This window comes from Aulonocara stuartgranti, assembly GCF_965226115.1.
Source record: "Aulonocara stuartgranti genome assembly, chromosome: 18".
NCBI lineage: Eukaryota > Metazoa > Chordata > Actinopteri > Cichliformes > Cichlidae > Aulonocara > Aulonocara stuartgranti.
In genome coordinates, this window is record NC_138954.1 from 1,108,436 (window position 1) to 1,252,614 (window position 144,179).

General features: G+C 40.0%; 5 protein-coding genes and 3 long non-coding RNA genes across 11 annotated transcripts in view; 4 read left to right on the plus strand and 4 right to left on the minus strand.

The window, feature by feature from the left end:
• LOC309693952 (uncharacterized protein) overlaps positions 1-1,490 on the minus strand; it is a 6,307-nt gene extending 4,817 nt beyond the window's left edge. Inside the window, exon 1 of the mRNA XM_082513638.1 lies at positions 1,257-1,490. Within this exon, the coding sequence (XP_082369764.1) occupies positions 1,257-1,428 (172 nt within the window). The 5' untranslated portion in view covers positions 1,429-1,490. The remainder of the gene's footprint in view (positions 1-1,256) is intronic.
• Positions 1,491-18,513: 17,023 nt separating this feature from the next.
• On the minus strand, positions 18,514-24,490 carry LOC309693937 (uncharacterized protein). The gene is made up of 2 exons (XM_082513611.1): positions 24,258-24,490; positions 18,514-19,943 (listed from the first exon to the last, which is right to left on the minus strand). The coding sequence occupies exons 1-2, from the start codon at positions 24,427-24,429 to the stop codon at positions 18,613-18,615; spliced, it is 1,503 nt and encodes a 500-aa protein (XP_082369737.1). The 5' UTR covers positions 24,430-24,490; the 3' UTR covers positions 18,514-18,612.
• Positions 24,491-32,787: 8,297 nt separating this feature from the next.
• Positions 32,788-119,935, plus strand: LOC309693968 (T cell receptor alpha chain MC.7.G5-like). Of its 2 annotated transcripts, none has more exons than XM_082513659.1 (7): positions 32,788-32,914; positions 33,336-33,640; positions 73,850-73,904; positions 117,571-117,777; positions 118,152-118,196; positions 118,284-118,391; positions 119,612-119,935. In XM_082513659.1, coding segments are annotated over exons 1-7 (765 nt in total). In that variant the 5' UTR covers positions 32,788-32,871; the 3' UTR covers positions 119,614-119,935. The 2 variants fall into 2 exon arrangements, with proteins under 2 accessions (XP_082369785.1, XP_082369784.1); XM_082513658.1 differs by lacking the exons at positions 32,788-32,914; positions 33,336-33,640; positions 73,850-73,904 and adding exons at positions 47,977-48,313; positions 48,467-48,763; positions 87,429-87,503.
• Positions 33,817-38,504, minus strand: LOC309693948 (uncharacterized protein). The gene is made up of 2 exons (XM_082513627.1): positions 37,488-38,504; positions 33,817-35,652 (listed from the first exon to the last, which is right to left on the minus strand). Exons 1-2 carry the CDS (start codon positions 37,657-37,659, stop codon positions 34,619-34,621), a joined length of 1,206 nt encoding a protein of 401 aa, XP_082369753.1. The 5' UTR covers positions 37,660-38,504; the 3' UTR covers positions 33,817-34,618.
• On the minus strand, positions 39,457-45,274 carry LOC309693983. Of its 2 annotated transcripts, none has more exons than XR_014272754.1 (3): positions 44,970-45,274; positions 44,544-44,751; positions 39,457-40,128 (listed from the first exon to the last, which is right to left on the minus strand). It is a non-coding gene; the product is annotated as an uncharacterized lncRNA (long non-coding RNA). The 2 variants fall into 2 exon arrangements; XR_014272755.1 differs by having other exon boundaries at positions 44,544-44,754; positions 44,970-45,273.
• LOC309693988 lies at positions 45,335-47,375 on the plus strand. Its single transcript, XR_014272763.1, has 2 exons — positions 45,335-45,766; positions 45,880-47,375. It is a non-coding gene; the product is annotated as an uncharacterized lncRNA (long non-coding RNA).
• On the plus strand, positions 64,811-69,344 carry trdc (T-cell receptor delta constant). The gene is made up of 5 exons (XM_082512432.1): positions 64,811-65,035; positions 65,196-65,343; positions 67,284-67,565; positions 67,842-67,868; positions 68,484-69,344. Exons 3-5 carry the CDS (start codon positions 67,415-67,417, stop codon positions 68,591-68,593), a joined length of 288 nt encoding a protein of 95 aa, XP_082368558.1. The 5' UTR covers positions 64,811-65,035; positions 65,196-65,343; positions 67,284-67,414; the 3' UTR covers positions 68,594-69,344.
• A 10,054-nt stretch (positions 119,936-129,989) lies between the features above and the next one.
• Positions 129,990-132,795, plus strand: LOC309693986. Of its 2 annotated transcripts, XR_014272760.1 has the most exons (3): positions 129,990-130,099; positions 130,230-130,298; positions 130,380-132,795. It is a non-coding gene; the product is annotated as an uncharacterized lncRNA (long non-coding RNA). The 2 variants fall into 2 exon arrangements; XR_014272759.1 differs by having other exon boundaries at positions 129,990-130,298.
• The last annotated feature ends 11,384 nt before the right edge of the window (positions 132,796-144,179 follow it).

Below are 144,179 nucleotides of genomic sequence, written 5' to 3' on the forward strand. Positions count from 1 at the left end.
CAGATGCTCTTTCAATTATTCAATCATTTAGTTATTTATTTGAAATGCGCCAAATCACACAAAAGACTTTACATCAGAGATTTTTTAATGTTCGCTGGAAGAGACGTTTTAATTTTTAACTTACTTTTTGTTTAATTTTGCACTTGTTGTTTGGTTGAGTGTGTGAGACAGATAAACACGGTTAGAGGCAGCTTCTTTCTGCTACCTGGGCTCATCACCTACGATCTTCTGTTTTTTCATACTTTTTCCATCTCCGTTTCAGCCAGCTTGTCAACCAATCAGGATTCAGCGTGACCACAGTCAGGCATTAACTGTTGGGTTTTAAAGGGTACAGTAAAGGACTGAAACATGCTGGGTGCTCTGTATGCAGTGCACAAATCCAAGCAACAGTCGGGACCTGTTCCCCGACCCAGAGGCACAGGAAAGTAGTCCTGTGTGGAAACACCCACAGAGGGGATACGAGGGCCACAGAAGGCAAATCCAGGCCAGAGTGCAGCCGTCTCCAGCAGCTTCGTTTTAGAGAGCTGTGCGTTTTGGCAAGCCCGACTACATCCTGCTGGTATCGCTCGTCCACCAGAGAAGTGGCTTTCCTCACCTCTGTGGCCAGACTGGTCAGAGAGGAAACTGCTCGAGGCACAAAGAACTGAACCCCTAAAGCCCCTCGTGCAGCTTTTTATGGGCTGTGGCCCCCAGACACTCACTCCAGGCCCGGCTCCAGGATAGGGCCTGGTACAGCTACACAAACCCCTCCAGCACCACAAACAGCTGCTGATTCACACACAGACAGAACAGGTGTGTTTAGATGAAGATAAAGTGGAACTGGTTTCAAACAGTCCTCAGCACAGCAGCAGATCACAGCGCTGAGGACGAGCAACAGCCTGCAGATCAGTCACATTAGATATTTTATTATTGCACAGAGACTTCATGTTTCCAACATTTGTTTGCAACTTTCACAAGTGCAACAGGAAACATACATTTATATAAACGTTATATTTATATGTATAAACTCCATCTGGAATAAATAATGTGCTCTGAAGCTCGACTTTTGATGTTTTCCAACTTTGACAGCAAACATAAAGAAACTGATTGAGTGATCCAGGTCAGAGAAAAGCTCAAATCCACCAGCTGCTGTTTGAATGCAGCGCAGCGCAGTCCTGTCCTCTGTTTGTTCTTTGTTAGCTCACATCAAAAAGTCCTCACAATCAGAAACGTCCCGCAGAGCTGTGATCAGGATGCTCCCTCAGAGGGACACTCACCTGTCCTGTGCAGCTTGATTTGGGGTTTCCAGGTGATATCCAGCAGTCTGCGCTGACGGTCGATCTCTTCCTCGTACTGGACGATCGTTTTTTCAAACTCCAAGAATATTTGTTCAGCAGCAGCAGTTAGTCGCTCGTTGATGAACTCTCTCAGATACTGAACTGAAGGCATCGTTGCTGCCGCAGCTCACACACTCAGCTCACACACTCGGCTCACACAACAACAACACACTTCCTGCTCAGTCAATAAAGCTAACGGCACTTCCGCTTTTCCTGGTTTACTTCCGCCTGGTGCCGCACGGTGCCGCTCCGCCAGAGGAGCACAGTTACTTTTCTTTCCTCCTTCTACGTCTCCGTCTGAAAAACAAGTTATTTCGATCACGTCATGTTCTGAATATCACTCACATTAAAAACAAGAGTCCCACCAATTATACATTTTAAACGTTATTTCTCAGGTTCAAACCTTTAGCTCCCAATCACAATGTCACGAATGCGAAACGCTGTTTGTCATCAGCTCTTTTCATATTTACAACCTGAAGTCAGCCGGATAAACATCACGGCTCAGGCTCAGTCACTAAAGTGACACAGCAGATAAGATGAGAAGCATCATTCCACCAAATCACCAGGACTTAAAGTATGGACCCTGCAAAGTCCCGCTGCACTCCGTCCCCCGTCATTATGCAGATTCAGCGCAGAGCATGTGCACCCAGAATGAGCGCTGTGGCCATGTTGACAGGAAATCCTGCAAAGTGATATCATTCATATCAATTTGCTCTGTTTATTATGTCCTCTGACATGTTTTAAGTGTGCTACTGGAAATACATGAAAAATCACTTTGTGAAAAATCACTGTTGAGTTTCCTTTTTATTCAGAAAAATAAGTTTTTGCATTCAGTCTATTGTGTTTTTTTTTTACACCGTTTCCCCAGCTTTGGAAAACACGCTCACAGGCACAGATGAAGCTGCAGGTACACAAACTGTAAAGCCAGGTGGGAAAGCTTCTGATAAGATGTTCTTCTGTTCCCCAGTACGTTAAAGGATCCTCTGATCGTGGAGTGTTTCTCTCCTCCGAGTAGCGCTGGACCTCAGTGATGGAGTCCGCTGTTGTTTGTCTGCCAACTTCTTCATCGAGCCGCTGCCACAGGTTTTCTGAAATAATAAAAAAAATGCATGATTAGTACACATTGGCATCAAAATAATACTGAACTTGCCTGGAACAGGTGACTGCTCTGATGATGGTCCAGGCTGTGGCTCAGATGTTGTGCAGGCAATTCCTGCAGCACACTCCACTTTCAGGCGATTGACTGTCTCACTACACTTGGAGGAACTACGAAATCCAAGTGTTATAAATCTGGGGTCTGAAAGGTCAACACACTGAAGGACTCCAGATTAGAAGCGGTGTCTGTGACACGACGCCTCAGTTGGTCATGGAGATGGGTGGCTGCTTGTGTGTAGATGTAAAGAGTTCAGCTCAAGTGCCAAATATAGCATTCTCATCATCATCACCTTTGATCCTGAAACTCTCCTCAGACAACTCCACTGTAGCCTGATGGAAAGGGACCAACACAAGAAGTGCTTCTGTTACGATGTCACACTCATCAGCCGTAAGTGGAGTTAAATCTGCTGGAAGAGAAGCAACAGATACCCAGCCTGCTTCTTTCTCATCATGTAGCCGTGACAGCATCTGATATGTGCTGTTCCAACGTGTTGGTACGTCGTTGATAAGTTTCAAGACGGGCTGTCCCACCTGCTGCTGCACTTGAGCAAGCTTTCCTTTGGCTGCAGTGCTGGATCTGAAGAATGATACGATTTGTCTAGATTAGTCTCTTATGGATGAAAGTTCAGGGATTTGATCACATGATTTCTTGACTAATACATTGAGTTTGTGTGCAAAGCAAACTGAATGTTGAATTTGGAGAGTTGTTGTTGTTGCATCGGTCACGAGACACCTTATTAATGATGGCCCAGTCATCCATCATGTCCTTTTTGAATTGGGCCAAACTGTCTGCAGTGTCATGGTCCTGGGCCATGTGGTCCCAGTATTCTTAGTTTCCTGTATTTTTGTATTTCGTTCCTTATTTAGGCCATGTTTCCTGAGTTGCCCTGTTGTGTTGTTCCCAAGTGTTTTCCCTTCGTGACTCTTACCCCCTGTGTGCCCCTCTGTGTATTCATGAGCCCTCGTCCCTCTTTGTGTTTATTCCCTGTTTCCCCTGCCCGTTATGTCTATGTTCTCCCTGTGCTCTCTCTCCTCCGGTCTGAACCCCCGTGCACTTCCTGTGTTACTTTGTGCCTCTCGCGCCTGTATACGTCATGTTCACCCCGCCCTGTCTCGTTATGATTATCAGTGTCACCTGTGTTCCCCGTGTGTTCCCACTTCCCTCGTTAACCCTCTGTGTATTTATGTCTGCGTCTCCCTCAGTTCTGTGTTGCGTTCCCCCTCATGCTGCGTGGATTTCCCTGTGTCTCTCTGCGAGTGTTAGTTTATGGTTCCCAGTTTAAGTTTTGTATTTCCTGTGATCTGCCTTCCAGCATTAAAGCTGTGATTTTGAGTTTATCCCCTGAGTCCGTGAGTTTGCATTTTGGGTCCTCATCCTGCCTGCCACACAGCGAGCCATGACATGCAGTGTGACTTTGTGGAAAGTGTTTCACACCCAACACAGATGTGCACAACTGCCACAATACTAGGGGTCGGCAGTCCTTGATAATAAAATTCAGGACTGCCGGGTCCAGAACAGTCTTCCTAGATGATTGATTTCAAAATAATAAAACACATATTAATTCAAAAAATGATAAAGCTGCTCAATGTAGGCCGACCTGTGTTCATTCTCGGTGTGTTTGTCTCATTTTCACGTTTGGCTCTGTAATGCCTAAACAGTGAGAGGTGCTTTTGTTTGTGAAAGAAAGCTGCGACATTTAGCCTGCATAAAATGAAATGAATAATTCCCACTGCAGGTCACATTGCTGTTTTTCCTGTCCTGATAGATTACACTGAAACAAAGACACACAGTTACCATATTTGCAGTTAAAAGATCAAAATGATCCCACACTGCAGAAACAGAAATTTCTTGCTCTATTTCGTTATGGAGAGATGTGCATTTTTATTTTTTGTAGAGAGATGTTTTTTTTCGTTGCGAGAGTAATTTTGTTTTTTTGGGATGCGGTACCTTTTAAACACCGTTTGGCGCGTTGGCAGTGCGCTGTATTGATCACGTGACTTTTTATTAAAGCGACGCACGCACCGATACAGGCTTCGCTCTGTGAGCTGGATACTAGTGATGTGCGATACCAATGATTTCCTTTACGATCCGATACCAAGTAAAATTCAGGATGGTATCAACGATACTGATCCGATACCGATACTTTGTACAACAACTTATTTTATTTATTGTATCTCAAATTACAGCTTCATAATGATTAAAAGGCATCAGATTACTTGTTCTTATTGCTTAATAATGCACAATTATCACACAGAAATAAAAAACTGAAGTTGTGCTATTTGAACACCTTGCCTGCCTGCAGCACTAAAGGACTCCCTGTGAGACGTCTGTCTCGCCCCAGCAGCACCTGTCCCTCTCCTCCTCTTCAGTTCGCCTCAACATACGCGTCTCATATTCTGTGATATGATTTACTCTGAGGTGTTTGATGATGTTAGTGGTGTTGCCACAACACCTCACTGTCTTGCCACATGTATTGCAAATCATGTCTCAGCCGTTTGTGGAAGTAAAATACGTCCACACATGACTCCAACTACGCTCAGCCATTGTTGTGAGCGCGCACGCCACAGGCTGCCACACATTTATTCAGCCATATTTCGCACATGACTATGACAGGCAGAAGAGGAAGTAGTTCCTTCCAATGCAGACAATCCGAATGTTATAGTTTCGTTCCACTGTGTTCCTGTTAATGATAAACTACAAATATACCATAAATTACTAAAATATCGATATTTTAATGTGAGAATCTAGAACATGAATGGCTGGTATCGGAGGAATCGATATTTCAGGATCGATCCGCACATCACTACTGATACATGCGCCGGTGCGTCAGTGTTGCTGGACCCGTCGCTGCCTTTCAGAGACAGCAGTCCATGTGTGTCTTTCCTTTGTTTATTATTCAATGATTGCTGACTGTTCATTCTCATCCTGACCGCAATGAGCCATGATAGTAATAATCCCCAACCTCCTCTGAACCTTCCTCCAAACCCCGTGGACATCATGTTTCCTCCTTAACATCATCTGCAGCCCTTTGTTGCAGCTGCTGCAGGTCTCTTTCTCAGTTTTCTATTAATGAGTGAAAAGCAGTTCTGCTGGTTTGAGATCAGCTGACTGACTTTGGTCACTGAAGAATTTTTCTTACCAAAACCACTTTATGCACTTTACTTGTCTTTTTAGTCTTACGGGCCTTTTTATTGTTGCTGAGCTGATCAGTGCATTCCTTCTTTTTAAGGACGGACAGATTGTTGATCTTCTAAAGTTAGTGCTCCGTCCCTGATAAGCTTATTTGGCTGCAACTCATCAGCACAACAATGGAAAACTGAGTCTTAGATTTATGATCCAACATGGCACAAATGAGCAGAGAAAATGTCAAAAATATCAAAACAAATTAAAAGTCCACCGTTGAGCAGTGGCTGAGTTCTCTGGTCTCTCTGAAATTTGAACTTCTTACAGCCAATCGTCTGACTTCAGCCCCACCTTTAAAAGTCCAAAAGTGCACTGAGAGCAAAACAAAGGTTAAAACCACTGGAGGTTTCTGAGTTTGTGCTGAAAGCTGTAACATGTGTTGAGGTTTGGTTTTGGTGTTTGTAACATGCAGAGATATGAGAGGAGGAAGAGGCTGAAGGAGGAGCAACACTGTCACAGAGCAGAAAAGGACTCCCACTGTCAGATACATTCAATATGTGAAGCATACAGAACAGATAGTGTGTGGAAGATGCTGTCACTGCATTACTGGCTCATGTTTCCTTTGTTTGTGATCACACTAACAGGTCGGTTAAAGCAGGAAGAAGAAATGTCTTTAAAGGATCTGTTTGCTAGAAATCACTGGAACAGGCGCTCACAGTTTAACATCGTCTTTAACAACATTTATCTCTTCCTTTAGGTGTCAGCTGTGATCAACTCACTGCAGTCAAGGATGAAGAGTCCACTGTAGAAGGAAACACTCTCACTCTGTCCTGCACCTATCCCCAAATTTCTCCTGGTAATGACTTTTTTTGGTATCAGCAATATGCAGGAAAACCACCAGAGTTCCTCTTCTACATATCAGGGATGAATATTTCAAGAAAGTCAGAGTTTCTAAAATCAGCTGCAAGATTCCCCACAAAACTGTCTGGAAAAAACCGTCTGGACCTTCAGATCTCCTCTGCTGCAGTGTCTGACTCTGCTGTGTACTACTGTGCTCTGCAGCCCACAGTGACAGGAAACAGCAAAACTCTGTACAAAAACCTTTGGAGCAAAGACAACAGAATACTCCACAACATCCACTAGAGGGAGCCACACACTGTTAAACCACTTTTTACTTTTTCAGTTCTGTATATTTTTCTCTTCCACTGACTTCACTATTTTGTGGGCCCTGCCCACAAAAGTCAAGTTCAACCAATGAGATGATTTCTGTCTGGAGAGCAAAAAGTTTGAGGAAATAAAAGCACAACCTGGTGAATCTGCTGCAGTGGAAGAACATTGTTCATGTGCTGTCTGTCTGTCTTCAGCAGCTCCAAAGACATGTTGCTGCACCTCTTTTTGTTTTCATCTCACTTCATAGGTGAACTTTTGTCTCTTTCTCAGAACGCAACATTTCTTTCTCTGCTCTGAACTCTGCTAGAAATGAATCATTGGTCTGGAGGATTTTAGATTTTTACTTCTGTCCTACTTTTCCTCATTTCCACTGTCTTCTCCTCTCAGCCTCATGGACAATGTTAGTCTGATGGCTTCATTTCTTCTACTTTTTCCAGGACTAACAGCTGGAGACTCAATCACTCCTCAACGAGATAAAGTCACTGCAACAGAAGGAGAATCTGTCACACTCACATGTAAATATCAGACAGGTTATAGTAATGCTTGGCTTCACTGGTACAAACATGATTCTGACCTTCAGGCTCCTCAGTTTATACTCCTGAAAAAAGGAAAAGGAGGCAGTGGTCAATATATTCCTGATAATCGATATGAATCAGAAACATCAGATACATCAACTAATCTGACCATAGCAGCCCTAACCCTGGCAGACACAGCTCTCTACTACTGTGCTCTAGAAACACAGTGATACAAAGTGTAGAAGAGGCTGTACAAAAACCTGAACACAGATATCTGACTACTCTTCAAAGAGGAGGGAAGTGGTATTCAAAGCACAGCTTCATATCAGATGGATTCTGCTAATTCCTGTTTTATCAGAGTCACTGTGGTTACAGCTGCTAATGAAACACTGTGGGAGGATTCACATGAGCAGCAAATCCACATCAACCACAAACCAACTGCAGGAACGTTCAGACAGGAAACACGAAAGCAAATCAAAACAGTGAAACGTGGTCGACGGCTAAGTAATCTGAGAGTCTGTAACCTGGAAATGATCCAAGTATGTAGGTAAGGTTTTGGATGATTTCATAATAGACAAAGTTTTTCCAAAAAAAAAAAAAAATCCATAAATCTGCTGTGTCTGAGAATGTGTGGTGGATGTTTAATGGACTGATTTCCATATAACACAAAGCAGCAGTGTTTTCATCTCCAAACCTTCAGCATGTCTGCTTTTGAAAAATATGAAAAAGATAAGATAACTCTTTATTGTCATTGCACAGTCATACATAGTACAGTAGTACAATGAAATTGGAAAACTGTCCTACGTCGGCACTACATGTAACACAACACGACACGATACGACACATCACAACGCCACACAAACAACACAACACACTATAATAACTTAGTATAAAAAAGAAGAATAAGTGTATGTGTATTGCACACTGTTATTATTGCACATTAATCATTATTGCACCGTGTTATAAATATAAATATTATTATTATTACTGTTTTGTTAACCCCCCCAAAAAAAGTCCAGGGAGGTAGCCAGTCAGGTCAGCTGTTAGCATTGATCAGGGCTATTGTCCAGCTGTAAAAGCTGTCCTTGAGTCTGTTTGTTCGGGACCTCAGCAGCCTGAACCTCCTGCCAGACGGCAGAAGCTTAAACACCCGGTGTCCTGGGTGTGTGTCGTCCCGTAGGATGCTGCGTGCCCTCTTGAGACAGCGAGTGCTGTACAGGTCCTTCAGGGAGGGAAGAGGATGTCCAATGATTTTTTGGGCCATATTGATGACCCTCTGGAGTGCCTTTCTGTGTGCTGTGGTGCAGCTGGAGAACCACACACCGATGCAATATGTCAGCACACTTTCAATGGAGCAGCGGTAGAAGACGGTCAGCAGCTCCTTCTTCAGGTTATATTACCAACGCTTGGTGCATGAACTCCACTACTACTGAGAGTCACTGCTCACCTAATGCGGAGTTTTTAATGGTCAAATGCAGACCTTATTATCTCCCCAGAGAACTCACTTCGATCATACTCACTGCAGTGTATACCCCCCGACGCTAATGCTAGGTTGGCCATGAAAGAACTTTCTGCAGCCATTAACAAACACCAGAATAAACACCCCGAGGCTGCTTTTATTGTTGCTGGCGACTTCAACCACACCAACTTAAAGACGGTCCTCCCCAGATTCCACCAACATGTCTCTGAGGACAAATAAAGTGTGGCCAGAGGGGACAGACGCAGTGCTCCAGGACAGATTTAAAAACACAGACTGGAATATGTTCACCCACACAGACCTGGACCAGTACGCCTCATCTGTACTGGATTACATGTCCAAAACCACAGACCGTGTCACCACCCAGAAACGGATCACCATGTACCCCAACCAGAAGCCTTGGATGAACCGGGATGTTCGTCTCCTCCTGAAGGCCCGCAACACCGCCTTCAGGTCAGGAGATGCACACGCCTACAGTACAGCCAGGGCTAATCTAAAGAAGGGCATCAAAAAAGCCAAACACCATTACAAAAAGAAGGTAGAAGAACACTTCTCCAACTCCAACCCCCGACGCATGTGGCAAGGACTCCAGACCATTACAGACTACAGGACCACCAAACCCTCCCCCGCATCCTCTGATGTCTCCTTCCTCAACGAGCTCAACAACTTCTATGCTCGTTTTGAGCGAGGGAACCCCACAACCACAACCAACATGACGCCAGACCACCAACCTCTGACTCTCTCCCCCACCGATGTAGGAGCGGTGCTGAGCAGGATCAATGTCCACAAGGCTGCAGGCCCTGATGGCATCCCCGGGCGTGTTCTCAGAGCGTGTTCTGGGGAGCTTGCAGGAGTGCTCACAGACATATTCAATCTGTCCTTGGCCCACGCTGTGGTACCGGCCTGCTTCAAATCCACCTCCATCGTCCCGATACCCAAAAACTCCAACCCATCTTGCCTCAATGATTACCGCCCAGTAGCACTCACCCCCATCATCACTAAGTGCTTAGAGCAGCTGGTCCTAGCACACTTCAAATCCTGTCTCCCCCCCACCCTGGACCCCCACCAATTCACATATTGCCAGAACAGGAGCACAGAGGATGCAGTCTCCATCGCACTGCACTCTGTCCTCTCACACCTGGACAACAACAACACCTACGCCAGAATGCTGTTTATAGACTTCAGTTCAGCATTCAATACAATCCACCCCTCACAACTCATCAGGAAACTGACAGACCTGGGCATCAGTTCCCTCATCTGCAAATGGTTACTGGACTTCCTGACCAACCGCCCCCAACATGTCCGGCTGGATAACCGCTGCTCATCTACAATCACAATAATAATAATAATGATACATTTTATTTAAAAATAGCGCCTTTCAAAGCACCCAAGGACACTGTACAACAGATAAAAACACAAAAACTGGAAATATACACAATAATAAGAATAACAGATAAAAGTTAAGAGCATACAGAGGTTTAAACATAAGCAATTTTAAACAGACGAGTTTTGAGGGTGGACTTAAAAAGAGAGAATGAACTAATATTTCTGAGGTCAGGGGGTAAGGAATTCCAAAGTCGAGGGGCAGAGCAACTAAAAGCCCCGCCCCCATTGTAATCAGACGAGCGGAAGGAACAGAGAGAGAAAGAGAAGATGAAGATCTGAGGCACCGGGATGGGAAGTTCATCTGTAATAAGTCAGAGAGGTACGGTGGAGTGAGAGAATGAATAGCCTTAAATGTATAGAGGATTATTTTTAAATGGATGTGAAATTTAACCGGGAGCCAGTGAAGCTGCTTCAGGATTGGGGAGATGTGGTGGGTAGAGGAAGTCCTAGTAATAATACGGGCAGCAGAGTTCTGGACACGTTGCAGCTTGTTAATGGATTTTTGTGTGAGGCCAAATAATAGTGAGTTACAGTAATCAATTCGAGAGATAACAAGATTATGGACGAGAATGGCAGTGGCATGAGGAGTGAGGAAAGGGCGGAGGCGATTGATGTTATGGAGTTGAAAATATGCTGCACGTGTGACATTATTGATATGTGAATTAAAGGATAATGTGCTATCGAGAATGACACACAAGCTTTTCACAGAGGGAGAGAAAAATTGTTAATTCTGGATAGCAATCGTTTAGTGCCGACCAGGAGAAGTTCTGATTTATTGCTGTTGAGTTTAAGGAAGTTGGAGGAGAACCAGGAATTGAGTTCAGCTAAGCAGAGGGTGAGGGAGGGTGGAGGAAGAGTAGAATCGGGTTTGGTAGAGAGGTGAAGCTGGGTGTCATCGGCATAGCAGTGGAACTGAATATTATATTTACGAAAAATATGTCCGAGTGGAAGAAGGTAAAGGATGAAAAGATGGGGCCCGAGGACAGATCCCTGGGGCACCCCAGTAGATAGAAGAGAAGGCTGAGAAGTGAAGGATTTTAATTGAATGAACTGAGTGCGGTCAGACAGGTATGATTTAAACCAGGCTAATGGAGTATGTGAGAGACAAATAGAAGCTAATCTGCTAAGAAGAATGGGATGAGAGATGGTGTCAAAGGCTGCACTCAGATCAAGGAGAATAAGGATGGAGAGGAGACCAGAATCAGCTGCCATAAGAAGGTCGTCAATGAACACCGGTGTACCACAAGGCTGTGTGATGAGCCCTTTCCTCTACTCCCTCTTCACCCACGACTGCAGACCTGCTGATGGTTCCAACACCATCATTAAGTTTGCAGATGACACCACGGTGATTGGCCTCATCAGTGACGACGATGAGGCCGCCTACAGGGAGGAGGTGGATCGTCTGGCTGAGTGGTGCGACAGAAACAACCTGCTGCTCAACGCCGAGAAGACCAAGGAGCTCATCGTGGACTACAGGAGGAATGCTGACCCACATCCACCCATCCACATTAAGGGGACGGCTGTGGAGCGTGTGAGCAGCTTCAAGTTCCTGGGAGTCCACATCTCCGAGGATCTCACCTGGACGACCAACTGCTCCAAGCTGGTCAAGAAGGCTCACCAGCGCCTCTTCTTCTTGAGGACTCTTTCTAATGTTTATGTGTACAGTGTGCATGTGTGTGTGTGTATACAGTAAAGTAAAAACAGATTTCACAAGACTATATTCTTGTAAAACAGCGAACTGGTCACGGTCGGACGGTCTTCCCCGGGCGATCTGGAATTTTGTGTGTAGCTTCTCCCGGTTTCTCCTCTCTCCCAGCTTCGGGTTTGTTTATGGAAGTTCGCGGTTCCGGGTAGGGCGTGGCTCGGACAGCCTTCCACCCGGAAGCTCCTCCGCACGGCTATAGCCTCACCTCCACTTGATCGCTCTGCCAGCTGCTTCTAATCAGCCTCCATCTTAGAGCTGTGGTATATAAGGAAGATGGGTGGCAACAGTCGATGTTGGATTATTATTCCAAGCCGGTAGCATTCGTTACTTAAGGGAAGTTGATAGTCGGTTTAAGAGCTCTGCTAACTCAGTGTTTGCTTTCTCCTCACCTAGGAGTTTGGCTCGGCGAGGATCAGGAAGCACTACGCACACACGGGATTGCACAGACGAAGGAGCACTTGGGGATTTAACTGGAACACCTTTTAGCACCTTTAACTGTTTGTGACACCTTTTTTGGACACTGTAAATAAACGCAATCTTCTCCCTGCTAACCTGAGCTCCACATTTTCGGTCCTCTTTCGCCTGCGACCTTGACAGAACTCCTTGCCATTGATTTGTCTTTATGTCATTTCATATGTAAATTCAAGCTAAAACAGTCTAAGTAGCTGTATCCATGGTTGCAATCTCCTTCCTAACCCACACAACACATGAACACAACTTCTTGCCTGTGTGACTCCATATGCGACCTTTCAAATGTGAGGGGTAAATAAATCTTTTCCACAGGTGGTACAGAGGTAAGGATTCTTTGAGTGCCCTCTTGTGGTTTGTGCTTTGTTGCCTTCACAGTGGACATTTATGTTCAGGAGTTTCTCAAAGACTCCCTCCACCACCGGACACACCCCAGTCTACATCAACTTCCTGGCTGAATGCAGACAGCTCTCCTGAACTGCTTTAAACAGACCAAAAGGTCTCTCCAAACTATTCTCACACCTCAGCTTTCAAGCCACAGCCCTTCAGTTCCCACCTGCTACCTCAGGAGATCCCTAAGAAAACCCCCCTTCAATCCTTACCATGACCACCAGCGGGTCTTTAGATTGCTCCCATGACAGGCACCAATACCCTTGTGAACACTGGCCTTAGATTCTCTACTACCAAGTACACTTATGATCCACTTTGAGGTATCTGTTATAGCCAACACATGCCTAATTTAGCAGTGCTTCCCATCAGTGACGTGATGCTGCACATCCTAGAAACCAGTCTGCAGTGCTGAGGATCCACACACTTGAACACGCCTCATGAAGGCTACTTTCCAGACCATACAGCTCCCAGGATCACAGTGATGCATGAGCCTCTCCAGCTAGATATGTAGTGATTCATCGGGGGCAGAATCAATAGCCAACATAATTATGGTTTCGGACAGGATGAAATCATGATCTAAGTGAAGTTGAAATGACCTGTTACAACATGTTAGCAAAGTAAAAAGAAAGTAACACGCTGTCAGAAAAATAAATACTTGAGTAAAATACAGATTTCTACAGTAACAAAGTATTTGTACTTCATTACTTCTCACCTCTGCAAATAGATCACACGGACAGCGTGAACACACTCTTTAAGTTTTAGTTTGTCATCTTCCTCTCGCAGTGATGACTACAGTCTCTTCAACTAACACTGGTCTCAGATCAGTACTCGACATATTTACGATGGAGTACCAGGGCCACATTAAGGAAAATATATATTACTGATTATATTGAGAAAAAGCTGAGATGTGGAGATTGCAGTTGTTGTTTGAAGGCGAACTTCCTGTTTCCTCTGAGTCAGAGAGCTCGTACTTCAGAATCAGCTTTAGTTAAAGGAAGGAAATGATTTGTCTTCAGCTCATAAACACAGAGAGGCGATCAGCACGAGGATGCTGAAGAGATGCTGCAGAAGCTGCGTCTGCTCAACAGGAAGAGTAGGCCCGATTTGTCGAAAATGAAACAGCTGGTCGTGGACAGATGTGTCGTTGTCATGGTTACAGCCTTGTACAGTAAAGAGGATGGATGTTATGTCACAGGACAGCTGATGAGTTTGTTTCACTGACTCGTCGACCGGGCGGGCACCATGGGGACATGAAAGACATTATGTACCTTCATGCTGCGAGGAAGGGCCAGCTGGACCGTTACAGGATTCAGGATGTCTTGAATGGAAAAGGGTCCCAGGAACCAGAGGGCCAGTTTCTTAGGCATTTTATAGAGAGAACCGCAGCAGGAGCAACAACTGAAACCGGCACATTTAGACTTCATCCTCTAAATGATCAATGATATTTTTCTTAATGTGGTCCTGACACTTCGTCATATTTCGTTCGGTCTCTGCTAACAGGTTATTAATATTTCAGTGAATATTCTCTGTGTCTAAAATATTCTCTAGTTTTACATGAGCCCCATCCCCCCCTCAGAGGGACACTCACCTGTCCTGTGCAGCTTGATTTGGGGTTTCCAGGTGATATCCAGCAGTCTGCGCTGACGGTCGATCTCTTCCTCGTACTGGACGATCGTTTTTTCAAACTCCAAGAATATTTGTTCAGCAGCAGCAGTTAGTCGCTCGTTGATGAACTCTCTCAGATACTGAACTGAAGGCATCGTTGCTGCTGCAGCTCACACACCACAACACACTCTGCTCTGTCGTCTGGTGTAACACGGTGAAGTTCCAGCAGAGGAAGCACAATTTTGTTTGTGTAAATACGAGATTATCATAAATATCATGAATGAAAAGGTTTGATTTCAGCAGATCTGGGGGATGTAAACTGGATGGCATGACAGACTTCCTCCAAGACACTCATTTTTGGATTTAAATGTTATATTTCTTTTCGTAAGGAAGTAAATTTTCTGTTTTGATCCCATAAAGCATGTAGCTAATGTGTGTGTGTGTGTTGCTTTATTTCATGGCTGCGTGCCTCCCCTGAGTGAAAACTCTTGCTAAAATATAGTTCCTCAGTTTGTTATACTGAAACACATGAGTCATGAGTAATCGTGTCTTATTAAACCTCCTGTTATTGTTATCGTTAGACACAAACCACAAATAATCTGCAGAAATATCTGACCCTGAATCTCACTTTAAGCATGAGAAGCATTAAGGAGATCAGTGATGGAGAACATTTGGCTCGTTGTCCTTGCACACAGTGCAAAGTGCTCCCTCCTCCCTCCTCACAGTGATTCAAATGCTGCTAACAGTCTGTGAACCAGGAGGAAGAGGAAGTGAGAGAAGTGAGACTCAAAGAGGAGACAGAGGGCGACATCATCCAGTAGGCGGGGCTCTCCTTCTGCACTGTGTTCAACCATTGTGTCAATAATAAGTGCTGCTGTGAAGAGAACAATTCTCAGACTGAATGTTGAACATCAGCTAGTTTCTCCTGTTGATTTAAACCTTGTTGTACAGATGGAACATTGGCTGTGGATTATTCTTGCTGCTCTTTTCTTTGGTGAGATACAAACATCAACATGTTTCCTCTGCTTAAATAAATGTGTGAGTCTGATTAATGGTGAGTTTTTAATCATGTTTATTGATCCATCTCTTCCTCTGCATGTTCTGTTCTTCCTCAGAGTGTAAAGGAGAAGACAAAGTGATCCAGGAACAAGGAGATGTCATTGCTGCTGAAGGAGACACAGTTACACTTGGATGTAGATTTGAAACAACAAGAACAGGCCCCACTTTGTTCTGGTATAAACAAGAAGTGAACCGTTACCCAAAGTATATGCTGAAATCTTTCTCAGAAACAACAGAAAAATCTGAAGAGTTCAACAAAGACAGATTTGATGCTAAAATCAAGAAAGCAGAAAAGTCAGCTCCTCTGAAGATCCAGAAGCTTCAGCTGTCTGACTCTGCTGTGTACTACTGTGCTCTGCAGCCCACAGTGACAGGAAACAGCAAAACTCTGTACAAAAACCTTTGGAGCAAAGACAACAGAATACTCCACAACATCCACTAGAGGGAGCCACACACTGTTAAACCTCTCTGGTCTGTCAGGTAGAGTCTAGTTTCTCTTCACTCGTCTGGCACAGCTGTGACGAGTCCACCCGAGACAGCAGCAGCCAGAAGAGCAGAGCTGCTTCAAATCATCGCACAAAAACATTTTTCATGCCTGTACTTTGAGTTTACCTCTGAGGATGCAGATCACAAGTCTACAAACATTTAATGCAGCAGGACAAAGTCTGCGAAGCCTGTAGGAGCCTTAACAGGCAGCACACAAACCTGCTGCACTGTGAGGTCTGTTGTGTCTTCAGCTCCACATCCTGATGGTTACTCGAGTTATCAACACTTTAGGCCAAAACAATGTTTATTTCTGAAGAGCTTTTTACAACAGCGTGTTGAACACGGTCTTCATCTCGTTAGTGTCACCTCTGAAGATGTAGTGTGAACACAAGACGTCCTTCAAACAGAAGCCAGGGAGCTCGAGAGGGCTCCTCAGCTTTGGCGCTCAATCCACAAATAACCGAGACAATAACACAGACTTCAGTCAAACATGAGAACGTGACACGGACTGATGGAAGACCTCACGTCTGTGTGCCTGCGGTCAGCAAGGAAACCAGCTGACGCGCTGCTTCTCCACCTGTCCGGTTTTTAGATTTGCACGATTAGACATTAATGTAGCAGTGAGGACACCACAGAAACACACAAGCAGGAAACACTTACAGCTTTATCGTACGGATATTATATAAATTACATCGGTGCAGAAAGCAGGCAGGGTCAGGGACAGCCTTTATAGCAAACTAATGAATAAATACAGTCGTGTCCACTGACGCACAGCGACTCACAACAAACGCAAACATGAAGAGTGTAGCACACGTGTGTGAGACACAGCTACTGCTGAGCAGACAAAACGAAACGTGGAGACTTCGTCTGTGGTTTGAAATATTTACAGTACGTAGTGTCTGTGCAGGCGCGCTGACAGCACCGCGGCTGTTTCTCTAATAAATACAATCTGAACTATCAGTATATGAAACAAGTGATGCTAACAGTCATGTTACATTTGGCTGGGGTCTGCTGTAATCTGTGATCTAACCCATGCAGCGTGCTTGTTTCAGAGAGAGCAGCTGGGCAATAACGAGCCCTTCGTGGCTGCGCAGGCAGCACGACTTGCCCCGAAATGTAAAGTATCAAAAACAGATCTTCAGCTGTGAGTCTGGGTTTTGTAGATTAAAGTGGGGAACACACGCCAACTTCAATCTTACGCTGTCCTGACATCATTCACCTGCTGTTACTCCATTTAACCATGTGCAAAAACAAGATGGCACAGCCTGCATCATAGTTAGGGCTGTGCAATATGACGAAATATATCGGACGTTGAAATGTTATTTTATACGCTATCGTTTGTTTGTATATTCATAATACTGCAGTAAAATCCACTGTTTATGGTGATACGTTTTCATGGTTTGGCCACCACGTGGATGCACAGGGAATCCCAGCATGACCAGAGAAGACGAGGCAGAACCAGGTAGCTCAAACTGACGGACCAGTCCAATCTTTTTTTTTTTTTTTTTGGTGCTGCATGGATTCATCCATATTCAACATCCTGGATGTTTCCCACAGATATAATAAGAAGGAATATGCACGTCTGCATTCAGCAATATTTTTTTACCATATTTGTATATTGTGTGAAAGATAATAGATGACAGGCTCACGAGAGAGACCGAGTTCATACTTCGAGTTACAGCGCTCCCGTTTTACACTTGTGAGTGTTTAACTGTACGCTTGGAGCCCTGGAACACATTAACACAGTCGAGTCATCCTCTCTGTGTTTTCTGCCAGCAAACCTGCAGTAAACAAGGGATTACTTCCTCTTTCGAGTGTAATGTGAGAATGCAGAAGCGGTTTCTTCCCATCCACTTTATTTACCGTCACACAAACAGCTAGAATTGACATCCTTTGGTTTTTCTTGCCAACTAGTCAAACTGCAGTTTGCATCAGTGACATAAATAAGACATTTTTGAGAAGTTTGGAATTCTTCAGTTATATTCACAAAGATGTTTTCAGTTGAGTTGAATCAGTTCATCTTAACAGTTGATGCCAAATTTGAAGAAACGATATCGGCTTCTTTAGAATGAAGAGGACCATTAAACAAGCTGAAAAACAAAAAGTAGCTCCAGCCATCACTTTGAGCATAAAAACAAATGTATACTGTAGAGAACTTGTGTCAGACTTCATATAAACATATAATCAGTATTTGAGACTTTGCAAAACCAGCAAAGTCTCCATTAAGACAGTCCAAGTGTAGAAGGAGAGGGTATAGTGCTGCTAGAAAGTGGGAGTTATTTGTGAATTAGTTAACCCATAATGTTGTTTGGTTCATTCAGAATAATTTATTTCTCAAAATTACAGGAATTAAATGAAGTTCTGTGCCTGATAACTTAAAGAGAACTTTCCAAGAGGTTCCCAGACTGTGATACAAATAATAAATGAGTCAGTACGGAAGCACCAGTTGAGTTTGACCCAGCATGTTTTGTATAGGACTGTGTGTGTGTGTGTGTGTGTGTGTGTGTGTGTGTGTGTGTGTGTGTGTGTGTGTGTGTGTGAGACAGAAGGGGGTTTGCCTGTTGCTTACTCTTCATCTTACTCTTCTTAAATTCCCAGCTGTTTTCCAGGTAATGTTCTCACGCTTCTTTTGCATCTCCTGTTTCTCACACTGGCTGCTTTGACTATAATCCCTTCCTACAAGCACACATGCATGCATGCACACACACATGGCCCTGCCTTTTTAACTGGCCACCAGGTGAACAACAACAACAACCTCACAGAGAGTCTTTTCCCACAGAAATGTCCGACTTCAGCGTCTCAGCTGTGTGAGTTTTCATGTGCACCAACAAACCACCATTTTTACTGAAACTCATCCCGCAGATTTTACACGAGTACGGCTTCTCGCCGGTGTGAATTCTCATGTGCACCAACAGAGTACATTTTGTAGTGAAACTTTTCCCGCAGGTTTTACAAGTATACGGTCTCTTGCCCGAGTGGATTCTCATGTGGACCAACAAATTGCCGCGCTCCGTAAAACCTTTCCCACACGTTTTGCAGGAATACGGCTTCTCGTCCGTGTGCACCGCCTTGTGCTTTTTAAGTGCCGACAAGTAACAAAAGCGTTCGCCGCAGGCGTTACAAACGTACGGCTTCTCGCCCGAGTGGATTCTCATGTGCACCAGCAGATTACCCTTTCGAGTAAAACTGTTCCCACACGTTTCACAAAAATACAGGTTCCCCCCTGTGTGAACTCTCATGTGGCCCAGTAAAGTACTATTTGTAGTGAAACTTTTCCCGCAGGTTTTACAAGTATACGGTCTCTCGCCCGAGTGGATTTTCATGTGGACCAACAAATTGCCGCGCTCCGTAAAACCTTTCCCACACGTTTCGCAGGAATACGGCTTCTCGCCCGTGCGCACCGCCTTGTGCTTTTTAAGCGCCGACAAGTAACAAAAGCGCTCGCCGCAGGCGTTACAAACGTACGGCTTCTCGCCCGAGTGGATTCTCATGTGCACCAGCAGACTACCTTTTCGAGTAAAACTGTTCCCACACGTTTCACAAGAATACAGCTTCTCCCCTGTGTGAACTCTCATGTGGCCCAGTAAAGTACTATTTTTAGTGAAACTTTTCCCACACGTTTTGCAGGAGTACGGCTTTTCGCCCGAGTGGACTGCCATGTGTCTCTTAAATGCTAACGGGTCACTAAAAGGCTTAAAGACCTTTCCACAAACATTGCATTTTAGAGATTTGGGGACTATGTCGGTGTTACACTGACTCTCTGATGTGGGAAAGATTTCTGCGTTGCTACTCTGACTTATGTTTCTAGTGGCAGTTGAAGTAGAATCGAAACTCTCGCTTCCTTCCTGATCTCGGCTTTCGTAGAGAAGAGAGCTGCGAGAGCCGAGCTGGTCGCTGTCCAGGTCAGGTTCACTGAGATCGTCATAAGTTACAGTCACCATAAAGGTACCAGTCTCCTCCTTCTGTGCACGCTGCTCCCCGTCCTGACTGATGCACAGCTCCTCCTGTTCCTCTTTAATCTGTAGAGACTGTGTTCGGCTCCTCTGCTGAACCTCCTCCTCCTCACAGACATGTTGCTGTTGGAGGTCTGAAGGCACAAATGGAGACACACAAACAAAAAGTTGTCAGAGAAATTCAGCTGAGCCAGCAGTGTGAACATGACAGACGCCTCAGGCGGCACCGATTACCACTGCAGAAGCACCGACTGCATTCTACTTTGATGAGTTCATATACAAACAAACTTTTCAAGGCAAACAAATATTTATTCAACAATTTCCCCCAAACTGCACTAAGTTAGAGGATCTGACGGAGGCGCAAAAATCTAGCTGAAAATGAGCTGCTGACATATTTTCCTTCAACAAACAAAAGCATCTTGAACAACACAAATGTCGCGTGTTTCCATCATGTTGCTGCATGTTTGCAACACCAGACAACAGGAAATCGACTCTGAGCCACTTTGGCTTCCTTAGCGTCTGTAAAATGTTCAGCCGGGTCGGACGATTTGGTGTCCGATTACGTTTGTTGTTAAGAATGCTTTCTTGGTGCTCCCCGTCCCCCCGAGGTTCCCTTTAGAATGAGGTGCTTCCGTGCAAACAACGTGCTTGTGTGTGACTGTTTGACCTGCCACCGGGCGGACCAGCTCGTTATCAGACACAGGAGCGACTGACCGGCTGTTCTTTGCTGTTCTGCTTTCACACTCAGCACCACAGGCAGACAGTACAACATCTGCATCGCTGCAGATCTGTCACTCTCCTGCTCCGTTCCCTAACTCGTGCACAAGGCGTTAAGATAAACACTGACAGACCTCAGCTTGGCAGGAACTTGAACTCCCTGACCTGGAGGGGTCGCTCCTCCCCTTGTCGACTGAGCTCAGATCTTTTTCCTGCTGCTTCACACTCAGCTGTGAACAACCCCACTGCAAGCTAAAAGTCACCGTCTAATGCAGTGCTTCCCATCCACTGTGCCGCGGCACAAAGGTGTGCTGTGAGCAATTATTTAAAAAACATTTAATAATTACTGGAAATAATAAAATCATTTCTGGGCATCTGTGCTTTCAATGAGGTGACTGGTAGAGCAGTTACTCTTTCACGTCAGTGGGTAGCACAATATGACCTTGTTGAGTTAAGCCAATAGGATTACTGATGCGCACGCTACGTGGCAGCTGCAAGACGTACAACAAAGATGGATAAATATTTGAAAAGAAGAACTGCAGGCTCCGAACTGGACCCTGGATAAAATTCTAATCAGAAGACGAGCGGTGGTCGAAAGAAAGCAAAAACGGTGAGTTTGAGGCAATACAGCGAAAGTTATCCTTCCTTTGAATTTAGCTTCAGTGGAGATCCGACTGCACCGACTCTGGTGTGTTTGGGGAGAAGCTCTCAAACAGTGCCGCGGTCCCAAGCAGGCTTTGACGTCATCTCCGTACAAAACATCCCTCAAACAAGAACACAGACTATTTTGTTTGTGAACTCGCTGATAAACGGGTAACTTTAATGAGAAAAAACACGAAGGTGAAGATGCAGAGACGTTACTACTACCTGGCTGCAATGCCATTGTGAATGAGATGCTCGCCCTGACGCGGTTAAAGAAAGTCCCGCCCTCAGACGTATCGACGACACGTCCGCAGACATTGAAAGTGTGGTTTGGGAGAAGATGCGCATCAGTGGGAAGTTTGCAGCGCAGCTTGATGAGTCTACGGACATTAGTGGACATTCCCAACTCTTGGCCAATGTGTGTTTTGTGGATGGAGACTCCATCAGGGAAAACAACAGGAGAGGAAATTTTTCAGGTTACATCCGAATATTTGAACAAAGAGGACTGAAGTGGGAAAACGGCACGAGTGGCTGCTCTGACGGAGCAGCAAACACCCAGATGTTACTGTTACGCACTGTTTTCTGCACCGTGAGGCTGCCAAGACTTTACCAGCAGACCTGGCTCCTGTGCTGGATGATGTTGTGCACATCGTAAACTTCATCAAAACTTTGTTAAATTTGGGTCTTCAATTCCTGCCAGAACATCATCTTTGTGTTCATCTAGTCAGGACCAGGTTTAACACTGAGGACTAACTTGCCATTATATGTACTGCATCAGGCTACAGTGTGTCATTTTGGAACAAGCCTGGTTGGTGGTGTGCCATGGGATATTTTTAATCTAGAAAATGTGCCACGACTCAAAAAAGGTTGAAAAACACTGGTCTAATGAGCCCAAGTCCACAGAAACAGAAACGCTCTGCCTTCTGGCTGCAGCTGAAGTTGTGTCCATAAAAGTTCTGAGCAGAGTCAGCGGGTCTGCTTTCTGACTACAGTGTGAACCAAGCTCTACCTGCATTCACACAAGGACCAAACTGTCCATCCCAGACTCCCAAAACACTCCCCACAGGACACCCGAGGGCTTGCTGCCTTCTCCCAGTCCAAAACAAAGAACTGAGACGTGTAATCCCCCTGAGGGGCGACTCTCATCCATCCTACCCGGCTGTGTATTCAGGTTCGGGGATATGTGAAAATATTTCCAGGACAGTTGTCAGTCCAATGACCAATCATAGGTGATATACTCGCACAGGTGACTTTTTGATGGGCGGAGCGATCATGAACAGACTGATTCACCCATTTAGAATTTATACATTTTGTTTGGAGGTTATATTTGACCGTCTGTTGTTTCAGTTTTAATACAGATGCTCTTTCAATTATTCAATCATTTAGTTATTTATTTGAAATGCGCCAAATCACACAAAAGACTTTACATCAGAGATTTTTTAATGTTCGCTGGAAGAGACGTTTTAATTTTTAACTTACTTTTTGTTTAATTTTGCACTTGTTGTTTGGTTGAGTGTGTGAGACAGATAAACACGGTTAGAGGCAGCTTCTTTCTGGGCTCATCACCTCCGATGTCCGAACACGAACAGATGCAGTCTGGTTAAAATGGTCACTGGTGTCCTTTGTGACAGAAGAATGCCAGACCGACTCAAGGGAAGTCTACACACAGTGGTCCGCCCAGTAGCCCTGTATGGCTCCGTATGTTGGCCCGCGAAAGGCTCAGCCGATCGTTGATGGTCGATATGTTCGTTCAAACCTTACCGTGTGTCTGCTTTAGTGACCTCGGCCACAGTGATGGTCCCACAGTTGTGTTCTGGGCTCGCTGTGATTCTCCGTTGGCAGCCTGGTGGCAGACCGTAGGAGCTACAGACTACCTGCACAGATCATCGAGGCAGCGTCCAAAGTGCACCCAGCCTGTGGCTCCTGTGCTTCTGTTGTTTTCATCAGCCAGGCGCAGAGAAGAGAGGTTCTAACATACAACGAGCTGAAGTCAAACCGAGTGTCCAAAGCAGTGAACAATGTCCACTGCAGACACAGCTCGTCCTTTTGTTGATCTTCTGTTTTTTCATACTTTTTCCATCTCTGTTTCAGCCAGCTTGTCAACCAATCAGGATTCAGCGTGACCACAGTCAGGCATTAACTGTTGGGTTTTAAAGGGTACAGTAAAGGACTGAAACATGCTGGGTGCTCTGTATGCAGTGCACAAATCCAAGCAACAGTCAGGACCTGTTCCCCGACCCAGAGGCACAGGAAAGTAGTCCTGTGTGGAAACACCCACAGAGGGGATACGAGTGCCACAGAAGGCAAATCCAGGCCAGAGTGCAGCCGTCTCCAGCAGCTTCGTTTTATAACACGAGCTGTGCGTTTTGGCAAGCCCGACTACATCCTGCTGGTATCGCTCGTCCACCAGAGAAGTGGCTTTCCTCACCTCTGTGGCCAGACTGGTCAGAGATGAAACTGCTCGAGGCACAAAGAACTGAACCCCTAAAGCCCCTCGCGCAGCTTTTTATGGGCTGTGGCCCCCAGACACTCACTCCAGGCCCGGCTCCAGGATAGGGCCTGGTACAGCTACACAAACCCCTCCAGCACCACAAACAGCTGCTGATTCACACACAGACAGAACAGGTGTGTTTAGATGAAGATAAAGTGGAACTGGTTTCAAACAGTCCTCAGCACAGCAGCAGATCACAGCGCTGAGGACGAGCAACAGCCTGCAGATCAGTCACATTAGATATTTTATTATTGCACAGCGACTTCATGTTTCCAACATTTGTTTGCAACTTTCACAAGTGCAACAGGAAACATACATTTATATAAACGTTATATTTATATGTATAAACTCCATCTGGAATAAATAATGTGCTCTGAAGCTCGACTTTTGATGTTTTCCAACTTTGACAGCAAACATAAAGGAACTGATTGAGTGATCCAGGTCAGAGAAAAGCTCAAATCCACCAGCTGCTGTTTGCATGGAGCGCAGCGCAGTCCTGTCCTCTGTTTGCTCTTTGTTAGCTCACATCAAAAAGTCCTCACAATCAGAAACGTCCCGCAGAGCTGTGATCAGGATCCTCCCTCAGAGGGACACTCACCTGTCCTGTGCAGCTTGATTTGGGGTTTCCAGGTGATATCCAGCAGTCTGCGCTGACGGTCGATCTCTTCCTCGTACTGGACGATCGTTTTTTCAAACTCCAAGAATATTTGTTCAGCAGCAGCAGTTAGTCGCTCGTTGATGAACTCTCTCAGATACTGAACTGAAGGCATCGTTGCTGCCGCGGCTCACACACTCAGCTCACACAACAACACAACAACACTCGGCTCGGTCACATAGGAACAAAGCTAATGCTACTTCCGCATTTGTGCAGTTCACTTCCGTCTACTGTTGCACAAGGGAAGTTCCGCCAAAACAGGACATTTTACTCGTTGTTCCGCCTTTAAAAAAGTTCTTATCGTTGAGGTTTTAGTTGGGATATTTTTTCTGGATTTCTTAATAACAAAAATACATCCGAACAGATTCTAAACATGAAACAGTGACGAAAAAGATCGTTCATGAATAAAACACTGTGAATTTCATCTTGCAAACTGTCTCATGATATTCAACTCATGTCTCATCTAATCGTGGATGGAAATCAGTTTTTGTGTTAGTGTCGGCGTACACGAGCAGCGTAAAATAGAAAAAGGGTTTATTCATGTATTTGCTAACAGAAAGAGTGATCAATCCTACTGAATCCAGCCTGTCAGTAATGGTTAATACTTAACATCACTGTATATTTTACTGTTTCACTCACTTCGATGTTGGAGGTTCAAAATCATCCACAGGCCCCGCCCACATACGTCCAGCTCAACCAATGAGATGATTTCTGTCTGGAGAGCAAAAAGTTTGAGGAAATAAAAGCACAACCTGGTGAATCTGCTGCAGTGGAAGAACATTGTTCATGTGCTGTCTGTCTGTCTTCAGCAGCTCCAAAGACATGTTGCTGCACCTCTTTTTGTTTTCATCTCACTTCATAGGTGAACTTTTGTCTCTTTCTCAGAACGCAACATTTCTTTCTCTGCTCTGAACTCTGCTAGAAATGAATCATTGGTCTGGAGGATTGTAGATTTTTACTTCTGTCCTACTTTTCCTCATTTCCACTGTCTTCTCCTCTCAGCCTCATGGACAATGTTAGTCTGATGGCTTCATTTCCTCTACTTTTTCCAGGACTAACAGCTGGAGACTCAATCACTCCTCAACGAGATAAAGTCACTGCAACAGAAGGAGAATCTGTCAAACTCACATGTAGCTATGAGACAACTTCAAGTTATCCTCTACTTCACTGGTACCGACATCATTCTGACCTTCAGGCTCCTCAGTTTATACTCTGGAAAGGAAGGAGACAGCAGACAGGTGAATATATTCCTGATAAACGTTATAAATCAGAAACATCACCTACATCAACTAATCTGACCATAGCAGCCCTAACCCTGGCAGACACAGCTCTCTACTACTGTGCTCTACAAACACAGTGATACAAAGTGTAGAAGAGGCTGTACAAAAACCTGAACACAGATATCTGACTACTCTTCAAAGAGGAGGGAAGTGGTATTCAAAGCACAGCTTCATATCAGATGGATTCTGCTAATTCCTGTTTTATCAGAGTCACTGTGGTTACAGTTTGACAATTAGTCAGTGATTCAGCAGCCTGATGGATAGAAACTCTTTTTGAGATTGTTCTTCCTTGCTTTCACACTCCTGTAGCGACTGCCAGATAGCAGGAGTGTGAACAGTGTGTGCTGTGGGTGGGGCCTATCCTTGATGATGTTGTGAGTCCTTTGCCGGACCCGAGTGTTGTAAATGTCCTGCAGTGGTGGGAGGGGTACTCCATAGATGAGTCGATTACACGCTGGAGAGCCTTCCTGTCCTGAGTGGTGCTGTTCCCGTACCACACTGTGATGGAGTTTGTCAGGATACTCTCCACTGTGCATTTGTGAAAGTTGCTGAGCAGTTTAGAGGTTAATCCAGATTTTCTCAGCTTCCTTAGGAAGAAGAGTTGTTGTTGAGCCTTGTTGATGATCTACTGTGTGTCATGGGTCCAGGTGAGATCCTCACTGATGTGAGTGCTGTGGAATTTGAAGATCTTCACCCTCTCCACCCGAGTCCTGTTGATGTATAGTGGGGCGTGCTGCTCTCTCCTGATTCTTGGGTCAATAATCATCTCCTTAGTCTTAGCATTTAAGGAGAGATAATTTTCCAGGCACCATGACAGCAGCTGAGCCACCTCTTCCCTGTAAGCAGCCTCCTTTTTACTAGTGATCAGCCCCGTGATGGCTGTGTCGCCAATGAACTTAATGATGGAGGTGTTGCTCTGGAAGGGGACACAGTCGTAGCTGAAGAGGACGTACAGGAGTGGACTGAGCACTGGTTCCAAGTGTCTGTCTCCTGTTTCATAATCAGGAGACAGACACTATCTCTACTTTCAAGATTAGGCTTCAAACTTTCCATTTTGCTAAAGCATATAGTTAGGGCTGGACCAGGTGACCCTGAATCCAGGTTTCTCTCTGGCTCCACCCACTGATGCTGAACTCAGCCAATGAGATGGTTTCAGCCAGCCTGATGTTGAGGAGAAGGCTGTGCAGCAGAGAGGCTGCTTAGTCTTTTCATTCTGCTGAACTTTGTTCATCTGCTGTGTGACTTCAGCACCTGAAACATGTTCCTTTACCTGTTTGTACTTTTCTCTCACTGCATAGGTGAGTGTTAGAACACAGAAAAGTCTCATTGTGACAAGATTTGATCAGAGTTATTATTAGCAGATTTCTTCATCTCATTATGCTCACAAAGGAAGAAAAAGACTGACTGACATGAATCATTCATTTGCAGCTTTGGGCTCCATGAACAGCATAAAGCAGGAACGTGCTGAAGAAGCCGTTGCAGAGCGAGGAAACATCAACCTGACCTGTACATATGATGGTTCTATCTACAATATCCAGTGGTACCGACAATACCAGAGATCCAGACCAGAGTTCCTGCTCTACATCACAGAGGGAGGATCAGTTCATCGAGCTGTGTCGGGATTCAAATTCAAATTCAAATTCAAATTTTATTTGTCACGTACACAGTCATACATAGTACGATATGCAGTGAAATGCTTAGACAACTGCTCGTGACCTAAAGAAAAAAAAAGGAAAAGGCTATGAATAAGATAGGAAATAAATATGAAAAATTAAGGTTAAAAATGAAATAACTGTACAACAACAAATTAGAATGAAGGGTAAATTTAACTGGGAAAGAATAAGATAAAATATATAAATTAAAGTTGAAAATAAAATAACTGTACAACAAAATACACAATATAGAACTATATAAGAATGTATGAAGAAATATAAATAAATAAATATATATATATATACACACACACAATAACAGCACCTGTACAAGTATTAACTGGAAATGAAGAATATAGTGACCAGTGTTGTGCAATCCACATTATGTCTTGTGCAGTGCAAATATGCTTAAAGTGATTTAAGTGATAACAATGTCCAGAAAGTCCAGTGTGTGTGTAAGAACCATATGTGTGGGTCAGTACTGTGTGGTGGTGTGATTGAGAGACCGTATCGGCTGCGGGAAGAAGCTCCTCCTCAGTCTCTTTCACCTGCGACCTTGACAGAACTCCGTCCCATTGATTTGTCTTTATGTCATTTCATATGTAAAATTCAAGCTAAAACAGTCTAAGTAGCTGTATCCATGGTTGCAATCTCCTTCCTAACCCACACAACACATGAACACAACTTCTTGCCTGTGTGACTCCATATGCGACCTTTCAAATGTGAGGATTCTTTGAGTGCCCTCTTGTGGTGAGTCAAATGACAGCTTTGAACCTCTTCCCACATGTTTTACATGGATAAGGCTTCTCACCCACGTGGACTCTGTGATGTTTCTTCATTCTAGACTTTTTCTTACAGGCTTTTCCAAAAATATCAATTTTTAGAGACGTTTTAGTAATATGATGATTGGGACACACATCTGGACATCTATATTCCCACCTTGATAATTCATAATTTCCAGGACTCTTTTGTGCTTTGTTGCCTTCACAGTGGACATTTATGTTCAGGAGTTTCTCAAAGACTCCCTCCACCACCGGACACACCCCAGTCTACATCAACTTCCTGGCTGAATGCAGACAGCTCTCCTGAACTGCTTTAAACAGACCAAAAGGTCTCTCCAAACTATTCTCACACCTCAGCTTTCAAGCCACAGCCCTTCAGTTCCCACCTGCTACCTCAGGAGATCCCTAAGAAAACCCCCCTTCAGTCCTTACCATGACCACCAGCGGGTCTTTAGATTGCTCCCATGACAGGCACCAATACCCTTGTGAACACTGGCCTTAGATTCTCTACTACCAAGTACACTTATGATCCACTTTGAGGTATCTGTTATAGCCAACACATGCCTAATTTAGCAGTGCTTCCCATCAGTGACGTGATGCTGCACATCCTAGAAACCAGTCTGCAGTGCTGAGGATCCACACACTTGAACACGCCTCATGAAGGCTACTTTCCAGACCATACAGCTCCCAGGATCACAGTGATGCATGAGCCTCTCCAGCTAGATATGTAGTGATTCATCGGGGGCAGAATCAATAGCCAACATAATTATGGTTTCGGACAGGAGGAAATCATGATCTAAGTGAAGTTGAAATGACCTGTTACAACATGTTAGCAAAGTAAAAAGAAAGTAAAACGCTGTCAGAAAAATAAATACTTGAGTAAAATACAGATTTCTATAGTAACAAAGTATTTGTACTTCATTACTTCTCACCTCTGCAAATAGATCACATGGACAGCGTGAACACACTCTTTAAGTTTTAGTTTGTCATCTTCCTCTCGCAGTGATGACTACAGTCTCTTCAACTAACACTGGTCTCAGATCAGTACTCGACATATTTACGATGGAGTACCAGGGCCACATTAAGGAAAATATATATTACTGATTATATTGAGAAAAAGCTGAGATGTGGAGATTGCAGTTGTTGTTTGAAGGCGAACTTCCTGTTTCCTCTGAGTCAGAGAGCTCGTACTTCAGAATCAGCTTTAGTTAAAGGAAGGAAATGATTTGTCTTCAGCTCATAAACACAGAGAGGCGATCAGCACGAGGATGCTGAAGAGATGCTGCAGAAGCTGCGTCTGCTCAACAGGAAGAGTAGGCCCGATTTGTCGAAAATGAAACAGCTGGTCATGGACAGATGTGTCGTCGTCATGGTTACAGCCAGTAAAAAGGATGGATGTTATGTCACAGGACAGCTGATGAGTTTGTTTCACTGACTCGTCGACCGGGCGGGCACCATGGGGACATGAAAGACATTATGTACCTTCATGCTGCGAGGAAGGGCCAGCTGGACCGTTACAGGATTCAGGACGTCTTGAATGGAAAAGGGTCCCAGGAACCAGGGGGCCAGTTTCTTAGGCATTTTATAGAGAGAACCGCAGCAGGAACAACAACTGAAACCTGCACATTTAGACTTCATCCTCTAAATGATCAATAATATTTTTCTTAATGTGGTCCTGACACTTCGTCATATTTCGTTCGGTCTCTGCTAACAGGTTATTAATATTTCAGTGAATATTCTCTGTGTCTAAAATATTCTCTAGTTTTACATGAGCCCCATCCCCCCCTCAGAGGGACACTTGTCACACAGTGGAAATTTGTGTTTTTATGTTTTATCGATCTGTGTATTGGTACATAGTGTTGATTATATTTGCATGATTTTATTGTGATATTTATATTGCATGTTTGTTTATTGATATTTATACTGCATGGTTTTATCCTCATATTTATATTATGTGTGTTAATGTTGTACCATGTTCCTTTAATCCACTGTGGACTAAACAGACAATTGTAGGCACCTGTGAGGTGGGGGCGTTCCCCAAGGTGGCCTATCAGCCGCCAGGTTGACCTGTTAAAGGGGATAGTGAGCGCAGAGACAAGAAGAAGGAGCGACGCACGAAGGGTGAGCAGGAGAAAAAGGAACGCGTGCAAGCCCGCACGTGTGTGTGGAAGGAACTGCTGCCTGACTGTGGGGTGCCGCGAGTCGTTCGGCGATCCAGTCCCAATGGCGGGAACGGCAACAGTGGGTGGCGATGGCCGCAATTCACAACAGGGCAGGGATGCCCCTCTGCCTGCATCTGACGGTGAGACAAGGGAGGCCGTGTTCAGGTGTGGAGTGGGGCGGGACTGTGCGGCGACGCGCTGTCAGGAGGAGACAGGTCTGCGATAGGAGCCTCCTCCCTGGTCTGCTGCTGGCGAGTTTTACCATACCGGAAGAGAAGTTCCTCTCCTGTCTCTTTCAGATAAGGACCATTCGCCCATGTGTGGCTGGACTGTGGAATTATGGGACTGTGGGAAGGTAATTTTAGCATGTGGAAAATATTTTTTAAGCCTTGTTTTAATAGTGTATAGTTATTTCTGCCGGCAGGGTTTTTAGCGGGTTGCAACACTATTTTTATTGTATACGGGGAATTTTATCTTGTATTTGTGACTCTGGCTGTGTTTTTTTTTTTTTTTTTATCCTGGAAATAAATGGTGTTTGAAGCCAGCTAAGTTTCTGTGCCCTGAGCGCTGACCCGCTCACTCCCCTTCCTCTTGTATGTGAACAGACGTGGTGGTGAAGATTTCGGTCCACCAGTCTTACGGCTACACACTCACCTGCTGTGTGCAGCTTGATTTGGGGTTTCCAGGTGATATCCAGCAGTCTGCGCTGACGGTCGATCTCTTCCTCGTACTGGACGATCGTTTTTTCAAACTCCAAGAATATTTGTTCAGCAGCAGCAGTTAGTCGCTCGTTGATGAACTCTCTCAGATACTGAACTGAAGGCATCGTTGCTGCCGCAGCTCACACACTCAGCTCACACACTCAGCTCACACACAATAACACTCTCTGCTCTGTCGTCTGGTGTAACATGGTGAAGTTCCAGCACAATTTTGTTTGTGTAAATACAAGATTATCATGAATGAAAAGGTTTGATTTCAGCAGATCTGGGGGATGTAAACTGGATGGCATGACAGACTTCCTCCAAGACACTCATTTTTGGATTTAAATGTTATATTTCTCATCGTAAGGAAGTAAATTTTCTGTTTTGATCCCATAAAGCATGTAGCTAGTGTGTGTGTGTGTGTGTGTGTGTTGCTTTATTTCATGGCTGCGTGCCTCCCCTGAGTGAAAACTCTTGCTAAAATATAGTTCCTCAGTTTGTTATACTGAAACACATGAGTGATGAGTAATCGTGTCTTATTAAACCTCCTGTTATTGTTATCGTTAGACACAAACCACAAATAATCTGCAGAAATATCTGACCCTGAATCTCACTTTAAGCATGAGAAGCATTAAGGAGCTCAGTAGGGATGGGTATTGATAAGATTTTCACGATTCCGATTCCATTTTCGATTCTGTTTAACGATTCGATTCTTTATCAATTCTCTTTAAAAAAGGAGAACACTAAGGTCGATTAGCTCAGAACTTTGTTTTATATCTTCTCTTTGAACAAGATAGAAATTTAGGAGTAACATGGCCTTACAAACCCAGCAGCGAGATCTTAAGAGATCCAGCCTGCGGCTCTTCAATGGGGTGTCACAGGGACCCCGGGGAAAAAAATTGTAAATGTAAAATAATAAAATAAATATTCTTCTGTAGCAATAACAAAGTATAACATAAATTATTCTGTAGCAATTACACAAGAATATCCAGTAATGTCCCTGCCTACAATTAAACACATTCACTTACCGAAAATCATCTGCTGTGGCAAACGGGTGGAAGCCTTTTACCACAAACTGAGTCACTGCTCGTTGACATTAGTCTATCCTGCCTGAAAGGAGACGCTACCGGCAGACTGCAGCGAGAGCTGCCAGCATCTGAGCCAGACTCTGTCTCTCATCATGGTCACTAAATGCACAGTAATGGCAGGTTTGTAATAAGGCAGATCGCGCTAACATAATATGCACTGTTAGTTGATTATTTACCTGCCGCATTAACGGGAGAGGACATGCAAACGTTACCGCTGCTGCTGGGTTGAGATTCACGAGTCCGGAGTGAATTAAAAACACGACATTCATTTAAGGTCATCGTGTGTTTTGTGAGCAAATGCTTTTGCATATTCGTAGTGTTTCCTCCCTTAAATGAAATCTCTACTTTGCAAGTATTGCACGTTGCCCTGTTGTCATCCGTTCTCGTAAAGTATAACCAAACTTTTGAGCGTTTGAGCCGCTTAGGCGCCGTGTTTCCTGCCAGGTAAATGACGCTCCGCAATGTGGTGACGTCATTCAGGGCGACTGGAATCGATAAGGGAATCGTTTGCAAAAATGGCAAACAATTCCAAGGACTTGAAACAGTGGGAACCGGTTCTCAGCAAGAACCGGGTTTCGATACCCATCCCTACAGCTCAGTGATGGAGAACATTTGGCTCGTTGTCCTTGCACACAGTGCAAAGTGCTCCATCCTCCCTCCTCACAGTGATTCAACTGCTGCTCACAGTCTGTGAACCAGGAGGAAGAGGAAGTGAGAGAAGTGAGACTCAAAGAGGAGACAGAGGGCGACATCATCCAGTAGGCGGGGCTCTCCTTCTGCACTGTGTTCAATCATTGTGTCAATAATAAGTGCTGCTGTGAAGAGAACAATTCTCAGACTGAATGTTGAACATCAGCTAGTTTCTCCTGTTGATTTAAACCTTGTTGTACAGATGGAACATTGGCTGTGGATTATTCTTGCTGCTCTTTTCTTTGGTGAGATACAAACATCAACATGTTTCCTCTGCTTAAATAAATGTGTGAGTCTGATTAATGGTGACTTTTTGAGGGTGATCGTGGTTCAAGAGTTGGGAGTTTGCCTTGTAATCGGAAGGTTGCCGGTTCGAGCCCCGGCTTGGACAGTCTCGGTCGATGTGTCCTTGGGCAAGACACTTCACCCGTTGCCTACTGGTGGTGGTCAGAGGGCCCGGTGGCACCAGTGTCCGGCAGACTCGCCTCTGTCAGTGCGCCCCAGGGTGGCTGTGGCTACAATGTAGCTGCCATCACCAGTGGAATGGGTGGATATGTAAAGGCCTTTGGGGTCCTTAGGGACTAGTAAAGTGCTATACAAATACAGGCCATTTACCATTTTAACCATGTTTATTGATCCATCTCTGCATGTTCTGTTCTTCCTCAGAGTGTAAAGGAGAAGACAAAGTAATCCAGGAACAAGGAGATGTCATTGCTGCTGAAGGAGACACAGTTACACTTTACTGCAAATATGAAACAACTTCTACATACGCATATTTGTTCTGGTACAAACAGGACGTGAACGACTATCTGAAATATGTTTTACGGCGAGATGCTTCTGGAACTGAAAACGCTCAAGAGTTCCCAAAACACAGATTTGATGCTGAACTCAACAAGACATCAGTTCCTCTGAAGATCCAGAAGCTTCAGCTGTCTGACTCTGCTGTGTACTACTGTGCTCTGCAGCCCACAGTGACAGGAAACAGCAAAACTCTGTACAAAAACCTTTGGAGCAAAGACAACAGAATACTCCACAACATCCACTAGAGGGAGCCACACACTGTTAAACCTCTGATTCTTGTGTCATTGGACTGATGACAAAGACAACAGAGAAATGAAGCAGTAAAGATCAGAGACAGAGACAGAGCTGCTGTGGAAGGAAACTTTATTTATAAAGATCCTTTCACATCGACACGTCAAACAGCTCGTACAGTTTGTTAGTGTCAGCTCTAAAGACGGAAACGTTTAAAAAGATGTGAACTGAAAACAAAGCATGCTTGAAACACAAACTTCAACATCTGACTTCAATCCAAAAATCACTGAGGACACAAACCAAACATCTTCCACTAAACGTTCAGGTGCAAACAGAGTGATGGAGGTAAAGAAGAAAACCTCGATGCAGGCGGAAGATCAGAGCTGCATCTTTCTCATATTTACACTGTTGCCTCTGATTCTACTGAAGCAGAGACGTCAAACATGTTTTCTTCCAGAGTCTCAAAGAAATCCTACAAAACAGCTTTTATAGAAAACAGAACCCAGGAACTGATTTCCACTGATCAGACTTTTTATATCACTGCCAGATTGATACCCAGTAAAACACGTGATCTATGGCTGCAGTCCTGTTTAGCTCTGGTGCTTCTGCCAGTGATCCGTCTAGTTGCTGGTACACAGAGAACCAGACCCAGTTGACTATAGTACTTATGAGCAAAGCAGCGGTTCAGCCTGCAGTTCAGAAACTGCCTTTTCAGACACAAATTGTTGACCGGTGAAATAAGAGGATTCATAGTGTGATGAGTAACAGAGCTGCTAGCCAAGTGAGAGGTTGCTGTTTCAGTTCAGCTGGAGACACAAACCCAGGAAGTGCAAACATGAGCAGCAGCTGGAAGCAGCCATCTCATCCTGTGAAGTTACGCTACAAAGATGCAGACTCTCCAATGGACACTGGAAACATCACGTGTTACAAGGGTAAGGCTTACTATCAGAGTGGTTTCTCATGTGTACAGTCAAATGATACTGAGAGCGAAAATCTTTCCCACACATTTTGCAGGGATACGGCTTCTCACCAGTGTGGATCCTGGTGTGGGAGGACAGCCTGCTGCTCTGACTGAAACTCTTCCCACACGTTTTACAGAAATATGGTTTCTCCCCTGTGTGACTTCTCATGTGGGCCCACAAACTGCTATTCTGACTGAAACGTTTCCCACACGTGTTACACAGATACGGCTTCTCCCCTGTGTGGACCACCTTATGCTGCTTAACCGACGACGGGTCACTAAATCCCTTCCCACAGGTTTTACAAAGGTACGGCTTCTCACCAGTGTGGATCCTGGTGTGGATGGACAGCCTGCTGCTCTGACTGAAACGTTTCCCACACGTGTTACACAGATACGGCTTCTCCCCCGTGTGGGTTCTCATGTGGCTCAACAAACTACCACTTTGAGTAAAACCTTTCCCACACGTGGTGCAAGAATACGGCTTCTCCCCTGTGTGGATTCTCTGATGGATCCTCATTTGGTACCCTTTCTTAAAGGCTTTTCCACAAACATCACATGATACATACTTGTTACCTGTGCCAGTGTTACACTGACTCATTGGCAGTGTAGGGTTCTCTGCATTTTCACTGTGATTTCTCTTCTTTGGCTTCACCTCTGCATTCTCAGTTACTCCTAAATCTCTATATTTACTTCCTTCATGATCCTCTGACTCAGCCACAGGAAAGCTGGGAGAGAGGAGCTGCTGCCCGAGGAGTTCTGATTCACTGTCGTCACTTTCCTCATACATACAAGGCACCGTAAAGCTATGAATCTCCTCCTTCAGTCCCAGCTGCTCTCCCTCCTGACTGCTGCACAGTTCCTCCTGTTCCTCTTTAATCTGTGGAGGTTCTGGTTCCTCCTGGTCCACACTGGAGCTCCTCTCCTGGTTCCAGAGCTGCTGCTCAGGGAGAACCTCCTCCTCCTCCTTACAGACAGGCTGCTGTGGGACGTCTGGAGAGACAGAAAATTAAAATTGATGTGATGAAAAAGAGAAAACTGAGTAAATATTCACTGCAGCCATAAGTATGTATAAGAGCAAAAACTAGAATAAAATGAAGCACTTTTCTGTTAAAGAGTGTAATGGGAAAATTCTAGTTTTCACATTTCCACATTTAGATTAGATGAACTGTATGTATGTGTCAGTGTGACCTGGTGAAAACTGTTTAGCTTTGCTTAACGATGTTTCACTAAGTTATCTGCTAACTGTTCGAGTGTACAAGGACAAACCCCCCAAGAAGACCAGTGCCAGGAGCTTCCTGGGAAAAGATAGTGGGAGTTGCTCTCTGCCCAGCAACAGGCTGTGTGACAAAAACCTGTTGTAACTGAAAGATACTGAGAGTTGTGTGTGAGGGTATAAAAGGACAAGAGCTCCCATGACTGTGAACTTTGATATTTGATGTGTGTTGGCTCTCCTGCATGCAGTAAGTAAAATAGCTTGACCACAGCTGACGGTGTTGCAGATTTCATTAACAGAAAATTCCACGACAGATAACCTGCATCACTTGTGCAAGCTCCCACACCCTCCACGCATCACACACAGGTCACTGCTGTATGAGAAGACGATGCTACACTACATGCAACTGTCATACTCCAAACCTTTAATCACGGAGCCTGAATGATTCTGGGTTCAATATGGAAACAAAGGTCAGTGATCTGTGCAGAAATGATGAATCGATGTTTTACTCCGAGTGTCTGACGCCCTGCAGAAAATGATGAATTCACAAAAAGTAAATATGAGTGAAAATTCATCTGAAGCCGTGGAAGCTGAACGAGATGTCAAACCGTTCTCCAGCATGAAACGTTACAGCAGTACGAGGCCTGGATTCACTTTACAGATTAGGGCAGCAGAGCAGACAGGAAAAGGGGGAGGGAGCGGGAGCACCCCAGACAGCAAACGGCCCAGGGTGGAGTCCAACCCGTCCTCCTGCAGGAGCACCTCTGAATCCTCACTTTGTCCTGTGGAAACACCCACAGAGGGGATACGAGTGCCACAGAAGGCAAATCCAGGCCAGAGTGCAGCCGTCTCCAGCAGCTTCGTTTTATAACACGAGCTGTGCGTTTTGGCAAGCCCGACTACATCCTGCTGGTATCGCTCGTCCACCAGAGAAGTGGCTTTCCTCACCTCTGTGGCCAGACTGGTCAGAGATGAAACTGCTCGAGGCACAAAGAACTGAACCCCTAAAGCCCCTCGCGCAGCTTTTTATGGGCTGTGGCCCCCAGACACTCACTCCAGGCCCGGCTCCAGGATAGGGCCTGGTACAGCTACACAAACCCCTCCAGCACCACAAACAGCTGCTGATTCACACACAGACAGAACAGGTGTGTTTAGATGAAGATAAAGTGGAACTGGTTTCAAACAGTCCTCAGCACAGCAGCAGATCACAGCGCTGAGGACGAGCAACAGCCTGCAGATCAGTCACATTAGATATTTTATTATTGCACAGCGACTTCATGTTTCCAACATTTGTTTGCAACTTTCACAAGTGCAACAGGAAACATACATTTATATAAACGTTATATTTATATGTATAAACTCCATCTGGAATAAATAATGTGCTCTGAAGCTCGACTTTTGATGTTTTCCAACTTTGACAGCAAACATAAAGGAACTGATTGAGTGATCCAGGTCAGAGAAAAGCTCAAATCCACCAGCTGCTGTTTGCATGGAGCGCAGCGCAGTCCTGTCCTCTGTTTGCTCTTTGTTAGCTCACATCTCCAAAAAGTCCTCACAATCAGAAACGTCCCGCAGAGCTGTGATCAGGATCCTCCCTCAGAGGGACACTCACCTGTCCTGTGCAGCTTGATTTGGGGTTTCCAGGTGATATCCAGCAGTCTGCGCTGACGGTCGATCTCTTCCTCGTACTGGACGATCGTTTTTTCAAACTCCAAGAATATTTGTTCAGCAGCAGCAGTTAGTCGCTCGTTGATGAACTCTCTCAGATACTGAACTGAAGGCATCGTTGCTGCCGCGGCTCACACACTCAGCTCACACAACAACACAAAGCCTCCAAAAGTTCACGCTGGAACAACCATACTGCCGCCTTTTCATTGTTTACTTCCACCGGATGTCCCGCTCTGAAGTTCCGGCAGGAGGAGGACGTTCAAATACTTTGTTCCGCTTGGAATAAACGTCCTTCTTTCTTCCTAAAACCTATTTAAATGTACCAAACAGAGCCATAAATACATAAACAGCGTGTTACTGCCACAGCTCACACACTCGGCTCACACACAGCACAACACACTTCTGGTTCAGTCCAAGTATTTCGCCGGTGCTTCCACCGGATATGACGCGGCGCTGCCCTCCGGAGACCGTTAACTGCGTCGACCTCTGAGCAGAAAATGAAAGATGAGATAAAAACAAAGAACAGACCAGTAAGAAACAATGATGACTGCTAAAAACAAGCGCGTCCATGCTCACAGGTGTACACACGGGTGATCACACCCACAAACTACACCCTTTTTGGCTCCTACCTCAAAGCACACTGTGTTCTGTTGATCTTATGTGCTGCACAATAATGTTTAACATTTAGTATTTACTGTCATATTCCCATATATCATTGTGATGTTGTTTATTCTATTACTCTTGTTCTCTTCTGCTTGTTTTCTTTTTTCTTTCTCAGCAGGTGATCCAGGTGATCGATAGATGCATTTTTTTTTCTCTGCCCGTTCTGTTGGTTTTTGTCTTTTGCCCTTCTCCCCCGTCCCTCTTCTCAGCTGTTTCTCTTTCCCTCTTTCTTTCTCCCCTTCTTTCCTCCAGTCAAGTCTGTCCCGTATTCAGTAAGTGAAAATAAAATAAACAATAAAAGGTGAATCAAATGGACCATTACGGCAAGGCTGGAATGGTCAGTTTGGTAAAGTAAATCCGTTGGGCATCTTTCTTTGCCTTTAGACAACAATTCTGATGCAAAAGAGCCAAACGGGACAGGCAGAAAAAAAAAAAAAAAAGAAACAATGATGACATCAGAGGGCGAGACAGCTGGAGAGGTTTTTTTTAACTTATTTTCAAAATAAAGGTTTAAATATTCAAGACCTTAGTGAAGCTGTAAAGAGAATATAAATCCACGTTCATGTTCACTGTAAGAGAGGCCATTATGAACAAAGCAGTGACACCAGACCCACGCAGGAAACAGTTTAATATACACATACACTACAAACATCTGGGCTGCATCACTGGAGACAGCTGCTGAACTGGTTTCTTTCAGTCTGGGAGGAAAACAGCTGGAGGTGAGAGAGGGAGGGTGACCTACTTCCCCTCTGCTGCATCAGCACTCAGGCAGGAGGGATCTACTCTTTGAGAGTGCTACGAGCTGGCTGTTCCAACATCAGAATGCTTTTTGTTTATTTATACCGGTGCTTTACACAGTTTCATTTACATGATGATTTCTCTAATGGTCAGAACAATTACCACCACTGTGTAGATAAGGACCTCTCCCCCACCTTCCATCCACCAAATTACAAGTTTTTGTGAAATAATTTGTGCAAAGTAAAGCAAGCATCCAAAATAAAACCAGGACGTTAAAACTCTTAACGTGCTGTTAAGAGTTTTAACGTCCTGGTTTTATTTTGGATGCTTGCTTGCTGGGACGTCCTGAAACAGCTCAGTTAGAAGGCAGCTGTAGTTTTAGGTTTAGTCACATTAAAAGACAAATATCATCTGATTTGGTTTATTACACAATTTGAAGCATAAAAGAAATAAAAAGGATGCAAAGACAGATAAAATCAGACTGTGTTTATGAACAATCTGCACAGAGTCGTGTGACTGCTGAACGCGCAGCTTTTCCTGTTTCACTGCTTTAAATGAAGCCTTTACTCCATTTCACAGAATAGCGCTCCCATCACTTAACTGTTCTTGAGTTTGAGAGTTTCTGCTGTACGAGCATCTTGTGCTAGGACAGACAGAAAGTTGCCATGGAAACAGTCCACCTTTCACATGGATTTCTCCTTTTTCCGTGTTTCACATGAATCCGGCTTCTCGCCTGTGTGGGCTCTCACGTGGACGCTCAGGTGAGAGCGAGACAAAATTCACCTGTGTGGATTCTGTCCTTCCCACAACCATCACAGTTTACAGGCTTTTCACCCGTGTCAGAGTTACACCGACTCTCTGATGGGGGGGAACCTCCTGCTGTCACTTCTGTTTCTAATTTTCCCGAGTCTGCACTCCTGCCTCCTTCCAGATGCTGGCTCTCAGCTCCAGCAGAGCTGTGACAGAGGAGCTGCTCCTCGTCTCCTCCTGGTTCACTGTGCTCTCCTTCCTCAGCAGCAGTCACCATGAAGGTATCCGTCTCCTCCTTCAGTCCCAGCTGCTCTCCCTCCTGACTGCTGCACAGTTCCTCCTCTTCCTCTTTAATCTGTGGAGCTTCTGATTCCTCCTGGTCCACACTGGAGCTCCTCTCCTGGTTAGTGAGGGCACACGCTGCTGTGGGACGTCTGGAGGAACAAAGAGAGAGGAGACAAAGGTTACTTATGTAAGCAAAAAATAGATCCAAAAACTCAGAGCAGAGTCCAGTTCTGACACTCAGCCAGTGTGTGTGATTCAGCAGGCTCTCGGTGTTGGGTTAAAGGGTCACTCTTATATATTTACAGTTAAAACCATTATCAGCATTATGAGTTTATAAGCACATTTAAAAACAACACAGGTTGAACAAAGTGCTGCACAAACTAAAGCGAACACACACAAAGAGAACAAAACAGAGTCCCAGTTAGAAGCTGCTGAGTAAAGATGTGTTTCAGACAGAGTTTAAAAATGTGGAGTGTTGGAGAGACGCTAACTGAAGAGGCAGACTGTTCCAAAGTTTAGGCACAGCAATCGTAAAGTCTCGTCTCCTCTGAGGTTCAGGCTGCTGCTAGGAACAATCAGAAGCAACTTATCAGCGGACCTGAGAGTTCTGTTTGGAGTATTTTCAGTTAGAAGATCAGAGAGGGACAAGGAGGCCAATCCATTTAAAAACAAGCAATAAAATCTTAAAATCAATTCTACAACTACAGGAAGCCAGTGTAAACGAGCCAAGACTGGGAAATATGGTCGTTGTTGAGTCTGTGTTTCCACAGGCCCCGCTAGTTTAGAGACTTATTCCTCATGAAGAACAAATCAAAACAGAACATCTTCAACTGGTCTTTAACTCGCTAACGAGGGAAGCCTTGGTCAGAACCAGGCGGTGGAGCATAATGCTCATCACCTGTCTCTAGCCCAAATCCTTCAAAGAGCAGCTCTCCTCGCAGCTATTTATTGACATGACAGTTACAATACACAATAGTTTACACAAGATCCTCTGTTATGGATTCAAATATTGGGGATGGAGACAGGAGGAAAAACCACAATAACAACACTGGTCCGGTCGGGTTCAGTCAAACAATGATTTTAATGATCACACGCGTGGGAGATGGACACTGATGCAGACAGCCTCAGATCTCAAAATGGTGGAGCATTGCTCAAACTCTTATAGTCTCTAGTAGCCCCCACCTAATCATAAAAGCCTAAACATTCACATTCCTTCTCTCACGGCGCCTAAGCTACGACCTTGGCTCCCTCTTTATCTGCTCCTGCTGAGATGGAGCAGGAAGCTCCAGCATGTTCTGTTCTCTTCTAATCAGACAAATAAGGCGATGACTTTCTGCAAACAGTATTTCTTATAACTCAGCAGTATAATGCATCATAAAACAACATCATTCATTCACAATAAATCAGCAGTCTAATGTAATGTAAATCAGTCTAACAAATGCAATAGTTATCAGCTTCTTCTAATTCAGGAGAATAATGCAAACTAAAACTACATAATAATTCACAATCTTTAGTTAGGGGTCTAACATGGCATAAAATACTATTATAATCCCACACCTCCCACCCTAAAACCCCCAAATGGATCTAGGACAAGGCACTATGTGTGTGTCCTTCTGATCACCAAAAGGATCATAAAAGCAGGAAGCTTACAACACAAGAAAAAGATCTTTCAGATAGAATGTATCTGCAATAAAACCTCCCCCAGCACCGAGTGGCTGGAGAGGTGGTCAGAGACAAAGGAATGTCTTTGATCTTATAGTTTGAACTTAGACAAATTTAAGAAACACAATGACAACATTCAACAATTTGACGTAACAGTCGTGTTTACGAGTGCCTGTGAGGAGTCGAGCTGCAGCATCCTGAACTAGCTGCAGATGAGACAGCAGAGCTGATACCAGAATAAAGACTGTTGCAGCCGTCAAGCCTGGATGAAATGCATGCATGGATCACTTTCTCAAAGTCAGCTGATGACATGATGTTCATAATTTTTCCAAAGGCCCTGAGCTGGAAGGAGCTGGCTCTTACAACAGAATTTATTTGTTTGTCAAATGAAAAACTGCCATCAAAGAGAGTTCTGGACTTTTCCAGAGCGCCAAGGTCAACCTTAAGAGAAGAACGAGGGTCAGAAGGTCTAAATAGTACGATCTCAGTATTTTGACCGTTTACATTCAAAATATGTAATGCCAACTATGATTTCATGTCATCAAGGCAGTCCAGCAATTTTTAAAGAGTCTGTAGATTTTTTTTAAAAAGGAAAGTAGATTTGAGATTCATCGGCGTAACAGTGAAATGACAGTCAGTCAGTCGGTGCTCTGTCTTTGTGTCGTCACAGTTCACGGTGCTAATGTGGGCTACACGTCTGTGCTTCATGCCTCAGATGGAACTATCACAGTGTAAGAGAGAGATTCTCCGTGCAGTAAATGTAACACATGACTGGGTCCATGACACAACTGTGTTACAGAAGTCGAATGTTAACTTTAACTGGAAACCAGCCTGGAGACCTGAGACCTGCTGTCAGTCTGCTACAAACAGAGTGAACTGAAGACGCTGAGTCACATCAAACATCAGAACGAAGTCAGAGAAACCACATCACTGACTCGTGTGTACAACTCACACTGACACACACTTCAATGCTACAAACACTTTAGAATCAAAGAAATCACATGAAAGTCATCGATGTTGGTGGCAACATGACGGCTGTGTGGTCTGGACTGAGCTCGATAAAAGAAAACTATGAGTATGTAAAACATTTATATTCTACACTAGGGCTGGGCCATATTATACCGTTCACGGTAATACCGGTATAATGTTAGGCAACGATAGGAAAATGAAATATCGCGATAGAATATGAGTAAAACGCGCATGCGCAGTGCCTTTGTTTTCATACGCACATGGCCGATTGTTGAGTGAAACAGATGAACCACAATTGGTTTGTAAAAATGGTGCAACTTGGTGTTTGTCCGTCAGATACACGACAAAGCACATTTTTTTGCAGAACATGCAAGCGGCCGTCGTTATTGTCGTATTTGTCGGACTAAGATGCTCTTAAATCTGGGAGTAATCTGGGTCCTAAACTCTGTATGCTTCAGGTCAAACAACACTGCAGCATCACTGAGAGTTAAAAACTGTCTAAATTCTTTCATCTTTAATAAAACGATCAGCATTGCTGCTTTACCAGGTGTAACTATGAAGTTTAACTTCCAGGCATCCATGAAAACAAAAGTTATTACATTTAACGGAGTTAGAAGTTAGCAGGAAGCTAGCGGAAGTTAGCTCGCTAGTTTCGCTAGTTACCTAAGCATGATATTGCATGTTCTGACTGAGAGATTTCTGAAAAAAAATCAAACGTACAGCTCTGCTATCACTTCCAACATAAATGAAGACAGGAAACTAAACAGCAGTGACGTTTGTAGGGTTACTGAAGTTGGGCTAGCTGGTATATAATGATGTGCTACGTGATCGCTAGCGACACAGCTATGTTAGCATAACATAAACAGTGAAGCTGGAGGACGAACACTAACACTTTTCCACTTATAAAAGTTAACGTTAAAGTTCCTGATAGTTAGAGACAAATGCAATCGCATGGCAGGATGCTGTAAACGGACCAAACTTCAGTCAGGAGAACAACTGAGATAATCCATCCATAATACGAGGTTAGTCATTAATATACTGCAACAACATGGGAATAGAGCAGCTGCCAGAGAATTCAACATTAATGAATCAATGGTACAGAAGTGGAGGAAGCAAGAAGAATGAGTTTAATAAAGTTTGATTTATCTGACTGCTTTGTTTCGCTTAATGTGCCTTATAATCCCGTGCACCTTATGGTCCGAAAAATACGTACTGCACACTGCAGTTTAATGTTGCAAAGCACCTCTTTTTAACTTCAGTGGATATTATACATGGTTATGCTCAGGATATGTCAGCCCATTTCTACTGGAAATGCCTTTTGGTTAAACTTTCAGCAAGAAATTTGCATTTGCACCGTTAAATTTTTATAAAGCTTTAATGTACATAAAAACCAGCTTCTTGTTTAAGTGAAATTAAATGGAAGGTTGTCTTTTTGCGCTAGTAATGTTGTGGAGTTGTATTTTGTCTCGCATCAATTATATCGTCGGTTATATCGTTATCGCAAATTTTCAAATATATATCGTGATAAATATTTTTGGCCATATCGCCCTGCTCTATTCTACACTTTAATAAATAATATATATGTATTTATAGTTACAAAGTGAGCTTTGTTTTAATGACACTGGCAAAAGCGCTCGTCCAGGATTCTGAATGTTTCACAGTGAGCGAGGAGGCCGTCACACTGGACCTGCTGCAGCCCCTCAGCTCATCCTGAAACATGATGTTTTAGCTCCTTTATCCTTTAATCCAACTTCACTGTGATTGGCCACCTTTTGAAAACAGCAGGTCTGAAGCGCAGGTGGGGCTGCTGTGCACTTTAGACGACCCTATCAGGGCTATCTGCTCGCTCTGATCATGCTGTTCTGATCTGTTCATGCGGAGTTCATTCAAACCAGCAGAGAATCACACACTGCTGCTGCATGCTGGGCGATACCTGTGTGTTCATCGTTGGTGCTGCACTCAAACTCCATGAAGGTATCCGTCTCCTCCTTCAGTCCCAGCTGCTCTCCCTCCTGACTGCTGCACAGTTCCTCCTGTTCCTCTTTAATCTGTGGAGCTTCTGGTTCCTCCTGCTCCACACTGGAGCTCCTCTCCTGGTTCCAGAGCTGCTGCTCAGGGAGAACCTCCTCCGCACAGACACGCTGCTGACAGAAGTACTTATTTTTATTCGAAATAAGTACCACGTGGAACCTTCAGAGGCTCACACACCCTCCGTGCCTTTAAATAAATGTGTGTGTTGAGCAGCTGCTCAGTCTGATTGTAGAGCAGCGTCCACAGAAATGTGCGCTGTTAGCTTACCGATGAACTGTGCGATCACTGCGGAACGTTTCTGTTATTATAGACATTTATGTGAATTTACCTTCAGCTGTGCTGTAAGCTCAGACCTGCTCTGTGAGGCTCCTCATCACCAGAGTCTTCCTCAGACTCCATCATCTCCTCCTCTTCCTCGCTGATAAACTCTCTGAGACGCTGAACAGCAGACATGTTACTCCAACAGCTAGCTGCTAGCAGGAGGAAAGCTAACGGTACTTCTGCTTTTTCTTTGTTTACTTCCGCCCGGTGTCACAGTGAAGTTCCGGCGAAGTAGAACCGTTAACATGAATTTCCGCTGGAAACATTTACTGCTGAATATTTACTCCTGAATCATAAACATGATCATCAATCATCAATGTTCACTTCAGTGAGTAAGACACACATTCACACAGTATTTTAAAGTGAAAACAAATTGCAACGATTTAATCTTAATAACTCCAGAACACAGAAAACACTCAATGCTTGACAATAGCCCAACGCCCAGTGGCAGGTTCATGCCACAGCAGCCAGAAAGCATGAATCCAGCTGTGCCAGTCAGTCTTTATTTACTAAGTACAAGACGAAATCCAAAAGTATGAAACACAAAGGAAAAAAAACACTGGAGGTTTCTGAGTTTGTGCTGAAAGCTGTAACATGTGTTGAGGTTTGGTTTTGGTGTTTGTAACATGCAGAGATATGAGAGGAGGAAGAGGCTGAAGGAGGAGCAACACTGTCACAGAGCAGAAAAGGACTCCCACTGTCAGATACATTCAATATGTGAAGCATACAGAACAGATAGTGTGTGGAAGATGCTGTCACTGCATTACTGGCTCATGTTTCCTTTGTTTGTGATCACACTAACAGGTCGGTTAAAGCAGGAAGAAGAAATGTCTTTAAAGGATCTGTTTGCTAGAAATCACTGGAACAGGCGCTCACAGTTTAACATCGTCTTTAACAACATTTATCTCTTCCTTTAGGTGTCAGCTGTGATCAACTCACTGCAGTCAAGGATGAAGAGTCCACTGTAGAAGGAAACACTCTCACTCTGTCCTACACTTATTCCCAAGATGCAGATCTCAATGATAATTTCTTCTGGTATCGACAATATCCAGGGAAACCGCCAGAGTTCCTGATCCACATATCAGGGATGAATATTTCAAGAAAGTCAGAGTTTCTAAAATCAGCTGCAAGATTCTCCACAAAACTGTCTGGAAAAAAGCGTCTGGACCTTCAGATCTCCTCTGCTGCAGTGTCTGACTCTGCTGTGTACTACTGTGCTGTGAGGCCCACAGTGACAGGAAACAGCAAAACTCTGTACAAAAACCTTTGGAGCAAAGACAACAGAATACTCCACAACATCCACTAGAGGGAGCCACACACTGTTAAACTGCTCTGGATTGTGAGGAAACATAAGAGTCTTTGTAGTTTGAATGAAACTGAAAAATGTTTGAAGGATAAAACAACAGTAAGTCTTTAACATAATCAGTTCTTGTGGCCTCAGCAACAATGTTCTCACCTCGTCCTCTGGTATAATGCATGAACATCAGCCTCTGGTTTAATGTCAGGAGCAGCAGCACCGACACTGCAAAGCAGAGCCCTGAAGGAGCGAAGCAGCAGAGTCCTTACAAACCCACAGTAACACCCACACACACAGACAGCGACTCAGTTTGCACCTCATTTCTGTCACACTGAAGCCCTGCAGACACCTGAAGGCAGCAGGACACATGTTGATGAATGTGTGGACAGAGCGCTCTGACATGACGCATGAACCCCTCTGTGGTTCGCCTCATTAAACCCCTGCAGATGACGCCAGGCTGCTTCAAAGCCCGTCTGCACAAAGAGCAGCAGCTCATCTGTACACAAAGCAAACACACCTGCTGAAGCTCACAGTCTCAGTTATTCTATTTATTTTAATATTTTCTTTAGTCCGTGCTGCACTGCTACACCTGATGTGGGTTCCCCACCTGTAGAGCTGCCAACTGTCCCGTTTAGTGACCTGCAACGTCACATACAGTGCATATTTACACTGTGGTCCTGGGTTGCTGTCTCAGTGTTTTGAGTTTATTGTTATTATTTTCTAGTTTCTTCTGTTTCGAATTAGTTCTTAGGGTTTGAGTCTTTAGTGTTTCTGTCGTCCCTACCTGTGTCCTCTCCGGTGTCCTGTTCGTGTCTCTGAGATTATGTTTGTAAAACAGTCTGTGCATTTCCTGTTTTGCTTTGTTCAGCTGTGCTCCCCTCCTGTGTGTCACTCCCTCATTGCCTTGTGTGTATTTATAGTGTGTCTGCCTCTGTTTGTCGTCGCTCCGTCTGTGTGTTTGGTCCTCGCATCTCTCTGCTCTCCTTTCCCTGCATGGCTTCATGTTTTCAGCTTTGTTTATTAGTGTTCCCAGTTTAGGCTTTAGTTGCTCCCTGCTCCTTATTTCCTGTTTTTGTACTTTACTTTCATTACAAATAAACACTCACTCGCACCCCAGCCAGTGCCTGCATTGTGGATCCTTTTCTCATTACACCACACGACTGCAGCCCCAGCTGTGACAAACACTAAGCTCAGCTGGTTGCGTGTTGTGCGTCTGTCCCTTATTTATAAGGGGAGGTTGTGGCTCACGTGGTAGAGCAGATCAGCTACTAGTTCGATATCCTTGGGCAAGATACTAACCCCAAATTGCCCTCCCATGCATCCATTGGAGTGTCAGTGTTTATTAGTTTGCACTTGAGTTTAGAAGTGCTTGTATGAGTGGGTGTGAATGAGGCGTGTTGTTTGAGAAAAGCGCTGTATAAGAATCAGTCCATATTTGATGGTTAACCCACCTGCCAAATCTCACTTTATCCCCAGGATAGAATCAGCCACATGTGGCAGCTGGTTTATTAACTCTGAGTCCTGGTGCTGCTACAGTCGACTGCTTTAACTTTTATGGTTTACTTTTGTTCTTTTCACTTATTGTTTCACTGCAGCTCCTCTGTTCTTTCTTTGCTCTGTGTTAAAGAAAAATACAGCTTCATAAATCCAAATCATTTAAACCGTGATCAAAGCTTTTCAAGTCTCACTTTAAGCATGAGAAGCATTAAGCAGCTCAGTGATGGAGAACATTTGGGTCGTTGTCCTTGCACACAGTGCAAAGTGCTCCATCCTCCCTCCTCACAGTGATTCAAATGCTGCTAACAGTCTGTGAACCAGGAGGAAGAGGAAGTGAGAGAAGTGAGACTCAAAGAGGAGACAGAGGGCGACATCATCCAGTAGGCGGGGCTCTCCTTCTGCACTGTGTTCAATCATTGTGTCAATAATAAGTGCTGCTGTGAAGAGAACAATTCTCAGACTGAATGTTGAACATCAGCTAGTTTCTCCTGTTGATTTAAACCTTGTTGTACAGATGGAACATTGGCTGTGGATTATTCTTGCTGCTCTTTTCTTTGGTGAGATACAAACATCAACATGTTTCCTCTGCACACGACTCACAACAAGGACAGAAAGAGGAGATTTAATCATTTTACACTGTGGAACTTTTCAATAACTTCAATCATGTTTATTGATCCATCTCTTCCTCTGCATGTTCTGTTCTTCCTCAGAGTGTAAAGGAGAAGACAAAGTGATCCAGGAACAAGGAGATGTCATTGCTGCTGAAGGAGACACAGTTACACTTGGATGTAGCTATGAAACATCTGATCCATTTCCATATTTGTTCTGGTACAAACAAGAAATAAACAACTTTCCAAAGTATGTTTTAAGACGTGACACTACAGGAACAGAAGATAATGATCAGGAGTTTCCAAAAGACAGATTTGATGCTAAAATCAACAAAGCAGAAAAGTCAGCTCCTCTGAAGATCCAGAAGCTTCAGCTGTCTGACTCTGCTGTGTACTACTGTACTGTGAGGCCCACAGTGACAGGAAACAGCAAAACTCTGTACAAAAACCTTTGGAGCAAAGACAACAGAATACTCCACAACATCCACTAGAGGGAGCCACACACTGTTAAACCTCTGCAGTTTGTTAGGAGACAGTGTAGATTTTTCATCACGAGATACGGCTGTGTTAAATAACACAAGGTTTACACCTGCCCACTGGTAATTTGTAGCCCGTGTGTGGAACATCCACCTCAGTGGGCTCAAAATTAAAACAGTTTTATCTCGGAAACAAATGTTCAGCTGCTCCCATCACAAACCATCAGTTTAATGTGTTGCTGCTTGATCTGTGTTTCAGCAGAGGAGGAAAGAGCCTCAGATAAAATACAATTCTTCTCCTAAATGCAACTTTACATTCCAGCTGTAAATGATGGATGACTTTAAAGATCATTTTCAGTAATAATCATTCATTGTGCCAGCACACATTGTGGTACTTTATGGTGGGTTTTATGAGTTGGTGTGGAGAAGCTGCTCTCACCTGCTCCCTGATTGAGAAGTGATCCCACAGTCGTTCCACGTGTCTGAGGTTTCATGCCTTTCCTCAGACTGTGGACCTTTTGCTTGTTAGCTAATGTGTAATACATGAAAGTTCACTTTCATCTCCGGCACCTGACATCCAGAGACCTACCAAAAGTTTGATCTTTGCTATGACAGTGGAAGTTATTGTTCTAAAAACCGTTGCAGAGACGTTGGAGAAAAGCTTTCCTGCACGTCTGTACTGTTTCGTTCATTTAAAGTGAGTCCAAACCTGTTAAACCTGCTTTCAGAAACCGCAGCTGCTGTGTCGTCACTCAACTGCCACTAGAGGTCACTGTGTATCTGAAGTTTGACTAACTTGCTCCCGGAGGCTTAACTGAGGTCAGAGGTCACATTTTCATCCATCTTTGTTCAAGAGGAGTGAGGAGCTTCCAGAGGGAGGAGATCCAGCAGGGACAGTTTGGTGCAGAAGTCCAGGAGAAACAATCTGACATGATGCATGTTTGCATTTGAAAGCAGACGTCTCTGCTTGTTCCTAATGTTTGAACACTTTCAGCCATTTTGGGTTTTTTGTGTGAGATCACAGGTTTAGTGTGGAGAGTGATTTCCAACCAAGTGTGTTAACCTAATGTTAGATTGTCATTGATTATTATAGATCTAATTATTAAGTACACAAGTATGTTTTATTCACAATATAGCAGTGAGGACAGTACAAGGTACACTTCTATACATGAACATATAGTTTCACTTTCAGTAAACTATATTCAAATCATTATGGCTGTAATGTTTTCATGTTTCAGGTAAAACAGGACATAATATTTTGTCAAAGTAGATGTTTTTTCTCCAAAACACAGTTTTAAAAAATTCTAATAAAAAATCTCCCTGCTCTCTGAAAGATGAATTAAGGATTAATCATCTATTTATAAGGAGATCTGCAGTTTATGATTCAGTGTCATCACTTTCTGTGAGGGAAGTTAAAATATGACTGACTATGACTGTTTTGGGACCAGATATTCATGTGTGATATTAGATATTCACTGAGGTTCAGCAAAATCACCAGAATAAGGAGCCGTGTGATGCACTTATTTAAACTCTTCACAAAAACTCATCTTCACAATTAAAGAATGTAGGTAATAGAAACAATGAGAAATAAAAACTACAATCGTCACAGTTTTCATACTCATCTTTTTTCAGAGTCACTGTGGGGCCTCACTCGTGCATAAATGATGAACATTATTCGAGTCGGACCATATTTAGGGTAAAGAAACAATAACGAGCAACTAACACGTTTCCTTGTGTTTTTGTTCTGGTTGATTTTAGACTCAAGATGCAAAGATTATGTAATGATTTTTGGTCTTATTTGGAGAATTCTTATAAGTAGTAAGAGACTCATCGGCGATTAGTTGTCATATCCAGTTAATCCCACCAGGTGTCACCATACTAATAGTTATTAGTGAGAGGTTTGAACTAATAAGCAGAACAATACATTTCTATGTAAGTGTATATCCATTACATTTTCTTTGATCTATAAAACACACAACACTCACACACACACGTCAGTCTATTCACACCTACAGGCCAGTGGACACTCTTTCAATGATGAGGATGTAACATCCTGGACAGGGAGGAACGTCTGTTATGTGTAAACACAAATCTTGAGTTCATCCCTTGAATTAAGAACCTTTCTAGTGTTTCACTGAGTCGTGTGGCATCTTTAAGAGGTCTAACAAACAAAGAGCAATTCTCTGAAAATGGTCAGGCCCGAGGACGAGACTGAAAACAAGTGAAAAAGCTGCCGATGTCCAGGGGAAAACTTGAAATTACAACTTTCAGCTCCACTGTTCAGAGCTGTGGAAAAAAAGACTAAAACTGAAGACTAACAGTTTACTTTCACACAAAGTCTGTTGTTAAAATAAATTCAAAAGAAATTTGTGGGACATAAAACATAACATAAATTAATCACAGGAGGTCACTCACCTGATGTCCAAGTTAAGTAAGCTCATTTCTGCCACTCAGGAGCAAGACCTGGGGATACTTAAACGTCTGCACTCTTGGCAGCAACTCTTCGCTGACCTAGAGTGGGCACCCCATCCATTTCCACCTGAGAACCATTGCCCTTCAGACGTCCTCCTTGTTTTGCTTTTTTGTCATGGGACATAAGGGTTGATTAGAAGCCTTTGTTCACTGCTTTGGGCACTGCTTAGCTCTAAGGAAAATAAAATATTCACTCAGTCGATGACTTTAATTTTTCTTAACTAAGTCACTAACATCAAGGATACCTATTAAACGTATCTGTGACTTTGATGAAGTTGAAGGTTGTATAAACATATAAGAAATAAATAATTACTATTTATTGCTTATACGTTTACTTCTGAAATTATTTCCACCGCAGCACGGTGGCACGGTGGTTAGCACTGTTGCCGCACAGAAGGTCATGAGTTCAATTCCACCATCAGGCCAGGGTCTTTCTGTGTGGAGTTTGCGTGTTCTCCCCGTGTTTGCGTGGGTTCCCTCCGGGTACTCCGGCTTCCTCCCACCATCCAAAGACATGCAGTTTGTGGGGATAGGTTAATTGATTAATCCAAATTACCTAACTGTGTGTTAGCCCTGTGACAGACTGGCGACCTGTCCAGGGTGTAACCCGCCTCTCCCCCTATGACAGCTGGGATAGGCTCCAGCACCCCCCGCGACCCTGAAAAGGATAAGCGGAAGCAAATGGATGGATGGATGGATAATTTCCACCACCTGTGTAAAACATTGCTCGCCAGTGTTGCAGAGGTAAGGTTTCCCATTTGCATGAGTTCTCACATTTTGGTAGGACTTTGGGTTTAAATCATTGAGCAATAATGTGATGGTCAAACTATATGTGGTATACACAAATATATCTCCGAATCTTTAAAATCGCTTATGATTCATGTGTTCAGGACTCTTTTCTAGGGAAATCATAAGCAATGTGGAGGAGTCTCATGTCATTAAATCTTTTCTGACCAGTGTTGCAGGGTTAGGGTTTCTCTCCCCTGTGTGTCATGTAGGTGTTTAGCTCATTGCTTTGGCAATAATGTGTCTTTGGTATCTTATGTGAATGCTTCACTGTTTTTATGCATTTAAACCTTTTTTCACAGGTGTTCCCAGAGTAAAGTTTCACACATGTGAGTGTTAAAATGAATAATCAAATCATCAATCAATGAAACTTTTCCAATTTTTCGCAAGAATGCTGCTTCACACTAATCTTAAATCGTTGAGATCTGATGTTTTGATGCTTTGATACATGTATATTTCTTGTCACTGGTGTGGTATGGAGTTTGCTTTTACAGATTTTCTCTGAGATCTTTCCAGGGGTATGGTTTCTTAGTTGTTCATCCATATGATAAAATCACCAGTTTTCACACATTTTTGGGCTTCGAAGAATCTTTGATGTGTGTAATTTGATGTGCATTTTTTTTTTTTTTACAGATTTTACAGATTTTATATTAGTGGAGGTTATTGTAGCTGGCCCTGAAATTCTTGGAAAGATGTTGTCTAGCCAGATTATTACTCTGGAATGAATTACCCTGGCCTCCAGTAACACTGTGAGCAATCTTGGAGTTGTTCTTGAGTAGGATATGTCCATCAATGTGCATATTAAACAAATGTGTAAGACTGCTTTCTTCCATTTGTGCAACATCTCCAAAATTAGAAATATCCTGTCCCAGAGTGACGCTGAAAAACTAGTTCCCTAAAACCAGGGAATTAGTGAAGGGAGATGAATGAAGACACTGACACGTAGGTCTTGTTTTCAGTCATCTGCATAAAGTATCAGTTTCAAAAGTTTGTTTGTTTGTTTGTTAATTTATTTTGATTATGTAAAAATATACAAAGTTCATTTAATTCAATTCAATTCAATTCAATTCAATAAAACTTTATTGATCCTGAAGGCTTTAGCAAAGAAAATAAGAGAAAAAATGGTATACAAACCCCCCCAATACATTTCAACATTGCTTCACTTGTTCTGATTCAGTTACATATTGAAAAAGAGTTTGAAGGACACGCATATTTAATCCCACCCCTTCACCATAAGTTATCAGTCAGTATTTCATCAGCTTCCTTACTGATATAATCTGCAGTAATATTAACAAACATATTTCTGATATAATATATACAGCACACCATAAAACTTCCTAAACAGAAATATTCGCTGAATTTCATCAATTTCCTTTCATTATAACTCATGAACATCACATCTGTTTAACTCTTTGAGCTGCTTTATGTTTGGACGTTGCTTCGGCTCCAAACTCAAACTGTTCCACAGCTTCGCTCCACTCACAGAAATAAAAAGGCTTTTTCAAAATCCTGTTACACACCGGCCCGAAGCCGGGGTGCAACACAACAAAAAAATAAACCCGATACATAATAACACAAACAAAAAAAACACACCACGGCAGAATGACGAGTTTGGTTAATTTATTCACTGAACAGGTAGCGAGCTTCAGGGTGGGCGATGCCAAAACAACAAACAAAACACACTAGAAAGAAAAACAGAACTAACTTACCTCCCACGATTCCAAAACAAAATACAATTCTCTAACCTGTCTCCCTACCCGAAACAGGAAAAAAGAGGGGAATAAAAGAAAACGGCTTCCCACCCCTACAGCTACCAAGCCCAGGTACAACCCTTTTTCAACATTAATATTGCGGTCACACGCCACGACGGTCCCCAGCCACACAGCTCACGGGGAACCAGGAAAAGTCTCCTCACCGGCCCAGTCCAACCCCTTTTGTAGCTGGCCTCTTTCCTTCCTCCACCAATGGGCGGCCTCCACCTGGAAACAAGCATCGCTGAATACAAATACAAACAATAACAACCCCGTACCACAAATAATGACCCTGGGTCATAACAATCCCTTAAATTATAACTTCCTTCTATGCCGACACGTTTTTAGACAGTTTAATAGGATTGTGTGGTCAACACTACCAAATGCTGCACTCAGGTCTAGAAGAATTAAAACGGTACTTTTTCCAGAGTCAGCGGCTAAAAGCACATCATTGAACACCTTCAGTAGAGACTCTGCTGTGGAAGGCTCTGAAACCAGACTGATATTTATCCAGAATATTATGTGTGTCCAAGAATGAGGATAATTGGTGGAGGACAACTTTCTCGAGAACCTTAGACAAAAATGGTAGCTTAGAGATTGGTCTAAAATTGCCAAGAACTGACGGGTCCAAACCAGGTTTTTTTTTTTAGAAGCAGCTGGAAAACAGCTTGTTTAAACGAATAAAGAACAGCTCCATTTGAGATGCTTTACAATAGCGCATCTCTGAGAAATGGTGTAGGTAACACATCAAAGGGGCAAGAAGTTGGTTTCATGTGCATTATTATATCAGTAAGATGGGATAATGAGACTGGTTTAAATTCGGAGAAAAAGAAAGAACATGTAGGTGTTTTCGAAGGGTCTTGGGATGGGAGTGGGATATGTGCTCTGATATTATCAATTTTTTCAGTAAAAAACTTTTGAAAATCCTCAGAAGTGTGTGAGGCAGTCTCAGATGGCTGAAGTGGTGGGATGCAGGACAGAGTTGATTGTGTTGAATAGAACTTTAGGATTACCAGAATTCTTAGTAATAACCTTGGAGAAATAAGTTGCTCTTTCTACCTTGATGGCGCGCTGATAGTTAATAAAACAATCTCTAAACACTTGGTAAGAGATGTGGAGCTTGTCTTTCTTCCATTTTCGTTCTGCTTTCCTGCATTCCTTCCTGACGGCACGAGTTGCAAATCTGTACAGCCAGTGATTACATTTTTACTTTTTTCTTGATAGATTTCATAAATAGATAATGTACAGGGATGTTATACATTCCTGTACATTATCAATCACTGTTGTCATCTTATCCACCACATTAAATCTCAATGATTTGTCCACATACACGGCCATTCCTCCTCCACCTTTGTTTTGCAGAGTTATAAATGTGAATTCATAACCCTCCAGTTCAAAGTCTGTTCCTTTTTCCACATTAATCCAAGTTTCAGATAAGTCATTGACACTGAATGGATGTGAAAACTGGTTAAAACATTCTTTGATATGATTAAATATAGCCTATAGGCTTCTACATTTAAAGTGGATAATTACTAATCTCAGTTTTATTCCTCTGATTGTACTCTTCATTTGTAGCAGCAGTCGTCTTTGATACTTTAATTGTTGTCTGAAACTGTTTCATATTCCAAGTCCTGTGTATTGTGATTCACGTGGGGCAAATATTTTCTGTTCCATTTGATCCTATTCTGCAGCTGTCTGACTGATGTAGTTGTTTCTTCCAGATATAGCTGAGTTCTTCCTTTCATTGTGTGTCAGAAGTGAGAGTGTGGCTGTTTGTTACCTTGTTTGTAGTCCAGATCATGTTGCTCACTGATATTTTTTGAGATCCGCCATGTTTTTAATGGTCAAACATGCATCCCATGTTTTCTCTGCCTGGATAGAATCAATTTGAAGACCACAGTTACCTTTCTTTTCCGTTTTAACTGATAAGACTACTTTGGACAGTGCATTACATGAACTGTAACCTAAAATAACTACATCTCCTTAACTCACGTGCCTCCCCTCTTCTGTGGAACCAGCTTCCAGATTGGATTCAGGAGACAGACACTATCTCTACTTTTAAGATTAGGCTTCAAACTTTCCTTTTTGCTAAAGCATATAGTTAGGGCTGGACCAGGTGACCCTGAATCCTCCCTTAGTTATACTGCAATAGATGTAGGCTGCCGGGGATTCCCATGATGCACTGAGTGTTTCTTCTTCACTCACTATGTTTTTGTACACCTGTATATGTGCACATGCCTTTAAATATTTTCTCACCGGTGTTGCAGGGGTAAAGTCTCTCCGTGTGAGTCCTCATATGAAGTGTAAAATCACCACTTTGAAAAATGTCCTCCACTTTTTTGGCATGGATATTGCTTTGAATCTGTGAGTCATTTGATTGGACATTGTGTTGTTTGTATACATTTTAACTTTATTCATGTTGTTGCACAGCCAAGCCTTCCTACCTGTGATTTCCTAATATTGACAATGAACTGATTCTTTTCCCAAAAGTCTAGCAAGAATGCATCTTCTAGGCTCTTACAGCCTTCCTCAAAGGTTCAGAGGTATGGTTTCAGGGTTCAGGGATAATTCATATACTGTTTATAAATATTACAAATATATTGTTGAAAAAATAATGAAACAACAGGAAAAATAAATCAGCTCAGAAAACAAAAAGAAAAAATTAAACACAGAGCATAACTAAAAGCAAAATTTGTCATGAAACGCAGAAGGAAGAGAACCGAAACACATGAAACAGGTAAGTGCAAAAACTTTTATTTCAGCAAAGTCTAAGAAAACAATCCAAAGACAACTACATTGAGATTCTTCAAATGAAGCCAAAAAAACACACACACAGGATCAAATATGAGAAAGTCACATAGAAGGGAGACAAACAGCCACTCTGACAAGGAACAATTGGAAACTAAGACTATAAATAATACCTAATTCTGCTAGAACAGGATCTTGGATCTCCCAGATTTGGAGCAGAGCCTATGTTATGAAATCTGGCAGCTCGTGTCAGTAAAGTTAGCATCCACACTGGCTCAAATGTCTGTGTACATTTTATACAGATACACGAAACAACAACAAAAACAAAGGCGTTCACAGAGATGCATGTAGGCTTTCAGAACCATGGACAGAGCTCTTTGTGTGGCAGTGCTATTACTTGATTGTGAAATGAAATGAGAGAGCAAGAAACATATTCACACAACATTAATTCAGTTCAGTTAAATTTTATTTATATAGCACCAAATCACATTAAAACACAATAATACAGAGAAACTCCGCAATTGAGCAAACACTTTGGCAACAGTGGGAAGGAAAAAGTCCCTTTAACATTAGGAGGATTTTGAGCATCACACAATGAATTAGCTGCATTTTGATGATAAAGTTATATGCATTAATTTCTACACTTTTTAGCATTTTATGGAAATATTTCTATTTTTATAAAAGAAAACATGACAGTTTAACACAATGAAAATAGTCAAAAAGCTACAAAAAGAAAACATTTGTGTTAATCTGAGTGCAAACATGTCAAATGTTTGAATTCACCTTTAAAATAACTTTTTTTGACTGATGTTCAGTTGCATCAGATAAAAATCCTCCTTTCTTCAAACAAGCCACACAGGCTGATAAGAAGAAACCTCAACCCACGTTCAGCTGCTTGTGCGACTCTCCCATAGAGAAACAGTTCAACAGTTTTTGTACGAGTGTTTTTCACCGTGTCGACGTACCACAGTGACTGAAGTCAGTGTGACACCTTTACAAAAACTCCCAACAAGCTTTTCTTTATATCTGAGCATGGTTCCTGAGATCACATGAGTTATGTGTGAAGTTTCTAACCTCAGCTTTTATGTTGTAGATATCTCCTGATGCTAAACGAGACTTTCCCTCGTTTGAGTCGTGACTTGCTGGCTGCTAATGAAACCTGCTGCTTAACTGCAAAACACTGGTGTGGTCACTCCAGTAAAAGATAAAAAACAGAGATAGTAAATGTAACTCTATGCAAAAAGGAAGAACAATATTAAAAATAAGGCCCTTATTGTGCAATATTCTACATTAAATCTTACAGATCAAATAATATTGTGCACAGTATAAACAGATTTATCGGTCTCCTGAGGTGAAACTGAGATTTAGCATAAAAAAAGAATTCAGAAGATGACAGCGATGTGATCCTGTGGATAGCAGCTGGTACTTCAGTGAAGAAGGTCAGGAGGCTCTTTGTTATTCCTATGATGCTCAGCCTGTTCAGAACACACCACTTAAATATAATTACAATAGTAATTTTGCTCAGCATGGCAGTAAAACCTCTGAAGCCCTTTTTTTAGACTGATGCTCAGCTCCATCAGATAAGAGCATCTGCTGTCTTCAAACAAGCCACAGAGAAGAAACCTCAAGCCGTGTTCAGCTGCTTCTGCACGTCTGCCATAGAGAAACAGTTCAACAGTTTTTGTACGAGTGTTTTTCACCGTGGATACGGGGCACAGTGACTGAAGTCAGCCTGACACCCTTACAAAAACCCATCCACAGCTTTTCCAGGTCTGAACGCTGCTCATGCAGAGCAGAAGAATAAAGTCCACAGGAAGGCCTCTGTTCAGTCAGCAGGTTCATACATATTTTGTTTGTTTTTAGGTTCTTTGGAGACTTTTTTAACCATCAAAATAAAAACTTAAAAAAGACTTTAAAAGAAGCTCATGGAACAGCAAGTTTCATCCTTCAAACAAACCTTACATGTTTTTTCATGTTTAAGTCTTTGCTAATATGTTTGTTGTTAGATTGTTCAGACCAGTTTCTTACTTCCACTTTTTGTTTTTAATTGTAAATGATGTCAAACAGCTTGAATCTACTGGATTGATTTTTAAACGTTTGCATTGTCTGATTTGTGGTTTGATGTATAAACTTTACCTCGAGAGGAACTTAGCACTAAGATTGACTAAATAGAGATGAAGTTCAAAAACGTCAATTTTTACTCCAAACAAAAAATGTGGAGGTGAATCCAGGGAGGTGGGGGGGGGGGGGGGGGGGGGGGGTTCTTGCAGGTCTGAGGGAAAGAAATCCACTAGAGACTGGAGACCAGTGTTAAATCCAAAGTGCTGTAATGGTGAGTGAGAACAGAAGGTGTGTAGGGATTTACTTTGAAAGGAACAGGATGCTGGTTGAAAACCAGGTAAGTTTTAGCATTGCAGGTTTGAGCTGGCAGGTGGAGAAGTTGAGGGAGGTGACTGAGGTTGGTTTGATGTGTCACCCAAAGTATACCAGCAAAATGCACAAACGACCAAACAATAATACAGGACAATAACATCAGTTTGTATTAAATGCAGTTAAAGCTTAGTTTTGATGTATTACTATATCATGACCCCAGGGACTGGTGTCCACATTTACTTTATGTCTGTTATATTGTTTGGCCTTATCAGTTCACATTTCCTTGTATTTATTTTGTGTATATTATTTATATAATGTACTAATTTTGCTCTACTTGTACAATGACAGTAAAGATATTCCCGTCTTGTATGTGTGGGTCTTAAACAGCACAGTGAGGTCCGTGTATATTTGGACACAAGATCTGTTTATTTGCATGTTCACTGAAACATATTGTAGTTATAATTACATATTGGACATGGACTTAATGTAAGTAAGTCCACTTCTCTAACTACTCCTTGACGGTCACCTCAGCAGCTCACCTTCCTGCTCCAACCGCTCCTTCCTTTGTGGTAACACAGATCAGTGGACCTCCCTGACTTCCTCTCCAGCTTTTCCTCTGAAAGGCAGAAAGTAAGCACCGTGGCTCAAGCCTTTTATTATTTCTCTGTGCAATCTTCTGGAAAAGATTATTCCTAACTGGTCTCTGCCCTCTACCCTGCACCTCCTCTGTGCGGCTCCCAGTCAGTCCTGCCAATGCAACATACAAACTTCTATTAACTTTGTTAATAAAAGACTTTTAAGCACAACCATTCCCCGTCTCCCTGTTTGGGTTTTGCTCTTGACTTGGTTTTACCACCAGTGTAGCCAGTTCATGACAGCTAAGTCTCTTTTCTGCTGCTGGAACTGCAGCTGCAAGAACACAACAAGAAATCCTGTTCAGTCGATCCATTTCACTTTGATCTCCAAACAAACTGAAGTGATTCCCGCATCTCCTCTAAGGCTGTGGGACAGTAAGCTTGAATATTGAAGGTCAGACGTGCAGGCATCGCATTAGAAACAGCAGCACTGAGAGCACACGCTCCCTCAGTTACAAAAGAATTAACTAGAATTAAAAAGCTTATTTTACCGCTATGTGCACTAAATGACCAGAATGCAGATTCTCTGCAGCAGATTGTCTTATTTGCAACAGTGTTACATTTTATTATATTTTTAAATGTTCTTTACAGATTTCAACTTTTATTTATATTCTATCATCATCATCATCATCTGTATTTCATTTTATTAGGCAGCACTCATAGGGATCATTTTAGGAGTCAAATGAACTACAACATGATCTTGCACATTGACAGCTGATGACCTCTGTTGTGATATCTGTTATGTCTGAGTGTAGTTTTAGTTTTGTGGAGCCAATGAATCCAAAGAAAACCTGTGTTGAACTTCATTTAACTGTCGATCGAAGACGCTGAAGATATCTACCTATTTGGAACCATGGTAACAGGGTTCTTGCTGATCGGAGCTGGCTTGGCCCTGACTTATCGAAGAATTAAGAAAGTGGAACCGGCTGTTCAAACCCCCACAAGGCTGCCCGCTGGGATTGAAACGATGGGACGAGGCGTGAGCTCTCAAAATGGGCTCATTGAGTGTTATTCTGAGTGTTCACGGCAGCTTAAAGCTGAGATTTCTAATAACACTCAGAATAACACCTCTGAGCGAAAGTTGGATCACATCTTGGAGAAGCTCTCGGCGGTCGTGAGTTCTCAGAATCAGCTCTTTGAGCACAAGAATGACAACATCACAGAGCATAAGTTTGATAACATCATGGAGAAGCTCGCTGCTCTCCAATGGGAGATTGAGAGAACTTTGAAATTCTCATGAGTTGTTCGCACTAAAGAAAAAACCACCATCATCATGCGGCTATCCCTTCGGCGCCAGCTGTGGTCTCAAGGCTGGAGCTGAACAAAACACCCTGATAACAACTGTGTGATGACTGTTCTTCCCATTCCATGCAAGGCCACCTGGGTTGGCTGGAAGACTGTTTACTTAGCCTGGCAGGGCGAAGGACACTGTCTCAGCTGAACTCTGGACACACACACACATTTCACTGCAGGGCAACCTGCACGTGGCGAATAAAGCCCTGATTGATTGATTGATTGATTGATTTGTAGTGTAGCTCTCTGTGCTAATTTGTAGATCTCTAATTTAGTAAGCCATTGTCGCAGCTTCGAGGTTTCCTATCATGATGCAAAATAACTGATAGATAAGAGATTTTCACCTCACTGACTGCAGGGAGCTTTGGCTGGTTTAACATCTGAGGTTTGCACTAAAAAACAAGTTCAGTATCCTTCAAACATCAGAACACAAAGGAAACTGTAACTGATAAAACAGAAAAATCTAAGCCCACTGAGGTGATTCAGCTGTCTGACTAGATGCTTCCTCAGTGCTCAGTGAGTGTTCACTGCTCCAGCCTGGTCCTGCAGTGTCCGCCCACTCTGGCTGGAGCCCGGAGTCCACACCTGCCTGGTCCACCTGTTCTTCATTGCTGGCAATCAGTAGGAGGAGCATTTAAGATCAGCATCTCCACCAACTCTCCTCCAGTCCATTAACTACCTTATGGTTTTTGTTGTGTTCAAATTTTTCAGACCGAACTTCAGGAGAAAGTTCTGTCTTTGAAAAAGATTTAATTTGCTTTGGCAGTTGAAATGAGAAGTTTACAGAGAGCCGTGGACCTCTGTGTGAACCAGCAGCCTGCTTTATAAGAAGGATAACCCTCAACGGGTTGTACAACTTTGTAGTGAGACAAAAACAAAGATTACTAGGCTATCTTGCTCCCACACGGAAGAGGCAGCCTTGCTGTCTTCCTGCAAGTCCTCCCCGTCCATGTCTGACCTCGTCTGGTATTCATTTCAATTCAGTTCAATTCAATTTTATTTATACAGCGCCAAATCACAACAGCAGTCGCCTCAAGGCGCTTTCTATTGTACAGTAGATCGTACAATAATAGATACAGAGAAAAACCCAACAATCATATGACCCCCTATGAGCAGCACTTTGGCGACAGTGGGAAGGAAAAACTCCCTTTTAACAGGAAGAAACCTCCAGCAGAACCAGGCTCAGGGAGGGGCGGGGCCATCTGCTGTGATTGGTTGGGGTGAGAGAAGGAAGACAGGATAAAGACATGCTGTGGAAGAGAGACAGAGGTTAATAACAGATATGATTCAATGCAGAGAGGTCTGTTAACACATAGTGAGTGAGAAAGGTGACTGGAAAGGAAAAACTCAATGCATCATGGGAATCCCCCGGCAGCCTACGTCTATTGCAGCATAACTAAGGGAGGATTCAGGGTCACCTGGTCCAGCCCTAACTATATGCTTTAGCAAAAAGGAAAGTTTGAAGCCTAATCTTGAAAGTAGAGATAGTGTCTGTCTCCTGAATCCAAACTGGAAGCTGGTTCCACAGAAGAGGGGCCTGAAAACTGAAGGCTCTGCCTCCCATTCTACTTTTAAATACTCTAGGAACAACAAGTAGGCCTGCAGAGCGAGAGCGAAGTGCTCTAATAGGGTGATATGGTACTACAAGGTCATTAAGATAAGATGGGGCCTGATTATTTAAGACCTTGTATGTGAGGAGCAGGATTTAGAATTCTGGATTTAACAGGAAGCCAAAACAGGAGAAATCTGCTCTCTCTTTCTAGTCCCTGTCAGGACTCTTGCTGCAGCATTTTGGATTAGCTGAAGGCTTTTCAGGGAGTTTTTAGGACTTCCTGATAATAATGAATTACAGTCGTCCAGCCTGGAAGTAATAAATGCATGAACTAGTTTTTCAGCGTCACTCTGAGACAGGATATTTCTAACTTTAGAGATGTTGTACAAATGGAAGAAAGCAGTCTTACATATTTGTTTAATATGTGCGTTGAAGGACATGTCCTGGTCCAAAATGACTCCAAGGTTCCTCACAGCGTTACTGGAGGCCAAGGTAATGCCATCCAGAGTAAGAATCTGATTAGATACCATATTTCTAAGCTTTTCAGGGCCGAGTACAATAACCTCAGTTTGATCTGAATTAAGAAGCAGAAAGTTAGCGGCCATCCAGGTCTTTATGTCTTTAAGACATTCCTGCAGTTTAACTAATTGGTGTGTGTTATCTGGCTTCATGGACAGATAGAGCTGGGTGTCATCTGCATAGCAGTGAAAATGTATGCTATGTCTTCTAATGATGCTGCCTAAGGGAAGTATAATGTCTGGTATCTCCTCCTCCTCTGTCACAGAAAAGCACAATGTTATTATCCATTGTTCTACTGATTCTAAGTTCTGGTTCAGGACATCTTGTACGGACGCTCTAACCCAGAGACTTATTCTAACCATCTTCTGTGTGTGTGTGTGTTACGAACAACCCTCTGCAATACAGTTCCTACAATATCAGTTCGGACAGTCACGCCGAACGACGCTTTCGACCTTCAAAAGACGGATCGCCAACTCATTGAGCACATTTGCAGTGTGTATATAAACATAAATAAAACAGTTTTATTTATACTAACAAAACAAAGGTTTTCAATCCTAACATCATCACCAGGCCAAGAAGAAATTCTCTGCATGTTTTTGATTGAAACTAACTTGTATCTCTTCTCATGCTGAGTTACTCGCCTCCTTGGCTGCTGGAATACTGGAAACAGCTTGGAAGTTGCTTTCTCCTGATTCCCTCCCCTCACGTCTACTCACCTGCAGATTCAAGTTAGCCCCTCACCTCACCTGTGTTACTGAGATTTCTGATTTTCTCCCCTCCGATCATCAACTCTTCTCTCCTCTGTTGCAGTGTCTTTTCCTCGGAGACTCGTTGTCCCTTGTGCAGCAGAAACAGAGATCCTTCACACTACATCACATCACCATAACTTGTAAATGCATAATAAACTAGTGAAAACCAAACTTGCCTCTGCACTGTCTTTGGGTCCACGCTCTCTCTCCACCTGGCTTTAGCACTATGTTGCACAAAGATGATCCTTGAATTGATCAACTGGATTTTTCACAAGAACTGGTCTGCTATTGGTCAAAAAGAATGAATGGGTGCAATGACAAACTCTAACTTAAACTAAAGGTAACTACAAGAAAATCAAACTGAAGCAAAGGAAAACCAAGATGGCCACCTTCTATAAACTCCAAAGCAGGTGATACAATTTGTTTTAATAGTTGAGGAAGTCGGCGAGCAACGGCAGGTCTAACAAACAGCATCTCGACAAATATCATAAACTGTTTGTGTGCATGTCTGCTAGCTAAAGAGAGAACTGCGGTTTTTCTTAGCAAAGATAAATATAACCTAGTGTTTGCCGAATTCATTCTCAGGGATTTCAAACAAAATAAGAGGAAACTGGAAGAAGATGATGGACGGTTCAGCAGCCTTGTGCCACACACACACTGTGTTGTTGCCCTTCCAGTATTTCCCATCCATCCATACCTGTGCTCATCTATCAGCCTGCACAGGATAGACCTGCCTCGCACTCCTTGTACTACAAATAATCCATTTTTAGCACATTTACCAGCGTTTTTGTTTCTCCTGGTGTTTAATCTTTAATTTTGTTCATCTTTTTCCGTGTTCTGTATTTTCCTGCTCTTTCTGATTTCCTTGATGACTTTTCTGTGTATCACCTGTACCTGGACGGCCTCTCATGTCCTTCATTTAGCTCCTCTTCCTCAGTGTGCTTCAAGATATTTGTTAAATCAAATACAGTGAAGTGCAATAAGGTCGTGAAAGGTATTTGAAACTTTGATTTATGTGTTTGCAGCATTTATTTCCTAACATGCAGAAATGAAGTAAAGTCGTCAGTAAAAGACAGAGAGTCACAGAGAAACAGTCACAGTGAGTTTTTGTTCATGTGGCAGCGACTCCCATCTGCTTCCTCCTGCTGCTGTGACAGGTTTTTGTACGAGGGTTTTTCACTGTGTTGGGGTGGTCCACAGTGATTGAACATCCACACAGAGCTGAACAAAAACCCTGCAGCTTCATCTGAACCGTCTTTAAAACATGGAATCGGCCAAAGTTCAGAAAAACATCAAGAAACAAAACATCTGCTTCAGGTGAGTCTTCGGCAGCTCGAATTCTACATGGAAATGAATATTTCTTCACTTTTCTGACCCTCACGCCTCTGCTCTATGTGCAGGTAGACGGTTTTATATTTGTACTTTAACCTGATGAAAACTTACAAATGACTTTCTGATTGTTCCTCTGGTGTAACAGCTCGGTGTCTGTCCTGTGGAAGTGGATTTTTGAACGTGTTTGAGCTGCTCTGAGGACCTCTGACAGCCGAGAGGTTTTTGTACGGGGCTGTAACACTGTGATGCACTAACATTTGGAAATCCGATCCGTCTCACCGTCACCCCTAAAGGTAAGAAAAATCCCTTTTTCTTGGCTGATACAGTGAGAAATAATTTCCTTTCAAAGGTCTGTTTAGTCCAAAACAGAGTTTTTATGTTTTAAAGCTTGAACTTGATGGATCAGTAGTGGAGCGATGTGACGACGAGCTGCTGTGAGACAGAGCTGCTCTGCCTGACACAGGATGTCCTGAAAATGCCTTAAATCCTGTTTTCTGTTCATTCAAACTGTGAAAGTGTCCAAAATAGAGTCAAGTCAGCTGCAACATGTAGCTGGTGTGTTGTAACTCTGCAAATAATGACAGAGCAAAGCCAAAAGTAAAACAAAGGAGAATAATCAGCAGTAAAAAAGAAAAAAAAGATGAACATTAGCTACAGAAACATGTCAACGAACCAACAAACTGTCAGATTTAAAAATCTGAAATTCTGTTTTTAAAATCGAGTTTTGAAAATATAAAATCAAACAAAGTCGGCCTGAATTCTCTGAAACGTCTTTGTTTTGATGAGTCTGCTGAAAATATTAATGAGTACAAATAGTAAAGATATATTTAATGTCTGTTCAAACAAACAACAAAACAAAATGTAACAGAAAGCTGCTGATAAGGACTGTAAAGCACAAAAAAGGCAGAAGAGTTATAAATGTGTACAATTTTAGTGACGTAAATAAAAGAATATGCATCATGTTCATGAAGCTGCTTTTGCAAATTGGCACAGAGAAAAGAAAATCCTGGATAAATAAATAAATACTACACAGGACAGAAGTTCAGGTTTTGGCAGTTGAACACTTGACTCTTCAACATGAGCTCACAGTGACTTTCTGATTGTTACTGTCTGAACTGAAAATTAAGGTAAAAGCTGTGAGAAAAGTTCAGTTGTCGTCAAAAACATCAAATTAAAGCACTGAAGGTTCGGCACAGATAATACCTGTTTTTATATCCAAGCTTTCAAGGAAACACTCACATGTGATTATGTCATAAATTATGTGTAAAGCATAAAAAAGCAGAACTGAACAGTTTGGCCGAACGTACGTCGGCAAGTGATGATATATAGTGTGGACGCTGCATTAAACAAAGATAAGTGCATCTGAAAATAAAGTTTATACAACAGAAATAAAGAAGTTTAATATTTACTCAAACATTCAACCTCTGATTTTTATTTATTGGCTGTTTGGACCAAAATCATTTTATTTTATTTTTGTCGGACTGAAATTTGACTCTCAGGTCAAAGAACTCATCGTTAGTTATGTGAAATACAAACAAACATGCTACATGATGGCTGGGTGTTATTGGCTCAATGTCACGGTGTTTGTGTCAAACTCTTAAATCCTAAAATAAAATGATTAAAGTGTTCGGAGCGGAGCGAGCAGCGTCTCAGTTCACTGTCGGCTTCCTCTCAGTTTGACTGTTAGTTTGTGTCGACAGGAGCTTCGTGTCAAACAGTCGGCTTATAAAAAACACACAAACTTAATAACTAATGTCAGAGCAGGCGACTAAACAGCTGATCTGCAGCCTGCTGTACGTACAAAGAACAACTAAAACTATTTTGTTATCCTTGAAGTTTAATGTACAAATTTTATACAACATGAATTTGGGGAAAGACTTTTGTGTGTCTTCTCCATCGCACAGTCTTTACTAACATTTAGACACCCTGGACACGAGCGCACTGTTCTTAGCTGCAAACTGCAACACAAACGCACAACAATTAAAGTCTAAACGTAACAGAACTGAAATATCGATCACAGCACTTCTAAATGTAGAATCAAGGATTCAGGGTCACCTGAGTCATCATGTTTGGAGTTATAGTGTTTCATAAGATTTCATTTAGAAATGTCAGATAAATGAACCTGTTTTAAAGCTGAAACATTAACGTTTGTTTTGTGGACACTGAAACTTGGTTATTTTCTACTTTATAACTTTGTCTGTGTGGTTTTGGTTTGTCCTGTTTTGCTGTGTAGATCGACCTAAAACGACCCCGTCCCTTCACGTTCTGAGCCCTCTGGCACCTTCTGCTTATCCACCGCTGCCCGCTGATGCTCTGGGCCCAGAGGTCTGTCTGGCCACTGATTTTTATCCAAAGGAAGGAGAAATGATTATGAATGTCAGGGGGGGCCCAGTCAGCGTGAACATCAGCAACGCCATTCTGTCCACAAAGACTAAAAGCTACTACTTTGTTGGATTCAGCAACGAGACCATCCACTCCTGCGAGCTGTTAGGAGTCTCCACCAATAACGAAGCTGGTATGAGAACAAACTCACTGAAACAATAAGTAACGTCAGTGTGAGACTCATAAACTTTAAACTTCAGCTGTGTTTGTGTCAGACACTTTTAATCTTTTATTTTTAACACAAACATGTAAATATGGTCATTAATAAAAAAAAGATCAATAAAATGATTTCATGTCATAGACGGTTGAGACTTTGTTTGACATTTGAAATTTAAACCCTTCTTATATTATTTCGGGTAACAGTTCATCGAGCGTGTTTGTGATTAATGCACTTCATATTTCCACACAGATGACGCCTGCAGCAGCGTCTACCCAGGTGAGCGTGCAAACACACCTGCACACGTTCAGCTTCTCCACAGTCACATGAAGGAGATCGTCATCACTAACAGCATCACTGCTGTCGGGAAGATTTAGAATTCATTCACACAATGAAAGATTATTGTGTAACCTCAAATATTATATATAATATATAATGTCAGTCACACAAACACAAAACATGCAGTTCATATCAGAGAGCAGCAGAAAAACATCTGTTTGCTTTTTACTCAAAGTTTCATTTCCAAAAAAACAAACAACAACAAAAAAACAAAAGAAAAGAGAATAAAAGTAAAATAGAACTAAAGTGTAAATATGATAAAACATCAGTTCAGCCTCGGTCTCATGTGTGGGTGCTGATGCATCCGTGCAGAGAACAACACACTGATGTGTTCACGTTAACAAACAACATGCAGGAACATAAATATAAAGAGTTGTGTTTATTAATTAAACTGCAGTCGTGAAAATGAATTTCTTCTGTGTCCTTTGTCTCTGTGTCGATCTGTGGTGACGATCGACACAGGAAACCTTTTTCATCTCTTTTACCTTCCTGTTGAAGTCGTGTTGGTGTCAAAGATTCAGTCCGAGCTAACGCGTCTGTCTCTCTTCTGTGTAGAAAAAGCAAAGCTCAACTTCTACCTGCTGGTGATGAACGGAGTCAGAGTGCTGTTCACCAAGACTTTGGCCTTCAACACCATCCTGACCATCAGAGGTCTGCTGGTCTGAGTCCATCAGCAGGTCGGCGACATCGGATCAGAGCTTCAGCTTCAGTTTCTTTCTCCTGTTTTTGATAAAAGCACAAACGTTCAGGAAGTCTCCTGTAAATTCACACTTATAGCACAAACATTTTTGGGTCTGATTTTAGGATCGTTTGCCTTCATATAAGAGCAACGTTTCAAATTCCAACAAAATCTAAAAGTAAACACAGAAATTTGAACCCAAAAGGAAAAACATGGAAACTCCTGAAACATTTTTATCATTTTGTTGTAAATACATGCAAAAAACATTAAACCAGAAACATAAAATCTGTTAAATGTTTCAAATTATTTATACAAAATACAGCAAAGACTTGACGTCAGCGTGCAGCGTGGCTGTGCTGAGCTCGCTGACGTCGCCATCTGGAGCTAAACTTTCATTTAAACATTAGTTTGAAAGAACAAAGACTAATTAATGAATCCAGTGAACTGATTCAACATGAAAGGCCCTGATGGTCTCAACAAGAAGAACCATGTCGTGTGTTAAATCTGCTGATGTGTGAAAGTGTGAGGCGAGCTGTGCTGACAGCTTCGTCTTCACTCTGCTTCGTCCTGCTGTAAATACAACCTGTCAGCTGTTTGTACAAACATTACGTTTAGTTTTACTTCCTGTCGTTTGTAACAACATCGTTTGTATCTGACTTTTGTCTGTACGTTTTACTCTCCGCTCTCACTGAAACGTCGTTTGCTTCTAATACAAAATAAACTTGCTTGTGTTTGAATCGTCTCTTCCATTTCTGATACTGATTGAAACTTGGGCAGCATCATCAGTCACTGCAGGTCTTTGGTGGCTGCACCCTCACAGAGCATGTGAGCTGCCACAGGGTTAAATAAAGGATTGCTCTTTGATTAAAAGCTTCCCTCCAATTGGATCATTTACAGTTTAAGTTTGCTCACAGGTGAAGTCTCTGTCTTGTTGGACCTGTGACGTCGTCATCAGTTGACCCCGTTTGCCTCATCGTGCTTCACTGAGTCTTCCTGCTTTCAGTTGAAACCACAGTTCAACTGAAAGCTGAACAGTCAGACGTGAAGCTGCAGATAAAATCAGACAGAAACCAACAAGAAGCTCAGTTTCACATCGACAGGAAGCTGTGAGCAGCTCGTTTCCTCGCACGCTTTGTGCAACACTTTCACAGCGAGTTACGCGTTACAGCATCACACTGATCATTGAAGGGAAAACATGCAATTCTCTTGTTTTATTGTTAATTAACTTTGACTTTTAGCACACACTAAAATCAGATACAACAAACAGAAAAACATGTTTAAAACACTTTCGTGAGACAAATGTCCTGTTTTGATGGTTGTAAGAATTTCAGCGCTCGGCTCTGTAAAAGCTGCCGGAGGTTTCTCCTCTTCAAGCTCACAGATGCATAAATGATAAACTGTTCGATGCAGGAATCTTTGATTTCCATGTAAATCTTAAACCTCGTTATCGTGCTGCTTTATGGACATTTGGTATTGATCTGTGTACATGCTCCCACAAATAAAACATCAACCAAACACTGGAGCAGCTTCACCCTGAAAACTCAAACCTGTCAGAGTTGTTTCTAAAAACAGAAGTGACACAAACGCAGCTGCCACAGAGAGACTCTGCCCCCCAGAGGACGGGACAGGGAGAGCATCAGGTATGCTGGGCCCTGCACACCTGCCCACGTTTACAGCATTGTGGCCTGATGATGTTGGCTGAGTCTGACTGCCACAGGCCCGCCTAATGTGAGTCAGATGAATTAGGTTAGCAGTGCTGTGACTGAACTGTACTTAGCAAACATGGAAACTTGGATTAAGCTCAAATTATTCTGCAAACTGGGTCAGAGCCCAAAATACTCACTAACAGCCGGATCTTTTATTCACACTGTTTTTAGGCCACAGGTGAAGTTTGTCTGAGAAACAGGTCACATCAGCTCTGCTCTCTGCTTCCTGCGTCTCACACAAACTATAAATGTAGTCCTGGATGAGTCTGTGTGTGAGAGAAGGAAGCAGAGGAGGCGTTCGTCCAGAGATCCAAGAGACGCTTCAGTCAGGCTTCCTGCAAACACACTGTGAGTTTATGTGTAACACACACACACACACACACACACACACACACACACACACACACACACACACACACACACACACTTCAAACTGTTTGTCAGTCATCTTGTTTTAAACTTTCAGCTCATTTTTCTTTTACTTTTACACTAATGACTCATTTTTGACTGAATCATTTCCATCACATTAGCCTCCATCACTCTCTGCCGTGCATCCGTCTGACTGTGGGCACCTCCTCCTGTTATCCAGACAAACTCTCAACAGGAAGTGACATCATAGTTTACCTGCTGGGCAGCCTGTTATCAGGTTACCATGACTACAGAGTGGATTATCACCAAATATTAATCAGGTGATAGCTAAAAGCTAACGCAGATACTAGTTTGTACAACATCTAAATAAAAGCTCTGTTAGTGCCAGTAGCCGCTCAGCGAGCTGTATTATTGGTCGCTGGTTATTATTGGTCATTAAAAAGGCTCCAACAGCACAAACAGGGTCCAGAGGTCCAGTTCAGGGACTCTAATTAACTGAGGTGAAGCCGAGCAGACCACCTGTGTCACCATCCACCTGTCAGTCAAAGAGGCCACGCCCCCAATAATGCAAACATTAAGCTTAAAATCAGCTGTTATGAAGATCGAGGCTGTAAACATGTTTACGTCTGATGTGATGTGAACACGTAAGTGTTGCAGGACTGACTCACTTTTAGAGGAAGTTTGAGGAAGTTTGATGTTTGACAACAACTCCAACGATCAGCTGAACTGAACTTCAGTTCTAGTCTTAAACTGTAACACAGCTAAACTTCACTGATGGCCACAGGAGCTGGAGATCGTTTATACAGAATAATCCTTTCATGCAACGCTGATTATTTCTGCACCACACTGTGACCTGTCGTGAGCTCTTAAAAGCTTTAAAAAACAAGTAAATTTGAACTTTTGTAATCTGGGTTTTAGGCCACACCCCTCTGACAGAGGTGGCACTCGTGGGAATAACTGGATCAGGGGACACAGGTGAGCTGTGCAAACACAGATGCTTCATCCAGAGGAACACAGACAGTGTGTTCGGTTAGACTCAGTCTGAAGGATTAAGGTGGATATCTGAAAACGAGCACAGTGACTCTTCCACATCGTCTCGGGTAAGTTTCAGTTTACATGATTTTAATTTGAACAAACAGTGTTAAATTTTTTTATTTCTACGTAAAAACAAACAAACAAAACAGGATAAACAAAGTCTCGTACAAACAAAATGGAACGACACAGAAAACAGTGAAAGACACAATCTTTGTGGAGGAAATATGTGTTTTACTCTTTGATAGCAAAGCTTCTTTTGATGAATGTGTAATTATCTAAATGTTTCACACTGTCATCAGAGAAACGACCAGTTCATGCAAGAAAAGCAAACAAATGCAAACTGTGAAGGTGACAGGAGGAATAAAAACACTGATCACGGACAGAAAATCTGAATATTTGACATCCACACGAGTCCGTGAGTATTCGTCACAGTGTGAGTCACAGTGTAAGAATCAGACGACAGACAAACTTTATTTTGGCAATGGAACCAAACTCACTGTAGAGACAGGTAAGAGTTTTCTTTGCTTAAATGATTTTAGACTTTAAAAATAACTTTCATTTGTATTTTTTTTAATTTATTACTTTTTGTAGATTCTAACTAGTGCAAACTGAGATGGTTTCATGCAGTCTCAGTGAGAAACATCAGCTCACAGTGTGAAGCTTCAGCTCAGCACAAAATGTGAAACATTCAGAGAAGAAGAAACAAACACTGAATGAAAACAGCGCAGAAAGCGTCAATACAGAACCTGCAGTCAGGAGTTTTATTCGCTTTCAATTTTGTCTGATTCGTTCGGATTGAGTGAAAAAAACATCAAAAACAGCAAAAACTGCGACACAAGTTTGAATATCTGAGACAAATAATTAAAATAACACATAAACAGATGTCCTGAAGATTAACGAAGAGATACAACAACAGCAGGAACAGAGCGCAGCAGTATTTGTCACAGTGTGTGTTACTGTGTGACTGGAGGGAACGACAAAATTTACTTTGGCAAAGGAACCAAACTGACTGTAGAAACAGGTAGGAGGACGTTTGCTTTCTTTAGTGTTTCGTTTTTGTGCGTCTATAGAGAGTTTATATGTGTGTGTTGCATTTGTGTATTTATAGAACTGGACAGATTTTGATTGATAGAAATAATCAGGCTGTGAGCAACACAGACAAACACATGCAAATAAAATAAGACTTTAAAATAAATTCAGATTTGTTGATTAAACGATTAAATGTTCAACAGCGTGAATAAAAATATGACTCATGCTACTGTAAAACAATGAGATCAGTTAATAAATGAACCCAACAGAAGCACAAACAGATGCAAATTTGTCCATAAACACCATAAAAATATGAAATAAGTTAAATTTCCAGTGAAAACATCAAATGTAAGCTGTGAAAGACAAAAGTGGTATTTGTCACAGTGTGTGTTAGAGTGTGAATCAGGGAGGAAACAGCAGACTTTATTTTGGCAAAGGAATTAAAGTGACAGTAGAGGCTGGTAAGATGATTATATTCCTTCATTTTTATGACTAACACTGTGAAACGAGCGACTCGGTTAAATGTTTTAATATTTTACTGAAACCATCCAGACTCTGCAGACAGTAACCATGGATACACGAGCACCGTGTGTTAGACGGATTCATGAAAGAAATAAGCACGACATGAAAGTGAGTGAAAATCTAAAGCTGACCTGAAACATGGTGCAGCAGTTTTTGTCACAGCGTTTGCTGCAGTGTGACGAGAGGAAACGACAAGCTTGTCTTTGGCAGCGGCGCCAAACTGAGCGTAGAGACGGGTAAGATTTAACGTGGAGTCGGGTTTACGATTTTATGATCAGCTCAGAGTCTGCAATCACTGTTCATTTATTGAATATTACATATTTGAAAGGTTTTCGCTCAGTTTGATGGGCTGACACTGCAGGCTGACGACTGTCTGGGAAAATAACGCAGTTAAAAACACGATTTGTGATCCTGAGTTTAAATGTTGGGATGAAACGACTAAACTGGTTTAAACAGATGAAAACAACACAGAATGAGACTGAGTGCAACATTATAAATGACACAGAATAAATAAACAGAAACATCTGGAGAATAACGGGAGCAGCAGTATTTGTCACAGTGTGTGTTAGTGTGTGACTCAGGGGGGAAACTACAGGCTTTATTTTGGTAAAGGAACCAAACTGATCGTACAAACTGGTAAGAAGAAGATTTCTTTATTATTTCATGATTTACATTTTTGTCTCATTGAAGTTGAATTTAGGCTGCAGATCGTGAAGTAAAACATATGAACACATTTATAAAATGATTTCCAAACAGAAACAACCAAGTAAACCAAAAGATAAAAATCATCAAAAAGATGTCAGCATGAAATCTGGAAACAAATACAGATTCATGCAAAAACAACAAGATGAATAAAAACCAAAAGGTTTCAGTGAAAATCAAATAGAAGCTTAGTCCTCATACAAACAAGGTATTTGTCACAGTGTGTGTTACTGTGTGAATAACCAGGGAGGCAAAATGACTTTTGGGAGAGGAACCAAACTGACCGTACAAACTGGTGAGATACAAAAAATGCTTTTGTTAGTCTTAGTGTTGATGGTTTTATTGGTGCAAACTGGTTGCAAATGGAAATAAATAACATTTGTTTATTTTATGTAACTTTTAATGTAAAAAACAAACCAAACACTGAGACTCTACAAAGACCTGATGTGAAACGTGATTAATAACTAACAGATACATAAAGTAGGACAGATGGGAGATAAAAACTGTGCAGCAGTATTTGTCTCAGTGTTTGTTACTGTGTGACTCAGGGATCAACCGGCAGACTTTATTTTGGCAAAGGGACCAAACTGACTGTAGAAGCTGGTGAGACTCAGATTTCTTTTAATGATTTCACACTTTGCAGATGCAAACAGCTGCAGACAGTAATCCTGTCAGAAAGGAGAGAACAGTTTATTCTGTGGCATTAAAATGAACAAATATCAGCTCTGCTTTCATCCAAAAAATCTGACAAAAAAAACATTCAAAAGATGAAAAATAAATAAAACGAAATCAAGAGAATAACAAATCTTGATACAAATAGAGACGAACATAAGAAACAACAACACTGTAGCAGAAATGTGAAACGAGCTCAGCCCTGTCAGTATTTGTTGGCGTGTGTGTGACAGTGTGACTGATCAGGGAGCAAGGAAACTTTATTTTGGCAAAGGGACCAAACTGACTGTAGAAGCTGGTAAGATGCTGATTTTCATGAAATTACTTCAAGTCGTTTTGTTTTCGCTGTAATTTTAAAATGAGTTTATTAGAGCTTTATTTGGAGCGAATAAGAAACAAGAAGAAAATTCAAATCAAACTGAGGAAACGTGTCCAAACCTGCAGCTGACGACAGACAATGATCACAAACAGGTTCAGAAACGTTTTCAGATCCACAGAAACAAAATAAATGACTCTTATAATTAGATGAACATGAAGAACCGTGGAGTAGAAACAGACGTGAACACAGACACAGAGCAGCTGGCACACAGCAGTTTTTGCCGGTGTGTGTGTTACTGTGTGAATCAGGGAGCAGGCAAAATGACTTTTGGGAGAGGAACCAAACTGATCGTACAAACTGGTAAGATTAAAAAAATGCTTTTGTTAGTCTTAGTGTTGATGGTTTTATTGGTGCAAACTGGCTGCAAATGGAAATAAATAACATTTGTATATTTTATGTGACTTTTAACGTAAAAAACAAACCAAACACTGAGACTCTACAAAGACCTGATGTGAAACGTGATTAATAACTAACAGATACATAAAGTAGGACAGATGGGAGATAAAAACTGCAGCAGTATTTGTCTCAGTGTTTGTTACTGTGTGACTCAGGGATCAACCGGCAGACTTAATTTTGGCAAAGGGACCAAACTGACTGTAGAAGCTGGTAAGACTCAGATTTCTTTTAATGATTTCACACTTTGCAGATGCAAACAGCTGCAGACAGTAATCCTGTCAGAAAGGAGAGAACAGTTTATTCTGTGGCATTAAAATGAACAAATATCAGCTCTGCTTTTTCCAGTTTATTAAACAAACTGATGAGAAATTCAAAAGATGAAAACAAAGAAAGTCAAAATGAGTTTAAGCGGAACTTAAAAAAGAGACATTTGCAGTGAAATCCATCAACAAATAAATGAACCGTGTCAAAAACTGCAGCCGAGGACAGAAAATGATGACAAACAGGTTCAGAAGCATCTTCAGATTCACAGAAATATCATCAATTACTGCTGAAATTAGCTCAGAATGAAGAACCATGGAGTAAACATAGATACGGATAAAAAGACATAGATATGCTGGCACACAGCAGTTTTTGCCGGTGTGTGTGTTACTGTGTGAATCAAGCAGGAACCAAAATGATTTTTGGGAGAGGAACCAAACTGACCGTACAAACTGGTAAGATTAAAAAAATACTTTTGTTAGTCTTAGTGTTGATGGTTTTATTGGTGCAAACTGGCTGCAAATGGAAATAAATAACATTTGTTCATTTTATGTGACTTTTAATGTAAAAAACAAACCAAACACTGAGACTCTACAAAGACCTGATGTGAAACGTGATTAAACTGTGCAGCAGTATTTGTCTCAGTGTTTGTTACTGTGTGAATAATCAGGGCGTGAACAGAGTTTTCTTTGGCAGTGGAGCCAAACTGATGGTAGAAAGCGGTAAGACTTTTTTATTTTCATGATTTTACACATGTTTCATTAAAGAAGCTTCAGTTTTAGTTGATGCAGACTGGATGTGCAAGCAAAGTTAAGTAAAATGAGTTTTAGGAGGTGAGCAAATCCAGGATGGAGTAAAAAGAAAAAAGTAGGGAAAGAAAATAATTTAAACTAAATCAATTAGAAAAATGACAATAAATAAAAAGGAAAACATTCTGAAAAGAAATGCTGAAGAAAAAGTCTTAACGTTATAAAAACTGATAAACTGAGACTCCTGTTGGTGAATGTGAGGTTTGTGAGTTTTACAGTTTTTTACATTTGTAGGGCTAAGGAGGAAAAATGAGAGGTGATGAGCAGACGTTAAAGTTTTGTATTATTCTGACTCAGATGGGAGAAAACTGAGCAGTTAAACTGGTCCCAGTGCAGGCAGCGGTTTTTGCTGAGCGCTGTATCTTAGTGTGACTGGTCAGGGAGGCTACAGGACCGTGTTTGGACCAGGAGTAAAACTCAGTGTAGAGTCCAGTAAGTCACTTTAAATGATGTAAAACATGAACTGAAGCTGCAGATCACAGAAAATGTTAAATACTGTGATCATCCAGGATTATGTGTTTGATGCACACGAATCTCAATGAAAGCCTGATTTTTACAGATCTGTCAGTAACACATGAACTTAAACAACATTTAACCCAAGTTATTTAAAGTTTCTGCAAAACACTGAATGTTTTCACTTATTTAAGTAGCAGAAGCTGAAAACTAAGTCAAACAGAAAACTGTTAAATAATGATTCTGCTGAAAGTCGAATGTTTGTTTGAACTTTAAAATGAGGACAAACGTGTGTGATAGCTGTTTATAAGTGACTATAATGCAGCTGTAATTAGACCTGATTACATGTTGGACGGTTCAACATTAACTTTGTCTTTCTGTCCACACGGCTGCCTCCAGCTGTTCACTGCCATAATATTAAACACATGTTTCTGTCATTTGAAACCAGTCAGTGGATTAAAAACGATTCATCAGGAACCTTTCACTAAAAGATGAATGTGAGGTTTTTATCACACTGTTTGTCAGTGTGTGAGAGGAACTACAGACAAACTGATCTTTGGCCGAGGAACTCGACTGAGCGTTGAATCGGGTAAGATTTTATCGATTTTATCGATTTTATAGATTTTATCGATTTTATCGATTTTATAGACTTAAAACATAAAATCAGAGGAGACAATACTTTAATCCAACACACAGTTCAGTTTTTAATGATTTATATTTAGTCATTAAGGTTTCTTTAAAAAGGTAAATCCCTGTTTTAGTGCAATGAAAATATTTCAATCATCAAAACCTGAAACGATTCAAAGTTAAGACTGAAACATGAGTTTGAACTTTGGGAGGTTTTTATTCAGCGATCAGTCACAGTGTGAAAGGAAATGCACAGAAAATGATTTTTGGCCGAGGAACTCGACTGACTGTCAACTCCGGTGAGCTTAAATATATATTTAACAAATATGTAGGACATGATGTGCAGAACAACATGATTTTATTTTTAGAGCTCAAAGTCCAGTTTAACACGTGTGAAGGTTTCGCCATCAGAACGAGTCAAAGTGAAACTGTTGTAATGCAGAAACGATGGTTAGGTCCTGAACCTGTCACAGATTCTTTTCTATGAGAGACGTAAAGTTTTCATTCAGAAAAAAAGTTCATTTCAGTGTCAAAAAGTAAAATATTCTCCTGAACGAGGACTGGAAATAAAAACTCTAATCAAAGAAGATCTGTAACTACAATCTCCCGTCATGTTATCTGTCAGTGCGGTTCAGTCATGCTGCACCGCTGTCAAGTTCACAGCCTGTTAACCAGTTTAATTTTGACAGGACTTCATGGTAGAAGCAGCCAAAATGTTTTATACTGAGTCTCCACGTCAGACATTTTACTCCTCGTCTGCTCAGTGAGATGAAGGTGGTTCTTCAAAAACAAACAATCTCAGCATTGCTGCCATTTCTGTCTATAATAATGTCTCAGTGAATATTTCTTAATGATTGTGTTTACACCAAAACAAAAGTAGAAAGACTGTGTGAGGATTTGAGTCAGCTGTCAGTCACTGTGTGAGAGGAAGTGCAGAGAAACTCATCTTTGGTGGAGGAACTCGGCTGATGGTCGAATCAGGTCAGTTTAGACTGAAAGTTTCATTAATCTGCTGATAAAAGAAAATATGAAATCATCTAATGACTTAAACATTTATTCTAAAGAGAGAGAAATGTAACTGTAACTTGTTTCAACAGTAAAAGTTACATTTGTTTCATGAAGAGAATATTATGAAAACAAAACAAACATAACAGCAAAAGTTATTTCTTAATCTGGAACAAACGTTTTCATGTACTGGCAGCACAGAAGTAAAGAAAGAAGAAATCTTTGAAACACTTGGATTCAGTTTAGTAACAAACAGACAATTAAAGGCTTAAAACTGTGTCGCAGACTAAATGTCCACGTCTGTGAGTTTAACACTAGAATCAGTCACAAGACTGAATTTCTACTTCTCATATTCTAATAGTGGAAGCACGGCGTCAACGCAGATTCTTTACAGTCAGTGTGAAAATCACCTTCAGCTCAGGAACGTTTCTGCCAGCAAAGAATTTAATAGAACAGAAGGAACGACACAGAAGCAGAACCAGGTTTTTGTTTCGTCGTGTGTCATGGTGTGAATACTGGGGGCGGTTATGGCAAACTGGTGTTTGGATCAGGCACCAGACTGAACGTCCAGAGCCGTAAGTTTCAATTCAATTATTAAAGCTGCTGGAATGTAGTTTTCTTCTTCTACTAAACGTATTCAGCAGAATCATAACACTCGTTTAATCAGCCTTTCCCTCGATTTGTGATGATGTAACAGTCACACCTGACATAGAGAATGAGCTTATGTGTTCAGTTAAACTTGTTGGAAATGAACTAAACTGATGGCAGCGTCCATTAATCCAAACAAACAGATACAGATAAACATAAAAAATATTTAGTATTTAATAATCTTTTCTTTCTTTTTGGCAGAGTGAAAATAATATCAGAACCATAAGAAATCATGATAACTGTCCACAATCTAACAACTGCATTAAACTTAAAAAGTTTTAAGAAAATAAACATCATGAACATATTATACTGGAGCTCAGCAGCTGCTGCAGGCTGCTGGTTTTTGCTGAGCCCGTTTGTGCTGTGTGAAGACTGGAGCAGCACAGAAGATGATGTTTGGTAAAGGAACTCTGCTGACTGTGGAAGCAAGTAAGACGTTTCTAACTAACAGACAATAATAATAAAATTTTGTCAGCTTGAATTAGTGACTGAAGCTCTTTGTCTAATGTTTGATGTTCAGTGAGTCATTAAATAAAAGTCCAAATAAATAGTCTGTAGTTGTTAGAAAGGTGAGTTTGCCACATTCAGCTTGGTGATGTTTCAGTAACAGCTGTGAGTTTGTGTGAAACAGATGAAATCGAGCTGAAGTCTGAGCAGTTTCAAGCGTCTCGTTGATGTTTCAGCTTGTTGTGTTCTGGTCTGAATACTCAGTGATTTTCTCAGCGATGCTGTTAAATCCTGAGAATATCAGAGAAGAACGAGTGTGTTGGTGTAGTTGTGCTTTTTGTCAGGCAGTGTGTTGCTGTGTGAAGAGCTCTGGTCTCGATAAAATCGTGTTTGGAACAGGAACTAAAGTGATTGTTGAAACCTGTAAGTCTGCTCATCTTTATCTCTTTATTCTCATTGAAGCTCATTTACTTACAGTAAACCTGCAGGCTGCTGTTGCTGCACATTTAATTTTCTGCATCAGTCTCTGACTGTGATCATAAATAAACACTTAAAAACTAAAGTTCATCAGAGACGTTCAGCTGTGTGGTGACAGGACTGCTGTGCATTCAAAATTCATTTCTTATCTTCAGTTCAAAGACCAAACTCAGAAAACATGACAGTATATTAAGATTATTATATCAGTCTCACACAGACTGAAGTGATGTTTTTGCACCGACATCTGCTGCTGTGTGAAAACTGGAAGCTACCAGAAACTGGTCTTTGGTTCTGGGATCAGAGTGACGGTCGAGTCCAGTAAGTTTTATCTCCTGTATGTTTTGCTTGGACACAGTCAGGTATTTGTAAAGTATTTAAAGCTAAGCCTTCCCTCTACATACAGTGAAACAGAGAATATATAGGTTTGTGTAAAAGATGATAAAATGTTCATTTGAGCCTTTTCGAGCTGAGTGATGTGGAGCTGATCTGCACTCACATTAAGTGTGTGATCAGTAACACTGTGTGAGTACGTCTTCCACCGGAGGATGGAAAACTGTGTTTGGGGAAGGAACCACACTGATCATCAGCAGCAGTGAGTGTGTGAAGGTCAGAGTTGATCAAAGCAAAAGTAGAAACTGACAAAACATTTTAAGTAAAGAAATTAAAAAAAATTACATGTATTTTTAAATTTGCATAAAATCACACAATCTGTGATTTCTTGTAAAATGTGCAGTTACAAAAATACAGTAATTACTTCAACTAACAAAGGATTACTCACGGACACCAATACTATATGCAGTATAGTTACTGTAAATATAAATATTTCTACGACAGTTCTGATTAATAATTATAAAATAACATAGTTAAAAGTCAAAAGTAGTTAAAAAAGTCAGAAATCACGTCTAAGATGAGCTTCTGTTCAGTTGCTAAGTTTGTGCTATGAGGCTTCGTGTTGTGTGAATACTGGGTATAAGATGCTTTTTGGAAGTGGAACCAGGTTAATCATTCAAACCAGTAAGTGCTGAAAATGTTTATTGTTTATTCCTTTTTTTAATGGCAAACAAGAAAAATCAGGTTCGATTTGTGAAAATCACATTTAAATGAGGACCAGTGTTTACAGCTGAGGGACATTAAATCAACATGTTTTGACCCCTCAAAGGTCAGAAGATCAGAGAGAAATGTGAAATTATCTCTAAATTACAAATATCTCTGTAACATTTATACAGATAAATAAACACAGATAAAGAATAAAAGGAGAAAATACATCAACTGAACAAACTTGTGATAAAACACTTTGTTCTTCACTGTAGTGAAAATAGCTGAGCTTATGTTTATCATATATGTTAAACTTCTGTGTTTTTAAATGTAAAGATCAAACACAGAGTTTGGTTCGGCTGATCCTGTCCTGACTTTGTGTTATTGGGCTTCATGTTGTGTGAATGTTGGCTCAGAAAAAATTTACTTTGGACGAGGAATCAGATTAACCGTTGAGCCGAGTAAGTACTGATACACTTCCATATATAAGTGACAGCAACAGGCATGGTTTTAAGTTGACTGCAGTAATGCAAACAGATGTGAAACATCTGCAGTGTGTTAAATATGAATGGATTTGAATTTTGTCCACAAAGCAACACCAAATGTTTAAACGCTGGAATATGAAGCAAACTGAGCATTAAAATAAAACGCTGCTTTTACAGGTACAATTAGAATAACAATGAAGAGTAAAAACATTCATCAAACATACAGGACTCGTCAAACATATCCACTCTGGATCACTTTCAACGATTTCCATGATCTACAGGAAAATGTCAGAATTTACATTTTGTTTTATTCAGAAAACCATCAGAGCAAATAGAAAGAGGTCAGAAAACTCAAGTTAGATTATTTACTGTTGGCCCAGAAAGTGACTGCAGAGCCGTGAAATGTTCATATGTGAAGTGAAGTCTGTTTGCTCTGAAGCCAGCGATCCATCTGTTTAATACTTCAGATAAACCACGATCACAACAAAAACATTAACTCGTAATAAACACAACTGACCAACGTGATCGACTTTAGAAGTTTGTTCATGTTCATTCATAAAAAAGTCAAAGACGCTGATGAAGGTACGCTGTGCTGAGTTTGTGTTATGGAGCTTCATGTTGTGTGAATGTTGGGCAAAAGATCATCTTTGGAGCAGGAAGCAGGTTAATCATTGAAGCCAGTAAGTGCTGTCACGTCTTTATTTCACTTCTGTTATGGATTCAATCAAAACTTCAAAACAAAGATCAGAATAAATATAATGAAGAGATCAAAGGATCAAAACCTGATCACTTAAAATAATTTTTTCTGTAAATAAATGAGGAAAAACAAAAATTTACAACAATTGTGCATATTGATAATGTCCGAGGTTCACAAGTTTGATTTAGTGGAGTTAAACATTTGCTGAGCCCTTTATTAAATTAAAATGGGATGAGTCTGTGTGAAGGCTGTGCTGCTGAGCTCCTGGTTCACATCGCGGTGTGAAGACCCGCTCTCACGGGCGACTGCTGTTTGGATCAGCAGTAAGTTCAACACCAACAACAGTCACGAGATTTCAGATGTTTGTTTTCAGATTCTAACTGTGAGGACAGATTCTGACCCACAACATACTGCAGCATGTTTCTAGTCCAGGACAGTTTATTAAAGCGAGACACAGAAGCAGCCAGGAAGCCGTTTTTGTCACGCTGCCTCTCATGGTGTGAGTACTGATTATAACAAGCTGCTGTTTGGATCGGGCACCAGACTGAACGTCCACAGCAGTAAGTTTAATTTTTAAGTTAAAGCTACAGGTAACGAACATTAAACACGTTTTCATGAGGACGTTCGGACTGAAGGTGAAAAGCTACAGTTTAACTGCGTCTTTGAGTTTTGAGCTGTTTTTAGTGAGTGTGAACAGTAAAGGTGAAACGCTGCTGTTTGGTTATTGGTGAACACTGAGTTAGAAACATGTTATCTGCAAACAGCGAGAAACACAGCAGCTGGTGTTGTTTAAAAAAATCAGATTACGTGTTAGTCCTAACATCAGGACATCAAACTGTTCCTGACAAATAGTTGTAAGAAAATAAACATCATGAACATATTATTCTGGAGCTCAGCAGCTGCTGCAGGCTGCTGGTTTTTGCTGAGCTCGTTTGTGCTGTGTGAAGACTGGAGGAGCACAGAAGATGATGTTTGGTAAAGGAACTCTGCTGACTGTGGAAGCAAGTAAGACGTTTCTAACTAACAGACAATAATAATAAAATTTTGTCTGCTTGAATTAGTGACTCAAGCTCTTTGTCTAATGTTTGATGTTCAGTGAGTCATTAAATAAAAGTCCAAATAAATAGTCTGCAGTTGTTAGAAAGGTGAGTTTGTCTCATTCAGCTTGGTGATGTTTCAGTAACAGCTGTGAGTTTGTGTGAAACAGATGAAATCGAGCTGAAGTCTGAGCAGTTTCAAGCGTCTCGTTGATGTTCTGCTTGTTGTGTTCTGGTCTGAATACTCAGTGATTTTCTCAGCGATGTTGTTAAATCCTGAGAATATCAGAGAAGAACGAGTGTGTTGGTGTAGTTGTGCTTTTTGTCAGGCAGTGTGTTGCTGTGTGAAGAGCTCTGGTGTCGGTAAAATCGTGTTTGGAACAGGAACTAAAGTGATTGTTGAAACCTGTAAGTCTGCTCATCTTTATCTCTTTATTCTCATTGAAGCTCATTTACTTACAGTAAACCTGCAGGCTGCTGTTGCTGCACATTTAATTTTCTGCATCAGTCTCTGACTGTGATCATATAACCGCACATTCTGTTGCAAGCTGTGACAAAGACTACTAAACCCCCCAAAGTTTCCTAAATCAGTGGAAATGTTTATATGTTTGTATAAAAGATAAAAAAATGTTAATTTGAGGCTCTTTGAGCTGAACGCTGTGGAGGTGATGTGGCTCAGATTAAGTGTTAGGTTATAAATACTGTGTGACTACATCCTCTGGTGGAGGATGGAAGATTGTGTTTGGGGAAGGAACCACACTGATAGTCAACAGCAGTGAGTGTCTGTTAAGAGTTTCTGACATTCATTTGTAGTTTGGTGAAAACTGTTTGGTACAAAGTAAACAAAGTGGATCTAAGATTGTTTATGGAAGTGGAGCCAGGTTAGTCACTGATGCCCAAGGGACAGAAGTGTGTTTCTGGAATTACAACATGTGATCTTACAGTGTTTCACAGCCGAGTCACTAACAGGCAGAAGAGAGACAAAAGCCAGATGCTGTTCATGTGCTGTTTCTGAATGATAACAGTAAAATCACAGAACTGAACACATTTATAACCCAAGTAAAAATAGAGCTTACATTTATCATACATGTAAAACATCTGTTTTTAAGAAAACAAGCTCATTAACCGAGAGCTGAATATTCATGTGTCCAGATGTTTGGTTCAAAACGACACTCAAAGATAAAATAATTTCTGACAAATGATAATTATAATAATTATGACACTTCAACTTACAAAAACTGTCAGCTTTAAACATAAATAAATATTTTTCAATGATGATTTTACCTAAAGATATGAACAGATTTGAATCCAGTGGATCAGGTTGAGTTTATGTTCAGGAGCTTCGTGTTGTGTGAATACGCAAAAGATCATCTTTGGTAGAGGAAGCAGGCTGATCATTGAACCCAGTGAGTGTTGACAGAGATCAGTTATTTATTTATTTACTTGTGTTCTGCATCTATAAACAATTTAAAAGAAAAATGTGTCTGAAAAATTGTGATTGTAACAAAACTGATTAGCACCAAAATAATTTGGCTTTTTTGAAACAAATGAGAAAAACAAACAAACACAATTACATTCAATGTTTGACAAATCACAACCTTAAACAATCATGTGTAAGGTTGTCAGTTTGATCCAGTCAACCACCTGCTCAGTTTGTGTGCTGGAGCTTCATGCTGTGTGAACGCTGCAGGTGGAAATAAGATCATATTTGGAAAAGGAACCAAATTAATCATTCAACCCAGTAAGTGCTTGTTATACAACATGAATATTAATTTTTAGACAACAATAATGAAGCTAAAGGAAAAACAGGTGAAACTGTCAAACCGACATGTGTGTTGCACTTTTACTGTACGTTAAACTGTAGATTCAGAATAATCCAAAATAAAATTTACACACTACATAAATATATCAGAAAGTCATAAAAACCTTATAAATCAAGACCATAATGAACACAGATGAAAATGTCCATCTCTAAAATATTTCTTTACAATTTGCATTTGATCTATAAACTGTCATCATGTAACTATCAGCTGATTTTCAGTTATAAAAACAACTGTAGTTGTAAACACGATTGTCTTTAGAAGCTGGCCAATCACTGACTGCAGTGTAGATGTGATTTTGTAATATTATTATATGTTTTTAACAAAAGAAAACAAAAGCACAGAGACTGTAAAGAAGCATGTTAAAAACAAACCAAACTGCTACAGTTTAAGTTACAGCGTTAGCTGGTTGTGCGTGACAACATGGGTTTGTGTGCTGGAGCTTCATGCTGTGTGAATTCTGGAGGTTTCAATAAGATCATCTTTGGCAGAGGAACCAGATTACTCATTGAAGCCAGTAAGTGCTGATACTGAACACAAAGATGACTGAAAATCAGAAAAATGTAACTACGTGTAAACTGTCAGCTAAACTGGTCACTGAAGGGAAGTTAGTTCAGGTTTCAAACAATATTTACAGCCATTTATGAAGTTTATAACTAAAAAAAGTCTTATCTAATAATAATAATAATAAAAAGGAACATATAAAAACTGAGCTTATACCATACTCAATAACATTGTGATAAACAGCTGTTGAAACATATTTTCAGTGTTTAAATATAAAAATAAACCTGATAAGTTCTGACACATATTCAAATATTATTTATATTGAAGCTTTTGTAACTTGTAATAAAACTTGTAATAAAATTGTAGGTGAAATATTTAGAAAATGACACATATTGGTTTTTCAGTATGATTTTAGTGATTAGACAGAAGACTTTCAAACATTTTAAGATGCTGTTCCTTTCAATGTATTTGAACAAAATCATAGTGCAAATCTTAGAGTTAGATCTCCAAACTTTGTATTATTTTTTGGAGTTATGATGCACGTCTGAATACGTCTATATAGCTGTTGATTTTTGCACTGAGGCTGGACACTGTGTGACATCTGGATATGGTGCTAACAAGATCGTCTTTGGCAGCGGCACTAAGCTTTTCATTAATGACAGTAAGTTCAGTTATTTCGTTTTAGTCGTGAATAATTCAGTAAATGGAACAAAATACTTTAATTATTCATTAAAAATCCTACAAAGTGCAAACACAAGTTAACATCAGCATCTTAAATGCAGCATTTTCATGTAAAGTATCAAATGTAAAAACACGGTTGTGTGAATGGAGCCTGGTTCAGTTTGTCACTGGTTTTGGTCCCAGTGCTTCATGCTGTGTGAATACTGGTACAAATAAGATCACCTTTGGAAGCGGCACCAGCCTGATGATTGAACCCAGTAAGTGCATGAAAGGATCACCCAGAAACATTGTTATTACTGCTAATCTTTGGACTTTAATGCATTGTTATTGAAAGATACACATTTATAACGTCACTGTAATGTAAACAGCAGCACTGCCCTCCAGAAGTTTGTTCATTTGGAAATCTTTGAGAGCAAAGTAGAGACAGATTTTATCTTTATTGATTAACTGAAATGTTTTTGTTAAAACAAAAGATTTAGCGCTTAAAAGGTCACAATGACACTTTCAGTTTGCTGCAGTCAGTCCGGTTTGTGTGCTGCAGCTTTAGACTGTGTGACTTACAACACAGATAAGCTCATCTTAGGACGCGGCACCAAACTGTATGTCAGTGACAGTAAGTAAAATCCTGACCTCATAAAAAAAGATTTAAAATTCAATAAATAAAACTCAATACAAACAAATCAAAGTAGTTATTAAAAGTATAAAGTTTTAATGTATAAACAGCAGCCTTTTGGTTTTCCAGTGTCATGTCAGATGAATAATGTGTTTTCTTTTGTTTGTCTGACAAAAGAAGTTTATAAAACAAAGTAAATATTGTTTTATCTTCAGATATAAAAATAAGATGCAGATCTGAAAACATGGCAGTCATATACTGGGAGGTAACTGGTTATTCTGGAGTTAATTTTTACCACATAGCTGATTGAATAGAACCATCTGAACTTTAAAGTGGACGGTCTCAGTTGTTAAAATGATGTTTTCTTAAATGGCTGGGTTCAGACGGCCACTGCTGAGTTTTTGTTGTGTAGCATCACATTGTGTGTCTACTGGAAACCAGCGTAAGCTCATTTTTGGAAGTGGAACCAGATTACTGATTGAACCCAGTAAGTGCAGCCGCCAATTTAAACATAATGAAGTAAATTAGTTTTTGAGTACATTTTACCATACAAAGTAACAATAATGAAACAATAAAAATGAAATATTGTTTTTCAGGATTTGTCATTATAAAACATTTATAGCAGTCGTTAATGTTAAATGTTTATTAATAATATGATTAATATTAATCTTATTTGACCGTAATGTTCTGCAACAGTCTCCAATTTAAACACACAAGCGTGGTCCAGTTGCTGTCTCTGAGTTTGTGTTATGGAGTTTCATGTTGTGTGTATTCTGGGCAAAAGCTGTTGTTTGCAGCAGGAACCAGATTAACCGTTGAACCTGGTAAGTTCTGATACAACTTAAAATATTATTTATATGCAAGGTTTTTAAAGGAACTTGTAACAAAACAAATGTAATGTTTTCAACACAGTGATTTTTCAGTATGACGTTTATTACTAAAGACAGATCGGATTAAACTGTTGTTGCTGTTCCTTTCAGTGCATTTAGGCAAAGTTTTTACTGCAAACCTTTTTGTGATATAAAAGTACAATAAAGTACTTTTACAAAGTAGTTAATAATTGCAGAGAATGGCTTATCTCCAAAATTATTATTGTTATTTGGAGTTAAGGTGCAGGTTTGAGTACGTCTATAGTTCTATATTTTTGCACTGAGGCTGGACACTGTGTGACATCTGGCTCTGCTGTTAACAAGATCATCTTTGGCAGCGGCACTAAATTATTCATTAATGACAGTAAGTTTAATTCTGTTCTTTCAGTGGTGAAAAACTGAGTACATGGAACAAAATACTTTAATTAATTATTCAGAGCATTAAAAATCCTACAAAGTGCAAAAATATTTTAACATCAGCATCTTAAATGCAGCATTTTCATGTAAAGTATCAAATGTAAAAACACAGTTGTGTGAATGGAGCCTGGTTTAGTTTGTCACTGGTTTTGGTCTCAGTGCTTTATGCTGTGTGAATACTGGAGGTGTAGCTAAGATCATCTTTGGCAGAGGAACCAGTTTACTCATTGAACCCAGTAAGTGAAAAATGTAATTACATGTATTATTGTAAACGGTCAGCTAAACTGGTCTTCCACCGGACCACTTTAAGTGAAGTTAGTTCCAGTTAAAAAAAAATAAATTTATATTTACAGCCATTTGTGAAGCTTATGAATGAAAAAAAAAACATCTAATCTTCTTCTAATAATAATAGCAATAAAAAGGAAAACATAAAAAATAAGAATGAGTTTATACAATAGATTAAAGATTCAAAGTGTTTATTGTCATGTGCACAGAGGAAATAGTATTTCTCTGTGCAATGAAATTCTTCCTTTGCTGTCCAAACACAAATGCCAAGTTATGTTGAAGGACCAAGATAAATAAGGATAAAAATAATTAAAGATAAATAAATGAGTGCAAAAATAAGTAAGTGAAGACAAGCAAGGTATGCAGATGTGGATGTAGATGGATGTACAAAGGAGCTTAATGTGCAAAATGAACTTAATGTGCAACAACATACTCAATAAAGTGGAAAATAACAGACTTATCTCCAAAATAATATTATTTCTGGAGTTATGGTGCAGGTTTGAATACGTCTATAGTTCTATATTTTTGCAGTGAGGGTTGACACTGTGTGACATCTGGCACTAATTTTAACAAGATCATCTTTGGCAGCGGCACTAAATTATTCATTAACGACAGTAAGTTTAATTCTGTTCTTTCAGTGGTGAAAAACTCAGTACATGAAAAAACAACAACTTTGTTTATTCATTCAGAGTATTACGAATTCTACAAAACGCAAAACACCAAAGAAATATTATGATTACTGCTAATATTTAAATGTAACTTTAATGCTTTGTATTAAAATATACAAACGTTCAACTTCACTGTAATTTAAAAAGCAGCACTGCCCAGAAGGATTGTAGATAATAACAGATGAGAATGGCTCATCTCCCAAATTATTATTATTATTGTTGTTATTGGATTACAGTGCAGGTTTGAGTCGGTCTGTGTAGTTGTAGATTTTTGCACTGAGGCTTGACACTGTGTGACATCTGGCTCTGGTTTAACCAAGCTCATCTTTGGACGTGGCACTAAGCTTTTCATTAACGACAGTAAGTTCAGTTCAGAAACGAGTTTTCTTACTTACACATGTACAAGCAGACATGATGTTTGGGTTATCTTGTATATTTGATGTGCACGCACAGCTGCTCCTTGTTTTATTTCCAGACTTATTATCTCAGTGAAGAATACAAACAAAAAGAATGTAAATCACCTCAGTGATGCAGAACCAAAGTAACAGAGTAATATAGTAACTATTAGGGTAACATTGTAGTCACATTATATTCGGACTCTTTGTATCCATTTGAATGGGATTAACGGTATTTTAGGCTGTATTTGTAAGTAAGTCAGGTTAATGTGCTGAGGCTGGACACTGTGTGACATACGGCTCTGGTGTTAACAAGATCATCTTTGGCAGTGGCACTCAATTATTCATTAATGACAGTAAGTTAAATTCTTTGGTTTTAGTGGTGAAAAACATGGCTGTGTGAATGGAGCCTGGTTTAGTTTGTCACTGGTTTTGGTCCCAGTGCTTCATGCTGTGTGAATACTGGAGGTGCAGCTAAGATCTTCTTTGGCAGAGGAACCAGTTTACTCATTGAACCCAGTAAGTGAAAAATGTAGTTGCATGTATTATTGTAAACTGTCAGGTAAACTGGCCATTTGAAGTGAAGTTAGTTCAGGTTAAAAACAACATTTACAGCCATTTATGGAGTTTATAAATGAAAACAAAAAACAAAACATCTAATCTTCCAATAATACAAACACCAGCAATAAAAAAAGGAAAACACAAAAGGAGCTTATGCCATACTCAATAACATTAAAATAAACAGCTGTTGAAACATATTTGCAGTGTTTTAATGTTAAATATATTTATACATACATCTATATATTTCCTAAATGCTTGGCTCAGTTGATGCTGGGTTTGTGTTCTGGAGTTTCATGATGTGTGAATTCTGGGCAAAAGCTGTTGTTTGCAGCAGGAACCAGGTTAACCGTTGAACCTGGTAAGTTCTGATACAACTTAAAATATTATTTATATGGAAGTTTTTTTAAAGCAACTTTAGGTGAAATATTTAGAAAGTGACACACAGCAGTTTTTCAGTATGATTTTAGTGATTAGACAGATGACCTTCAAACATTTTTAAGATGCTGTTCCTTTCACTGCATTTAAACAAAATCTTAGTGCATACTTTGGCTTTTTATGAGATAACTCAATAAAGTAGATAATAATAGACTTATCTCGAAACTTTTATTATTTTTTTAAGTTACGGTGCAGGTTTCAGTCGGTCTGTGTAGTTGTAGACTTTTGCACTGAGGCTTGACACTGTGTGACATCTGGTTTAAACAAGCTCATCTTTGGACGTGGCACTAAGCTTTTCATTAACGACAGTAAGTTCAGTTCAGAAACGAGTTTTCTTACTTACACATGTACAAGCAGACATGATGTTTGGGTTATCTTGTATATTTGATGTGCACGCACAGCTGCTCCTTGTTTTATTTCCAGACTTATTATCTCAGTGAAGAATACAAACAAAAAGAATGTAAATCACCTCAGTGATGCAGAACCAAAGTAACAGAGTAATATAGTAACTATTAGGGTAACATTGTAGTCACATTATATTCAGACTCTTTGTATCCATTTGAATGGGATTAACAGTATTTTAGGCTGTATTTGTAAGTAAGTCAGGTTAATGTGCTGAGGCTGCAGACTGTGGGACATACGGCAGTGGGAACTACAAGGTGATCTTTGGCAGTGGCGCTCAATTATTCATTAATGACAGTAAGTTCAATTCTTTTGGTTTAGTGGTGAAACACTGAGTGTGTGAAAAAACAACTTTAATTATTCATTAAAAATCCTACAAAGTGCAAAAATATTTTAACATCAGCATCTTAAATGCAGCATTTTCATGTAAAGTATCAAATGTAAAAACACAGTTGTGTGAATGGAGCCTGGTTCAGTTTGTCACTGGTTTTGGTCTCAGTGCTTCATGCTGTGTGAATACTGGTACATATAAGATCACCTTTGGAAGTGGCACCAGCCTGATGATTGAACCCAGTAAGTGCATGAAAAGATCACCCAGAAACATTGTTATTACTGCTAATCTTTGGACTTTAATGCATTGTTATTGAAAGATACACATTTATAACATCACTGTAATGTAAACAGCAGCACTGCCCTCCAGAAGTTTGTTCATTTGGAAATCTTTGAGAGCAAAGTAGAGACAGATTTTATCTTTATTGATTAACTGAAAGTGAAATTTGTTAAAATGTAGCTTTAAAAAGGTCATGATGACATTGATGTTTCCACTTCAACTTTGAAGTTGATGTTTTTGGTTATTTTGGAAACACTGAGTGCGTCAGGTTTATGCGCTGCAGCTTCATGCTGTGTGACATACAGCAGTGGTAGCAACAAGATTATCTTTGGACGTGGGACTAAACTCTACGTTACTGACAGTAAGTTCAGTTCAGTTCTTTTAGTGATGGAAACCCAAGTACATGAAGTATGAAGTGATATACATCATCAATGCACCTTAACTGACGATTACTCACATGTGGATCATAAAACAAATGTTCAAAAGTTTTTAAAATCAATATTTTAATGGTGTATAATAACTAAACAGCAGGTCAAAGGTCACATCATGCAGTTTGGATGAGTTCATCACTGTGTTTTGGCTCTGCTGCTTCATGCTGTGTGAATACTGGAAGCAGGTTCATCTTTGCAAAGGGAACCAGATTAAATGTTGAGCCCAGTAAGTAAATCTAACATTCATCATTTAATATATCAATACTTGCATACATACATATGTCTGTGCAAACTCACTTTAAATGTAGTGAAACTTTTAAAGACATCCACTAAACCAAATGAGAAACTAGTTTATTTGAAAACATTAAAATAAGCTGAATCTGTGCATGTTGAATGTGCATTAAACAAAGACACATCAGTGCAGTACAAACGCATGTCTAACTTACATCTACTGCATATTTCAGCAAATAATGTGTTTATTAGTTTCATTAAATGTAATTATTTAGACAAAAGGATTCAATATAAAGCTAAAACAGTATTAATGAATAAACACTGTCAGTGTGCTGCAGTCAGTCAGGTTAATGTGCTGAGGCTGCAGACTGTGGGACAAACACTGGTGGGAACTACAGGGTGATCTTTGGCAGTGGCACTCAATTATTCATTAATGACAGTAAGTTCAATTCTTTGGTTTAGTGGTGAAACACTGAGTGCATGAAAAGAAAAAAGACAAATTTTATTATCCAATCAAAGTATAAAAATCATTCAAAGTGCAAAAAAAAAAGTCAAATCAACATCTTAAATGAAATTTAAAGTTACAATTTACAGACAGGACTTTCCTGTAAAGTATCAAATGTAAAAACATGCTTGTGTGAATGGTTTAGTTTTGGTCTCAGTGCTTCATGCTGTGTGAATACTGGTGCATATAAGATCACCTTTGGAAGCGGCACCAGCCTGATGATTGAACCCAGTAAGTGCATGAAAGGATTACTAAAAATTATTTTCATTACTGCAAACACTTTGATTAACGTTAATGCTTTTTATTGATGGATAATATAAACAGCAGCACTGCCCTCCAGAAGTTTGTTATTTTGGAAATCTTTGAGAGCAAAGAAGAGACAGATTTTATCTCCTTAACATAAACTTAACCTGACTCGATCTTGTTAAAGATTTAGCTTTAAAAAGGTGATGATGACACTGATGTTTCCATTTATTTGGGCAACTTTAAAGTTGATGTTTTCGGTTATTTTGAAACCCTCTATATTTCACCAAGAATTTGCTTGTTAGTATAAATAAATGTAATTATTTAAACAAAAAGATTTAATACAAAATGAAACAGTATTAATGCTTTTCATAAACACTGTCAGTTTGCTGCAGTCAGTCAGGTTAATGTGCTGAGGCTGCAGACTGTGGGACATACAGCGGGAGTGCAAACAAGGTTATCTTTGGACGCGGCACCGAACTATATGTTAATGACAGTAAGTCAGTTTGTGTTTCTGCATAATAAATATGTTCAAAGTGTTAAAACTCAACGCAAATACATCTTGTAAGTAATGTAAAGTTTATATTTATAATATACAAGCAATAGTAGGAAAAACTCACTGCAGGTTTTTCTATGGACACATAACAGAAGATTACTTTGATTGAAACTTAAATCCAGTTCCCTTCAGTAGAACATCAGACAGCAGAATAATATTTTACCTTTTGTTTGTGAGTTAAAGAAGTTTATGAAACCAAAGTTGTTTTCCTTCATATTGTAAATAAGATGCAGATCTTGAACAATGACAATTACACAATGAGAGCTAACTGTTGTGTTACAAAGTTGTTCTGAGTAGTAAAGGGCCACTGCTGGGTTTTTGTTGTGTAGCATCACATTGTGTGTCTACTGGGAATCAGTTTAAACTCCTTTTTGGAACTGGAACCAGATTACTGATTGAACCCAGTAAGTACTGCTATTGATAAATAACAATAAGCAAATACAGTTTGTTAAGGAAAGGTTGCTATAAAAATACAAACAAATAAAACCTTATTTCAAACTTATATTAGCTGAATATTCTTCACCAGTCTCACATGTGAACGGCTTTGAGTTTGTGCAACAGAGTTTCACTGTGTGTGACTCAAAATACAAACAAGCTCATCTTTGGACGTGGAACCAGATTAACCATCCAAACCTGTAAGTTTATTGTTCATGTATATGAGTGCAAGTAAACCAATAATAATCTAATAAGCAACAAAAGGATAGCTGCAAACTCTCTGACCTCCAATTGTTTTGTAGAAACTGAAAAGTGATTAAAATGTAAAACTAATGTTTAAGTTTAAGTTTGCACTAAATGGAAAAATTATACACCAATTTGACAGAAAAACCAAACACTCGTACAAAAAGCTCATCAGAGTCGAATTTATTCTCTGAACGGAGTTTGATTCAGTTTGTGTGCGGGAGCGTCATGCTGTGTGAATGCTGGCTTACAGAAACTTACCTTTGGAAGAGGAACCAGACTAAATATTGAACAAAGTAAGTAAAAAGTAAACATTTAGAATCATATTTTTAATACAAAAGCAGGTTACGCAGGAAATTCCCTGAAGATGAAGCAGATGTGTCAGTGTCAGTGGCTGACATGCTGAAATTTGAACATTTGTCAATTTAAAAAGAAATCTTACCCAAAGCACATTTACTTTGAAATACAAAAATAAGACACAAAGATACAAAATAAAAGTGGATGTTATGACTTTACACAGTAATTCTACTAAATATAGATGCATAATATATAATATAATATAATATAAATACAGTTTTGACATATCCTCACTCTGAGAGGAGAAAAAGCATTTCTAAAGGCGTCTGATGTTACAGCACAGTTTATGTGCTGGAGCGTCATGTTGTGTGAAAACTGGAGGTGGTTATAAGATCATTTTTGGAAGTGGAACCAGATTAACCACTGAACCCAGTAAGTGCTGATATATGTTTTAATGGTTTAGCATGAAATATGCTTAGAAATTGTTTTTACCTTTAAACAAACAACAAACAAACAAACAAAAAACAAACAAACAAACAAACAAAAAACAGTAGCCCAGTTTGTGTGTAGTTGCGGTATTATAATAATCATTTTTAAAAGTTACAATTTGAAGTAACTTGAGTGGAATTGATTTAAAAAAATATAATGTTTGAAAATAATTTAGAAATAATTGAGTAAACAAGTCAGCCGTGTGTTTAAAGAAGGATGAGTTAGAAGACAAACAAGTAAAGTTAGTTGAGTCTTTTCATTCAAATTGTTTTAACTGTTGTTGGCTCCTGTCAGTTACTGGTTTGTGTGCTGGTGTGTCATGTTGTGTGACTAATTCAAACCAGAATAAGCTGATCTTTGGAAGAGGGATCAGATTAACAGCTGAGCCCAGTAAGTGCTTTGACATCGATTATAATTATTATTTATATTATCATAGAGATGCCTCTGACAGCAGCACTGAGTGCAGTTTATCTGTAATAAATTCAAACCACTGTTAACATCAGTTAAGTACATTTACCTTTACTGTAGAAACACTTTAGTACAATTGCTTTTCAACTGTAAAATGTTACTGGTTTCTATGTGTTTGGTTCAGTTCCTTACTGGGACTTTGTGTAATGGGGGTTCATGCTGTGTGACAACTGGTGCAAATCAGTATAAGATATTCTTTGGCAGTGGAACCCGGCTAAACACTGAAGCCAGTAAGTTTTCATATTAATAATAATAATAATAGTAAAACCATATAACCAGTAACATAACACTGTTGTGGAAAACACAATGTCATCGTATTTGCAGGATAAAGTATAGTCACTCATATATATATTATAAAGGTTTTACTCAATGGATTTGCATTAATCTTTGGATTAAAAAAACTAAATGAATATATGAAATTATTATTTTTTAAATGACACTAAAATAGATCCACAGCTAATTTATTTGATTGAGTTTATGTTAGGTTACTACCATAAATACAATTATTTTTTGTGTGAATCACACACTTCATGATACAAAATCTAAAAAAGCTCACATCTTAATATGAAAAATTAAATTTTCTATATTCTGCAAATACGGATCACAGAGTTTATGTTCTGAAGCTTCATGCTGTGTGAATACTGGCAATGCTTATAGGATCTTGTTTGGGAGTGGGACCAGATTAATCATTGAAACCAGTAAGTAATTATATGCAGTGGAACATGATTTTATTTATGTATTTATATTTAAACACAGTGCATGCTGATGGACTGATTGATTAAAACCTAATTATACGTGAATCATGACCAGCATCACCAGTGCAACCATGTGAGGTCAAAGAACAGAGCAACATGTAAAAACATGTGAGAGGATCTCGATGATTTAATCGCGTCTGAATATGAATGTTTAGAGTTCACGTCTCAGTTCTGATCTTTAGCTCTGCTGAGTTTGTGTTATGGAGCTTCTTGTTGTGTGACTGGTGCAAGTCAGAATAAGATCTTCTTTGGGAGAGGAATCACACTGACTGTTGAATCCAGTGAGTAAAAGAAACATTTCACATAAATCATAAACTATATCACACCTTATTCTGACTGAACATAGGGTTCATGTTAAAGTTTTAAAGTCTCATCTGAGTTTCATCAAAAGTACAATAAATACAGTTTGTTTGACTCTTATCTTTGACCTGAATAAAGAATTTAGTGATATAAAAATAACTAATTTTAGTATCAGCTGTACATCATAAATCTAAGCTTGCAGATTTTTACAGTAGTTATTTTAATGAAAACATCAACGTGTTTGCGAAACATGAAAATCCTGTTTGGTTTAGCTGTTTGTGTTACTGAGCTTCATGCTGTGTGAGTGTTGGTGGAACTAAGATGACATTTGGACGAGGAAGCAGATTATTGATTGAACCCAGTGAGTACTGTTATTGATTATAATCAGTGTTAAAATGACAACTGTAAATATAAAATAAATAAAATAACAACGTAATCACTGGAACACAAACAAAAGCTCAGTTCACTTTAAAATTCTATATACATGTGATATATTTGATGGAGAGATTTTATAATAACAAATCTGCAAATGCATTTGAATATTGAATAATCTGACACAGTTCATGTGACAAAAATGCAAATCACATCTTTCCTTTTATGGACTCACGTCAGCAAGTCAAACGTATAAGATATAATGAGCTCTTTGAAAAAACAAAACATTTCCAGTTATTTGGTGTCAGTGTTAGAAATGGACTCTTAAGGCTAACGACTGTTCTGTTACACACAACGCTTGTAACATGAAAACAACAACAACAATTGTAGATAAAAATAAAGATAAAAGATAAAAAATAAAAATCAGCAGCACCCAGCTAAAATATTTATGTAAGCTCGTATGACAATAAATTCAGTAAGAGATATTTTTGAGTTGAGTCAAAGTCAGTGGTGAGTTTGTGTTGTGGGTCGTTATGTTGTGTGACATCTAGCAGTGGATACAAGCTTATCTTTGGAAGTGGAACCAGATTAACTGTTGAACCAAGTAAGTAACTTGACTCAGGTCCATGAAGGAAAATCAGGAAATATCAAGCTGAGAGACTGAAAATGTCAGTAAAGTAGAATATATGGTTTTGTGTTTGCTAAAAGTCAGGATAAGATCTTCTTTGGAAGCGGAACTAAAACTATCATTGAAACCATTTCAATTCTGATATTTATGAAAATCAGGGTTAATATATCTCTCACCAAACCAGAAATATATAACACTGTTGTCAAGCGGAAAACTTCAAAACATCAAATTTTCACAAATTAAGAGTTTTTGTTTGATCTACATGATGCTGTGGTGTAATAACAGCTCACAGAGCTAATAAAGGTTTAAGTTGATTAAGAAGTAGTAATCTATTAATAACAGGGGGAAACTCAAATGAGCGTTCTTTAGAAATAATCTGAAATACAAAAGTGAATAAAGCTCAAATCTTAATATTAGAAATTTGATTTCCTTTATTTTACAAAGATATAAGTGGATCACAGTTGGTCACATGCAGAGTTTGTGTTATGGAGCTTCATGCTGTGTGAATACTGGCAGTGTTAATAAGGTCTTCTTTGGCAGTGGGACCAGATTAACCATTGAAACCAGTAAGTAATTATATGCAGTGGAGCATGATTTTATTTATATTTATATTTAAACACAGTGCATGCTGATGAACTGATTCATTACAACCTAATATATGTGAATCATGACCAGCATCACCAGTATAATCCTTTTACTTTAATGCACATTATCATGTGAGGACAAATAACACAGCAAAATGTAAAAACATGTGAGGTGATGATTAAATCAAATCTGAATATGAATGTTTAGAGTTCACGTCTCAGTTCTGATCTTTAGCTCTGCTGAGTTTGTGTTATGGAGCTTCTTGTTGTGTGACTGCTACAAGTCAGAATAAGATCTTCTTTGGGAGAGGAATCACACTGACTGTTGAATCCAGTGAGTAAAAGAAACATTTCATATAAATCATAAACTATATCACACCTTATTCTGACTGAACATAGTGTTCATGCTAAAGCTTTAAAGTCTCATCTGAGTTTCATCAAAAGTACAATAAAAACAATTGTTTGTTATCTTTATCACATTATCAACAAAGAATTCACTGATATGGAAATAAATGTTCTTCATGTCAGCTGTACACCAACAATCCAAATTTGCAGATTATTAATGTTTCTCACACGGTCGTTCTTTGCTTGTTTTGTTAAAGTAAACTATGCAGCTAATGAAACATGAGCATCATGATCCATTAGCTGTTTGTGTTATGGAGCTTCATGCTGTGTGAATGTTGGTGCGACTAAGATGATATTTGGACGAGGAAGCAGATTATTGGTTGAACCCAGTGAGTACTGTTATTGATTATAAATACAAAATACTTTTAAAGCACAACTTAACTGTATTTAACAAATCAATATGATTAATTTGGTAAATGTTGAGAAATAATTCGTAACATTTATATCAACATGCAAGAGCATAAATTCTGTAAGAGATATTCTTTATGATCTTCCTGAGCTGAGTCAAAGTCAGTGGTGAGTTTGTGTTGTGGGTCTTTATGTTGTGTGACGAGTGGCAGTGGATACAAGCTTATCTTTGGAAGTGGAACCAGATTAACTGTTGAACCAAGTAAGTAACTTGACTCAGGTCCATGAAGGAAAATCAGGAAATATTAAGCTGAGAGACTGAAAATGTCAGTAAAGTAGAATATATGGTTTTGTGTTTGCTAAAAGTCAGGATAAGATCTTCTTTGGAAGCGGAACTAAAACTATCATTGAAACCATTTCAATTCTGATATTTATGAAAATCAGGGTTAATATATCTCTCACCAAACCAGAAATATATAACACTGTTGTCAAGCGGAAAACTTCAAAACATCAAATTTTCACAAATTAAGAGTTTTTGTTTGATCTACATGATGCTGTGGTGTAATAACAGCTCACAGAGCTAATAAAGGTTTAAGTTGATTAAGAAGTAGTAATCTATTAATAACAGGGGGAAACTCAAATGAGCGTTCTTTAGAAATAATCTGAAATACAAAAGTGAATAAAGCTCAAATCTTAATATTAGAAATTTGATTTCCTTTATTTTACAAAGATATAAGTGGATCACAGTTGGTCACATGCAGAGTTTGTGTTATGGAGCTTCATGCTGTGTGAATACAGGCAATGCTAATAAGATCTTCTTTGGGAGTGGGACCAGATTAACCATTGAAACCAGTAAGTAATTATATGCAGTGGAGCATGATTTTATTTATATTTATATTTAAACACAGTGCATGCTGATGAACTGATTCATTAAAACCTAATATATGTGAATCATGACCAGCATCACCAGTATAATCCTTTTACTTTAATGCACATTATCATGTGAGGACAAATCACACAGCAAAATGTAAAAACATGTGAGGTGATGATTAAATCAAATCTCAATATGAATGTTTAGAATTAAGATCTCAGCAGCTCAGTCCATCCCTTTGCTCAGTTTGTGTTATGGAGCTTCTTGTTGTGTGACTGGTACAAGTCCGTACAAGATCATCTTTGGGAGAGGAATCACACTGACTGTTGAATCTCGTGAGTACAAAAGTGTTTAATATAAATCATAAATCATACCTTACTTTTTTAGAGTTACATACTAAATCAGAAACACTAAAAATAGACTTTTAATGCTTCAGTAAATGTGAATAACATATTTAACACTGACTGAACATAAAAATCATCAGTATACCAGTAATACCAGTTAGGTAAATATATATGCAATAATGATGGCAGTATTTCTAATAAACAAATGTCTTAAATGAGACAAAATCGCTGTTGATAAATGAAGTTCACCAGTGCTCAGTTTGTGTTGCGGAGCTTCGTGCTGTGTGAATGGAGCTGGAACTAAGATGATATTTGGGAGGGGGACCAGATTAATTGTTGAACCCAGTAAGTACACACCAAAATATTCTAAGTAATTAAATTTGTGATTTTATATGCACAAAACATCATGTTGTGTAGTAAAAGACCAAAATCTGTAGACAGTGAAATTAAGTAATTAAGTAATTATATGCAGTGGAACATATTGTTTGTATTTATATTTAAATCGAATCATCTTTAAACACAGTGCATGCTGATGGACTGATTGATTAAAACCTAATTATACGTGAATCATGACCAGCATCACCAGTGCAACCATGTGAGGTCAAAGAACAGAGCAAAATGTAAAAACATGTGAGAGGATCTCGATGATTTAATCGTGTCTGAATATGAATGTTTAGAGTTCACGTCTCAGTTCTGATCTTTAGCTCTGCTGAGTTTGTGTTATGGAGCTTCTTGTTGTGTGACTGGTGCAAGTCAGTATAAGATCTTCTTTGGGAGAGGAATCACACTGACTGTTGAATCCAGTGAGTAAAAGAAACATTTCATATAAATCATAAACTATATCACACCTTATTCTGACTGAACATAGTGTTCATGTTAAAGTTTTAAAGTCTCATCTGAGTTTTATCAAAAGTACAATAAAAACAATCGTTTGTTATCTTTATCACATTATCAACAAAGAATTCACTGATATGGAAATAAATGTTCTTCATGTCAGCTGTACACCAACAATCCAAATTTGCAGATTGTTAATGTTTCTCACACGGTCGTTCTTTGCTTGTTTTGTTAAAGTAAACTATGCAGCTAATGAAACATGAGCATCATGATCCATTAGCTGTTTGTGTTATGGAGCTTCATGCTGTGTGAATGTTGGTGCAACTAAGATGATATTTGGACGAGGAAGCAGATTATTGGTTGAACCCAGTGAGTACTGTTATTGATTATAAATACAAAATACTTTTAAAGCACAACTTAACTGTATTTAACAAATCAATATGATTAATTTGGTAAATGTTGAGAAATAATTCGTAACATTTATATCAACATGCAAGAGCATAAATTCTGTAAGAGATATTCTTTATGATCTTCCTGAGCTGAGTCAAAGTCAGTGGTGAGTTTGTGTTGTGGGTCGTTATGTTGTGTGACGAGTGGCAGTGGATACAAGCTTATCTTTGGAAGTGGAACCAGATTAACTGTTGAACCAAGTAAGTAACTTGACTCAGGTCCATGAAGGAAAATCAGGAAATATTAAGCTGAGAGACTAAATCTGTTTTGGAAATGGGAGCAAATTAGAACGCAGGCTTCCTGATTTTGTGTTTGTCTTCATGTTGTGTGACTATTTGTGGTCCTGTAACGACACACTGTTTGGACAGAGGTCCAGGTGTAACAGTTTAAATCACATCACATGTATATTAACAGAAGGTTGCTGAGTTTGTGTTGAAGGCCTTCGTGCTGTGTGAATGATGGCAGTCGAACAAAGCTAATGTTTGGAAGTGGAACCAGTTTAACCATTGAACCCAGTAAGTATTATGATGATGTGTTTTACTTAAAAACAAAAACCCAAGAACAGTAAGAATAAAATGAACAAATCTAGAAAAATCCCGTCAGAAACATTTAAAAAAGACCAAATTTAAGAATTAAAATATATTTGTTGCTTAAAAAACAAGATGAATAATAATTATCAGCTGTAAAAAAGGTGCTTTTAAAGTGCAGTTTAGCTCCGTTATTCAATGCTGAGTTTGTGTACTGGGGCTTCTCATTGTGTGAATGCTGCTAATAAGATCGTCTTTGGACGCGGAACCAGATTAACTATTAATCCAAGTAAGTCTTCGTATTTTATGTTATGCTAGATGTTGATGAGAAAAGGTTTAAATTAACTTCAGAAATCCACTGATTGAAAATCTGTGATTATGAATATTAGAGGATTCAGTCTCAACATGTTTGTCAAATCAACACCAAATGAACAAAAACGATAAAGAAAACATGAAACAGTTCAGTGCAGCGCTGACAGAATAGTCATAGAATAGTCTTTATGGTTACTGAAAGACTTTTTACTTTTAAAAACAACCCTAAAATCACACATCTGCATAATGTGTGTGTTTGAACAACCACAGCAGAAGAACTGACTGTTATAAAATAAAATAAAATTAAGATTAAGTGGAGATGAATTATGCTGGGACGTTAGAAACCTGCATCTCTAAAATAGAAGCAGAAACCTTTTAAAAGATAGACACTAATTAAGAATGAATGTATATCTGTGTCTTAGAAAAGAGCATCGAACAGTGTGATTATTAATGGTGAAAAATTCAGTTACCCAGTGTTTGTGTTAGTTTGTGTTAGTTTGTGTTAGTTTGTGTTATGGGGCTTCATGCTGTGTGAATGTTGCTAATAAGATCATCTTTGGACGGGGAACCAGATTAACCGTTAATCCAAGTAAGTGTTTAAATAAAGGTCATATAAGGCAACAGTAGCAGCAAATATTGTTGTTCACATTAATTTAATTAATGTGTGATGAACAGTGATGAAAATGAGGAACAGGATTATAAAACTGACAAATAAAAGAAACACAAACAGACAGAATAGACTGAATATGTCAATACTGATAAAATATGGCTGTTTGACGATGTAACTACTGCTATGTTGTCTTTGTCATTCAAAGACATTAACTAAGAATTCCTGTATTCAGTATGGAAAACAACACAGTACTGCATATCAGATTTACACTAAACATCAGAATTTATATGTTAATATCAGATTCTGGTTAGTTTGGCGATGCTGGCTTGTGTCTTCGTGTTTTCCTGATAGTTTGTTTGAGATGATCACAGCTGAGGTTTGTGGCATGGAGCTGTGTGCTGTGTGACTGTTAGTGGTGGAAATAAGATCACCTTTGGAAGTGGAACCAGATTAATTGTTGAATCCTGTAAGTATTAAAAACAATATAAGACATTAAATGTGTGAATTTAAATGGACAATGGCAGTGATGCTCTATTGCCTCATCTGAGTCTCATTAAACCATCATAGAGTGAAGAAATATTCAGTAATACTTTTAATTTCATCACATAGATACCTGTACGAAGGATGGATCAATGCCATGTTAATACTATGAAAATAACATAGCAGATCATTTTTCTCATGAAATAGTTATTTAAAGAGAAAATTGTCAAATACGAAATTCATGTTTTCCAAAGTTCAGCACGACTCAGTGTCAGGTTGGTGTTATGGAGTTTCATGCTGTGTGACTTTTGCTGCAGCTAAGGTGACATTTGGAAGTGGAAGCAGATTAACCATTGAACCCAGTGAGTAATGATATTAATTATGATCAGTGTTGAAATGAGAACGAAATATTTTTAAACAGCTGGAAACCAAAGAAAAACACAGCTCAGAGTAAAACTTGCATATAAACAGCATATATAGTATTTAATGGGTCATTTTCTTAAGAAATTAATCACTTTAATAATTTTAATTTTAACTATTAATTAATATTTAATAATTAAACAAACATATGTTGCCAATGTTATCAATTTATTCTGAATGAAAAGAAATCACTCAGTCATAAAGGAAATAATACAAAACATGTTGATTAACCATTGAACCCAGTCGGTGCTGAGTTTGTGTTGTGGGTCTTCCTGTTGTGTGAAGGATGGTGCTGGGTTTAAGCTTATATTTGGAACTGGAACCAAACTAACTGTGGAACCCAGTAAGTACAGAGCACACGGTTGTTTTCATATGAAAAACGTGCGTATGTGGAACTGATGCAGATCATTTATCATTTGAAAGCCAATGATATGCAGACAGTAGATCAAAGTGGCATAAAATAAGAATAAGTTAAGAAGAATGGTGTGTAGCCAGAAACCTGCAATCCTGCCAAACAGTGATTTAATCTTTCAACATGAATCATTGGAGACGTTTGTGTTATGAAGTTCTTCATTGTGTGACTGGAGGAGGTGGATATAAGATAATGTTTGGAAAAGGAACCAGATTAACCATTGAAACCAGTAAGTAATATAAGTAAAGTTGTTTTTTAACAAATCATCACTATGTTAGGATACAAACGAACAATGAAATAATAAAACAGACTCTGAGAAACGTCAGGCTGAAGTTCGACCTTTGCTGTTTCACACAAAACAACCAGAAAAAGTCAAATGTGATTTAGTCTGAACTCCAGGTTCAGCTTTTGGCTCCTGGCTCTGGCTCACTGCTCACAGTACGAGCTGTGTGTGAAACCATGTTTGCTGTGGAGCTTCAGTCTGTTTGGTTTTCACTGATTCTCTAAATTTTGGAGCGTAAAAGTTTAAAAAGACTTTTTTACAGTTCAGTTTTTCTGAAAATGCTTCCATAATAATTACACACAGGAACTTCATAATGAACTTTCTGCCTTAAATTACATTATTTTACAATATCAACAACTGTGTTATTTATTCAGATGAGTCAGATGAATTAATAATATGAGCGGCAGCACTGTTAGTTGTGTAGAGTTTGTGTAGAGGTGTTTCCTGTTGTGTGTATACTGGAAACAAGCTCATCTTTGGGTCGGGAACTAGGCTGAACGTTGAAGCCAGTAAGTCCAGTTTGAATTCAAAATGAACTAAAACGAAATATTCAAACATGTGATTATTCACGCAGCAGCTTCCTGTTTTCTAATAATAAGTCCGGAGGACGACACAAAATAGGAGCCATGTTTCTATCGCCCTGTTCTCTCATTTATTACTGCTTGTTTCACCTCTCATTGGATATTTCTAATTCAGACTTAAATATCTACTAACACAAATGCAAATTGAAATCCTGAAATGAAACCGTGTCAGAGTTATTGTTGAGGGGAGCTGCACTGTGTGACTGGAAACCAAAGAATACTTTTTGCTGAGGGAACTCGGCTTTCTGTTGATTTGTGTGAGTATGATTCACTGTAATCCTCTAGTTTCATTATCCAGGACCCGTCTGACTGTACGTCACACATTTATAACTGATTAATAATACATTTTAATTCAATATATATGTATATTTCTTCTAGATTTAAACATGCATGCTTTTATAGCTCCAGTTATTGTTGAGATGATTTGAACTGTGTGACTACTTCCTCAAACTGGAAAATCATGTTTGGAAAGGGAGTCGAGCTGACTGTGGAGAGCAGTGAGTATCAAACAAAGATCGACTCGTGTCAGCAAGTCACAAATGCAAGACGTAAAGAGCTCTTAGAAAAAAAACAAAAACATTTCCAGTTATTTGGTCTCAATATTAATAATCAATTAAGGCTCAATAATCAATTGTTAACATAAAAAACACAACCAGCTTGTAATCACATCAATTATATGAGTTTTTATCTTTCTGAGAGGACTCAGAGTCGGTGCTGAGTTTGTGTTGTGGGTCTTCCTGTTGTGTGAAGGACGGTGGTGGAGTTAAGCTTATATTTGGAACTGGAACCAAACTAACTGTGGAACCCAGTAAGTACAGAGCACACTGTTGTTTTCATATGAAAGACGTGCGTATGTGGAACTGATTCAGTAAATGTCAGGCTTATGTACTACTTTTATTTTGAAAATCGTCAGTCTTTAGATACGTGTGGAAACAAAAGATCCTAAAAAAGAGAATTTTAACTCTTTTAGTTCTACAGAAATAAACAGATTAAACATTGACATCAGTAAATACGAGCACAGCACGTTAATATTAGACCAGCCTAACAGAAACACTGAAGAAGTAAAACCATAACTAATAAACAGCAGTGCTGAGTTTGTGTTGAGGGTCGACATGTTGTGTGAAGGATGGTGGATTTAAGCTAATGTTTGGAAAGGGAACCAGATTAACCATTGAAACCAGTAAGTTCTCTGATCCAGGTTTGTGCTGTGAAGCTTCATGTTGTGTGAATGCTGGATATAAGATGTTGTTTGGAGGAGGAACCAGATTAGTCGTTGAAACCTGTAAGTAATGATATGAATTCAAATCAACATTCAGGGGCTGAAAAATGGTACAAAGAAAGTCAGACCGCAATTCAGCTTTTCTGTGGAACCAAAGAAAAGTCCAGTTCGTTTATCAGTAACATCGTTGCCATGGGGATTCTTTTAAAGAAGCACAGACAATGATTAACATGATGATTTAATGAGAGTTGATTGAAATATTTGAAAAATATATTTGTGCTTCAGGGGTCCATCTCAGCAGCGTTTCTGCACTGATGGTGTTTTAGCACTGGCGCTTTGAACTGTGTGAATGTTAATAGGATGATTTTTGGAGGAGGCACAAAGCTACATGTTGCTGCCAGTAAGTTGAATTCATTTTAATCTTAAGGTTACTTGGTATCATTAGTGTCCATATGATTAAATATATCACATATATAAATGTTTACAGTAGGAGGAAAGTCAGCTTTTGTGAAACTCTGTCACTGAAAAAGAAATCCTGAGGATTCAGACAAACAGAAACTTAATACAAACGATGTTTAAATGGTTTGAGCTACAAACATGTTCGCTGCATGTGAATGAGAACAATGATGGATGTCTTTGTTCTGTGGGTCAAACACGTGAGTCTGACCGGCCAAACTCCATCAGCCACACATAATATACACGTTATTCAACAAATATCACTTTAATATTTCAGTAGTTCATTTATTATTAAGTGAAATGAAATCTCCAGAGTTCTGATCTTTTTTAACAGTTAAGTCTTTTATTAGAAATGCAAAACCTTCAACTGCAGATTTGCAAAGATATAAAAAGATCCATCGTGAAATTCAAAGGTTTAACGTATATTTTCTATTTATTTATTATGTTATCTGGTGTGCTGCATGACAGCAGCTCTGTCACCGTGAGTTTGTGTTTCTTATTGTGTGGAAAACAGAAACAACAAGCTCGTCTTTGCAGCAGGGATCAGACTGAACACTGAAACCAGTAAGACCAGTACAATAAACCACGATCAGAATAAACTGAATATAATGACGATGCGCTTTACGCTGATAAAAATCAAATAATGAAACAACAATTTTTATAAATGTTAATCGCAGTGACTTTAACGTCCAATCCTAATGATTTAAACTTCTATAACAAAATCAACGTTCTGTGAAGGACACAATGAAAAGTTTTATATTTTATTTTTTATCATTTTTATTACCTGAATTTTCACTGGTAAATTTTAACAAGTAAAATTGTTCAGTCTGTCAGTAAAGTTTTAAAGTCTATATGTCGATATATGTTACACAGACAACTGTGGCTCTGTTTGAGCCGTCTCTGCGTGGAGTTGTGCTGATATCTTTCACTGTGCGTCTCTGACTGGAAGCTACAAACTGGTCTTTGGCACAGGAACCAAACTAATGGTAGAAACGAGTGAGTATCTCTGCGCGCTAAACAGCTGCTGTGTCAAACATTTAGAATTAATGTGACAATCAGCTGCTCCAGTGTTTCATGTTAACAAACTGTTTGATCATTCAGTGAATAATTATTTGTGAGAGTCCAAATATCAACTAAATGTATCAGACATCAGGGGAAACACACACACGTGTCCTGACACATGAAACTGTGAGCTCGTAGTTGTTGTTGAGCGTCGGCGCACTGTGTGACTGGAAGTGGAAACAGAAAAATAGTTTTTGGCGAGGGAACTCGGCTGACTGTTGAAATGTGTGAGTATCATTTCTGTTATACATCAAGTGCATAAAATCAAATAATAAACCCTCCAACAGTGTTGCTCAGTCTGACTGTAAAGCAGTCACAGTCACTCTGAAAAGACGATCAGGTGGAAAAATCTCATCGTTCCTTCTTTGTACAGACAAACTTCATCATGTTCAACTGTTTTTATTTTGCATCTTTAGATTTAAAATAATTAAAGCTCCTATAAAACCAATATTTTCCTCTAAAATATGGTTATTGAAAGAACAGTTCAAGTAAAAACTCAAATTTATAGTTAAGTAAATTCATTTTGCATTCCAACAGATAATCAGCAGCATGTCCTGTATAAGTGGACATTACAAGTCTTTGTTCACATTTACTTTTAGAAAAACCACGTATAGATTAGCTGTTGTTGTGTTGTCACACACATGTGAGCAGTGGCAGCCAGTTTGTGTTGAGCTCAGATCCACTGTGTGACTTCTGGATCAGGAAACTTCAAATTGATCTTTGGAGAAGGAACCAAAGTTTCTCTACAAAGCAGTGAGTGTCAGTTTGTACTTTGACACTGTGTGAAATATGAGATAATAACATGCTAAACGAGCTCCCTGTGAGTCAGCCCTTTGATACATTCAGCTGTTTTTAACCGTTGCGTCCACACAAAGATGTCGTTTCTGTTTGGGCTTTTCGGCAGAGCTCAAAGTGCTTTTATAGTAAATGACAGATTATAAAAGTGTTAGTTTGGATTAGAGCAGTGGTGCACGTACAGCCTGGAACACATCCTCTCTGACTGCTGCTCACAAACCTAAAAACTGACATTTGGAAAAACACATTTATTATCTGAGCATTGGATACGTGATACTGGTGCACTTACACTGGTATCTCTTGTACTGGTGATGTTGTGCGTCCATGTTGAGCTTTTCCATATATGCAGCTCACAGATCACGACTTCAGTGTTCATCACTGTCGATCACTTATTTGTGTGAGAGGAGCGACTGTGTGACTGCGACTGGAGCAAGCTGGAGGTTATTCTTTGGGGCTGGTGTTAAATTAATCACTGAAGCCAGTGAGTATCCAAATAATTCAAATAATATATAAACAATATAGTTACTGTTTCCTGTAACATACTGTACATTTGTTAAAGTGATGAAACTGTGAAATCCTGAGAAGGAGAGCTCAGTGCAGGACTGAAACACTGCCCACAGCAGTTACAGCTACTTGTTGATTTGTGAATAAAAACAGCTTTTTGATTTAATACGATACTTAACATGAAGTCCTTAATCAGAGCACTAATGACCATTACATCACCTTCAGCTATGACACCACAGTTAGAAAAGCAGAGCAGTTTAGATGTTTCAATCATTATCTGGAAGAACTGCAGCCAAACTCAAAACGGACCCGTGTTAAAGTTTTAATCATTTTCAAATACTGGAAATATTTTCAGATTCAGAAACATGCTGCACGTGTTCACTACCTGTTGCTCTTCCATGTGTCAGCTATGAGTTTATGTGGTAGCATTTCTCCAAGTGTGACTGGAGGCGTCAGACTCCTGTTTGGTTCTGGCATTAAACTGTCCGTCAGTTCCAGTAAGTGCAGTTTAAATTTTTGCTGTTCTGTTAGTTTGATTAAACAAATTTGCTAAATAGTTGTTTGAGAAGCAGCAATAAAACAACAATATATAAAATACACACATGACGTCCAGACAAAGTTTTCACTTGTCTGCCCATCGTTGCTGTGGGTAAACGTTCATGTTGCCTCCACTGTGTGAGCTGGAGGGACGACCAAAGTAACCATAGTGACCAGTGAGTAACTTTAGTAAATATTAAGTATTGGACTTAAAAATAATTTTCATGTACTTTAGTTACCTAAGTAGTTACACGTGTTGCAACAACTAAACACCAAGTGAGTCCTTTATGTGGCGTTTTCGACAATGACTTTAAATCAACTGATTTTACTCATTTTGCAGTTCGATTAATCAAGACGTTCATGATTTATTTAAACACCTTTAAAGGTGAAGACGTTCACTCACGCTCACCTGCAGCTCTGGGTTTAAGTGCTGACAGCGGTCACAGTGTGACGTTCTCTGGATCATCCAAACTCAGCTTTGGTTCTGGCATTACACTGACAGTTAGCTCCAGTAAGTCCTTTTTCACATCCCAAACAATGTTACACTATTATTATTATTATTAGACACAAACACAGTTCTTGTAATGATTCAATTTTCAATTCAGTTTTATTTATACAGCATCAAATCACAACTACAGTCACCTCAGGGTGCTTCATACTGTAAGGCAGACCCTACAATCACACACAGAGAGAAACCCAGCAGGCGCATGGCTGTGATACTGTAACTGTTCACATCTGTACAAACACAGTTCAGCCTATGTATGTGTTTGCAGTTTAATGATATTCTTCATGTTATAATTAGTTATGTTGAGGTTTTTAGCTATAAAGATAAAAAACATAACACATAAATTACCACAAACCAATAATCTAGCAGTTCTTTACTGATTAGCGCACAGCTTCTTACAGACGACGACCTTCTCAGGTCGTTTTTGCTGAGCGCACACACACTGTGTGACTGGGACGGGGAGCTGGAAAATAGTTTTCGGGAACGGCATAAAAATGACGGTGATGGACAGTAAGTGGAATTATTACCAGCAGTTCGTTAAATCAAACCACAGTTAGTAATAAAAACCAGGTTAGTCCAAACATGGAAAATTATTCCTGCATTTTGGATTATTCCACATTTCATCAGCACTAATTTTAGTTTCTGTGTCAGAGCTTATCTCTTAGGTTTATGTCACTGTTAGTGTTACTGTGTGAATAACTATGGAAACAAGCTGGTCTTTGGTTCTGGTAGTAAACTCATAGTTCAGTCAGGTGAGTGTTTGTAAACATCTGAGTTTGTCTTTTACTTATTTGGACAGAAACTTTAAACTTTCAGTTCTGTAATTATCACTTATGTTGTTAATGTTTACCTGACATACACGTCATCACACTCTGACCTGCATATAACTGTCACGTGTAGATTTTGGCTACTCTTATATTTTTATATATATTAATATTTCATTTTAAGCCAAATGAGATTTGGTAAAAAATAAAATAAAAAGTAAAATATTGTTAGCCAAAGATGTTTTATGAATAAGTTGATATGTTGTTTGTGGGCATGTGCACTCAGGAAATGCATTTAACTGAAGTCAGTTTGTGTGATTGTGTCTTTTGTTGTGTGAGTGGCTACGGAAACTCCAGAGTCGTCTTTGGTTTGGGCACAAAAGTTAGAACTGAATCAAGTAAGTTGTTTTTATTTAGGGAACAGAAATGATACAGCGGACGTTTCTCAGCTAACTATCCCCATTTATACCAGCAGTCCACAGATATCTGTGAAGTAAAAGTAGACACAAAGTCTGTTTCTAGAACATCTGCATGTTGTTACTCTTCACTGTCTCACAGATAAAAAACGTACTAAAAGTAACAAAGTTTTCAAAACGCCAAAGTTGTCCCATCATCAGTGATTTGATTCTGACTCCAGTTAATGCTGAGATCAGCTCTACAGTGCGACTGCCTCAGGAGCAAACTGGAAACTTCTCTTTGGAAAAGGAACTAAGCTGACTGTAAACAGCAGTGAGTCGGATTCAGATATTCCAGATATATAATACAGTTTATTGATGACAGTGTTGGAGTTTGATTCAGTTGGAAAAGAATGATTTATAAAAGTCACGTGTAGATTTAACGTGCCACACGTCAGAACATTTAAACAGCTGTTAACAGAATCAGTTTAACTCTGAGATTTAAAAACAAAAACATTTTAATAAAAAACAGTTTTTTTATTAATTGACACCAAAACACATTGAGTCAAGTGTGTAAGACGAACCAGTCTGTTTGGAGAAAGAAGACTTAAAATAAATCCTAATTTCTTTCGCTGTTCTCCTGCTGAGCCATCAAAACAACTAAAATGAAATCATGTAAAAATAAAAGGAATAACTTTACGTTTGGCCTCATCATGGTCAGATGGCGTTCTCACAGGAGAATAAATATCACATAATATAATTCAAAAACATGATGAACTAAATCACTATGACTGACATCAGAAACATGTCTCTGTGGTTATTCTTCACCGGGCCCCTACATGTATCACACTTCATGGTGCTGTTTCAGTCTCTGAGTGTGTGACTGACTCTGGGCTTTAGAAACTCACCTGTGGTGAAGGCTTCAGTAAGTCCATCTGTTTAACCAAAGGAGTAGTTCAGTACGTGGAGGTTTGGTAACCTTGGTAATTACAGTTACATTGTGTCTGCCACGTCTACCTTATGGTAACAATATGTGTTTTTTATTTCCAGTCGCTTTAAATCCTTTATAAACACAGGAACAAAAGTCCAGCCTTAAACTGGTTTCATGTATTTCGCCCCTCGCTGAGCCCTCACTGGTTTTTGCTGAGTCTGTTCTCAGTGTGTGAATGACGGCGTTAAGCTCCTGTTCAGCACTGGAACAACTCTGCATGTAGAAACCAGTAAGTCTGAACTGTAGATGGGACTGAAGGTAGTTTTACTACATTAATATTCAGTCTTAAGTAAAAGTGAGGTCAGCTGTTATTGTAACATCAGCTGGTGAATTATTGTCATTAGATGCAGATGTGATTTACTTTGTTGGGGTTTTGTTTTCTTAAACCAAACTCACAGTTGATGCCTGTAAGCTCGTTTTATTCATAATCCAAAGATGGTGTATAGAAGTTATCAGTCACAACATTACAGCGGAACAATCATTCAGATTAACTCTACAACATTACACACAAAAACATGCTTTAAACTCCAACCATTGAAAAAAGTCATAATTCAGCAGTAAATGTAAAGTGCCTGCAGTTACTTAAAAGAAACATCACAATAGTTTCATGTGTTCAAGAAAGTTGTTGGACAAAATTTCATAATTTCATGACTGAATGCATGAAACTTGAGTTTTATATGTAAGAAACACTTCACTGAGTTATCAGCAGTTATTGTCACAAACAAACCGTTTACACCAAATGCAGTTTTGTAGTTCAGGTTTTTGGTTTGCAGCAGCGTGCAGTGTGACTGACTCTGGAGGCAGAAAACTCCACTTTGGAGGTGGAACCAGGCTGATTATTCAAACTCGTGAGCCATTTATCATTTATTAATCATGACTCAGAACTAAATGGGTCCTTTCTGTCTTTGAAACCGTTTTTCTTTTGTCCTGACGTCTTCTTGAACATCATTATACTTTAATACGTCTGTTACAGAGCCACAGTTTGTCAGCACAACACGGAGTAATTGTATTTATTGTATTCTTAAGAGATTTTACAAGTTAATATTTCAACAACCCAAAATAATCTTGAAACGATCAGCTTCATCTGCAAACCAAAGTTGATGAATAAGATTATCACCACTGAGTTTCAGTCTTTTAGGTTAAATTTGAGGTAAATACACAACTGATCCTACGTGCTTAGCTGTTAATATCATTACTCTTATAATTATATATGTTATTAGTTACTGTGAAGATGTCAGCTGATTACTGAGTTTAAGTTAAGAAGTGTTTCACTGTGTGAACGATGGGACGGGAAAACTCGTGTTTGGAGACGGAACCGAGCTGAAAATAGAGAAAAGTAGGTTTATGAAACAAACAAACATCACTGAACACTTCTCATTTTACATTTGGAATATGATTTTTTTTTTTCTAAAGTCACAGAAAATACTAATCTCTATTTTTTCTCAAAAAACATTTTTAGTAAATAATAATTTTTAAATAAGATCATTTATCTAAAAACATGCAAAGAGAAAAATGACACTGAACACAAACGTCCTGTAAGGTGTAGATAAGTTATTGATCAGTCTTCTTTAACTGTGTGACTGCATCAGCTGATGAAAAACTACAGTTTGGATCTGGAATGAAACTCATCCTCTCTGACAGTGAGTGAGTCGTGTTTACTGCAAGAGAAGAAGAAAAACGAGGCGTTATTAGAAGTTATTAGTTATTAATTTGATTTTAATTTGATAGTTATTATTCATTCTAAGAGTCCAAACACTGTATATTTATATAACCATTTAAGTTACAAAGTGCAGCTTTAAGGGTGCGAGGTACGAGTGAGTGAACTAATGTCCTTAAATAATGCTTTTCATTCACATGACAGCTTAATGTTTGGTTTTAAGGTTTAAGCAGGCCAGAGACACTGGTTCTGACTACGTCTGCACTTAAATGTCCTCGATCCATAAACAGCAGGTGACACTTTGACCTGTTCAGTTTCTGTGATGAAGTAAGTCAGTGTGTGAATGATGGGACACGAAAGCTGATCTTTGGACGAGGAACTGAGCTGAAAATACATCAGAGTAAGAGTTTCCCTTCATTAAAACTGCACATCAACGTTCGATGTTTAGTAAATCTCACATTGTTAGAATTATAAATAATCACGACTTCACCAATCTCACATGTTTGACAGAAGAGAAGTTATCAGCATCTGCAACTTTAAAAATGTAAATATTATCATTCTTTTAATGTTAGATTTAAATGACATGAGCAAAAACATCCTATAATTTCCTAAAGATAATTCTGTTATCACATTTAGTGACACACACACACACACACACACACACACACACACACACACACACACACACACACACACACACACACACACACACACACACACACACACACACACACACAAATCTGTGAATGTAATGAAAAATAAGTCTTTGAAAACAAATATAACTCAGATGAACAGAGTCAACCTGCTGGGATTTTCCTACATGGTCGAGACTTTTAATGTTATTTATTATTTCATGTTTTTTATTACACAAATACATTTAACCTCAGTTAAGCTTCGATCAGCTTCACCTTATTCACAGTTTCATTTGGCTGATTTTTCCTTCTTTCTTTTAAACACTGGATACTTTACCTGAAACCTCAAAGGATCTTTTACCCAATTAGATTAATTAAATACATAATTAACAAAAGGAAATTGTAGAGATTATGGGGAAAAGGGAAAAAGTAAACACATGATCAGTGACTCAGTTAATATCAGTTTGTTGTCTGTTGGGCTCCACTGCTGCTGCATGTGAATCGCAGGTTTTTGTTGCTGGATCGTTCATAGTGTGAAGAGTAATAATTGGAAACTGATTTTTGGTTCAGGAAGTCGTCTGAGAGTTCAAACAAGTGAGTGAAAAAGTGTTATTCAGAAAAAAGCTTCTACAGCAACAAAATAAAGTAGTGATGTGGAGAAAAAGAGGAAACTTCAGCTCTGACTCCCAAACAGTCCAGACTGAGTCTTTTTAACTTGAATGAATTTGATGGGACCTGAGTGATTTTAGTGAGCGATGATGGAACAACAGGAGCAGCAGTCTTTGTTTGGACAGATGATGTTACTTAAATCAAACAAACTCTTCCAGGTCAGCAAAACACAAACTGTAAACCAAACTATTGTTTCTGAATTTCTGATTTAGGTTGTAATGATGGGAAACATTTTATATAACACAGAAAAATGTGTTTATTTATTTAGCAAAAGAACCAGAAGCTGAGTGAAACACGGAGTGTTTGAGTTTTTGAATGCCACTGATTCACTGTGTGAACAGTAATAACAACAAGCTGGTTTTTGCTTCTGGGGTCAGAGTTACTGTACTGTCACGTAAGTGCGTTTACGTATAATCTGTCTGCAGTGTTTAGGGTGGTCGTATCAGTGCGGTCGTTAAATGTAAATTAGTTTCCATCAGTAAATTATTTTTCTGTTCACACATGTTCAGCATTTTTGAACATCCTAAAATATTAGAACTCAGTAAACAAACGTAAATCCTGATTCATCACGAAAGAGTAAGTTTCAAACATGAACATTTGTTATTGTTGCATGTCCCAAACATGCTCTGTTGGTGACGTCTTGTTTAAAGGAAGCAAGTAAAATATCCAGCTCGAGCTCCATGTAGGATCTGAAATTAAACGTACTGTTATTATAATTGGTGAGACGTTTAAGCGCACGTTAGTTTATACTTTAACTTAATGATGTGACTCTGATGTGTACAGAAGCAACATACTAGATCCAAACACTCTTTAAATCAAATGTTTTCACACCCATCAAATGACAGTGTTGATGTTGAACTTATATTTCTTACCTTTTTCCTCTGTCACATTTCAAAAGTCTTACACTAAATTAAACACAGTGATCTTATAATCATGATTCATATTTAAAGAATAAATAAACTGTATGTGGTGAAGAGCAGTAATTGTCCAACACCACAACAATGTGTGAAGCGATCTGAAGCCTCTAAACTCATATTTGGTGATGGAACCAAATTTTTGGTCAAACAAAGTGAGTCAGCGAGATGATTTTAAACATTGTCTCAGTTGTTTTTCCTGACGTGCACCTCAGAGGCAAACACAATCTCTGAATCATTAACTTTATGTTAGGTTGCTTTTTATTACCAGAATTGTATCCTGTTAGCAATTAACAAAAACTCAAACATGCTTGTAATGTTACTGATATATTACAGTAAAGTAAAACAATATGACAGACATTTACTAAACTAGTATTATTTACATATACATGGTTAAGAGCTGCACTGGTTTTTGTAACTGGTTTAGCTGCAGTGTGAATAACAATAATTACAAAGTCATATTTGGATCAGGAATCACACTAATTTCATCCTCAAGTAAGTGGATCGTCTGATTAACCTGAAGTATAACTGAAATTATTAAATGTTTTTCATTTTCCTAAATTCAGAAGTGAGTTAAATATATGATCTCAATAGGAAATACTCTGCACTTAATGTAATATAAAGTAATATCTGACCATTATTTCACCTCACTGTATGAAATATTTTTGAAACTAAATGAACTTTTGTATAAATACATAGCAAGCAGGCGCTCATAACTGAAAAGCTCCAATTTAATATTTTAATTGAGTACAGTATTTGTGAACAGATTTATATTTATTTAATACTAAATACTACAACACAGACAAATAACTTGTTTTTATGAAGCTACTGCACCAAACACCATGAATGCACTTTAAACAAGTTACTTTAAAACGAAAGACTGAGTCACGTAACATGTTTTATAACGCTGGTAAAAAATATATATTTAACTTAAAATATTAGATAAATAATTTCAACATATATATGTCCACTCATGTGAGTCACAACAGCTGCTTCCTGAAGTTGTAATTGTGTTGTGATGAAGTAGTAAATTCCTGCTGTGGACCAAATGAAGACAAATCCACATGAGAAACTTCCTGTGGAAAGGCCATTAAGTGAAAGTGTTCTCGTGTTAATAACATGGAAAACTGTACAAATACCATCAGCAGAGTTTTACTAAGTTTAGAAACCGTGTTTTACAGAGTGCAGCATCATTCTGATTATCCTTTTGATGAGTTTGATCTTGGCAGCTCAGATGTTTTTGACCATGTCTGAATCACAGTGTGTCTGTGAGTGAACTCGTCTCTTTGGATTAAACCTCGTTTCTTTGGTCAACAAGTGATCAGAGGTTTTGAGACGAATGCAGATAATTCCACGTTATTCCAGTTTGTTCATGAGTTGTTCGTTTGTGTTTTTCAGGGACAGAGTACAAGCCATCCTATTTCAAACTGGGAGAAGGCGACAATGCGGCGTGCCTGGCAACTGGGTTCAGCAGACACAATGCAACATCAAATCATTTGAATTATAGCTTGGAATTCAATGAGACAAAAGCTGTGGCAATATCACCAAACTTGGATCTGTACAACCAGGTGATTTTTCCAGGCGGAAATGCAAAGAAATGTGAATGTAAGTATCAAGAAATTCATACAAATTCTTTTCATCATATAATTAATGACATAATTGGGAAAAAAACAAAAAACATTGATACTTCAGAAAAGTGTCATCAATCAAAAGCTTGATATTCACATTTGGATTTAAGTAGCAGATTGTTTTGATATGTAATTCCCCAATCCACTGAATCTACTTTTGCATAAGAACATTTTATGTATCGTGTGTACATAACACATTAATCTTAACAGAAACCTACATATATGTATTTTACTGTCAGACTACATTTTGTTGTTTCTGCTATAAGTGTGAAATTTGAAATTCCTGCTCAAAAGGCAGATTTACTTTGAAATGAAGCTAATTACCACTTTTATCTGTTTGATTTTTTTCAGCTTCAGGCAGTGGTGACAACAAATGTGTTGATGTTTTGGAGCCAGGTATGTATTAGATCTGATTAAACAGGTGGATTGAAAGAAGCTGTTTGTGTTTGTTGGCTGACATTTTTCTGATTGTGCTGTTTGCAGATCCAAAGGTGAACCTCATGTCTCTGACCATCCTGGCTCTCAGAGTGATCTTCATCAAGACCATCATCTTTAACATCATAATGACTCTGCGGCTGTGGATTAGTCAGTGTGAGTACAAAACAAATGTAACGTGTTTGTGTTTGTGGCCTGGTGACTGCGGAGATGTTCGACTGTTATCTCCATCACACACAGAGAGACAAACATGTTCGAGCTTTATTGAACCTTTTTGTTCATTTTCCAATGAGAAGAAAACGTTTTAGTACACAGACCACTGACAGTTAATATGCAGCCTGCATTTGGGAAACTTTTACCTGCATTTGCCAATTTTCCACATTTGAGGACTGCAGAATAACCCAGGATCAGTCAAGCTGTGATATAAACTAAGAGCATGTTAGAAATGGAAATCTGCTTTACGTCCATTGGGAGTTGGAATATCAAAGCTCTGGATCAGAGTTCATAGTCCACATCCTGTCACGTTGAGGCAATAAAATCATTTTGGTAACGGTTTGGACTTCTTAAACAAAAAAAATAATAATTTCCAATATTTAAACATGAAAATTTGATGAAATATTTTTAACTGACCAAAAAAAAAATCCTAAAAAATGATAAATACGGTCCATGGAAATGTGTTGCCTCAGTGGAAATGATACAAGACGACACACGAAGATCCAGTTTATACATCGACCTCGAGATAGAAAACAAGTTGTTTTTTCCCTGATCGTCTAATCCAGGGATGTGGATAAAACCAAGGTGAATGTCAAACTTCCTAAACTCTGTCTCATGAACGTTGGGTGATCTTATAAAATCTTTTGTTTTGCCTTTGAGATTATCAGAGTTAAAAATTCCCTGTGGGAAGCAGCAGAGGATATTACAGAGTCCTCACCTGTGACTCGCGTGGTTCAGTAACAGTGCATGGGTTTCTCTTTGATACTCTTTAAAGCTCTGTCTGTATGAAAAGCTGCTCTTTTATTTCTTCTACATGCAACAGAAACTGTTACATTTGAAAACGATTCTCTTGGTGTTGGTTTGGTCAACAAAGTCCTGAAAACTCTCTCACAGGACCAGGTTAAAGAAAGGAGAGCTACCTGACGTCTTAATCAACAGTTACATTTTATTTTAAAACAGCAGGAATATTTTTGGTCAGTTTTCATATTTAGATAATATTTAAATGTGTCATTTTTCTTGTATCTCCTGGATAGAAAAGAAACTGTGACAATAACAAACGTCAGGTTTCAAACCACCAGCATGTGACGTTTGTTTTTACTGTTTGTATTAAAGCAGCTTCAGTTCACATGAGTCAAATTTCTTTTTTATGTTTTGTCTTTCAGAAACTTCACAGAAATCCCAAGAGGACAACTTTCTGTGTGACTGGATGAAACTTGAAGTTCACTGAGCTTCAGCGTGTATATCATGTATAAATATCATATTACCTGTTTATCATACATCTGTTAATAACTCTCTATAGAAGTTATCCTTTAATACATTGTTGATTGATCCAAAAAGTTTGATTTTATGTTATCTTTACATATTGTCACTGATGTTTTTTATGAATGAATTAAATTCTGTCTCGCTTGATGATGTAAATGTCACAGTTATGTTTAACAGATTGTCCTTTCAATCATTTCTTTGTGTGATGTGGTAATAAAAGCTAAAAAAAAAAACACAGTGAGATTGTTTATATTCTGAATTATTTGCATTTATATAGCATGATTCTATTTTTACTGACCACAGCATGTCAGACTGTAGGTCACATGTTTAACCATAATTTTAGAGAAGACTTTCCAAAGAACCTACCGAACTGAACAAAAGTCTGGAGCTCTCCCTCATTTCCTCATTACTTCTGATTTCTAAAGTGACCCTGAGCAATATTTCTCAGCTCTCTGAAGGTCTTTCAACGTTTTCTTTGGACGTTTGCTGCCTTTTCACTCAGTCAGTCTAGTTCTTGCCCCCGAAAGTTTCAGAGGAATAAGCTTTTTGTTTGGTTGGTTGTTTAGTTGCTTACGTCACTTCACAGTGACCTGTTAAACATTTAGGCAGAAAATAGACACAGAGCCTGAGAGCTGCATCAGAAGCGTCATCAGATGTAATCTTAGTGGAAGGGTGACTGTCAAAGCCTCTCTTAATGAAGATAAATGGGATATAAAAGGCTGGGATGTGTCAAATTACACAGGAACAGCTCTAAATCAGTGTCAACAGGTCTGATGGAGTGAAAAATTTAAATCTTTATCACTATGTAAGAAGCGTTCTTGAGAGAGGTACAACAGTAATACAACAATCTGTCAGGTTTAGGCCGTGTCATGGTGTCGGGCTGCGAGTAGTTTTGAGGACCTTGTCAAACTTGATGAAGTTATGAACAGTACTGTCAGATTTTGATCAAGCAAGTCAATTATTGACAAACTATAAGTGTCCAGCAGAACCAGGAGAGGGAGGAGTGACCATCTGCTGTCGCCGTCTAAGGGTCAGGGGAGGAAGACTGGACAAAGACTCACTATAGAAGAGAGCCAGAGATGAATAATATCATTCAGGGTCACCTGGTCCAGCCCTAACTATATGCTTTAGCAAAAAGGAAAGTTTGAAGCCTAATCTTAAAAGTAGAGATAGTGTCTGTCTCCTGAATCCAAACTGGAAGCTGGTTCCACAGAAGAGGGGCCTGAAAACTGAAGGCTCTGCCTCCCATTCTACTTTTAAATACTCTAGGAACAACAAGTAGGCCTGCAGAGCGAGAGCGAAGTGCTCTAATAGGGTGATATGGTACTACAAGGTTATTAAGATAAGATGGGGCCTGATTATTTAAGACCTTGTATGTGAGGAGCAGGATTTTGAATTCTGGATTTAACAGGAAACCAAAACAGGAGAAATCTGCTCTCTTTCTAGTCCCTGTCAGGACTCTTGCTGCAGCATTTTGGATCAGCTGAAGGCTTTTCAGGGAGTTTTTAGGACATCCTGATAATAATGAATTACAGTCGTCCAGCCTGGAAGTAATAAATGCATGAACTAGTTTTTCAGCGTCACTCTGAGACAGGATATTTCTAATTTTAGAGATGTTGCACAAATGGAAGAAAGCAGTCTTACATATTTGTTTAATATGTGCGTTGAAGGACATGTCCTGGTCAAAAATGACTCCAAGGTTCCTCACAGCGTTACTGGAGGCCAAGGTAATGCCATCCAGAGTAAGAATCTGGTTAGATACCATATTTCTAAGGTTTTCAGGGCCGAGTACAATAACCTCAGTTTGATCTGAATTAAGAAGCAGAAAGTTAGCGGCCATCCAGGTCTTTATGTCTTTAAGACATTCCTGCAGTTTAACTCATTGGTGTGTGTTATCTGGCTTCATGGACAGATAGAGCTGGGTGTCATCTGCATAGCAGTGTAAATGTATGCTATGTCTTCTAATGATACTGCCTAAGGGAAGCATGTATAATGTAAACAGAATTGGTCCTAGCACTGAACCCTGTGGAACTCCATAATTAACCTCAGTGTGTGAAGAGGACTCTCCATTTACATGCACAAATTGGAGTCTATTAGATAGATATGATACAAACCAATGCAGTGCAGTACCTGTAATACCTACAGCATGTTCTAATCACTCTAATAGGATATTATGGTCGACAGTATCGAACGCTGCACTGAGGTCTAGCAGGACAAGCACAGAGATGAGTCCACTGTCAGAGGCCATAAGAAGATCATTTGTAACCTTCACTAAAGCTGTTTCTGTGCTGTGATGAGCTCTGAAACCTGACTGAAACTCTTCAAATAAGCCTCTGCAGATGATCTGTTAGCTGTTTGACAACTACTCTTTCAAGGATGTTTGATATGAAAGGAAGGTTGGAGATTGGCCTATAATTAGCTAAGACTGCTGGGTCTAGAGATGCTTTTTGAGTAAAGGTTTAACTACAGCCAGCTTGAAGGCCTGTGGTACATAGCCGATCATTAGAGATAGGTTGATCATATTTAAGATTGAAGAATTAATTAATGGCAGGACTTCTTTGAGCAGTTTTGTAGGAATGGGGTCTAAAAGACACGTTGAAGGTTTGGAGGAAGTAATTATTGAAGTTAACTCAGAAAGATCAATTGGAGAAAAAGAGTCTAACTTAACATCAATGGTACTAAGAGTAGCTGTAGATAATATTACATCTGTGGGATGATTACTGGTAATTTTTTCTCTAATGATAAAAATTTTATTTGTGAAGAAGTTCATGAAGTCATTACTAGTTAACGTTAAAGGGATGGTTGGCTCAACAGAGCTCTGACTGTTTGTCAGCCTGGCTACAGAGCTGAAGAGAAACCTGGGGTTGTTCTTATTTTCTTCAATCAGTGATGAATAGTAAGATGTTCTGGCTTTGCGGAGGGCTTTCTTATAAAGCAGCAAACTATTTCTCCAGGCTAAATGATGATCCTCTAAATTTGTGACACGCCATTTCCTCTCCAGATTATGAGTCATCTGCTTTAGGCTACGTGTTTGAGAATTATACCACAGAGTCAGGTACTTCTGATTAGAGACCTTAGTTTTCACAGGAGCTACAGTATCCAGAGTCGTACGTAGTGAGGAGGTGAAATTATTAACAAGATAATCGACCTCTGTTGGAGCAGCGTTCAGATAGCTGCTCTGCTCTGTCTTGGTACAGGGCATTGGAGATGATAACAGTGGGTGGATTATATTCTTAAACTTAGTTACAGCGCTTTCAGAAAGACATCTACTGTGATAAAGTCTACTCTCCACTGCTGTGTAATCAATTATTGTAAATGTAAATGTTATCAGGAAATGATCAGACAGGAGAGGGTTTTCAGGAAACACTGTTAAATGTTCAGTTTCTCTGCCATATGTTAACACAAGATCTAGAGTGTGATTAAAGTGGTGGGTGGGTTCTTTTACATTTTGAGAGAAGCCATGTGAGTCTAATAACAGATTAAATGCCATGTTGAGGCTGTCATTTTTAGCATCTACATGGATGTTAAAATCACCCACAATAATTATTTTTTTAACTTTTATTTAACTTTATTTAACCAGGACGATCCCATTGAGATTAAAAACCTCTTTTTCAAGGGAGACCTTGATAGGCTGCTGCCTATCTTGGCCAGGTCTCACAGTTACAGAAATTTCTCAATCAAACACAGGCAGCAACAACACACATGCAACAATAAATGAAACAATACAAATAAAATAAAATAAAATTCAATAAAGTTCAAATAAAAATAAAAAGTCAGTTAAAATGACAATCAATCTAATTGAAACAGTTGCATGTTATGGACATAAAGACCTGGACGGCCTCTTCCATTTTGTGCAACATCTCTAAAGTTAGAAATATCCTGTCTCAGAGTGACGCTGAAAGACTAGTTCATGCATTTATTACTTCCAGGCTGGACGACTGTAATTCATTATTATCAGGAAGTCCTAAAAACTCCCTGAAAAGCCTTCAGCTGATCCAAAATGCTGCAGCAAGAGTCCTGACAGGGACTAGAAAGAGAGAGCAGATTTCTCCTGTTTTGGCTTCCTGTTAAATCCAGAATTCAAAATCCTGCTCCTCACATACATCGTCCCTGAGCCTGGTTCTGCTGGAGGTTTCTTTCTGTTAAAAGGGAGCTTTTTTTCCCACTGTCACCAAAGTGCATGGAGAGTCATCTGATTGTTGGGTTTTTCTCTGTATTAATAGAATCGTTACCTTACAATATCAAGTTCAATTCAAAAAAGTTGAATTGATCTGAAGACTTTTTTTTTTGAAAATGAATCAATAAATTAAAACAATTGAAATGTTGCCCCCAATTCACACTGAACACACTGAAGACGTATTAATAATATTTCAGTTGTATTATGAATCAGTGTGAAAGGTTTACCCTCTGTACTACACACAGAATGTAAAAAGAGAGAATAATGTTGCTTTGCAACCCACAGCATTTAGTATTGATTAAACAAATTTGAGTATTTAAACAAATAACAGGACATTATAGGTAATTCAACTGGTTTTGTTTTGTTTTTTGCATTGAAACGTGATGGACTTTGAGAAATTCCAGCTGCCACAGGATTAAAGGCAGCGTGTACCATACACAGCTTACAGGGTAAACACACAGGGACAGTTACTCCAAACATCATCGATTTAAACTCATGACCTTCTTGCTGAGTCAACAGCATTGTTCACTGCACCATTTTTACATTTTAATTAATTTAAATTTGTATTTTCAATCATGACTCCTAAGATGTCTGTAACATGCAGCTGATTCTAAAGATAATTCTTTCATGCAGAAAACAGTAATCAGTGTTTGAGATCAGCAGAGCTGCTTAAACTGGAGCGAGCTGCGATCCTCTCTGTGGTTTGTTGTGTTTCCTGTTTGCGCAAAATACAACAACAATACAAAGATAACTGTGTGTGTGTGTGTGTGTGTGTGTGTGTGTGTGTGTGTGTGTGTGTGTGTGTGTGTGTGTGTGTGTGTGTGTGCTCTTATCTTCATGTGAGTACATTTTAACATAAACTTAAATAAATAATGTAGAAAGTCACTCATTGGTGCAAAGTGGACATGAGGCTGTGTGTCACCAGCAAACAAAGAAAATATGTTAACTTTTTTCAGATTTGTTTCATTTCAAAGAGATATAAATCATGAAAGCTGATAAAGTGTATGTTAATTACAGTCTCAATTTTCCTTAAAAAATATCTCACTTCCAAAACAAAGTCTTGTCTTCCTGAAGCAGTAAAACAAGTGTTAATTAAAACAAGTGTTAATTAAAACTGCTGATTTAAAGTAAAAAAAAAAAAAAGTATACAAATACTGGAGAATTTAAGGTTTCTTCACTTTATGGAAGGTGTGGAAGCTGGAATGGAAGAAACAGAATCTGGGCCAGATGTGCTTTATAACAGGTAGAGATGAGTATCAGTACCTGACAGATTGACTGTAATCTGTGGGAGTCAGATTTCTGTCAGTGACATAAAGAACATGCAAATTCATGCAAACTTTTATGTAATGTGTTTTTTTCTGGAACTGCTCTGCAGCAGTTTACAGCCGAGTGTGAAGCAGTGAGAATGAGAATCAGCACCTCCAAGTCTGAGGCTTGGGTCCTCAGACGGAAAAGGGTGGAGTGCCCACTCTGGGTCAGGTTCTTGCCCCAAGTGGAGGAGTTTAAATATCTCACGAGTGTTCACGAATGACGGGAGAAGGGAGCGGGAGCATCACTGCATCACTGCAGCCGCTGCACCAGTCTGAGAGCTGAGTGTAAAAACTAAGCTCTCGATTTCCCGGTTGATCTACGTCCCCACCCTCCCCCATGGTCACGAGCTGTGGGTAGTGACCGAAAGAACGAGATCGCGAATACAAGCGGCAGAAATGGGCTTCCTCCGAAGGGTGGCTGGCCTCTCCTGCAGATTAAGATTTTACTTTACCTTTACGAAATGTGATGAAACGATCTAAATGATTTTCAAAACAAATAAAACCCCTAAAAATTAATTAATTATAATAGGATTTATTTTGGCAAATCTAATAAATAATTTGGAAAATAAATGAAAGATTAACAACTTTTTCAAGAAATGACTTGTTCACTGTTTCTGCTGTTGCAGGACGGAGACAAAGATTTTTCCCGTGGGACAGAAAAGTATGAGGACTACCCAGAGTTCTCCTGGGTCCTGGTATAAGATAAGATACCGTTATTAGTCCCACAAGGGGAAATTTCATGTTAAGGCTGCCGACCTATTGCACGCAATGGCGGCGCCATCTTACCCTCCGACCATACATACATTACACAAAAACATCACATGGGGAAGACGGGTCAGAGAGGTATAACAATGGAAATGCACCACATGAGGAAAGACAAGGAGAAAAAATAACTCCCCCCAGACTGAGCTCCAACAGGGAGATCAGTTTGAGAACAGAAAAAGTTCGAGTTGTATCAAGTTAAAGTTTAGTATCATGATAACCCTGATTTATAGTTGTCAGGATCATTAGTTTGATTATTTGTGCTTTGAAGTTTCTAACAGGTGGATGAACCTTACATGTGCATACACAGCATAACATTTCATAATGATACAGAGGACGTGTTCACCATCACGGTCCAATCACACATTTCTCGTCATTGGGATGTTTTGCTGTGAGATATAAAGTTCATTTGTTTACTGATCTGAGTGCAGATCATCAGATCTGTGAGGATGAATCATGTCGGTCTGACACTTCCAGGTTACACAACCACACTCAGTGGAAACAGTGTGTGTGTGTGTGTGTGTGTGTGTGTGTGTGTGTGTGTGTGTGTGTGTGTGTGTGTGAGAGAGACATCCACACCACTTCCACTCCACCTGTTTTCCACGGGCAGAGAGGATCCATCTGTGTTTATTCTTTAGATTCTTTTCTGTCTTTAATGTAACAACATGCAGATTAAACGCTCAGACTGCAGCTGACAAACTTTGTTTTTAAATGAAGTCAGTTTATCCAGTTCATCACTCTGAATGCATGACCTCTGACCTCTGTATTGTACACATACTGTATGCAAACTTGTGTTCTGGAATAGAATAGAATAGAATAGAATAGAATAATCCTTTAATTGTCCCACAAGGGGAAATTTGGTTGTAACAGCAGCCAAAAAGACAAATATACAAACAAACAGGACACAGGACAGAAACATACACAAGTTTTACATATTTACATCAAGGATGATGGTTACTATATACAGAGTACTGTACAGTTATTAAATTAAATAAAAATGACTACAGATAAGATATAATATACATATATAAGTTAATAAATACATACATATATACACATAAACACACTCATTATTGCTATATACTGTGTGTTTTAATATAATATGTACAGATGAAGACATTTTAGCTGCAAACTGTAACCTTCTGTCTTTGTAAGTTTTATATCTTTGAAAAAATGAGAAATGCTTCAAATTTTCAAATAAATATTTAAGCTGTGAAACATCCTGTTTGTCTGAGCGCACTGACTCTGTGCTCGAAGTGCACGAGCAGTCCCGTCCACATATTCTAATGATGCTTAATCTTAATCCTGCAGCACGCAGTGATCGTTAAGAACAGTTTCCACTCAGTCAGTGTTTGTTAGATGATGTTAATTAGCGATTTAAAGACACTGAAGAAGTTGAATTGTGATCAAGGCTTCATGAGGTAACATCAGTTGTCACAGTAACTGGGAGATGAATCCCATAATAAACCATACCATGCATCTGGGTAGAACGACCTGCTGTCCAAATACTTTTGGTTATCAAGATTGAAGAATGGAAACATTTGCTCACAGAACGACTGCACGCGTGTCTCGGTTTTGTTAAACTGCAGCCGTCTGCAGGCTCAAAACTCTCCGTCCATTTTCTTCTGTGCGGGTTTGAGTCGCAGGAGCAGCAGGCGATGCAAAGCTATGCGACTTTTCTCCTTAAAGTCAAATTTGTGTGATTTTGTTTGTGTGACATTTTCATCTAAGATGTGCGTAACAAGCCCGTGCATGTCTGATCAGATGCTGCCCTCAGCTCGGTCGCATTCTTGTCCCAAAGCCAACTTTCTACTTGTGTTTGAGGCTCATTTAAAGGACTATTTACAAAGAACAGTTTTAGAATATTGGACTGTTTTCTGCAGAAAACTGCAGTTTTTCTTTTTCAGAAATGTTGTGACAGAAGTTTTTCATTTGCAGGCACATTTACATCCAACAACTGAATGCATATGATTATCAAAAGCATCTCATTCTAATCTGCTTTATCTCAGTGTGAAAGTTGACACATTTTCTGTAGTGTGAGAGATTCGCTGTCATTCTGCGGAGGTGTTTGTATCTGCGATCTGATTGGCTGCTGCTGCTGCTGGAAAATCTTCTGCCTCACTGTTTCCACAGGATGTGGTCGCCCGATGTGATCGAGCTGCAGCGTGATGGCTGCGTCACAGACGAAGGCGGCTGCGGTTTCTGCCTCAAAGCCTGCTGGGACAGGAAGCGTGTCAGTGGGGGTGGGCGGGGAAATCGAGGTCAGGCGGTGCTGGAGGTAAGGATGTACGATCAGGTGTGGCCTCACGGTCGGTGTGAGAAAACAGATTAGACGCCTGAATATGAAACGTGTGCAGCCGGTGGCACCGCCGCAGTTTCCACGTCACAGAGATGAGGCCAAAAATCCGACCTCAGGTGCGTCTGCAGGTGGACACGCCAACAGCTGCAGCAGGAGACCCAAATGCATCTGTGCACGTGTTACAGAAAATATTAACGACCAAACAAACCTGTTTCATATTACACGACTCTGTTTTTCACCAAGCTTTCATCTCTGAGGCGTGAACAGAAAGAAGGACTCCGTGATCGTGGGCTGTTCCTGTTAGTGAGCAGCAGCTCAAACTGTTAAATATCTGCAGTTATTTTTATTTATGTCTGATAATATCTTTACTGTCATGGCTGAATTTCACTGATTTCTGCAGATTCTGAAGCATCATTGAACGTCCAGCTCGAAGGGTCGAGAGACATGACAGGAGGATGAAAACAGACTTTGGCTCTTCTGTTGTTGTGATGTCGGAACAGGATGTCACAGCATCAGAAACAATTATTGTTTCTTTTTTTAATTTCTTTTTCAAACACATGACGAAGCTGCTCCGATGAAGCCCGACCTTCTCTCAGTTCAGTATTCAGTGAAATGCACACGAGTACAGATAATTACTGTGAGCACACGTGTATGTTTATGATGATGTTAGAACATACAGAATAAATAAAGAATGCAGTCTTGTGGATTTGCAGGGTTTGCTGTACCAGGTTAGGTCAGAACTCAAACAGGAAACACTTTTCAGGCCAAAGTAAAAGTTTTGCTCCCAAATCTTCACTAAAGTCCAAACGTTTCAGTAAAATGTTGCATAAACGAAGCTCTTTGTCTTACTTGGATACTTTTCTTTCTTCCTGTGTTTTGGCAGCAAATGTTTCAGTGTTGAAAACTGGAGCAGCTTTAATAATCACAGCTTACCTTTGATGTTAGAAGCTCCACTTTATATTATAATAGACACTTTATTAGAAAGTAAATAAACATAATTCATGTTTAAAAACACCTCAATTATGGTCATAAATAGAAAATCTATATAGTTTCAGTTTCTAATCCTTTTACTGAGTAATTATGGACTTTTATAACTCAGAAGCAAAACCGAACCTTGACTGGGCCTTTAAGACGCATCATCTAAAAACACAGTTTAGTGTTACAGTCGAGTCAACTTTAACGACTTTACAAAGTTTTATTTTTAATAAAATCTGCTTGTTTTATTTCTTTAATGTACAAATATGTCAGTTAGTCTGATGAGAAGATTCATTTACTAGGACACGAGTTCAGTTTATTTGTATTTGTTTCTGTAATTATCTGAAATTATTTCATCACTTCCTTGACTTTGTGTTCCGATGGTGAATTTTCCTGATTCTGCACATGTAGCTTTGAAATTAAAATGAATTTCGATAAAGCTTCAAAAAGCAAACAAACTGCTACATTAGCCTCCATATGCATCTGAAGAAGGCTGACACGCTGTGAGATTTCTGTGTTATGTGCAGCAGCAGTCAGATCAGTGTTGAACTGTTTGATGTCTCGACCAACAGACACAGAAAAAGGCTTCAGGGATTATTTTAGTGTTACTTTGTGTATTTTATTAGGACTGTTTCATCGTGTGTTACACACTGCAGCGGAGCCTCGATGTTCCCTTATTGATAATATGAACACAATCAGAGCCGTCTGCTGGAATCTGACCTGCTTCATGTTTTCTGTGTTTGAGTTTGAAGCTCCACACAGAAAATAAACCAACAAATGTTTCAGACTGGAAGAACTGGTCCCAGACGCCACCCTGGGTGCTGCTGCTGGAGGCCCTGCATGTTTGGAGACCTCGTTCACTCTGGTGTTTCTCTTTTGTCCACTGTCATCACACATCTTTCAGTTTCACTCATCATTTCATCATTTCATCATTTCATCATTGCATTTGTCCAGTGTGATATCACTGTCCTTGTGTGTCCTTTGCTTTGTTCTAGAGTCCCTGCAGATGTTTACAGATGTCACCATCATCATCCTCATTATGAAGAGTGCGACCTTGTTTTTGTGTGAGTGTCAGAGACGTGGCTGTAACCACACAAACATCACCGTGTCTGTTTGTTGGTGGGTTTTATTTGTTGTTTTTGCAGCTTCACCGCTGACAGGAAGCCAGCAGCAGCAGGGCAGAGCGAGGAAGCGGCGCTGCAGCGGTGGGAGGCTCTGAGGTCGCCTCACAACCTGACAAACATCCGGCAGCAGATGCGGAAGAAGAAAAACCCGACCTCAGAATGTTTCCAACACACGTGGTGGAAAAAAGCTGCAGCTGAAGCAGCCTGCACGCTTTCAGGAACTTTGTGCCTCTCAAGAAATAAAAATATGGCCATTTAAAGTCATTATAATACAGGCAAATATGCTTTCTATATAATACATTAGAATACAGCAACATCACTTTCTTCAGTGTAGCAGCAGAGCTAAAGTCTTTTGCAGACACATGGGAAATGCAGCTGTGCTCTGATCTGTGCATCACATGTTTATCTGCTGCATATAAACACTAAAGGAGACAAACAGTAACAACATGTTAGTAACTGGATTCAAAAACGCAGCAGACGAGACTGAAAGAAACAGATAATGTTTGCAGACTGACAGCTGAGCATGCGTGTAAAACGTGATCCTCAAACACTGAATCTGCTGCACAGATCAGACTGAGGAGCCTCACTGAGCTCCAACACTGTTATTTCCCCTGATCTGGACCTCAGCTGGTGTTGGACTGAGTCTGTGTGCAGACCAGAGAGAACAGCATCAAGCAAACCAGGGAACACAGGAACGAGCCAGAGGTCATGCTGTGATCTTTATTATTATTATGTTATTTTCATATTTGGACTTTACATGCAGAATGTAGCGACCAATCAGGTGCGACTCTCATCGCTGATGGAAGCAGAGCAGGAAGCTCTGAGAGGGACACAACATGTGTTTGCAGATGCTCAGAGTTCCTCCACATCAAACTGGAAAAGTGTTTCTTTGTTCACGTCTTTATTAGCGCCGAGTGTGTGAACTTCACACTGTTGTGCGCAGGAACAAACACAGACCGATGTGTGTCTGTCAGTGACCGTTGAATGCTGCGGCGCATGTTCACCTCAAACTGTCACAGTCAGCAAAACTATTACAGAAGTTATTGAGAAGCAGTGCAGCCTGGAAATGTTCCCACTGATTAAACCGTCCACAGACAGCTTCACCAGAACATGCAGTGGGCCGACTCGGGGCCTCTGGCCTTATGTTTGACACCACACATTAGATGCATTTATGACGCCTGAACCGTGAAATAAATGACTGAAAACTGAACATTTCATTTATTTAATTAATCTTCTGACATAAAGAAAATATATATAAATATATGACAGACGAGGCGTGATGGTTAAACATGAAATAAATAGACTTCAGCATTTATAGTTGATATTTATGCAGCACTTATTATTGTTTAGAGATTCAAAAACAAAAAGATGATATATTATGACACATTCATGTATCCGTTCATTACAAATAACTGAAGGAGTGTGCGTCTGTACGGACTGGCTTGCTGTGATGGAGCTGTGGGGATTTTTGGGTGGAGGCTTTAAGGTCATGTTTTTGTTGCTTAATGTGAGAAACAGCCAAACACCAACGTGTGAGACCAACAGTAAAGACTCACAGTTTAAAGATTAGTCATGGTTGGATTATGGCGGCACAGACGAGCAAACATGGTTTCAGTCTGAGCTTCTTTTTCATTCTGACTGAAAGAGTCAGAAGTGAAACTGTCTCTGTGGAACAAACTCTGTGGAACAAACTCTGTGGAACAAACTCTGTGGAACAAACTCCACAATGACAACGAGTGTGTAACAATCTACTGTTAGACGTGATTCAAAGTAACAGCTTGTTCTTGGTCTGAATGTCAGACATCAGAGAACTGATGATTGATTAGAATTAGTTTATGATCATGTCAACATTACAGCATCATTATCCTGTAAACCTTACACAGTACAGCTGTTTATTGCAGCATAGATCTAATATCATATTTCTTCACATGATTTTGCACCGAGAGCCTGACAGTCTACAGCAGGGGTGTCCAACTCCAGGCCTCGGGGGCCGGTGTCCTGCATGTTTTAGATCTCACCCTGGGTCAACACACCTGAATCACATGACTAGTTCATTTTCAGGTCTCTGGAGAACTTCAGGACATGTTGAGGAGGTCATTCAGCCATTTAAATCAGCTGTGATGGATCAAGGACACATCTGAAACCTGCACTGGCCCTCGAGGCCTGGAGTTGGACACCTCTGGTCTACACTGCAGCTGCAGCAGTGCTGTGAGGGTCCTGTAGGTGGCGCAGTGCTTTGCCTGTTGGGTGGAGCACCAGCACCATCATGTGGCTCTTTTATAAACTGCAACAAGCCGGCTCTGAACAAACGTTCTTTGCATTCAGCAGTAACTAGACGGGGACATGTTGAGAGACACATTTATCAGATCGTCTCACAGCTTGGATCAAAGACACGACGCCTTTAAAGTCATTTCAGTATTAAAGCTGCTTCTTCCAACGATGACTCCCAGTTTCATTTCCAGGTGTGTTTTTATTTATTTTTAAAAAATGAAATTATGAGACACAGTTTCAAAGTCCATCAAAGCGTTCTGAGTTTGGACATGAAGACAGGACACAGACTCAATGATAACAGCGCACACACGTCCTACAGTTCCTGCAGCCGCACAGATCTCACTGTGCTCTGCTGGAGTCTAACACCGGATGCATTTACAAGGACAACAACATCCTGCCTAAAATAAACTAATGCAGGTGAACAAGAATTTTGAGGAGCGTATCAGGTCACACTTCCTGTTGTACTCGTATAACTGTGCACGTGACAAATAAACAATCTTGAAACTAGAATTTTTGTGGTCATGTTTTGGAATTAGTTCTGCTGTTTCCATCGTTTCCTTTCTGTTGTTGTTGGTCTTCTTCCCTTGTTGTCAGCCGCTCCCTCACTCTGGACACTCACCAGTTTCCTCCTGTCTCTGCTCTTTGTTCTCACACAGGTCGTGATGTCCACTGTGGCGTCTTCCCAGTGATTTTGTAGTGTAAGTTTGTGTTTGCTGTCCTGATGCATGTTCAATCGTTTCTGTTCATGTGGACGTAGAGAAACTTTTCATCACTTATCCAAGTGACTCCTTCAGTCTGCAGGTTGGATGTTACATATTTATGATCGTGAAACTGACCTGACTGTTAGGCAGAGGTGCTTGTGTCAGTCCTGATGTGAATGTGAGGTTAATGAGGCTGGAAAGCTGCAGCTGAGGCTGAAGTTGGATGAAGGAGGAAACGTTGGTTCATCCAGACGAACAGAATCAGATTTCTGGAGTTTGTGTTTGATCGTTTCTGTTTTTCCGTTGTTTCGATTGTTGCTAGTTTATTCTCTTTGTTGCTGAACTTTGCCTGATTTTTCTTTTATGTCTTTATTTGCAATAAACATTTGTGGACTTTGATCTTGAGTTACTTTGAGTTAATGCCTAACAGGAGTAAATGTACTTTTCTGTGGTACGTTTTACACTAAATTTGAAGCGTTATTGTCATTCAGCTATTTGACCTGATGTGAATGTAAGACAGTTTGTAGGTCCTGGTATTTGCAGCCTGCCACGAATCAACGGGTCAAACAGCTGAATTAAGTAGAATAAATATAAAAATTAAACAGAGTACAGACATATATCCATATAAATAACAGACGTGTGCTGTGTGACAGTCTGGGTGGTGTTGCATTAATGTAGTGCAGCCTCCTCCTGGAGAGTAAACAGTACATGTGCAGGGTGGGGGAGGAGGTAGGCTACAGGTGGCCCTTTCTCTGCACCTGACGGTGTAGATGTCCCTGATGGACGTTCAGCTGCACCTGATAGTCCTCTGCAGACTTTACGAACCCCCTCAGTGAGCTGTAGAAGAACCCGAGGACACCAACATCCAGTCCAGCGCTGTTCAGCCTCCTCAGGAAACAGGTTTTATATGATGGTGTTGGTCAGGTGAACCCGAGGTTCCTGACAGAGGAGCTGCTCCATCTATGTCGAGAGGAGGATTATACACTATAACATTATAATGAAACATTTTAGCCTTCTTTAAATGAAGACTTTTACAAACATGGTGCATCTAATAAAAACACTCTGAGCCTCAAAGAATCTGTGACTCTTACTTTACTCGTGCAGACTGAGTCACATCAGAGCAGGAACACTGTGATCTGTGTGAGTGCAGATGAGAGACAACACTGCTGTGTTCATAACAGCAGAGGGGAGAGGTCAGAGGTCAGGCTGATTATGACTGAAGTGCTCTCAGCACCGCTCACAGCAGCCAGACTTGACTCTGTTAGTGAGGAAGAGAAGTCTGAGGCAGCAGCGGTAAACGGACTGGTTCTCATGCAGCTCTTTATACAACGATTTCATTCAGCCACTCACACTCATTCACTTCTTCTAAGCTCTTAACTGCTCTGTCTAACATTCATGACCGGTGTGTGTGAATGTGTGTGTGAATGTGTGGATGACTGGATGTGTAAAGCACTTTACAAATAACACAAATACAGCCCATTTACCATTTACCACACACATTCACACTCCGATGGATGCATCAGAGAGCAACATGGGGTCAGTATCTTGCCCAAGGTTATTTGACATGCAGCCTGGAGGAGCCTGGGATCGAACCACCGACCTGGTACGTGGCTGACCTGCCCTGACAGGTCTGAGCTACACCCCAGGCACATTTCTGCTGGGCTGATTGATCAGAACACAAAGTACAAAGTCAACATACATTTATAGATGCAACCTGCCTCCAGCCCGCTCTGATCAATTCAAATATAAAGTTAGAAAGAGAAAAGTCAAACTGGACTCATGAATCGAGGATCCCAGTCACCAGAACTGGATCCAGTAGAAACTCTGGCATGTGATGTTGGGCTGAATTTCACTGGTTTTATAGGAACGTTTCCATCAATCCAGACATGAAGTGTTTGCTGACTTTTACTGACACACGACTGACTCAGTGCAGCGTCTTCACGTGTTGGATTCATGTCTTTGTCACCTTATCTCATGCAGGTTACACACAGCCATCAGCTCATATCTGCTGTCTGTAGTTCTGCTGCCGCGGACATGAAACGTGGCCAGTAGGTGGAGAACTGCAAGCGCCTCATGAGTTTTTTCATGTGGCACTAGCACCACCTTGTGGTATTTATTTCCAACTGCACATATGTGATGTAAGAGGGCTGCTGGATACAACCATATGAATGTGAGTGTCATTGAGTATTATAGAGACAAAGAAACGAGTTTCTGCATGAAAACAGTATAAACAGAGTAAAAATCAGAGGTTTCCTCACAAACACAAGTTTCTGTTTTGGAAACTGTACAACATCCAACCAGCGTGGACACGTGTGACCGAGAAGATAAAAGTTTATCGAATCAAAAGATCTTTAGTTCATCATTTCACACATTTATGTGACTGTTGTAGCTGAAATAATTTTTCTGCCTCTCCTGAAGCTCATGTGTACAAATGCATCCTGAATATGACAAAAAGCAGATTCATAAGAGATGTGTTGATATTTAGTATAATCTGTCACTGTGGATGAAACTCCACTGGTACATGACACACTCAGCCAGTAAAACACTGACTTTATTAATTCTTCTTTAAATACCTCCAAGCTTCATGCAATTAAAAGTGATTTAGTTTCTTTTCAGTGTATGTGTACATTGATAATAATTTATTTATTCTTAATGATATTATAGTAATTGCATTCACTGGACGCAAAGAATTAACAGGTTTATTAATAACTGCAGGTAAGAATGATGAACATGTTTTTATAATGGAGGAAAGGCTGAGTGGGAACAGGCTGGTCTTTTTTATCAAGTTAAACTTCTTACAAGTACAGTCACACATATCCATGTTTCAGTTTCAACATTTTACAGTTCAACTTGTATTAAACTCTCATCAAAGAAGAGAACTAAAAAAACACATTCGGACAATAAGAAAAAATATTGTTGGGTCTGTGTTTCCACATCCCGCTGCTTTAGAGACTTATTCCTCATGATGAGCGAAATCAAGACAGAACATCTTCAACTGGTCTTTAACTCGCTAACGAGGGAAGCTTTGGTCAAGAACCAGCTCTTAGTCTCCATCCTTCAAAGAGCAGCTTCCTCGTAGCCTTTTCATTGACATGCAGTTACAGTACACATCACAGCACAAGCACCGCCCTCCATAAAACCCCTTTGCTTAGAAAGACAAGGAACTATTGATTGATTGATCGATCATACTTTATTCATCCCGAGGGAAATTGGGTTAAGGCTGCCAGCCATGCCAGCACCATCTAACACTGTGTGTGTGTGTGTGTGTGTGTGTGTGTGTGTGTGTGTGTGTGTGTGTGTGTGTGTGTGTGTGTGTGTGTGCATGACTTCCAACTGTTTCTAACATCATCCTTGGTCATAAAGAGGTACTCCCCCCCACACCCAGTATGTTCACATTTCCATTTACACCCAGTATCTGGTTCGGTTCCTGTATTGGTTCATCATGCTCAGCACAGTGAAGCCATGCAAAGAGCAGGAAGCCAAAACCAAACATCAAACAGAATCTTGTGTGTCTGTGATCAAACCTCCTCAGCACAGAGCGGCTGCAGACGTGCTCAGAGACAAAGGAGTGTCTCGATCCTCCTGCTTGAACTAATGACAACATTCAACAATTAGACTTAACAAATATTTTTAAAGTATTTTAAGTTGTAAAAAGTTCTGTATTTTATGGGATAATCACTTTGACCTCTGACCTATAAATGGCGTTATTATTTTGACCTTTGACCCATTTGATCTGAGATATTATGCAAACAGTTTCTTTATAATTTACTGCGTAACCTCCAGTTACTGTTGTAGGCTGTCCTGGATGACACACTGTACAATGTTGGGTGGAGACTTTGGACTGGCACTAAGAATGACCACAGAATGGGCTCCAACTACAGGAGGATCACACTCATCGACACTACAGCATGGGAGTTGGATGAGAGTTCGCCCAAGCAGTCTGCACGTTTTGTGGACTTGGAGAAAGCGTTCGACCATGTGAGTATGTGGGAGGAGCTTTGGGAGTCTGAGGTGTTCTTTGTTTGAGGTGTTCATTCAAGAGCTCGATCACATAAGAAATGCCAGGGCTGCCCTTTTATCATTTTAAGGACACAGTTTCTAGGCGGAGCCAGGTGGCTGAACACTTCCAGCTGGGTGGTCTCAGAATCTCATCTCTGCTTTTTGTGGATGATGTGGTTCTGTTGGCTTCATCAGCTGATGGCCTCCAGTTCTCCCTGACTCTTCCATCGTGTCCAAGCCCACAGACACTGAAGATAATAATAATAATAATAATAATAATAATAATAATAATAATAATAATAATAATAATAATAATTGCATTTATATAGCGCTTTTCTGGGTCCTCAAAGCGCTTTACAATGCCACTATTCATTCACTCTCACATCCACACACTGGTGGAGGCAGCTACAGGTGTAGCCGCAGCTGTTCTGGGGCAGACTGACAGAGGCGAGGCTGCCATATCGCACAAACTGCAAGTTGGTTTGGCTCCACACTGGAAGAGTTCATGATTTATACTGAAAGCCTCTTTCTGTCAATCATAAGTTATTCATGTTTGCATGTTTCAATAAATGCAACAACGACTCTGATTGGTTATTGATTTTCAAACAAAACAAGAATAAATATGATTCAGCACTTTTCTAATTCAATTCAATTTCATTTATTTTTCACCAAATCACAACAAAACTTTCATCACGGTGCTTTTCCACACAGCTTACATTCTGCTCATGATGGAAACAGGACATAAATAAACTGGCTGCTTTGCTCTTATGAGCAGATGAGCACGAAACATCTCTGCTCTTCTGTCTGAGCCATCAAGCAATAATCAGATATTTTCCCCTGTTGGCGACGCTGATGCTTCCAAAGATGGATGGAAATGTACTAAAGTTTGTGATTTTCATTTCATTCTCTGATACCAACGTCTTTACAAACTCTGTGAGTCATCAGTTCTCTGTAAATTAATCAAATAAACTTCTGGACAAATGTCTAAACATGCAGATTGTATTTAAGCATCATCAGAGTTTTCTTCCAGCATCATGCAAAGCTGGAAGAATCCACTTGATGGCGGTGTTGTCTAAGAGAACAGAGGAGCTGAAGTGTGAGCGCTCTTTGCTGAGATGATGGGTTTTTGTACAGGGACTCGGGGTTTCCTGTCACTGTGGGCTTCACGGCGCAGAAGTAAACAGCAGAATCTGCCACTGTGGCAGAGGAGATGTTCATCTGGATCAGTTTTTCCTCCACTTGGACCTTCAGTCCCGGGACTGGATCATTTAGCACAGATCCTGATGCTGAGTGTGAGATGAGAAACTGAGGTGGTTTTCCTGGATGTTGCCGATACCAGAAGAAATAATCTGTAGTTACGAGTTTGGGGTAGTTGTAGGACAGAGACACGGTGTTGCCTTCCACAGAGAGCTGATTGTGCTCACTGTGGACTGGACTGAGCTCCTCACAGCTCACATCTACAGGGGGAAAAGGTATTTAAGTTATTGTGGTCCGAGTCTGAACAGCAGATATGACAGATTCTTTGTAAATGTGAGTTACCAGTGAAGACGCAGAGGAGCAGCACCGGCACCAAAATCATCCTGTTGGACAGAAACGAAGCTTCTACACAGAAAAAGTCTGCATGTGGCTCAGAGCGACGCTCGAGCGTTCCTCACATGCACAGGAAGCCCCTCCCCCTCGTGATGTCACTGTGACGGTCGTACCACAGATGTGAACGGGTCGTCATCTCTTTCTTATGCTCGTGTAATGTTGTGTAATAAGCTCATATTTTAACATCGCAGCTTGTGTTCAGCAGCAGTGTCGACGGTGTTTTGTAGTCAGGCTGTGTTTGTGTCACGCTGAGCTGCAGTCAGTCCGCTGTTCACTTTGTAGGACCAAGTACTTCTAATCATCTTTTGTCAGTAATTCAGAGCATTTATTTCCTCCCTGTTATTAACTTGTTGCTGCATTAAATTGGGAAATTAACATCTAGTTTCAAACGCACAGCGAGGTGTATCAGCCTCTGTTAGCTGCAGGAGTCACATGGGCTTCTTCTGTGCACTGAGAGGGGCGCCCTCCTGCTGCCATGGTAACACTTCCTGTATCTGGTCAGAATGGAAATGCCGATGTTGTGATGTTTTTGACAGATTCATAAGGATTCATATTCATGTCATCGTGAGGATAAAGCAAACAGCCTGGACGTGAGAGACCTACAAATACCCGGGCCTCTGGTTTCCTGATTTTAGTGTCGTGAGGTGACTGTTGTGATTTGATGCTATAAACATAAATCTGAATTCAACTGAAGTTTAAAATCCAAATGAACTCTGAGCTCATGCTGAGGAGAGAGAGAGAGAGGGCTGAGAGGAAATCCAAATCTTCTCGATTCTTTCTCAAAGTCCAAAACTATGAAACTATGTGCAGGTTCACAGGTTGTGCAGCGGTCATCGGATCACCCACACCTCATCATCTCTCTTTATCGATTTGACTTTCTCCACATGCAGAAAAGAAAACATTGAAAGAACTGAATTGAAAGCCTTTATCGCCATTATACACAGAATAACGACAGTATAAAACTGGGAACAGCTCTATAAAAGTGCACATGTGCTTACAGCACATTATAAAACTATACAATAACAAAAGTGTACACTACTATAAATATAAATACACAGTACAGTTCTGACAGAGACAGACGGGCAGAGAACTGATGATATTTCAGTGCAGATTACTTTTGTACAAGTTTGAGTTGAGTGTGGTGATGGCGTTGGGGAAGAAGCTGTCCCTGAGTCTCTTTGTTCTGGCCCTTATGGATCCGTAGCGCCTGCCAGAGGGCAGTAGGTTGAAAAGATGGTAGCCGGGGTGGGTAGTGTCCTTTAAAAGGTTTCTGGCCCTGCTAAGACAGCAGGAGTTGTGGACGGCAGACAAGGAGGGCAGGGGGTGGCGGATGAGTTTTTGTGCTGCGTTCACCACCCTCTGCAGTCTCTTCCCGTGTGCCTCCGTGCAGCTGGCGTGCCACACTGTCGCTGCACAGGTCAGCAGGCTCTCGACGGTGGATCTGGTCACCAGCGGCGGGGAGTTTGCTCCTTCCTGAGCACCCTGCTGGGTTTTCAAACAGAATTGAAACTTTCCTTCATTACATTTTCTTCTTCTCTGTAACACAAAAACCTTCATCACATTCAAATATTCACTCACATGAGATTATATTTCACTTCATGTTTCATTATATTTCATTACAGAATGACATTTTCTCAAGAACACTCGTTTTAGTATACTGCTGTTAACCCAGTCATACACAAATACTTTTTACTTTTACTCTTTAAACCTATTTGTCAGTCACAGTTTACTCGACCCACTGACACCGAGATCAGTGGCTCCCTTCATACTCATCATTAAACATTAGCCATAATTAAACAGCCTGTAGCCAACACCAAAGCTCCAGTCTCCCCTCACAGCTTTAATTCCTGGTCATAAAAGGATCATCTCCCCTCAGCCCTGTATGTGGCTCAACTCCTTTAACAGTCCACAATATACAAGCACAGGTGAGCCTGTAGGGCTTTGGAGTGTGATGTCACTGGAGGGGGTGTGACCGCCGAGGCACCAAACAAAGGGCTGAAAGAGTGTTTGAGAGCGCAGGACCTGAAACACAGTTAATTTAAAGACAAGAACTTTAATGAGCCAAAGCCGACACAAATGTTTTATCTACTTTCAAACCCATTTATCATCAATGTAACAAACAAAGTGTTTAGCACATACATGAATGTTTTTTTCTTTTTATGTATCCATCTATAGAACGCTGCATGTTATATTAATCTGCCTGTTCTCTTTTTAATCTGCGTGCAAAACAATGAACCTACAGTAAGTAATGTAAGGATGTTCACTTCAAGATGCAGAAAGCATGAAGCTCAACTTTTATGAATTACTTAAAATGATATAGAGACTCTGCAGGTCATTAATCGATGTATAAAACAAAAATAAAATGTATTTTAGTGACACAGGACACAAACAATGAAGCAATGTGTATAATTAGGATTATTTATAATAAAAATGAATTAATTAGTGCAATTTCCTTAACCGTAGAGAATAACTAAATCCTTCAGGACAAATCAGTGCACTATGTTATCCCTCTAACAACCTCCACATCTTCTCACTGTCATTTCCCCTCATGAATGAATTTATGCTGCACTGATCTGAATGTTCAGAGGAAATTCAAATGCATTTTACTCGCAGTGCTCGGGCTGACGTACCTTTGTTTGAATGACGACGAATTCACGATGTGCAGGCTTAAAAATAGCCAAATCTTGTACCCAGTCCTTGGTAGGGATGGTTACTGGTATCCTGTCCCATTATGGCACCGGTTCTGACCTTAACGGTAGTAACCAGACCGAAAAACACTGGATGTGTGTTACTGAGTATTTATAATATTAAAATTATGACTAAATGGGACACCTGTGTTAATTTAGCTGCCTAAGAATAGAAAATTAAACTTCATATCTTGCTTTGAACATTTACGATGTGATCGTGGCTCAAAGAGTTGGCAGCTTGTTTTGTAATTGGAAGGTTGCCGGTTCAAGCCCTGGCTCAGACAGTCTCAGTCATTGTGTCCTTGGGCAAGACACTTCACCTGCTGCCTACTGGTGATGGCCAGAGGGGCCAATGGCAGCCTCGCGCCTGTCAGTCTGCCCCAGGGCAGCTGTGTGAGAGAGCTGTGTCCTGACTGCAGCTGATTCCTGGAGCTGTTACATGATGACTGGAACAAAGAAATCGAACCATCAGTTTAATCAGGCTTTTGTTAATTCTGATTATTTTTGTTGAGGACGGTGTGCTCAGAGAGGAGATGTAGGTTAAGAGTAAGACGCTCTTTGTCTTACCTGCAAGTTATTTTCAGGTTATTTCCAGCAGTCCATCCTAAAATAGCAGATTAGATCAGATCAAGAGGCCTCTCAAAGAGCATCAATCACTCATGTGGGAAGTGCTTAAGGAGGGGATTTAACTCTTATTTTGAAACATGAACGTCAGGCCTGTAGTCTGCTGCTGTTGTGGGACTCATACTGCTCTGAATCCTCCCACAGTTTCTCCTAAGCAGCTGTAACCACAGTGAATCTGATAAAAAACAGGAATTAGCAGAATCCATCTGATATGAAGCTGTGCTTTGAATACCACTTCCCTCCTCTTTGAAGAGTAGTCAGATATCTGTGTTCAGGTTTTTGTACAGCCTCTTCTACACTTTGTATCACTGTGTTTGTAGAGCACAGTAGTAGAGAGCTGTGTCTGCCAGGGTTAGGGCTGCTATGGTCAGATTAGTTGATGTAGGTGATGTTTCTGATCGATATCGATTATCAGGAATATATTCATATGTGCCCCCCTTTCCTCTTTTCCAGAGTATAAACTGAGGAGCCTGAAGGTCAGAATCATGTCTGTACCAGTAAAGGTAAGCACTGGTTGCAGGTGTATGATAGTCACATGTGAGTTTGACAGATTCTCCTTCTGTTTTAGTGACTTCAGGTTGTTGAGGAGTGATTGAGTCTCCAGCTGTTAGTCCTGGAAAAAGAAAGAAGAAAAGTAGTGAAATGCAGTCTGTATATCTGCTTAATGCAGCAGCTTCAACTAAACTTTAATCCCTGTTCTTAAACTCACCTATAATGTGAGATAGAAGCAAAAAGAGGTGCAGCAACATGTCTTTGGAGTTATTAAAGCCAGACAGACAGCACATGAACAATGTTCTTCCACTGCAGCACAATGACCAACAAATAATGTCATTGGATGAGCTCAACTTCAGTGGGCGGGGACAGTTTAATAGCTCAGCCAATCAAATAGTTTTGTGCTTCCACAGCAGCTCTGTCTCTGTCTCTGATCTTTACTGCTTCATTTCTCTGTTGTCTTTGTCATCAGTCCAATGACACAAGAATCAGAGGTTTAACAGTGTGTGGCTCCCTCTAGTGGATGTTGTGGAGTATTCTGTTGTCTTTGCTCCAAAGGTTTTTGTACAGAGTTTTGCTGTTTCCTGTCACTGTGGGCCTCACAGCACAGTAGTACACAGCAGAGTCAGACACTGCAGCAGAGGAAATCTCCAGATCTGCACGTTTCTCTGTTTTGTCAATGTGAGCTGAGAATCCCGACACAGCTCGATGAACTGATCCTCCCTCTGTGATGTAGAGCAGGAACTCTGGTCTGGATCTCTGGTATTGTCGGTACCACTGGATATTGTTGATAAGACCATCATATGTACAGGTCAGGTTGATGTTTCCTCGCTCTGCAACAGCTTCTTCAGCACGTTCCTGCTTTATGCTGTTCATGGAGCCCAAAGCTGCAAATGAATGATTCATGTCAGTCAGTCTTTTTCTTCCTTTGTGAGCATAATGAGATGAAGAAATCTGCTAATAATAACTCTGATCAAATCTTGTCACAATGAGACTTTTCTGTGTTCTAACACTCACCTATGCAGTGAGAGAAAAGTACAAACAGGTAAAGGAACATGTTTCAGGTGCTGAAGTCACACAGCAGATGAACAAAGTTCAGCAGAATGAAAAGACTAAGCAGCCTCTCTGCTGCACAGCCTTCTCCTCAACATCAGGCTGGCTGTAGTTCTGCAGGAAGAGACCATCTCATTGGCTGAGTTCAGCATCAGTGGGTGGAGCCAGACAGAAACCTGTTTAGAGTCTTTATGAACAGCAAAACATCTGCAAAGATAAGGTCAAAGGGCAAAAACATAAAGAAAAGCGACAGCCAAAAGAAAAACGTACAATATGTGAAATCCAGTAAAGAGTGAGTGTTCTGTGATCCTCAGGGGCACTGTTATTACCCCATATTAATAAAAGTCAGGTTAATACAGCTAAACAAATAATGACAAACAATTAAAATGTTTTCAGCTGAGAGT

Excerpts from the sequence above, each read along its gene's own strand:
- LOC309693948 (XM_082513627.1), bottom strand. The coding sequence starts at position 37,659 with ATGCCTTCAGTTCAGTATCTGAGAGAGTTCATCAACGAGCGACTAACT. Across the intron at positions 35,653-37,487 it reads AATCAAGCTGCACAGGACAG|ACGTCCCACAGCAGCCTGTC; the intron begins GTGAGTGTCCCT and ends CTGTCTCTCCAG.
- trdc (XM_082512432.1), top strand. The coding sequence starts at position 67,415 with ATGATTATGAATGTCAGGGGGGGCCCAGTCAGCGTGAACATCAGCAAC. Across the intron at positions 67,566-67,841 it reads CTCCACCAATAACGAAGCTG|ATGACGCCTGCAGCAGCGTC; the intron begins GTATGAGAACAA and ends ATTTCCACACAG. Across the intron at positions 67,869-68,483 it reads CTGCAGCAGCGTCTACCCAG|AAAAAGCAAAGCTCAACTTC; the intron begins GTGAGCGTGCAA and ends TCTTCTGTGTAG.
- LOC309693968 (XM_082513658.1), top strand. The coding sequence starts at position 48,271 with ATGGAACATTGGCTGTGGATTATTCTTGCTGCTCTTTTCTTTG. Across the intron at positions 48,314-48,466 it reads TCTTGCTGCTCTTTTCTTTG|AGTGTAAAGGAGAAGACAAA; the intron begins GTGAGATACAAA and ends GTTCTTCCTCAG. Across the intron at positions 48,764-87,428 it reads TGACTCTGCTGTGTACTACT|CATCACATTGTGTGTCTACT; the intron begins GTACTGTGAGGC and ends TTTGTTGTGTAG.
- LOC309693937 (XM_082513611.1), bottom strand. The coding sequence starts at position 24,429 with ATGCCTTCAGTTCAGTATCTGAGAGAGTTCATCAACGAGCGACTAACT. Across the intron at positions 19,944-24,257 it reads AATCAAGCTGCACAGGACAG|ACCTCCAACAGCAACATGTC; the intron begins GTGAGTGTCCCT and ends TTGTGCCTTCAG.